Below are 134,759 nucleotides of genomic sequence, written 5' to 3' on the forward strand. Positions count from 1 at the left end.
ACTCCCTCGTCTATTCATCACTCCCTCGTCTCTTATCACTCCCTCATCTATTCATCACTCCCTCGTCTATTCATCACTCCCTCGTCTATTCATCACTCCCTCGTCTATTCATCACTCCCTCGTCTCTTATCACTCCCTCGTCTCTTTATCACTCCCTCGTCTCTTCATCACTCCCTCGTCTATTCATCACTCCCTCGTCTATTCATCACTCCCTCGTCTATTCATCGCTCCCTCGTCTATTCATCACTCCCTCGTCTCTTATCATTCCCTCATCTATTCATCACTCCCTCGTCTATTCATCACGCCCTCGTCTATTCATCACTCCCTCGTCTATTCATCACTCCCTCGTCTCTTATCACTCCCTCGTCTATTCATCACTCCCTCGTCTCTTCATCACTCCCTCGTCTATTCATCACTCCCTCGTCTATTCATCACTCCCTCGTCTATTCATCACTCCCTCGTCTATTCATCACTCCCTCGTCTATTCATCACTCCCTCGTCTATTCATCACTCCCTCGTCTCTTATCACTCCCTCGTCTATTCATCACTCCCTCGTCTTTTCATCACTCCCTCGTCTATTCATAACTCCCTCGTCTCTTATCACTCCCTCGTCTATTCATCACTCCCTCGTCTATTCATCACTCCCTCGTCTATTCATCACTCTCTCGTCTCTTATCACTCCCTCGTCTATTCATCACTCCCTCGTCTCTTCATCACTCCCTCATCTCTTCATCACTCCCTCGTCTCTTCATAACTCTCTCGTCTCTTCATCACTTAAATGGTGGTACATGGGTTTTTATGCATCAAAGTTTAACCTAACGAAGGACGCATAAACCCTACATAGCCCGAGTGACCCTGCTGCAACGAATTTATCTGTACCTATGTGACATTGTATAGGAATTAAAACAAATTCAAAATTGACAGAAAACAGCAGTTTAAGTGACTCTAAGTAACTGTTGCTACATGTATGTCACGTGACTTATATTGACGCGGTCTTTTGCTTTGAAGCGAGGTATAAGGGATTTATTCTGCCCTTAAGAAATCCACGTGCAGCATTTATTGCTCGTGGTGGGATATAAGAGATTTATTCCTCCGCTGCGAAACTTACAATCCTTCAAGGCGGGTTACACAGTATGTTATCAAGATCACGTTGACAAATCAGATCTCATCATTCTGACATGGAGGTACATGCATGGTAAACTGGATTATATTCATCGAGTGTATACACGTATCCCTAGCTTATTTCTATTTCTTATTACTGTACTATTTCACTGACACCAGAGCAACGAAATTACCATTGTATGCATGTAGATGAGGAGCATAAATAAGTATGAATTTACAAATTCTGAGCTTCACACAGAATGACTTGACCTAAAGACATTAAAGTCATCATTCATTTTTGACATAATCCCCTACCACATTCGTACTCTTTTGTCGAAACCTCCTCCGTGGTCCAGTGGTAGAGCATCCGCCCAGGGAGCGGAAGCTCCGGGGTTTGACCCGTCCGCGTCGTACCAAAAGAAGTAAAATGATGGTACTTGTTGTTACCCTGCCTGGCGCTCGGCATTAAGGGGCTAAAACAAGGACTGGTCGGCTCGTAGTCAGTACACTGTGTCTGAGTGGGTTATGCATTGCTATAAACTGCTGCATGGTATGTGACTAGCACTATTAATCGGCATCAGTCCGGACAAGTACAAGCAGCCACATGCACACATGTTCATGCACGTCGCCATACAAGTGCAATAATCTTGGACGCGTCGTTAAACCCCATTTCACCTCACCTCCCTTTTTGTCGACGATGATGAAGCGATTGTTCCCCTGGAAAAGAAAATTTTAGTGTTAACGTTGTCACTATGACACTTTGGCAAGTAAACAATAGGTTCACGCATTGAGAGGGGTCAAAAATCCAAGTCAAACGGGACAAGAAGATTTTTTTATTTTTGATAACTATTTTTGAGTTATTGAAATGATACTATTATATGTGTTACGATTATCCAGTTCAATTCAATAGTGGTGACAGACAGACATTGATTGTTTGGAAAATATTGTTAATCTTAGGGCGTGTTTACAATTGATCGATTGCTACTTTGTGGATGTCGATGACTTTCACTGCCTAGATTTTACAAGAAATAGAATATACATTACAGTGCATTATATATTAATATGAACTTGGAAACACACAATATATCTCCATATCATACACTTGTCAACACGTGTCACATATCACATGCTATTACACATATGACATATCAAATAGCACATTACACACATAACATCCCTGTAACTTTGGAAGTGTATGATAGTACATCTCCACCTTTGCTGATATTATTTCCAGGCTGACAAAGATCAAAAATGAACTGGAACTGAGCACATCAACGTTGGATAATATGTCTAACGAACTTGTTTTTGTCAGTTATGATGAGGTAGATAGGAAATTACCAAATATTCTTTTCTGCTAAATACAAAATGGAATATGAAGAAATAATGGTGGACATGGCGGAGCTTTGTTTTATTGTGTAACTAGAATAACAATGAAAACAATGGAACATTTGGGAAAAGAATTGGGGACCTTGGAGTTGGTCGTGATGGGTGACTAGGATGATTGTGGTGTATCCGATGCGATTGTTGGGTTGATGGTGGTGCAAGTGATCGGACTGTTAGGTTGATGGTGGTGTAGGTTATGGGACTGTTAGGCTGATGGTGGTGTAGGTGATGGGACTGTTAGGTTGATGGTGGTGCAAGTGATCGGACTGTTGGGTTGATGGTGGTGTAGGTGATGGGACTGTTAGGTTGATGGTGGTGCAGGTGATGGGGCTGTTTGGCTGATGGTGGTGCAGGTGATGGGACTGTTAGGCTAATAGTGGTATAGGCGATGGGACTGTTGGGCTGCTAGTGGGATAGTTGATGGGACTCTTTAGACGGATGGTGGTGTAAGTGATGGGGCCGTTGGGATGCTTGTGGTGTAGGTGATGAGCTTGTCGGGCTGATAGCGGTGTAGGTGATGGGACTGTTTGGCTGCTAGTGGTGTAGGTGACGGGACTGTTGGGCTGATGGTTGTGTAGGTGATGGGACTGTTGGGTTGATGGTTGTGTAGGTGATGGGACTCTTGGGCGGATGGTGGTGTAGGTGATGGGACTGTTGGGCTGCTAGTGGTGTAGTTGATGGGACTCTTTAGACGGATGGTGGTGTAGGTGATGGGGCTGTTGGGCTGATGGTGTTGTAGCTGATGGGACTGCTTGGCTAATGGTGGTGTAGGTGATTGGACGTTTGACGTGATGGTGGTGTAGGTGATGGGTCTGTTGGACTGATGGTGGTGCAGGTGGTGGGGCTGTTAGGCTGATTGTGTAGATGATGGAACTGAAATCCCTCACTTACCTAACTGCAGACCTTTATGTAGAACAACACCATGTATTTATAAAAGCATGGTCCAAACGACCCATGTCAGCAAATCGACACGTAGGCTATATTTTGAGTCATCGTCGTCATGCGCAACAGTCCTGCTTAAAGGCAGGAGTCATTCAAGCTGGTTGTGTTACAGTCTCTGGTACTCGTCTAACCAGTTTGTTGAACCTGTGCTCTGTGAACACGTCAAGACGATGTCACTGTGTTTAAGTAGCAGTCTGCAGCTGGCTATTTACTTCATGTTGGTACTTTCAACATACAGAACAAATGGCCAGTGTGAACTTCAGATGACAGAGAAATTGAAAGTCAGATCTGTCACTTTTAGAAATATTGACTTCAAGTTGTGCCAACTTAAATGCATACAAGATTCCTTCGTTTTCGCGTACTGTCGTCAATCAGTTGATGAATCCAAGGAGATGACGGGCGTACCCAGTGGCCGTCCAACGAGTCATCCCCATGTAAGTTGTATTTATGTCAAATGAATGTGTGTGTATGTGGGTTGCTTGCGAATCGTACCAAGCATCATAGGAACCACATGTCATGTCACTGAACCCTTCCCTCACAGCCCGTCCCTGACCCGGCCCTCACAGCCCTTCCCTCACGCTCCTTCCCTCAACCCGTCCCTTCACAACCCTTCCCTCACAGACCTTCCATGACCCGGCCCTCACAGACCTTCCCTCACAACCCTTCCCTGACCCGGCCCTCACAGACCTTCCCTCACAGCCCTTCCCTCACATACCTTCCGTGACCCGGCCCTCACAACCCTTCCCTCACAGACCTTCCCTGACCCGGCCCTTACAGACCTTCCCTCACAGCCCGTCCCTCACATACCTTCCCTCACAGACCTTCCTTCACAGCCCTTCCCTCACAGACCTTCCATGACCCGGCCCTCACAACCCTTCCCTCACAACCCGTCCCTCACCCCGTCCCTCACGCTCCTTCCCTCACCCCGTCTCTCACAACACTTCCTTCACACCCCGTCCTTCACAACACTTCCTTCACAACCCTTCCCTCATAACCCGTCCCTCACCCCGTCCCTCACGTCCCTTCCCTCACAACACTTCCTTCACAATCCTTCCTTCACAGCACTTCCCTCACAACACTTCGCTCACAACCCGTTCCTCACAACACGTCCCTCACAACCCTTCCCTCACAACACTTCGCTCACCTCATCCCTGATTCCGTCCCTCACCCCGACCCTCAAGTCGCTTCCCACATCCCGTCCTTCACAGCACTTCCTTCACAACCCTTCCCTCAAAACACTTCTCTCACAACCGTTCCCTCTCCCCGTCCCTCACAACCCTTCCCTCACAACCCTTCCCTCTCCCCGTCCCTCACAACACTTCCCTCACAACCCTTCCCTCTCCCCGTCCCTCACAACACTTCTCTCACAACCCTTCCCTCTCCCCGTCCCTCACAACCCTTCCCTCACAACACTTCGCTCACCTCATCCCTGATTCCGTCCCTCACCCCGACCCTCACGTCGCTTCCCACAACCCGTCCTTCACAGCACTTCCTTCACAACCCTTCCTTCACAACACTTCCCTCACAACCTTTCCCTCACAACCCTTCCCTCACAACACTTCCCTCACAATCCTTCCCTCTCCCCGTCCCTCACAACACTTCCCTCACAACCCTCCCCTCTCCCCGTCCCTCTCAACCCTTCCCTCACAGCACTTCCCTCACAACACTTCCCTCACAACCCTTCCCTCACAACACTTCTCTCACAACCCTTCCCTCACAACCCTTCCCTCACAACACTTCGCTCTCCCCGTCCCTCACAACCCTTCCCTCACAGCACTTCTCTCACAACCCTTCTCTCACAACCCTTCCCTCACAACACTTCCCTCACAACACTTCGCTCACAACACTTCCCTCACAACCCTTCCCTCACAGCACTTCCCTCACAACACTTCGCTCACAACACTTCTCTGACAACCCTTCCTTCACAACACTTCCCTCACAACCTTTCCCTCACGACCCTTCCCTCACAACACTTCCCTCACAATCCTTCCCTCTTCCCGTCCCTCACAACACTTCCCTCACAACCCTCCCCTCACAACACTTCCCTCACAACCCTCCCCTCACAGGACCTCCCTCACAACCCTTCCCTCACAACACTTCCCTCAAAACACTTCGCTCACAACCCTTCCCTCACAGCCCTTCTCTCACAACACTTCCCTCAGGGCACTTCTCTCATAACCCTTCCCTCACAACCCTTCCCTCACAACACTTAGCTCACAACACTTCCCTCACCTCATCCCTGATTCCGTCCCTCACCCCGACCCTCAAGTCGCTTCCCACACCCCGTCCTTCACAGCACTTCCTTCACAACCCTTCCCTCAAAACACTTCTCTCACAACCCTTCCCTCACAACCCGTCCCTCTCCCCGTCCCTCACAACACTTTCCTCACAACCCGTCCCTCTCCCCGTCCCTCACAACCCTTCCCTCACAACACTTCTCTCACAACCCTTCCCTCACAACCCGTCCCTCACAACACGTCCCTCACAACCCTTCCCTCACAACACTCCCCTCACCTCATCCCTGATTGCGTCCCTCACCCCGACCCTCACGTCGCTTCCCACACCCCGTCCTTCACAGCACTTCCTTCACAACCCTTCCTTCACAACACTTCCCTCAGAACCTTTCCCTCACAACCCTTCTCTCACAACACTTCCCTCACAACCCTCCCCTCTCCCCGTCCCTCTCAACCCTTCCCTTACAGCACTTCCCTCACAACACTTCCCTCACAACCCTTCCCTCACAACACTTCCCTCACAACACTTCCCTCACAACACTTCCCTCAAAAAACTTCGCTCACAACCCTTCCCTCACAGCCCTTCTCTCACAACACTTCCCTCAGAGCACTTCTCTCACAACCCTTCCCGGACAACCCTTCCCTCACAACACTTCGCTCACAACACTTCCCTCACAACCCTTCCCTCACAGCACTTCCCTCACAACACTTCGCTCACAACACTTCTCTGACAACCCTTCCTTCACAACACTTCCCTCACAACCTTTCCCTCAAAACACTTCCCTCACAATCCTTCCCTCTCCCCGTCCCTCACAACACTTCCCTCACAACCCTCCCCTCACAGCACTTCCCTCACAACCCTTCCCTCACAGCACTTCCCTCACAACACTTCCCTCACAACCCTTCCATCACAACACTTCCCTCAAAACACTTCGCTCACAACACTTCCCTCACAGCCCTTCTCTCACAACACTTCCCTCACAACCCTTCCCTCACAACCCTTCTCTCACAACACTTCCCTCACAACCCTTCCCTCACAACCCTTCTCTCACAACACTTCCCTCACAACACTTCTCTGACAGCACTTCCCTCACAACCCTTCCCTCTCCCTCACAGCAGTTCCTTCACAACCCTTCCCTCACAACCCTTCTCTCACAACCCTTCCCTAACAGCCCTTCTTCTCACAACCCTTCCCTCACAACCCTTCCCTCACAACCCTTCCCTCACAACCCTTCCCTCACAACCCTTCCCTCACAACCCTTCTCTCACAACCCTTCCCTCACAACCCTTCCCTCACAGCCATTCTCTCACAACCCTTCCCTCACAACCCTTCCCACAACCCGTCCCTCTCCCCGTCCCTCTCCCCGTCCCTCACAACACTTCCCTCACAACCCTTCCCTCTCCTCGTCCCTCTCCCCGTCCCTCACAGCACTAACCTCACAACCCTTCCCTAACAGCACTTACCTCACAACCCTTCCCTCCACGCGTACATCACAACACTTCCCTCACAACCCTTCCCTCACAGCTCTTCCCTCACAACACTTCCCTCACAACCCTTCCCTCACAGCTCTTCCCTCACAACACTTCGCTCACAACACTTCTCTGACAGCACTTCCCTCACAACACTTCCCTCACAAAACTTCGCTCACAACACTTCTCTGACAGCACTTCCCTCACAACACTTTCCTCACAACCCTTCCCTCACAGCACTTTCCTCACAACACTTCCCACACAACCCTTCCCTCACAACACTTCGCTCACAACACTTCCCTCACAACCCTTCCCTCACAGCACTTCCCTAACAACACTTCGTTCACAACACTTCTGTGACAGCACTTCCCTCACAACACTTCCCTGACAACACTTCGCTCACAACACTTCTCTGACAGCACTTCCATCACAACACTTCCCTCACAACCCTTCCCTCTCCCCGTCCCTCTCCCCGTCCCTCACAGCGCTTCCCTCACAACCGTTCCCTCACAACCCTTCCCTCACAACCCGTCCCTCAGAACACGTCCCTCACAACACTTCCCTCACCTCATCCTTGATTCCGTCCCTCACCCCGACCCTCACGTCGCTTCCCACACCCCGTCCTTCACAGCACTTCCTCCACAACCCTTCCCTCAAAACACTTCTCTCACAACCCTTCCCTCACAACCCTTCCCTCTCCCCGTCCTTCTCCCCGTCCCTCACAACACTTCCCTCTCCCCGTCCCTCTCCCCGTCCCTCACAACCCTTCCCTCTCCCCGTCCTTCTCCCCGTCCCTCACAACCCTTCCCTCTCCCCGTCCTTCTCCCCGTCCCTCACAACCCTTCCCTCTCCCCGTCCTTCTCCCGTCCCTCACAACCCTTCCCTCTCCCCGTCCCTCACAACACTTCCCTTACAACACTTCGTTGACAACTCTTCGCTCACAACACTTCCCTCACAACCCTTCCCTCACAACACTTGACTCACAACACTTCTCTGACAACACTTTTCTCGCAACACTTCCCTCACAACACTTCGCTCACAACACTTCTCTGACAGCACTTCCCTCACAACACTTCTCGCACAACCCTTCCCTCTCCCCGTCCCTAACAGCACTTCCCTCACAACCCTTCCCTCTCCCCGTCCCTCACAACACTTCCCTCACAACCCTTCCCTCTCCCCGTCCCTCACAACACTTCGTTGACAACACTTCGCTCACAACACTTCCCTCACAACCCTTCCTTCACAACACTTCGCTCACAACATTTCTCTGACAACACTTCCCTCGCAACACTTCCCTCACAACACTTCGCTCACAACACTTCTCTGACAGCACTTCCCTCACAACACTTCCCTCACAACACTTCCCTCTCCCCGTCCCTCTCCCCGTCCGTCACAGCACTTCCCTCACAACCGTTCCCTCACAACCCTTCCCTCACAACACTTCCTTCACATCCCTTCCCTCACAACACTTCCCTCACAACCCTTCTCTCACAGCCCTTCCCTCACAACCCTTCCCTCACAACCCTTCTCTCACAACACTTCCCTCACAACCCTTCCCTCACAACCATTCTCTCACAACACTTCCCTCACAACACTTCTCTGACAGCACTTCCCTCACAACCCTTCCCTCTCCCTCACAGCAGTTCCTTCACAACCCTTCCCTCACAACCCTTCTCTCACAACCCTTCCCTCACAGCCCTTCTCTCACAACCCTTCCCTCACAACCCTTCCCTCTCCCCGTCCCTCTCCCCGTCCCTCACAACACTTCTCTCACAACCTTTCCCTCACAACCCTTCCCTTTCCCCATCCCTCTCCCCGCCCCTCACAGCACTAACCTCACAACCCTTCCCTCACAACCCTTCCCTCACAACACTTCGCTCTCCCCGTCCCTCACAACCCTTCCCTCACAGCACTTCTCTCACAACCCTTCTCTCACAACCCTTCCCTCACAACACTTCCCTCACAACACTTCGCTCACAACACTACCCTCACAACCCTTCCCTCACAGCACTTCCCTCACAACACTTCGCTCACAACACTTATCTGACAACCCTTCCTTCACAACACTTCCCTCACAACCTTTCCCTCACAACCCTTCCCTCACAACACTTCCCTCACAATCCTTCCCTCTCCCCGTCCCTCACAACACTTCCCTCACAACCCTCCCCTCACAACACTTCCCTCACAACCCTCCCCTCACAGGACCTCCCTCACAACCCTTCCCTCACAACACTTCCCTCAAAACACTTCGCTCACAACCCTTCCCTCACAGCCCTTCTCTCACAACACTTCCCTCAGGGCACTTCTCTCATAACCCTTCCCTCACAACCCTTCCCTCACAACACTTAGCTCACAACACTTCCCTCACCTCATCCCTGATTCCGTCCCTCACCCCGACCCTCAAGTCGCTTCCCACACCCCGTCCTTCACAGCACTTCCTTCACAACCCTTCCCTCAAAACACTTCATTCACAACCCTTCCCTCACAACCCGTCCCTCTCCCCGTCCCTCACAACACTTTCCTCACAACCCGTCCCTCTCCCCGTCCCTCACAACCCTTCCCTCACAACACTTCTCTCACAACCCTTCCCTCACAACCCGTCCCTCACAACACGTCCCTCACAACCCTTCCCTCACAACACTCCCCTCACCTCATCCCTGATTGCGTCCCTCACCCCGACCCTCACGTCGCTTCCCACACCCCGTCCTTCACAGCACTTCCTTCAGAACCCTTCCTTCACAACACTTCCCTCAGAACCTTTCCCTCACAACCCTTCTCTCACAACACTTCCCTCACAACCCTCCCCTCTCCCCGTCCCTCTCAACCCTTCCCTTACAGCACTTCCCTCACAACACTTCCCTCACAACCCTTCCCTCACAACACTTCCCTCACAACACTTCCCTCACAACACTTCCCTCAAAAAACTTCGCTCACAACCCTTCCCTCACAGCCCTTCTCTCACAACACTTCCCTCAGAGCACTTCTCTCACAACCCTTCCCGGACAACCCTTCCCTCACAACACTTCGCTCACAACACTTCCCTCACAACCCTTCCCTCACAGCACTTCCCGCACAACACTTCGCTCACACTTCTCTGACAACCCTTCCTTCACAACACTTCCCTCACAACCTTTCCCTCAAAACACTTCCCTCACAATCCTTCCCTCTCCCCGTCCCTCACAACACTTCCCTCACAACCCTCCCCTCACAGCACTTCCCTCACAACCCTTCCCTCACAGCACTTCCCTCACAACACTTCCCTCACAACCCTTCCATCACAACACTTCCCTCAAAACACTTCGCTCACAACACTTCCCTCACAGCCCTTCTCTCACAACACTTCCCTCACAACCCTTCCCTCACAACCCTTCTCTCACAACACTTCCCTCACAACCCTTCCCTCACAACCCTTCTCTCACAACACTTCCCTCACAACCCTCCCCTCACAACACTTCCCTCACAACCCTTCCATCACAACACTTCCCTCAAAACACTTCGCTCACAACACTTCCCTCACAGCCCTTCTCTCACAACACTTCCCTCACAACCCTTCCCTCACAACCCTTCTCTCACAACACTTCCCTCACAACCCTTCCCTCACAACCCTTCTCTCACAACACTTCCCTCACAACACTTCTCTGACAGCACTTCCCTCACAACCCTTCCCTCTCCCTCACAGCAGTTCCTTCACAACCCTTCCCTCACAACCCTTCTCTCACAACCCTTCCCTAACAGCCCTTCCCTCACAACCCTTCCCTCACAACCCTTCCCTCACAACCCTTCCCTCACAACCCTTCTCTCACAACCCTTCCCTCACAACCCTTCCCTCACAGCCATTCTCTCACAACCCTTCCCTCACAACCCTTCCCACAACCCGTCCCTCTCCCCGTCCCTCTCCCTCACATCAGTTCCTTCACAACCCTTCCCTCACAACCCTTCTCTCACAACCCTTCCCTAACAGCCCTTCTCTCACAACCCTTCCCTCACAACCCTTCCCTCACAACCCTTCTCTCACAACCCTTCCCTCACAACCCTTCCCTCACAGCCATTCTCTCACAACCCTTCCCTCACAACCCTTCCCACAACCCGTCCCTCTCCCCGTCCCTCTCCCCGTCCCTCACAACACTTCCCTCACAACCCTTCCCTCTCCTCGTCCCTCTCCCCGTCCCTCACAGCACTAACCTCACAACCCTTCCCTAACAGCACTTACCTCACAACCCTTCCCTCCACGCGTACATCACAACACTTCCCTCACAACCCTTCCCTCACAGCTCTTCCCTCACAACACTTCCCTCACAACCCTTCCCTCACAGCTCTTCCCTCACAACACTTCGCTCACAACACTTCTCTGACAGCACTTCCCTCACAACACTTCCCTCACAAAACTTCGCTCACAACACTTCTCTGACAGCACTTCCCTCACAACACTTTCCTCACAACCCTTCCCTCACAGCACTTCCCTCACAACACTTCGCTCACAACACTTCCCTCACAACCCTTCCCTCACAGCACTTCCCTCACAACACTTCGTTCACAACACTTCTCTGACAGCACTTCCCTCACAACACTTCCCTCACAAAACTTCGCTCACAACACTTCTCTGACAGCACTTCCCTCACAACACTTTCCTCACAACCCTTCCCTCACAGCACTTCCCTCACAACACTTCCCACACAACCCTTCCCTCACAACACTTCGCTCACAACACTTCCCTCACAACCCTTCCCTCACAGCACTTCCCTCACAACACTTCGCTCACAACACTTCCCTCACAACCCTTCCCTCACAGCACTTCCCTCACAACACTTCGTTCACAACATTTCTCTGACAACACTTCCCTCGCAACACTTCCCTCACAACACTTCGCTCACAACACTTCCCTCACAACACTTCTCTGACAGCACTTCCCTCACAACCCTTCCCCCTCCCTCACAGCAGTTCCTTCACAACCCTTCCCTCACAACCCTTCTCTCACAACCCTTCCCTCACAGCCCTTCTCTCACAACCCTTCCCTCACAACCCTTCCCTCTCCCCGTCCCTCTCCCCGTCCCTCACAACACTTCTCTCACAACCTTTCCCTCACAACCCTTCCCTTTCCCCATCCCTCTCCCCGCCCCTCACAGCACTAACCTCACAACCCTTCCCTCACAACCCTTCCCTCACAACACTTCGCTCTCCCCGTCCCTCACAACCCTTCCCTCACAGCACTTCTCTCACAACCCTTCTCTCACAACCCTTCCCTCACAACACTTCCCTCACAACACTTCGCTCACAACACTTCCCTCACAACCCTTCCCTCACAGCACTTCCCTCACAACACTTCGCTCACAACACTTATCTGACAACCCTTCCTTCACAACACTTCCCTCACAACCTTTCCCTCACAACCCTTCCCTCACAACACTTCCCTCACAATCCTTCCCTCTCCCCGTCCCTCACAACACTTCCCTCACAACCCTCCCCTCACAACACTTCCCTCACAACCCTCCCCTCACAGGACCTCCCTCACAACCCTTCCCTCACAACACTTCCCTCAAAACACTTCGCTCACAACCCTTCCCTCACAGCCCTTCTCTCACAACACTTCACTCAGGGCACTTCTCTCATAACCCTTCCCTCACAACCCTTCCCTCACAACACTTAGCTCACAACACTTCCCTCACCTGATCCCTGATTCCGTCCCTCACCCCGACCCTCAAGTCGCTTCCCACACCCCGTCCTTCACAGCACTTCCTTCACAACCCTTCCCTCAAAACACTTCTCTCACAACCCTTCTCTCACAACCCTTCCCTCACAACCCGTCCCTCACAACACGTCCCTCACAACCCTTCCCTCACAACACTCCCCTCACCTCATCCCTGATTGCGTCCCTCACCCCGACCCTCACGTCGCTTCCCACACCCCGTCCTTCACAGCACTTCCTTCACAACACTTCCCTCACAACCTTTCCCTCACAACCCTTCTCTCACAACACTTCCCTCACAACCCTCCCCTCTCCCCGTCCCTCTCAACCCTTCCCTCACAGCACTTCCCTCACAACACTTCCCTCACAACCCTTCCCTCACAACCCTTCCCTCACAACACTTCCCTCACAACACTTCCCTCAAAAAACTTCGCTCACAACCCTTCCCTCTAGGCCCTTCTCTCACAACACTTCCCTCAGAGCACTTCTCTCACAACCCTTCCCGGACAACCCTTCCCTCACAACACTTCGCTCACAACACTTCCCTCACAACCCTTCCCTCACAGCACTTCCCTCACAACACTTCGCTCACAACACTTCTCTGACAACCCTTCCTTCACAACACTTCCCTCACAACCTTTCCCTCAAAACACTTCCCTCACAATCCTTCCCTCTCCCCGTCCCTCACAACACTTCCCTCACAACCCTCCCCTCACAGCACTTCCCTCACAACCCTTCCCTCACAGCACTTCCCTCACAACACTTCCCTCACAACCCTTCCCTCACAACACTTCCCTCAAAACACTTCGCTCACAACACTTCCCTCACAGCACTTCCCTCACAACACTTCCCTCACAACCCTTCCCTCACAACCCTTCTCTCACAACACTTCCCTCACAACACTTCTCTGACAGCTCTTCCCTCACAACCCTTCCCTCTCCCTCACAGCAGTTCCTTCACAACCCTTCCCTCACAACCCTTCTCTCACAACCCTTCCCTAACAGCCCTTCTCTCACAACCCTTCCCTCACAACCCTTCCCTCACAACCCTTCCCTCACAACCCTTCCCTCACAACCCTTCCCTCACAACCCTTCCCTCACAACCCTTCTCTCACAACCCTTCCCTCACAACCCTTCCCTCACAGCCATTCTCTCACAACCCTTCCCTCACAACCCTTCCCACAACCCGTCCCTCTCCACGTCCCTCTCCCCGTCCCTCACAACACTTCCCTCACAACCCTTCCCTCTCCTCGTCCCTCTCCCCGTCCCTCACAGCACTAACCTCACAACCCTTCCCTAACAGCACTTACCTCACAACCCTTCCCTCCACGCGTACATCACAACCCTTCCCTCACAGCTCTTCCCTCACAACACTTCGCTCACAACACTTCTCTGACAGCACTTCCCTCACAACACTTCCCTCACAAAACTTCGCTCACAACACTTCTCTGACAGCACTTCCCTCACAACACTTTCCTGACAACCCTTCCCTCACAGCACTTCCCTCACAACACTTCCCACACAACCCTTCCCATACAACACTTCGCTCACAACACTTCCCTCACAACCCTTCCCTCACAGCACTTCCCTAACAACACTTCGTTCACAACACTTCTGTGACAGCACTTCCCTCACAACACTTCCCTGACAACACTTCGCTCACAACACTTCTCTGACAGCACTTCCCTCACAACACTTCCCTCACAACCCTTCCCTCTCCCCGTCCCTCTCCCCGTCCCTCACAGCGCTTCCCTCACAACCGTTCCCTCACAACCCTTCCCTCACAACCCGTCCCTCAGAACACGTCCCTCACAACACTTCCCTCACCTCATCCTTGATTCCGTCCCTCACCCCGACCCTCACGTCGCTTCCCACACCCCGTCCTTCACAGCACTTCCTCCACAACCCTTCCCTCAAAACACTTCTCTCACAACCCTTCCCTCACAACCCTTCCCTCTCCCCGTCCTTCTCCCCGTCCCTCACAACACTTCCCTCTCCCCGTCCCTCTCCCCGTCCCTCACAACCCTTCCCTCTCCCCGTCCTTCTCCCCGTCCCTCACAACCCTTCCCTCTCCCCGTCCTTCTCCGCGTCCCTCACAACCCTTCCCTCTCCCCGTCCTTCTCCCCGTCCCTCACAACCCTTCCCTCTCCCCGTCCCTCTCCCCGTCCCTCTCCCCGTCCCTCACAACACTTCCCTTACAACACTTCGTTGACAACTCTTCGCTCACAACACTTCCCTCACAACCCTTCCCTCACAACACTTGACTCACAACACTTCTCTGACAACACTTTTCTCGCAACACTTCCCTCACAACACTTCGCTCACAACACTTCTCTGACAGCACTTCCCTCACAACACTTCCCGCACAACCCTTCCCTCTCCCCGTCCCTAACAGCACTTCCCTCACAACCCTTCCCTCTCCCCGTCCCTCACAACCCTTCCCTCACAACCCTTCCCTCTCCCCGTCCCTCACAACACTTCGTTGACAACACTTCGCTCACAACACTTCCCTCACAACCCTTCCTTCACAACACTTCGCTCACAACATTTCTCTGACAACACTTCCCTCGCAACACTTCCCTCACAACACTTCGCTCACAACACTTCTCTGACAGCACTTCCCTCACAACACTTCCCTCACAACACTTCCCTCTCCCCGTCCGTCACAGCACTTCCCTCACAACCGTTCCCTCACAACCCTTCCCTCACAACACTTCCTTCACATCCCTTCCCTCACAACACTTCCCTCACAACACTTCGCTAACAACCCTTCCCTCACAACCCTTCTCTCACAGCCCTTCCCTCACAACCCTTCCCTCACAACCCTTCTCTCACAACACTTCCCTCACAACCCTTCCCTCACAACCCTTCTCTCACAACACTTCCCTCACAACACTTCTCTGACAGCACTTCCCTCACAACCCTTCCCTCTCCCTCACAGCAGTTCCTTCACAACCCTTCCCTCACAACCCTTCTCTCACAACCCTTCCCTCACAGCCCTTCTCTCACAACCCTTCCCTCACAACCCTTCCCTCTCCCCGTCCCTCTCCCCGTCCCTCACAACACTTCTCTCACAACCTTTCCCTCACAACCCTTCCCTTTCCCCATCCCTCTCCCCGTCCCTCACAGCACTAACCTCACAACCCTTCCCTCACAGCACTTCCCTCACAACCCTTCACTCTGCCCGTCCCTCACAGCACTTACCTCACAACCCGTTCCTCACAGCACTTCCCTCACAACACTTCTCTCACAGCACTTCCCTCACAACACTTACCTCACAACCCTTCCCTCACAACCCTTCCCTCTCCCCGCCCCCACAAAACTCCCTTCACAACCCTTTCCTCACAACCCTTCCCTCTCCCCGGCCCTCAAAACACTTCCTTCACAACCCTTCCCTCACAACCCTTCCCTCACAACCCCTTTCCTCTCAGCCCTTCTCTCACAACCCTTCCCTCTCACCCCGTCTCTCACAACAGTTCCCTCACGTCCCTTCCCTCCCCGCGTACATCACAACACTTCCCTCACAACCCTTTCCTCACAGGCCTTCCCTGACCCCGTCCCTCACATCACTTCCCTCACAGCCCTTCCCTCACAGCCCTTCCCTCACAACCCTTCCCTCACAACCCTTCCCTCACACAACGACTGTTTGGCTCGGAAGCATTAAAACTGTGTCTGAGTCGGTTTTTCATGTTAAGCTGGGTATGGTATATCTGTGGGCAAACACTATAAAATCAGTATTATTCTGGACGAGTACAAGCAGCCACACACACGCATGCATGCACGTCGCTATTTAAGTGCAATAATCTTGAACGCAAACACTTAAACTCAGCGCTATTGGTAATTATAATTTGAAAAGTCCGAGATCTTCCGATGCCGGCAATTGAACAGCGGAGGTCTTCTGAAAATAGTGTGTTACCATTATTATTGCTGGGCTGAACAGAATTTGTCCCTTTGTGAGATAATATTCCCCAAACAACTTAATTCAATGAAACAGTAACATTTGGTACGCAGCTGTTTTGACACTAAAAGTCGCGTGTCGACATTCATCCATGACCTTCTATTTCGCAACACGCACGCACGCACGTGCGTGTCCAGCTCTTGTTTTACCACCTTTTATGGTCTTTTGGTATGATGCGGTCGAGGATCGAACCAACGACCTTGCATTCAATCCATCTTATTGACCACGGAGTCGGTATGACTCTAAAAGTACATTTGACCAGCTTTAGTGGCAGAAATATCAGTGTGATTGTCATTTCATTGCGACATCATGGTGTTTGAGGAAATAAAAAGCGGAGAGCTGAACGGCCCTTCTGGAGGCATTGACTGTATGTCGATTTAAGGTCCACGTTACACCCTCTATAAATAGTTATATATCACGATATAAGGTCAATGTTACACCTTCCATAAACACTTATATATCACGATAAAAGGTCCACGTCACACCTTCAATAAACAGTTATATATCATGATAAAAACTCCATGTTACACCTTCCATAAACAGCTATACATCACGATAAAAGGTCCATGTTACACCTTCAATAAACAGTTATATATCATGATAAAAGGTCCATGTTACACCTTTCATAAACAGTTATATATCACGATAAAAGGTCCATGATACACCTACCATAAACAGTTATATATCACGATAAAAGGTCCATGTTACACCTTCAATAGACAGTTATAAATCACGATAAAAGGTCCATGTTACACCTTCAATAAACAGTTATATATCACGATAAAAGGTCCATGTTACATCTTCCATAAACAGTTATATATCACGATAAAAGGTCCATGTTACACCTTCAATAAACTGTTATATATCACGATAAAAGGTCCACGTTACACCTTCCATAAACAGTTATATATCACGATAAAAGGTCCATGTTACACCCTCCATAAATAGTTTTATATCACGATATTAGGTCAGTTTTACACCTCCCATAAACAGTTATATATTACGATAAAAGGTCCACGTTAGACCTTCCATAAACAGTTATATGTTACGATAAAAGGTCCATGTTACAACCTCCATAAATAGTTATATATCACGATATAAGGTCAGTTTTACACCTCCCATAAACAGTTATATATCACGATAAAGGGTCCACGTTACACCTTCCATAAACAGTTATATATCACGATAAAAGGTCCATGTTACACCTTCAATAAATAGTTATATATCACGATATAAGGTCCATGTTACACCTTCAATAAACAGTTATATATCATGATATATTTTGACGCCTAAACTTAAGTCAGAGATCGACACTTTATTTTTTTCTTTCCTTTCTCAAGGTCCAGATTAATCCCTGTGGATACGAGGTCTGCAATCTGACTTCCCGATCTGTGATGGATGGATGTAAACACGTCTGTCTGGAAGGTTTGTGTCTATAAATTATTTCACTAGAGCTAGAGTGGGGTTTACAAACCTTGACCATCGATCAAAAACCTTATTTAAAAAAGCAGTTATGTTCATGTCCGGCGGATTTATGTCCAACTGATTTATGTCCAGCTGATTTATGTCCGGCTGATTTATGTCAAGCTGATTTATGTCAAGCTTTTTGTCCAGCTAATTTATGTCCAGCTGATTTATGTCCGGCTGATTTATGTCAAGCTGATTTATGTCAAGCTTTTTGTCCAGCTAATTTATGTCAAGCCGATTTATGTCCAGCTGATCGATGTTCGGCTGATTTATGTGCACCTAATTTATGTCCAGCTGATTTATGTCCAGCTGATTTATGTCCAACTGATTTATGTCAAGCTCATCGATGTTCAGCTGATTTATGTGCACCTAATTTATGTCCAGCTGATTTATGTCCAGCTGATTTATGTCCAATTGATTTATGTCAACCTTTTTGTCCAGCTAATTTATGTCAAGCCGATTTATGCCCAGCTGATCGATGATCGGCTGATTTATGTGCACCTAATTTATGTCCAGCTGATTTATGTCCAGCTGATTTATGTCCAACTGATTTATGTCAAGCTTTTTGTTCAGCTATTTTATGTCAAGCCGATTTATGTGCAGCTGATCGATGTTCGGCTGATTTATGTGCACCTAATTTATGTCCAGCTGATTTATGTCAGGCTGATTTATGTCCAGCTGGTTTATGTCTGGCTGATTTATGTCCAGCAGATTTATGTCAAGCTGATCGATGTTCGGCTGATTTATGTCCAACTAATTTATGTCAGGCTGATTTATGTCAAGCTGATGTATGTCAAGCTTTGTGTCAAGCTGATTTATATCTAGCTGACTTACTGTCTGCGTGTTCTGACAAGGCGTTGTTCTGACGTTGATTAATGTATAAATTATCAGTGACATACTTGCACATTAAGTTTCCAGTGCATCTAGGGTAATTAGCCTTTGGAATTCAATGTTCATTCAGAAAATTGTTGTCGTAAATAAATCGATATGACAGTTGTGGGACAGTCACCATTAATTATTATTAATCATCATGTATTTATTCCCAATTTTCTCTCACAATAACTCACTTTGTCACTATTAGTAACTGTATTGTGTACAGTCTGTGTAACAATATCCTTTAATTGCATGGAAAACTGCCAGAGACATAGACGTAGTCATAGAGAGGCAAGATCCTCGGTTTTGACCCTGATACAGGAAGCTATCGAATGTTAATGTTACAAGTTTCTCTTACATTTCTGTTTATGGATGTCCATGACAACATTATATTTGTGTCATCTTTGATATATAATAAGGCTTGTTATATGTTCTATAGTCAACCCTTATGTTACCTTTCAAATAAGATGTGGGGGCACGGGTGGCCCAGTCGTTTAAGGCGCCGCGATTCGCTGTGCAGAGTTGCGTCCCTTGTGCACACCAGAAACCTATGATTATGGGTTCGAATCCCGGTTCGCCCCGATTGTGTTTCTGGTTTGTCAGCACCATACCAGTGCTCATGGGTTTCACTGAAGTGGTAAACGTCTGAGGCCTGCATAACTTCGGGCTTTCCTCCCTAATTAAGCTGACACGCCGCGATATAACTTGAATACTGTAAAGAGCAGCGTTAAACCTTACTCACTCACTCACTCAAATAAGATGTAAATCATTATCAACCGTGGTGTATTCATGTTAAACTGCGGCATGTCAGTGAGCACTATACATCAGCATCAGTCCGGAATACTACAAGCTGCCACACACACACACGGGCATGTACGTCGCTATGTAAGTGCAATAATCTTGGAGGCGATGTTAAACCCAATTTCACCTCATCTCAACTCACCACCTTTCGGATCAGACGTAAATCATAAATACCAAGAACAACGTATTAACTTCTGGAAAACGACAATGGAAAGCTTACGAGAGCAAACATATGAATTGCGAATACTGTACAGTGATATCGTAAGATAACAGTTATTGCACAAATAGTAAACTCCTAGTCACCATTAGAACGAACATACAGTAAACTACAGTTATAATGAACTTAAAGGGTCCACTGATTTTAGTTCGTTTTAACTGAAGATCGTTATGAGGATATATATAACACAGATACAGCAAACAGGCGGAGGTTCATATTAAGAACCTTTTTATTTCCATATGGATTTATTTGGCAGTCTCAATACATTGGTAGCATCATATCATATAAGGCGGTCTTCAAAAATAAATGTTATGATGGCTTCTTTCATTTTGACATCACTCCCTCGTCTCTTCGTCACCTCCTCGTCTCTTTATCTCTCCCCCGTCTCTTAAACACTCACTCGTCTCTTCTTTACTCCCTCGTCTCTTCATGACTTTCTCGTCTCTTTATCACTCCCTCGTCTCATCATCACTTTCTCGTCTCTTTATGACTCCCTCCTCTCTTCATCACTTTCTCGTCACTTCATGACTCCCTCGTCTCTTCATGACTCCCTCGTCTCTTCATCACTCCCTCGTCTCTTCATCACTCCTCGTCTCTTCATTACTCCCTCGTCTCTTCATTACTCCCTCGTCTCTTCATCACTCTCTCGTCTCTTCATCACTCCCTCGTCTCTTAAACACTCACTCGTCTCTTCTTTACTCCCTCGTCTCTTCATGACTTTCTCGTCACTTTATCACTCCCTCGTCTCATCATCACTTTCTCGTCTCTTTATGACTCCCTCCTCTCTTCATCACTCCCTCGTCTCTTCATTACTCCCTCGTCTCTTCATCACTACCTCGTCTCTTCATGACTCCCTCGTCTCCTCATCACTCCCTCGTCTCTTCATCACTCCCTCGTCTCTTAAACACTCACTCGTCTCTTCTTTACTCCCTCGTCTCTTCTTTACTCCCTCGTCTCCTCATCACTCCCTCGTCTCTTCATCACTCCCTCGTCTCTTAAACACTCACTCGTCTCTTCTTTACTCCCTCGTCTCTTCTTTACTCCCTCGTCTCTTCATGACTTTCTCGTCTCTTTATCACTCCCTCGTCTCATCATCACTTTCTCGTCTCTTTATGACTCCCTCCTCTCTTCATCACTTTCTCGTCACTTCATGACTCCCTCGTCACTTCATGACTCCCTCGTCTCTTCATGACTTCCCCGTCTCTTCATGACTTCCTCGTCTCTTCATCACTACCTCGTCTCTTCATCACTTTCTCGTCACTTCATGACTCCCTCGTCTCTTCATCACTCCCTCGTCTCTTCATGACTCCCCCATCTCTTCATCACTCCCTCGTCTCTTCATCACTCCCTCGTCTCTTCATCACTCCCTCGTCTCTTCATGGCTTCCTCGTCTCTTCATCACTCCGTCTCTTCATCACTCCCTCGTCTCTTCATCACTTTACCGTCTCCTTATCAGTCCCTCGTCTCTTCATGATTCCCTCGTCTCTTCATCACTCCCTCGTCTCTTCATGACTCCCTCGTCTCTTCATGGCTTCCCCGTCTCTTTATCACTCCGTCTCTTCATCACTCCCTCGTCTCTTCATCACTTTCTCGTCACTTCATGACTCCCTCGTCTCTTCATCACTCCCTCGTCCTTTCATGGCTTCCTCGTCTCTTCATCACTCCGTCTCTTCATCATTCCCTCGTCTCTTCATCACTTTACCGTCTACTTATCAGTCCCTCGTCTCTTCATCACTCCCTCGTCCCTTCATCACTCCCTCGTCCTTTCATGGCTTCCTCGTCTCTTCATCACTCCGTCTCTTCATCACTCCCTCGTCTCTTCATCACTTTACCGTCTCCTTATCAGTCCCTCGTCTCTTCATGACTCCCTCGTCTCTTCATCACTACCTCGTCTCTTCATGGCTTCCCCGTCTCTTCATCACTCCGTCTCTTCATCACTCCCTCGTCTCTTCATCACTTTCTCGTCACTTCATGACTCCCTCGTCTCTTCATCACTCCCTCGTCCTTTCATGGCTTCCTCGTCTCTTCATCACTCCCTCGTCTCTTCATCACTTTACCGTCTCCTTATCAGTCCCTCGTCTCTTCATCACTCCGTCGTCTCTTCATCACTCCCTCGTCTGTGTTTGTAATGTGAACAGCATACATTAATTGTTTAGCTACCACGTGCTCACTAGAATACTGATTGTAACGGTACAATGCCTAGGCTTGATGAAACCAACGTATGCGCACTGTGGAATGCTGCAAACAGGAATGGCGAAAAACCAAGTTGGCGGACAATTCAAAACACAATATTATCTCTCAACAAGTGATAAACAAGTAAACAACAACATTCAGTCGTTGCACCTACGGAATCAGTACCAAACTGCCACACCACCAGCTCGGAAAATGCCTGGGTTGAGAACGATCAGTAGCAGAAATATACACAACCTGTTGAGGGAGCAAAATATCAGCCCGATGTCAAGCAATTCGCCCAATTTTTCTTTCATGTCTAGTTTGATGTATACAGCGTCCAGGAGAAAGTCAGTTTGAGGGTAACAGTGTGATGGTATTGTGAGGCATCAACCTTCATGGGAGAACTCATCATTGTTAATGGTAATTTAAACGCTACCAGGATCATTTGGTTCCAGGTCCCACTTGCAAAAAGCGATCTTAGCGCTACAACTACCGCAAGCCTATGTTAAAGCATGGGAGTTACGATCATCTTAGCGCTAAGATCGCTTTGTGCAAGTGGGCCCTGATCATGTTCTCCCCTCTGTTCGAGTGGAGGGACGTAATGTCACATCGCAGCAAGATAATGCAAGTCCAAAACATTGAACGTGTTGTAACAGACTGTAAGAGAAAGCATAACATTGCTGTACTGCCATGGCAGGCTGTTTACCCTGACCTCTTCCTCATAGAACATGTCTGGAAAGAGATAGAAAGACCCCCAAGACAGCACCAGAACCAGCCGCTAACACTACTTCAGCTGGGCTTAACATGCCCACGCCGTTTTCAATCAGCTATTGTCTTCAATGCTATGACTCAGCCTTACCTGTATCAACAGAAATGGTGGACGCACCCGATATTGACACTCTTAATTGAGATGTTACACCACCCCTCTTTTAGGGGTGTCTCCTGTTACCAGGTTTGGGTTTTGTCAACAAATGTGTTATAATAAACCATTGATCAGACAAATGCCAAAATATTATGCTCTTGTGTTGAACAACATAACATGTACATCACTCTATATGATGCACAGTACTTTTTTTCTGTAAGTATACATGTACAAATTGTATAATCGAAAGGAACACCTAACGTCTGTTCATTATTTGACTGAAGATACCGAGATGTTCTGACCCATAATAGACTTACTTGCTTCTTCGGGATATTTGTGTGTCAGGTTCTGGTAGTTGTCAGACTCTTTGAGGGAGCAAATGGTGACGTCTGAGAAAGTGACTGGACAATTGTTTGCGCTGATCAGATACTGTCAGTTCGAAGGAGGGAGGCCTCAGTTTGCAACAATTGTATTTGTAGTTAATATGTACAAACATAAGAGCAAATAGCCAATAACGACTATCTACTGGGAATACATTACAACGTCTCATTCTAAACAATAATGCAAGGCCTCTATATGGGTGGAAGGTAAGGTGGTGAAGTGAAATTGAAAGACCAGTTCCAGATTGTTGCACTTGCATACAGACGTGCATGCACCTGTGCATGCACCTGACTGTACTAGTCCACACTATTTTTTTTATAGTGCTAGCACACTAAAATACCATCGCTTTCTCGCCATCATATGATGTCCTGCAACATCAATCTTGTACCTCTCAATATGATGTCCAAGATGTGTATCGAGTAAAACTTTGTGTTACAGTGCCATCGTTCTGCGACCTCCATAGTGCCTCCGAGATGGGAAACCTGTCAAGGGTGAAAGTCATCTTGTCCCAGAGAGGGACGGACATTAATTGTAACGAGTGGATTGGTAGGACACCGGTGATGTGGGCAGCTGGTAGTGGACATAGAGAGGTGGTTGAATTACTTGTGAGTAAAGGAGCTAATGAGTCAATCGTCGATAGATTCGATAACAACATCCTTCACTCCGCCGGTCGGGGAGGAGATGTAGAGGTTGTGCAGTATGTCCTTTCACATGACTTGGTGGATATCAATGTTAGAGGAAGTTGCAGGAGAACACCGGTCATGGTGGCAGCAGAGAATGGACATAGAGAAATTGTTAAGCTACTTGTGGATAAAGGTGGTGACATGTCACTCGTGGATGAAAAAAATGACAACATCCTTCACTTGGCCTGTTTATGTGGACAGAAGGAGGTTGTGAAGTATGTCCTCTCACAGGACATAGTTGACATCAATGGCAGAGGACGGCAGACAACGACACCTGTTATGCTGGCAGCAAGAAACGGACACAAAGAAGTGGTAGAGTTACTCGTTAAAAAAGGAGCTGATTTGTCACTAGCATATAATACTCCTGGAAGCAACGTCCTTCACTTGGCCTGTTTTTATGGCCATGTGGATGTGGTGAAGTATTTGCTCTCACAGGACACAGTGGACGTTAACAGCAGAGGACGGTACAAGCAAACACCGATGATGAGGGCAGCAAAAAACGGACACAAAGAAGTTGTAGAGTTACTCGTAAAAAAAGGAGCTGATTTGTCACTAGCATATAATGCTGATGGTAGCAACGTCCTTCACTTGGCCTGTGTTAATGGACATGTGGATGTTGTGAAGTATTTGCTCTCACAGGACACAGTAAACATCAACAGCAGAGGATGGAGGAAGCGGACGCCAATGATGAGGGCAGCAGAAGAAGGATATAAAGAAGTAGTAGAGTTACTCGTAAGTAAAGGAGCTGATGCGTCACTCGTGGATAAAAGAGGTAACAATCTCCTTCACTTAGCCTGTCAGAGGGGACAGATGGAGCTAGTGAAGTATATCGTCTCACAGGACATGGTGGACATTAACAGGAGAGGATTGAAGAAGCGATCACCGGTGATGATTGCAGCAGAAAGCGGACATAAAGAAGTGGTAGAGTTACTCGTAAATAAAGGAGCTGATGCGTCACTCATGGATAAAAAAGGTAACAACATCCTTCACTTAGCCTGTCAGATGGGACATGTGGAGGTGGTCAAGTATGTCCTCTCACAGGACATAGTGGACATCAACAGCAGAGGATGGAAGACGAAGACACCAATGATGATGGCAGCAGAAGAAGGACATAAAGAAGTAGTTGAGTTACTCTTAAATAAAGGAACTGATCCGTCACTCGTGGATAAAAGAGGTAACAACATCCTTCACTTAGCCTGTCAGAATGGACAGATGGAGGTGGTCAAGTATATCGTCTCCAAAGTTATTGTGGACGTCAACGCCAAAAACAAGAGACGTAAAACAGCAGCCAACATAGCATCATCGCAGGGACGAGAAGACTTGATAGATCTTCTTGTGTCACATGGTGCTCACATGTCCTAGGTGAAATGTTTGTACAGACATTCATATTCTTACCGACATTGACAAATTGAATACAATCAGACATTGGCGTGTTGAATGCATGTACATGTTACAACATTGACATGTTAAATATATTCATGTTGTTACAGACATTAACTCGTTGAATACATTCGTTTTGTTGCAGACATCGATGTGTTGAATAGCTTCTTCACTTCTCCCCGAAACATGTAGAACAAACCGTGTCGTGTAATTATTTTGTGAATTTGTTTACATAAGTGCTACTGTAGACCAGAGACCCTTACCACTTTATTGCTACACACACACACACACACACACACACACACACACACTCACACACACACACATTCTCATCAGTAGTTGTTGCAATGGATGACTGAGGCTTTCTCATAAGTATTTGTTGTAATGGGTGACTAAGACTTTCTCATCAGTATTTGTTGTAATGAATGACTGAAACTTTCTCATCAGTGTTTGTTGTAATGGATGACAAAGACTTTCTCATCAGTATTTGTTGTAATGGATGACAAAGACTTTCTCATCGGTAGCTGTTGTAATGGATGTTTGAGACTTTCTCATCAGTGTTTGTTGTAATGGATGACAAAGACTTTCTCATCAGTGTTTGTTGTAATGGATGCCAAAGACTTTCTCATCAGTGTTTGTTGTAATGGATGACTGAGACTCTCTCATCAGTATTTGTTGTAATGGGTAACAAAGACTTTCTCATCAGTGTTTGTTGTAATGGGTAACAAAGACTTTCTCATCAGTATTTGTTGTAATGGGTAACAAAGACTTTCTCATCAGTATTTGTTGTAATGGATGCCAAAGACTTTCTCATCAGTGTTTGTTGTAATGGATGACTGAGACTTTCTCATCAGTATTTGTTGTAATGGGTAACAAAGACTTTCTCATCAGTATTTGTTGTAATGGGTGACTGAGACTTTCTCATCAGTTTTTGTTGTCATGGATGACACAGACTTTCTCATCAGTATTTGTTGTAATGGATGACAAAGACTTTCTCATCAGTATTTGTTGTAATGGATGACAAAGACTTTCTCATCAGTGTTTGTTGTAATGGATGACAAAGACTTTCTCATCAGTATTTGTTGTAATGGATGACAAAGATTTTCTCTTAAGTATTTGTTGTAATGGGTGACAAAGACTTTCTCATCGGTAGCTGTTGTAATGGGTGACAAAGACTTTCTCATCGGTATTTGTTGTAATGGATGACTGAGGCTTTCTCATCAGTATTTGTTGTAATAGATGACTAAGACTTTCTCATCAGTATTTGTTGTAATAGATGACTAAGACTTTCTCATCAGTGTTTGTTGTAATGGGTGAGAAAAACTTTCCGATCAGTATTTGTTGTAATGGGTGACAAATACTTTCTCATCAGTTTTTGTTGTTATGGGTGACAAATACTTACGCATCAGTATTTGTTGTAATTGGTGACTGAGACTTTCTCATCAGTATTTGTTGTAGTGGGTGACAAAGACTTCCTCATAAGTGTTTGTTGTAATGGGTGACTAAGACTGTTGGGTTTATTGTGGTGAACACATTGAAACATCTACATGAAATATCACAGTGATTCTCTTCATTCTCCTTTTAGGCTGATCTAAGCTATGGATTTTATTTGTCAATCTGTATCACAACGGCCTGCAAATAATCGAATCGGGACAACCATTGGTTGATAGCATCAGCAAAGACCGACGCGTGATCACAATAACACGAACATATTAGGAGAACCAGTATTGTAGTGAGAGTCTTGGATTCCCAGTTAGGTTCTTGTGAGATATGCAGAAACCGTAACTGTTATCATGACTAAAGTCAGCAATAAAGTTTCCGAATCTCAATCTCAAAATGGCCGCCATGTTTAAAAAAATAACTATTTCCCCAATTACTCGGCCATTTGTCTCAAGATGGAATAAAATGAGGTGTTGTTGATATTTGGACCTTGATTTGACGTTTGCACTTCAACCATTACTCAAGGCCATAACGCAACAATTTCTATTCCAAATTAAATAAAATCGGGTTGAGTTGGGCTCAACACACAGGTTCCGTTATTCATGACATTTCGAATTGTGTCCTGTATTTGACCTTTTCACTTTGACCGTGCTCCTGAATAGATCTCACCGAATACATCATCTCCTCAGAAACCACAAGATGCGGATATGAAACATGCTGGTTTCCACCAATGATGATACCCCAATTCGAATCCGTTCTGTCACAGAGGCCATTTTGAAAAATATATTTATGCCATTACTAGGCCATGTTTGTTGAAAATATATATTTAAATTAGTGTATTTGTTTAGTTGCAACACGTATGTACCGTTTAGTGCTACATTTAGACGGTGTTTTCAACCTTCTCTTCACATTTCCAAAAAGACATTTGTGGCTGAGGAACTGAACAGAGGTAAATACAACGTCAACTCTAGAAAAGAATGACGACACAAACATCATTGTGTGTAAAAAACAATTATTTATATATTTATATGAATTTATATTTTAGTGTAAGTTTTTAGTCCTCAATATTATTGCAAAGTGTTTTTGTATATTTTTGTATACCGTATAAGGCATACTGGGTGCTTTCTTAAGGCAGTAACAGCAAACCAGAGTGCAGGCTGCACTAACATGGAGTGCACAGTTTCACACAAGTTTCATTTCACTTTCCTTCGTTTTCGCCTCTCCATGGTATTATTGTCCTTGCGAGTTATGCGGCATATCTGATGTGGGAGGAAAGCCCGAAGTCATGCAGGTCTCAGACGTTTCTGTAGCTATCAGTGAGTGAGTAAGTGAGTGAATTTAACGCCGCTTTTAACAGAATTCCAGTTATATACTTCCTGCCCGAAGTCATGCAGGTCTCAGACATTTCTGTAGCTCTCAGTGAGTGAGTGAGTGAGTTAAACGCCGCTTTTAACAGTATTCCAGTTATATACTTCCTGCCCGAAGTCATGCAGGTCTCAGACGTTTCTGTAGCTATCAGTGAGTGAGTGAGTGAGTTAAAAGCCGCTTTTAACAGTATTCCAGTTATATACTTCCTGCCTGAAGTGTTGCAGGTCTCAGACGTTTCTGTAGCTCTCAGTGAGTGAGTGAGTGAGTTAAACGCCGCTTTTAACAGTATTCCAGTTACATACTTCCTGCCCGAAGTCATGCAGGTCTCAGACGTTTCTGTAGCTATCAGTGAGTGAGTGAGTGACTTTAACGCCGCTTTTAACAGTATTCCAGTTATATACTTCCTGCCTGAAGTGATGCAGGTCTCAGGCGTTTCTGTAGCTATCAGTGAGTGAGTGAGTGAGTTAAACGCCGCTTTTAACAGTATTCCAGTTACATACTTCCTGCCCGAAGTCATGCAGGTCTCAGACGATTCTGTAGCTCTCAGTGAGTGAGTGAGTGACTTTAACGCCGCTTTTAACAGTATTCCAGTTTTATACTTCCTGCCTGAAGTGATGCAGGTATCAGACGTTTACCACTTCGGTGAAACCCACGAGCACGGGTATGGTGCTGACAAACATAGAAACATAATCGTCTTAGACGACTGGGCCACCTGGGCCCCATTTCCATTAATGCTTCAATCATAAGAAATAATTACCAAACGGTAGTTGTATTTCAATTATCACCCATTAGTTCAAGATTAAATAAATCTTTGATGAAAATACACCTATTGTCCCCACATCGACTATGATGTTATCTTCTTTTCAAACTGGATTTTTTCGTACTGAAAACATCTTCTCTGAAATTGCCAGACAGATGAAGCTTGATTGTTGCCTGTATGAGGATGATTTATATTAAATATTAATTCTGGCAGCAACATTTGTCAAGTTTCCTCATATTTGTTGGGACGCATACAACCCTATGTCGCCCGAGTGATCCTGCTGCAACGAATTTATCTGTACTTATGTGACATTGTAAAAGAATTAACACAAATTCAAAATTGATAGAAAACAGTAGTTTAAGTGAGCTGCGATCAACTTGTGCTACCTGTATGTCAATTGACTTCAATTGACTCGGTTTTTTGCTTAGAGGCGAGGTATAAGGGATTTATTCTGCCTGTCAGAAGTCTATGTGCAGCATGTATTGCTCGTGGTGGGATATAAGAGATATATTCATCCGCTGCGAAACTTACTACCCTCCAAGATCACGTGGACGAATCAGATCTCATCATTCATGGAGGGATAATAAACTAGATTATATTCATCGCAAGTATACACATATCCCTAGCTTATTTCTATTTCTTATTTTTGTACTATTTCACTGACAGCAGAGCAACGACATTACCATTGTATGCATGTAGATGAGGAGTATGTATAAGTATGAATTTACAAGTTCTGAGCCTGACATGGAAAGACCGGACTGGTACAAGCAGCCACAAACACAGACACACGCACGTGCATGCACGTCGCTATACGAGTGCAATAATCTTGGACGCGACGTTAAACCCCATTTCACCTCACCTCACTTTTGTCGACGATGGTAAAGGGATTGTTCCCCTGGAAAAGAACATTTTAGTGTTAACGCTGTCACTATGACACTTTGGCGAGTATACAATAGGTTCACACATTGAGAGGGGTTAAAAATCCAAGTCAAACGGGACAAGAAGATTTTTAATGGTTGAAAATTATTTTTGAATTATTGAAATGATACTATTATATGTGTTAAGATAATCCAGCTCAATTCAAAAGTGGTGACAAATACAGACATTGATTGTTTGGAAACTATTGTTAATTTTAGGGGGGGCGGTCGGGTAGCCTAGTGGTTAAAGCGTTCGCTCGTCACGCCGAAGACCCGGGTTCGATTCCCGACTTGGGTACAATGTGTGAAGCCAATTTCTGGTGTCCCCCGTCGTGATGTTGCTGGAATATTGCTAAAAGCGGCGTAAAACCATACTCACTCACTCACTTAATGTTAGGGCGTGTTTACAATTGATCGATTGATACTTTGTGGATGTTGATGACTTTCACTGCCTAGATGTTACAAGAAAAAGAATATACATTACATTGCATTACAAAATTAATGTGAACAGACTTGGAAACACAAAATATCTTCATATCATACACTTATCAACACGTGTCACATATCACATGACATATCAAATAGCACATGACACACGTAACATCCCTATATTATTTCCATGCTGACAAAGGTCAAAGATGAACTGGAACTTGTGTAAAGAGCAGATCAACTTTTGATAATATGTCTAACGAACTTGTTTTTGTGAGTTATGATGACGTAGATAAGACAATACCAATATTTTTTTCTGCTAAATATGAAGAGGAATATGAAGAAATAATGGTGGACATGGTGGAGCTATGTAAAATATGTGCGTGGCAGAAAATACTTCATGAAGTACACGACAAATGTGATTTTCAGTTAAAATAGTATACTTTCAGATAAAAGAAAGCTGTACGGCAAATGTGTAAGGAAGTCGAAGATATTTCAGAGTGTAACTAGAAGAACTATGCGATGAAAACAATGGAAAAATTGGGAAACGAATTGGTGAGGTGAGGTGAGGTGAAATTGGGTTTAACGTCGCGTCCAATATTATTGCACTTATATAGCGACGTGCATGCACGTGTATGTGTGTGTGTGGCTGCTTGTACTAGTCCGGACTGATGCCGATTTATAGTGCTAGCTCACTGAGATACCATGCCGCAGTTTAACATGAATACCCCACTCAGACACAGTATACTGACTCCGAGCCGACCAGTCCTTGTTTTAGCCCCTTAATGTCGAGCGCCAGACAGGGTAACAACAAGTACCATCTTTTAACGTCTTTTGGTATGACGCGGCCGGGAATCGAACCCCGGACCTTCCGCTCTCCGGGCGGACGCTCTACCACTAGACCACGGAGGCGGCGGAAACGAACTGGGGACCTTGTTGGTAGTTGGTAGTGAAGGGTGACTTGGATGACTGTGGTGTATCCGATGCGATTGTTGGGTTGATGGTGGTGCAGGTGATGGGACTGTTGGGTTGATGGTGGTGTAGGTTATGGGACTGTTGGGTTGATGGTGGTGCAGGTGATAGGACTGTTGATCTGATGGTGGTGCAGGTGATGGGACTGTTGGGTTGATGGTGGTGTAGGTTATGGGACTGTTGGGTTGATGGTGGTGTAGGTGATGGGACTGTTGGGCTGATAGTGGTGCAGGTGATAGGACTGTTGGGCTGATGGTGGTGCAGGTGATTGGACTGTTGGGCGGATGGTGGTGTAGGTGATGGGACTGTTGGGCTGATGGTGGTGTAGGTGATGGAAGTGTTGGGTTGATGGTGGTGCAGGTGATGGGACTGTTGGGCTGATGGACGTGTAGGTGATGAGACTGTTTTGCTGATTGTAGTGTAGGTGATGGGACTGTTGGGCTGATGGTGGTGTATGTTATGGGACTGTTGGGTTGATGGTGGTGTAGGTGTTGGGCCTGTTTGGCTGATGGTCGTGTAGGTTATGGGACTGTTGGGCTGATGGACGTGTAGGTGATGAGACTGTTTTGCTGATTGTAGTGTAGGTGATGGGACTGTTCGGCTGATGGTGGTGTATGTTATGGGACTGTTGGGTTGATGGTGGTGTAGGTGTTGGGCCTGTTAGGCTGATGGTCGTGTAGGTTATTGGACTGTTGGGCTGATGGACGTGTAGGTTATTGGACTGTTGGGGCTGATGGTGGTGTAGGTGATGGGACTGTTGGGCTGATGGTGGTGTAGGTGATGGGACTGTTGGGTTGATGGTGGTGTAGCTGGTTGGACTTTTGACGTGATGGGGATGAAGGTGATGGGTCTGTGGGGCTGATGGTGGTGTAGTTGATGGGAGTGTTAGGCTGATTGTGGTGTAGGTGGTGGGGCTGTTGGGTTGATGGTGATGTAGGTGATGAGACTGTTGGGTTGATGATTGCGCAGGGGAATGGACTGTTGGGCTAATGGTGGCGCAGGGGATGGGATTGTAGGTTGATTGTGTAGATGATGGAACTGAAATCCCTCACTTACCTAGCTGTAGACCTTTATGCAGTACAACAACATGTATTAATAAAAGCATGACCCAAACGACCCATGTCAGCAAATCGACACGTAGGCTATATTGTGAGTCATCGTCGTCATGTGCAACAGTCCTGCTTAAAGGCAGGAGTCATTCCAGCTGGTTGTGTTACAGTCTCTGGTACTCGTCTAACCAGTTTGTTGATACTGTGCTCTGTGAACACGTCAAGACGATGTCACGGTGTTTAAGTAGCAATTTGCAGCTGGCTATTTACTTCATGTTGGTACTTTCAACATACAGAACAAATGGCCAGTGTGAACTTCAGATTACAGAGAAATTGAAGATCAGATCTGTCACTTTTAGAAATTTTGACTTCAAGTTGTGCCTCACAACACTTCCCTCACCCCGTCCCACACAACACTTCCCTCACCCCGTCCCTCACAACCCTTCCCTCACGCCGTCCTTCACAACCCTCCCTTCACAACCCGTCCCTCACCCCGTCCCTCACAACACTTCCCTAACCCCGTCCTTCACAATCCGTCCCTCACAACCCTTCCCTCACCCCGTCCCTCACAAATCTCCCCCCAGAATATATCCTCCCCCGGTCGTTTTATAAATACTTGCCATGCAGTTCAATAGTTGATGTTTTTTTGGGTTAGGTAATGTTGAAATCTATTTTAAGCCATTGATTCCATTACTTTGCATAAGTTTGATGTTAGATATATTGGTCTATATGAGTTAGCTTGATTAGCTGGTTTATTAGGTTTAGGGATTTGAATGACTAGGGCCTGTTTCCAGGGAGTAGGAACCTGTCCGTTTAGGTAGATGAGATTGTATAGTTTGAGTAGTATCTGGAGAAGATTTAGGTGGAGTTTTTTAATTATTTGGTAAGAAGTTAGGTCTAATTCTGGGGCTGTGCCCTTTTTCCTGTTTTGGATTACGCAGAGGAGCTCCTCCATTGTGTAGGGTTGGTTTATTTCTAGATTGTTATTGTTTGGTACTTTTGTGGGTTTGTTTTTTGTTTTAAGATTATCTTGGAATTTTTGGCTGAAGTTGGTGTTACTGCTAACAGCCGAAAAGTGGTTGGCGAGATTATTTGCTTTTTGGGCGGGGTTGGTTGAGTTGTTAATGTTAGTTTTTTTTATGTCGTTTTAAGGCTCTAATGGCGTGGATTTTGCGCCAGACCGTTCTGGCATCTGTACGGTTATTTATACCTTCGCAGAATTTTTTCCAGTCTCTACTTTTGGCTATTTGGACTAGTTTTTGAACCTGGTGGTTTAGTTCGTGGGCTATGTTTAGATGTTTGTTGTCGCGTTTTGCTTTATTGAAGGCTGATTTACGTTTTCGTCTAGTCTGTTCTATTTCCTTATTCCACCATGGCACCGTCGGTTGAAATGTAATACAAAACTCTGTATAAATTCAAACGGCGAAACTCAAGTCAAACCGCTATACAAGTTTTTTTTCAATGATATTAGGCCTTATTCTGTAAAATTACCATTGGCTCGGGTAGAACCGCTGGGCTAACCACGCGGTTCAAGATAATCGAGCACTGTTCGATTTTTTTTTAGCCGAACGGTCCTAACCCGACAATGGAAATACTACATCATAAATGAACTGTTTCGATTTGCGCGGTTTTACCAACCGCTAGCCCCTAGCGGTTTGCAGTTGGTCAAACCGCGCCAAACCGCGTACTATGGAAACTTAATCGCCGAACTTTTAAGCATGGTTTTTGTATAGCATTTCAAAAGCCTGGTTTGTTTGCATTAAAATCAAAACAAAGGAATTTGTAATTAAAATGTGTAAGGTGAAAAAGCTTTTACATAAAAGAACAAAATACATGGGGGAGAGTGAATATAATAATTCTCTATAACTTTTCTTGAATGGAGCACATTTGAAAAAAAAAGATAATCCAAGCATATTGGATATTACCTTGTTTAAAGAATTTATATCAGTCATATATTTCTAACTTAGATCACCCGTATGTAACCCAGGTAAAGCATGCATATCGGGGAACATTGTAATATTGGAACAGTTTATCGTGTCGTTGTGCTTTAGCATTACACATTTTCATATTCCTTTAGGTTTTAATGTTTACTTGTTTATGTATTTTTTATTAATTTGTTCTCTCTTTTATTTTTTCTGGGTTATATATTTATCTAAATACACATTTAGTTACTTGTGTGTGTGTGTTTGTTTTTTTTTAATTTGTTTTTTTAATTTTTATTGATTTTGCGGGGTTTCTTTCTTTTTCGGATGTGTGTGCGTGTGTGTGTGTGTGTGTGTGTGTGTGGGGGGGGGGGGGGGGCACTTTTCCTTTCGTTTTTCATAATTATATTTTTTTAAAGTTGTATATAACGTATGAATCCCTTCTCAGATTACTTTATCTCAATTCTATATGACGTGCTATTTTACTTCTCTGTGTTTTTCTTGTTTTCTCTTCAGTATGAGGTTATACTGTATCATTTTTACTATTTGGATATTTTGCAATAGGTTGTGGTCATCAGTTATGCAAATCAGTTTCGGTGTGTCTTTTTAACAAGGTGTTCTTCATTTAGATTAACCGCCAGCCCGATTGTATCAATTACATGTACACTTTGCTTTGACGATGCCGGTTGATGTTATTCAATACAGGCTGGTAGTGGGTGTTTTTGAATCTATTCTACATGCTAATCATTTCGGGAAGATGATACATATTTCTATATATTTTGGGTTACTTGGCTTATATAATTTCCGATTATCATTATTAGTTTTACTTTTTCTCTTTGGCTGCGGTGATATCCATCCGAATCCAGGACCTTTGCATAGTCCAGATTTAAAGATTATATAAAAAATTATCTAAACGGACACAGTCTTAAAGACAAAGTAGATTTTATCAGGGCTGAATTAGATAGTTATGATGTTTAACAGAAACCTGCTTGCACCATGATATTCTTGCCACTGATATTACACTGATACCATTTTCAAATCGTAGCCTGTATTAAGGAATATATTTGAGATCTTAAATCAGAGTATAATGGACAGCCTGATCTGGAGGTGCGCGTGGATATGTTGACAGTTTCTTTTACGTAGTTAGTGTTAAAACCGAATGTTTGCGAGGATTAATAAGATTTCTGAATTCAGTTACAGCAGTAACTGAACATGTATTTGTTACTTTAAGTCATTTCATTCAAATTTGTTTGGTATGATATATGTCTTATAATTATTTTAGGATGGAAGGTACAGTTACCAAATAAAATATGCTGAAATATCAATTCATTTTGACCATATTTCAAAATCTACTTTTTAAAGTAACCCTCCTGACATTAAAGATAACTATCTAAAGAATATAGTACTTAAAGACATTGCAACAAACCGAATAATCAGGGGGGAGACTTTATACTGAGGGGGGCGTGAAATATATCCGCCCGGGGGAGATTTTATTTCAGAACAGATTCTCCGGGGGAGAATCTGTACCGGTATAAAATCTCCGGGGGGAGAATTTGTATGGGGGAGAGTTTATACCGGGACACTGGCATTTGAACAGCGGGGGTCTTCTGCAAATGTTGTGTTACCATTATTATTGCTGGGCTGGACAGAGTTTGACCCTTTGTGAGATAATGTCCCTAAAACAACTCAATACAATGAAACAGCAACTTTTGGTACGCAGCTGTTTTGACACAAGGAGTCAATGTTCTTCTATTTCGCATATAGTGTGCGTGCGTGCATGCGTGTCCAGTTCTTGTTTTACCACCTTTTATCGTCTTTTGGTATGATGCGGTCGGGGATCGAACCAACGACCTTGCATTCAATCTATCTTCTTGACCACAGAGTCGGTATGACCGTAAAAGTACAGGTGACCAGCTTTAGTGGCAGAAATATCAGTGTGATTGTCATTTCATTGTGACATCATGGTGTTTGAGCAAATAAAAAGCGAAGACCTGAACGGCGATTCTGGAGGCATTCCCTTGCATTGCCTGTATGTCGATATGAGGTCCATAACCTTCCATAAGCAGTTATATATCACGATATAAGGCTCATGTTACACCTTCCATAAACAGTTATATATCACGATATCAGGTCCATGTTACACCTTCCATAAGCAGTTATATATCACGATAAAAGGTCCATGTTACACCTTCCATAAACAGTTATATATCACGATATAAGGCTCGTGTTACACCTTCCATAAACAGTTATATATCAGGATAAAAGGCTCATGTTACACCTTCCATAAACAGTTATATATCACGATATAATGTCCGTGTTACACCTTCCATAAACAGTTATACATCACGATATAAGGGCCATGTTACACCTTCCATAAACAGTTATATATCAGGATAAAATGTCCACGTTACACCTTCCATAAACAGTTATATATCACGATATAATGTCCGTGTTACACCTTCCATAAACAGTTATACATCACGATATAAGGGCCATGTTACACCTTCCATAAACAGTTATATATCGACGCCTTAACTTCATAGTGATAGAAGTCAGAGATCGACACTTTATTTTTTTTCATTGCTTTCTCAAGGTCCAGAATAATCCCTGTGGATACGAGGTCTGCAATCTCACTTCCCGATCTGTGAAGGTTGGATGTGAAAACGTCTGTCTGGAAGGTTTGTGTCTCTATCAGTTTATTAACTGGAGCTAGGGTTGGTGTTACAAACCTTGACCATCGATCTAAAACCCTATTTACAATCAACAGTTTTATGTCCGGCTGATTTATGTCGGGCTGATCGATGTCCAGCTGATTTTTGGCCAGCTGATATTTGTCCGGCTGATTTATGTCCAGCTGTTTTATGTCCAGCTGATTTATGTCCAGCTGATAAATGTCCAACTGATTTATGTCCGGCTGATTGATGTGAAGCTTTATGTCCGGCTGATTTTATGTCCAGCTGATTTATGTCCAGCTGATTAATGTCCAGCGGATTTATATCCAGCTGATTTATGTTCAGCTGATTAATGTCCGGCTGATTTATGTCCAACTGATTTATGTCCAGCTGATTTATGTTCAGCTGATTAATGTCTAGCTGATTTATATCCAGCTGATTTATGTTCAGCTGATTTATTTCCAGCTGATTAATGTCCAGCTGATTTATATCCAGCTGATTTATTTTCAGCTGATTAATGTCCAGCTGATTTATGTCCAGCTGATTTATGTCCAGCTGATCAATGTCCAGCTGATTTATGTCCCGCTGATTTATGTCCCGCTGATTTGTGTCCAGCTGATAAATGTCCAACTGATTTATGTCCGGCTGATTGATGTGAAGCTTTATGTCCGGCTGATTTTATGTCCAGCTGATTTATGTCCAGCTGATTAATGTCCAGCGGATTTATATCCAGCTGATTTATGTTCAGCTGATTAATGTCCGGCTGATTTATGTCCAACTGATTTATGTCCAGCTGATTTATGTTCAGCTGATTAATGTCTAGCTGATTTATATCCAGCTGATTTATGTTCAGCTGATTTATTTCCAGCTGATTAATGTCCAGCTGATTTATATCCAGCTGATTTATTTTCAGCTGATTAATGTCCAGCTGATTTATGTCCAGCTGATTTATGTCCAGCTGATCAATGTCCAGCTGATTTATGTCCCGCTGATTTATGTCCCGCTGATTTGTGTTCAGCTGATTTATGTCCAGCTGATTTATGTTCAGCTGATTTATGTCCGGCTGATTTATGTCCGGCTGATTTATGTTCAGCTGATTTATGTCCGCCTGATTTATGTTCAGCTGATTTATGTCCAGCTGATTTATGTCCGCCTGATTTATGTTCAGCTGATTTATGTCCTGCTGGTCATGTCCAGCTGATTTATGTCCGGCTGATTCATGTCCGGCTGATTTATGTTCGGATGATTTATGTCCAGCTGATTATGTCCAGCTGATTTATGTCCAGCTGATTTATGTCCAGCTGATTTATGTCCGCCTGATTTATGTTCAGCTGATTTATGTCCTGCTGGTCATGTCCAGCTGATTTATGTCCGGCTGATTCATGTCCGGCTGATTTATTTCCGGCTGATTTATGTCCAGCTGATTTATGTCAAGCTGATTTATGTCCATTTAAATTGTGTCTGGCTGATTTATGTTGAGCTGATTTATGTCCGATTGATTTATGTCCGTCAGATACATGTCCGGCTGATTTATTTCCGGCTTATTTATGTCCGGCTGATTTATGTTCAGCTGATTTATGTCCAGCTGATTTATGTCCAGCTGAATTATGTCCAGCTGATTTATGTCCAGCTGAATTATGTCCAGCTAATTTATGTCCAGCTGATTTATGTCCATTTGATTTATGTCTGGCTGATTTATCTCCGGCTGATCCATGTACGGCTGATTTATGACCAGCTGATTTATGTCCAACTGATTTATGTCAAGCTTTGTGTCCAGCTGATTTACTGTCTGCATGTTCTGACAATGCGTTGTTCTGACGTTGATTATTGTATAATTTATCAGTGACATACTTGCGCATCTCGTTCAGTGTGGCAGATAATCGATGTACAATACAATGGGGATTAGCATCTTATAAATAACGGCAGTTAAGTGTTTCAGTGCATATAGATGTCATTATGTTCATTAAGAAAACCGTTTTCGTAAATATATTGCTATGACAGTTGTAGGACAGTCCCCTCTTGATACTTTAATTATAATTAATCATCACGTATTTATTCCCAATTTTCTCTCACAATAATGACTATTTACAACTAGTATTTAAATCAGCAAAGAATGATCAATTTACAATCAATTAAACTATACATGTGACGTTAAACAGACAGGCAAACGAAACATTGATTTATCATACCAACATCAAATTATTCTTAAAATGTCCCTGTGCATTGTGCATATACCACAAAACACACACCTAAATAAATAATTCACTTCGTCACTATTAGTAACTGTATTGTGTACTGTCTGTAATAATATCCTTTAATTGCATGGAAAACTACCAGAGACATAGACGTAGTCATAGAGAGGCAAGAGTCTCAACATGGCTGCGATACAGGAAGCTGCCGAGTGTTAATGTTACAAGTTTCTCTTACATTTCTGTTTATGGATGTCCATGACAAGATTCTATTTGTGTCATCTTTGATATATAATAACGCTTGTTATATGGTCTATAGTCAACTCTTATGTTACCTTTCAAATATAATGTGAATTATAATCAACCGCCTCCGCGGTCTAGAGGTAGAGCGTCCGCCCGGCTCGGAGTCAGAATACTGTGTCTGAGTGGTGTATTCATGTTAAACTGCGGCATCTCAGTGAGCACTATACATGGACATCAATCAGGAATAGTACAAGCAGCCACACACACACATGCTTGAACGTCGCCATATAAGTGCAATAATCTTGGACGCGATGTTAAACCCAATTTCACCTCACCTCACCTCACCACCTTTCGGATCAGATATAAATTATTAATACCAAGAGCTTACGAGAGCAAACATATGAATTGCGAATACCGTACGGTGATATCGTAAGATAACAGTTATTGCACAAATAGTAAACTCCTAGTCACCATTAGGACGAACATACAGTAAACTACAGTTATACTGAACTAAAAGGGACCACTAATTTTAGGTCGTTTTAACTGAAGATCGTTATGAGGATATCTATATCATAGATACAGCAAACGGACGGATGTTCATATGAAGAACATTTTCATATGGATTTATTTGGCAGTCCCAATACATTGGTTGCATCCTATCATATATGGCAGTCTTCAAAAAGATTTTATGATGGCTTCTTTCAATTTGACATAACTCTCTCGTCTCTTCGTCAATCCCTCCTCTCTTCATCACTCCCTCGTCTCTTCATCACTCTCTCGTCTCTTCATCACACTCTCTTCTCTTCATCACTCCCTCTTCTCTTCATCACTCCCTCCTCTCTTCAGCACTCCCTCGTCTCTTCATCACTCCCTCGTCTCTTCATCAGTCCCCCATCTCTTCATCACTTCCTCGTCTCTTCATCACTCTCTCGTCTCTTCATCACACTCTCTTCTCTTCATCACTCCCTCTTCTCTTCATCACTCCCTCCTCTCTTCATCACTTCCTCGTCTCTTCATCACTCCCTCGTCTCTTCATAACTAACTAGTCCGTTTTTTAATGTGAACAGCATACATACATTGTTTAGCTGCCAGGTGCTCACTAAAATACTGATTGTAACGGTACAATGCCTAGGCTTGCTGAAACCAACGTCTGCGCACCGTGGAATGCTGCAAACAGGAATGGCAATAAACTAAGTTGCAGGACAATTCAAAACACAATATTATCTCTAAACAAGTGATAAACAACAATATTTGGTTGTTGCATCTACGGAATCAATACCAAACTGTCAATCAACAGCTCGATAAATGCCTGGGTTGAGACCGATCAGTAGCAGAAAGATACACAACCTGTTGAGGGAGCAAAATATCAGCCCGATGTCAAGCAATTCGCCCAATTTTTCTTCCATGTCTAGTTTGATGTATACAGCGTCCAGGAGAAAGTCAGTTTGAGGGTAAAAGTGTAATGGTATTGTGAGGCATCAACCTTCATGGGAGAACTCATCATTGTTAATGGCAATTTAAACGCTACCAGGATCATTTGGTTCCAGGTCCCACTTGCACAAAAGCGATCTTAGCGCTACAACTACCGTAAGCCTCTGTTAAAGCATGGGAGTTACGATCATCTTAGCGCTAAGATCGCTCTGTGCAAGTGGGACCTGATCATGTTCTACCCTTTGTGCGGATGGAGGGACACAATGTCTTGTCACAGCAAGATAATGCACGTTCAAGACATTAACAGACTGTAAGAGTAAGCATAACATTGCTGTACTGCCACGGCAGACTGTTTACTCTGACCTCTTCCTCATAGAACATGTCTGGAATGAGATTGAAGGACACCTAAGACAGCACCAGAACCAGCCGGTAACACTACTTCTGTTGGGCTAAACATCCCCTCGCCATTTTCAATCAGCTATTGTCTTCAACGCTATGGCTCAGCCTTACCTGTATCAACAGAAATGGTGGACATACCCGATATTGACACTCTTAATTTGAGATGTTACACCACCCCTCTTTTAGGGGTGTCTCATTCTGTCTCCTCTAACCAGGTTTGGGTTTTGTCAAAATATGTGTTAAAATAAACCATTGATCAGACAAATGCCAAAATATTATGCTCTTGTGTTCAACAACATTAAACAACATAACATGTACATCACTATATATGAAGCACAGTACCTTTTCTGTGTAAGTATACATTACAAAACGTATGTTCATTTTTAGACTGAAGATTATTTTTACGAGTAACTCTACTACTTCTTCTGCTGCCCTCATCATTGGTGTCCGCTTCCTCCATCCTCTGCTGTTGATGTCAACTATGTCCTGTGAGAGCAAATACTTCACAACATCCACATGTCCATTAACGCTGCCCATTCCATTGACAGCTCACTACCACTTGTTTGATGGGTACTGCGTTCCTTGATGCCAGAATTCTTGTCAGGGCCTTAATAGAGTGAGCTCCGCAGCTTCCCATGTTAGACTGTATATTTCAGCATGGCGCTAGCAGTCCGTTATGGTCGTCTTTTCTGTGGTCTTGAGTAGCTGTGATGTAGTATTCTCAAAGCTCTGATAGGACATGTTAGCTTGCCCAGATAATGCATGCTTTAACTTAAGGCAGGTATCGTATACTACCCATGTTGTCTGTTGCAATCACTACTGATGACTGCTTGAATAGTTTGATATATTGTTCCCATATCCAGACAGTTCATATGCAATTCTCTATTTTGAGTCGACCATTGCCATTGTATGGTTGTGTTGTCCATGTGAGCACCCCATCTCTCGTTTAATGTGTCCGTGTAGAGGTGATGCTCTCTGGAACTGTTTCCCCAGTTTTATATGGGAACAAACCGCAGCCTGCCTCTGTAGGATAGATCCTGGAGGGATGTGAGCATGCCTAGTCATGACATACACCAACGAATGTTTAATCCACACGCATATCAGTCCTCTGTAGGCGCTAGTACGCTTCTTGACTGTTTTTGTATGCAGACATGTGATGAGGTCTCTGAAATTCTCTGAAATGATAATGGAAACAGGTAAAATTAAAAGTTTGATTAAAGATATCAAAGTGTCAATATCTCAGCATACCATACAAATATTGTTTCAGGATAATTTCTCATCATCTCCAAATACCCAATGGCCCTCAACATATTGACCTTTATAATAGTTTCGTTTGCCAAACTGTGATGCTACCTGGCCAACGTATCATTTCCATTCTCCCGTAGACCGATTCATCACGTACCTCATGATCATGACAAAAGTTGAATCAGTAAGTAGCCGTTGATGAAGACCATAATCAGGTTGACGATCTTGGTGAAAATAGGTTCTGCCATCAATGAAAAATCAATTTAACACATTCTGCCATGTTAATGTAAGCCTCAGTGAACCCGTTTCTAGTTCGAATTGATTTATGACATTGATTCCTAACTCCATCAATCGTTCTACGACCAGTCCAGCAAATGCCGCCACTACTCCCATGATTTCCAGTTTCATTGGCAAGACACATCGACCTCTGGCAACATCACAAGTGACATGGTTAGTGAGTAAACCACGATTCTTGCATCAAACCAAAGTAGCACAAATCGTTACAATTACGTGAAGCAGCAACCTATCCTAAGTGTTGACACTGAAAACCCTCCCCAAATCTTTCCAATATGAACTTATCCAAGGAGCGTCAGTGCAACAAAGGAATGATGCAACACTGCCTTCAGCCTTCCCTGGAAGTTCCATGTCCATATTCTAGGTCCTCCGATCCTTTCTCCCTTGACTCACGCCTTCTGCACTGGCTCCCGTCCACCACACTTTCTTTTCTATCACAAATTCCTCAAACGATTTACCCAGAGATCCTGCCATCAAACATTTTACGTTCCTGCTGTTTTACAATTCGGGGCGCAGTGATGCTTAGAATTCCTTTGCCTGCGAACTTACCAACCATAATAGACTGATTTTACGTCGTTCCATGGTTACACGAAAATCCCTAACACCATCGTAAGTGTCCGTAGAGTCGAGTCACGATACACCATGTTTGCCGTAACCTTCGTAAGTGTCCGTAGAGTCGAGTCATGATACACCTTGGTTTGCCATAACCTTCGTAAGTGTCCGTAGAGTCGAGTCACGATACACCATGTTTGCCATAACCTTCTTAAGTGTCCGTAGAGTCGAGTCACGATACACCATGTTTGCCATAACCTTCGTAAGTGTCCGTAGAGTCGAGTCACGATACACCATGTTTGCCTTACCTTCGTAAGTGTCCGTAGAGTCGAGTCACGATACACCATGTTTGCCATAACCTTCGTAAGTGTCCGTAGAGTTGAGTCACTACACACTATGTTTGCCATAACCTTCTTAGGTGTCCATAGAGTCGAGTCACGATACTGCCGTAACCTTCGTAAGTGTTCGTAGAGCCGAGTCATGGCACAGCTTGGTTTGCCGTAGCCTTCTTAGGTGTCCGTAGAGTCGAGTCACGATACACCATCGTTTGCCATAACCTTCGTAAGTGGCTGTAGAGTCGAGTAACGACACTCCATGGTTTGCCGTAACCTTCGTAAGTGTCCGTAGAGTCGAGTCACGATACACCATGGTTTGCCGTAACCTTCGTAAGTTTCCATCACTACTTTGATAATTTCCTGTCACTTCCGTAAGGCTTCAGGAATTACTAGATACATTTGAACTAATTGCATTGCGGACGTAGCTGAGTCGTTTAGCTATCAAGGTTCGCCTTCCACGAATTTTCGTAAAACTTAGTGACACTTGACCTATGACAGAAATCGTCTTTCGTAGGTTGTGTTTGTGTTTACTTTATATCCCGGGTGAACCCCCAATTTCTGTCGGGAGATGAAATCCCAAAGTGAAACTTGAGGTGAAGCCAAAAATTAACTGCCAAATAGGCCTCTCTGACGATGAACGCCAGATGTTGTGGAGGACTAAGCCTTCGCTTGGAAGCCCAGGTTGTATTCTCACCTTTTCCCAGTTTCTGTGCTCCTCTGCCGTGAACTTGCTGGAACATGGCTAAACGCAGGGTAACACCTCTCAACTCATGTTGAATTACGTCAACAAGGTCGTTCCAGGATTACTGAGGTTACGCCAAAGCATGCCTTAGGGCCAGATACCTCTAACATTCTATTAAGTTTGTTATCATAAAAGTGTGTTTTTTATCATAAAGCCGATTTTGTGTTGTAAATAACTGTAACTGGTTTAAACCAGAGATTTATTATTTATTGAATTACTCACATCACGGAGTACATCAAAATATATGCCTCTCGAGATCAGTCAACAACTTATATTTTCATTACACGGGAGCACGGGCGGCACAGTCGTCTAAGGCGCCGCTATTCCATGTGCAGAGGTGGGCACGCCATAAACCTATGATTTTGGGTTCGAACCCCGGTTCGCCCCTATTATGTTTCTAGGTTTGTAAGCACCATACCCGTGCTCTTGGGTTTCACCGAAGCGGTAAACGTCTGAGACCTGCATCACTTCGGGCTTTCCTCCCACATTAAGCTGACACGCCAGGATATAACTGTTCAAATACTGTTCAAAGCGACGTGAAACACGGCACTCGCTCGCAGTCAGGTCACACATTAAAACCACCCGATCTCACTCTAAGCCGGGTCTCACGACACATATGGTATACTAGGGTACTTGACCTCCTCTGCCTCTAGTCTGGCTACATGTCCAATGCTTGATACAATGCCACATGTACAATGTCAACAAAATACAACGTCAACGCCAGGCAGACAGTTAATCTGCTGAATAAACACATATTGAAACCAAGATGGTCCGGGTGGACATGTAACGGTGCCCTAATTCAATGTGCAGAGTTGCGGTCATAGCCATATCAACGAACTGGGCTTTGAGCTCATGGGAAGCATATGTATGCTATATAACCTGCCTTCACACTGCCTCAACTATCGGTGAGATACATCCCGAGGCTCTGCCGCATGACGAGACGCCAATATTGCCATCCTCGAGTTTAATGTTTTTTATCGCATGACTCCACGTTAAAGTTCAAGGCCACTTCTCGAGTTTGAAGAGATCCCTTGACGTTGTGATGACGTTGTGATAACGTTGCGCTCTTGGTGAACATGGCAGGTGGTGATATTTCAATTCTGTATGTCTGTACACCCTTTCAACTGATACAATCTATTATCTGCTCTATTGTATGTACATTAAGTGGCATTCAGGAATGTGAGGGGTATGTTCTTAAGTTTTGTGTACAAAATACGTTTTAAGAAAAAATGTTTACTACTAAGAAAGTGTGGAATACTTATGTGAAGCATGTTTGAAGCTGTTTGTTTGTTTGTTGTTTAACGCCGCACTCAGCATTATTCCAGCTATATGACGGTGGTCTATAAATAATCGAGTCTGGACCAGACAATCACGTGACTGATATCATGAGCATCGATCCACGCAATTCGGACACGATTACATTCATCAACCAAGTCAGCGAGCCTGACCACCCGATCGCGTTAGTCGCCTCTTACGACAAGCATAGTCGCCTTTTACAGCAAGCATGGGTTGCGGAAGACCTATTCTAACCCGGATCTTCATGGGTCAGATGTAGAGATGTAGTCTTGAACGGATCACGGATCGAATACTTAGGTTGAGAAGCAAATTCCCTCAGGAAAATCGTAATACTATACTAAATAGACCATTTAACGACAGCTGCCAAATGCGTTGCTGATCTCATCAAAGGACTTGTTATTTCCACTGATGGAGTATGTAGTTTCTTTCTTATGAACATCATTAGAACACACTGAAGGAAAGCAAGATTACCAATAGCTGCGTCACTATACAGTTGCTATGACATCTTAATTTAAAAAAGACATCGAGGAGGACTTTGAATGGAGATACAAAGCAACGAAAAACATTTTCATAAACATAGTCTCTGCATAAAGGAGAGTCGATTGTACGAGTCCGACTTTATGATGAACATGTGTTCATGAATCACCATCAAATACCAGGTGTTCGCGAAAAGGTGAGCGTATCCTGCCCCACGATTGAGGCCCTTCACAAACACATGCAAAGGCAAGTGAATTGTTCACCTTAAAAAAACACGGGAACGTATGGTACAAGTCAAAATAGGGAATTGCATCGGACATTTTTTGTCACTGATGCATCACATTTGTCCACAATAAAACTTTTTGAAAGCTTTACTGAAGCCTTGAATGTTGTAACCTTGATCAAACAACTTCTGAGCAAGAGTCGCTCGATTGTATCTCAAGAGTCGTGAAATGAAAACACCAAAGGCTGGAGCTGCTGGAATATTTCTCGAGATTCAAGATTAGGAAACATTCGTCACTGATCTCGTCAATCTCTATTTGCAGAAGGAAACATATCCCCCACACAACGTTTTTAAGTAGCGGGCAGCTAGATTTTTAAGTGGTCCATTCTGTGGGGGCTTGCAACGACAGGGGATGTCGATATCAGTATGAAGATGGTCTTGGCCTAATCCCGTCCATGACTTCAGCTTGATGCGTTGTCACAAATATGTGCCCACACTTAGTTGATCGTCTTAGGTATAACATTTACTGAGCCAGCCTTTGATTAACCTACAGTTCCTGCATCTACATCTGCAGCTCTTCCATGAATTCGATATCAGTATGAAGATGGCGGCCCCGGCCTAATCCCGTCCATGACTTCAGCTTGATGCGTTGTCGTACAATATGTGCCCACACTTAGTTGATCGTCTTAGGTATAACATTTACTGAGCCAGCCTTTGATTAACCTACAGTTCCTGCATCTACATCTGCAGCTCTTCCATGAATTCGATATCAGTATGAAGGTGGCTTGGCCTAATCCCGTCCATGACTTCAGTTTGATGCGTTGTCGTACAATATGTGCCCACACTAAGTTGATCGTCTTATGTATAACATATACTGAGCCAGCCTTTGATTAACCTACAGTTCCTGCATCTACATCTGCAGCTCTTCCATGAATTCGATATCAGTATGAAGATGGCGGCCCCGGCCTAATCCCGTCCATGACTTCAGCTTGATGCGTTGTCGTACAATATGTGCCCACACTTAGTTGATCGTCTTATGTATAACATATACTGAGCCAGCCTTTGATTAACCTACAGTTCCTGCATCTACATCTGCAGCTCTTCCATGAATTCGATATCAGTATGAAGATGGCTTGGCCTAATCCCGTCCATGACTTCAGTTTGATGCGTTGTCGTACAATATGTGCCCACACTTAGTTGATCGTCTTATGTATAACATTTACTGAGCCAGCCCTTTACAAACCTACAGTTCCTGCATCTACATCTGCAGCTCTTCCATGAATTCGATATCAGTATGAAGATGGCTTGGCCTAATCCCGTCCATGACTTCAGCTTGATGCGTTGTCGTACAATATGTGCCCACACTTAGTTGATCGTCTTATGTATAACATTTACTGAGCCAGCCCTTTATAAACCTGCATTTCCTGCCTCTACATCTGCAGCTCTTCCATGAATTCGATATCAGTATGAAGGTGGCTTGGCCTAATCCCGTCCATGACTTCAGCTTGATGCGTTGTCGTACAATATGAGCCCACATTTAGTTGATCGTCTTATGTATAACATTTACTGAGCCAGCCTTTGATTAACCTACAGTTCCTGCATCTACATCTGCAGCTCTTCCATGAATTCGATATCAGTATGAAGGTGGCCTTGGCCTAATCCCGTCCATGACTTCAGCTTGATGCGTTGTCATACAATATGTGCCCACACTTAGTTTGATCGTCTTATGTATAACATTTACTGAGCCAGCCTTTGATAAACCTGCATTTCCTGCCTCTACATCTGCAGCTACATCTCCACAACCAGATATTATCCTCATTAATTCTAAGAGTGTAAATATTAAACATATCCCAACACGTCAATATGTGTTGGCTGACAACTTTATCATATTTGAACAGTCTGAAGAACATTTATTTTCAAGGATGCTCCGGGACAATATCTTGTTTTCCGTCAAGCTTGCTGTAAGAGATGACAAATCGGATAGTCAGTGACTATTTAAGACTGCGGCATAAAGCAACATGGACATACGATTAGACTATATTTAAACGAAACATGGTTTGTCATTACATTAGTGTTCATAAACACGGAAATGTTTATGACGACCTGAATAAAGTCGACTCTGGTGCCATCTGTTTGTTCTCTGAAGGGAGCCCAGAGCAGAATATGCCCCGTCACCACGTGCCCTCTGTTTGTTCCCTGAAGGGAGCCCAGTGCAGAATATGCCCCGTCACCACGTGCCCTCTGTTTGTTCCCTGAAGGGAGCCCAGTGCAGAATATGTCCCGTCACCACGTGCTGGTAACACGACGAGGGGCGATGTCCGTTCTCCCATATAGCAAACATACCTTGATGTGTATTCAGTTAATATGACGCAATCGAGCAAGTGTTCCGCTGATAGTTATATGATACATTCACAGGGTTATTCCACGTGACTCAGCCTTCTGGAAGGTTGCAAGTCTCGTGCATGGTGGACAGTACTCTCGCTTGGACAGTGCCGCAGAGGACGTAACCTCAATTGCTCCAAGTAGAGTATTGTACCGTTACGTCGACATAGCTGGTGAGTTCCCATACCCTTCCATGATGGTATTTGAAGGTGAGGTGAAATGAGGTTGAAAGTCGCACTTCTACAGCGACGTGGGGCGATGAGGTAGTGGTAGTGGTTAAAGCGTTCTCTTGTCGAGCTGAACTCCCGGGTTAGATTCTCACTTGGGTACAATATGTGAGGACAGTTTCTGGTGTTCCCCGCCGTAATATTGCTCGAATATAGCTAAAAGCGGCGTAAAATCATACTCATTCACTCTATGGAAACCTGGGGCCGTACGGGTAGCCTAGTGGTTAAAGCGTTCGCTCGCCACGCCGAAGACCTGGGTTCGAGTCCCGACATGGGTACAATGTGTGAAGCCCATTTCTAGTGTCCCCCGCCGTGATATTGCTGGAATATTGTTAAAAGCGGCGTTAAACCATACTCACTCACTCACTATAGCAACCTGCTTGAACGTCTGTGTGTGATTGCATGTACCAGTCCGGACTGAAATACCATGCTGCAGTTAACATGGATAGGTACTCAGACACAGTACTGACCCCGAGCCGAACAGCCTTTGTTTTATTCCCATAATGCCGAACGCCAAGTACAATAAGTTAACGTCTTTCGGTATGCGACCCCGACGGCATGGGACGTTCATTATATCAACCACTGGTTTGTCGTTCAAGGCTCATCTGTTTACAGTTAGAAGGCATACAAGCAACAGTGTGGAAATAATAGCAACATATATGGCTGAGAGCAAGCATTATTTTCGTTGTTTGTTTGTTTGCTTGCTTGTTATTGAACGCCGTACTCAGCTAAAGTCCAGCTGTATGACAGCGATCTGCAGACAATTGAGTCTGGATGAAACAATCCTCATGATCTACACAGACGGTATACGACGACATGCACCAACCAAGTCAGTAAGCCTGACCACCCCATTCCATAGGTAACCTCCCATTGGTTGCTGAAGACCTATTCTAACCCGGATGTGACCTCGATAGTAGAGGTTGTATTAGTCGTTGCCATGCATACACATCAATATAGTAGCATATGAGGTAACTTTACATTTATGTGGTTGCATTATATGTTTTCATACATCACGATTGTCTTTTTCTTATTTTAATAGCATCCCCGGGAATGAAAAGAAATGAATTAGCTCTTTTGTAAGGACTGTGTAACTGCAGTATGACTAGGGGTTGATGTAAGATTAAAAAGAGATTTGTTTTATAGATGGAAATAATGCGGGTGGGTATGAGACGTGGTTGAAATGGTGGATTGGGATAGAAGGAAGGACGAGATGGAATGTAGAGATGGTGAGATGGTTGATAGAAGGGATGATATGGATCGTAGAGAGAGGTGAGATTGATAGTAGATAGGGCTGAGGTGATGCTAGAGGAATGAGATTGATGGTAGATTGCCGAGATGGATGGTTTAACGGGTGTGATGGATGGAAGAGAGGAATGAGATTGATGGTAGAGAGGAATGAGATTGATGGTAGAGAGGGGTGAGATTGATGGTATAACGGGTGAGATTGATGGTAGAGAGGGTGCGATTGATGGTAGAGAGGGTGAGATGGATGTAAGAGAGGAATAAGATTGATGGAAGAGAGGGATGAGATTGATGGTAGAGAGGGTGAGATTGATGGTATAGACGGTGCGATTGATGGTAGAGAGGGTGAGATGGATGTAAGAGAGGAATAAGATTGATGGAAGAGAGGGATGAGATTGATGGTAGAGAGGGTGAGATTGATGTGAGAGAGGGGTTAGATTGATGGTAGAGAGGGTGAGATTGATGGTAGAGAGGGGTGAGATTGATGGTATAGACGGTGCGATTGATGGTAGAGAGAGTGAGATGGATGTAAGAGAGGAATAAGATTGATAGAAGAGAGGGATGCGATTGATGGTAGAGAGGGTGAGATTGATGTGAGAGAGGGGTTAGATTGATGGTAGAGAGGGTGAGATTGATGGTAGAGGGGGTGAGATTGATGGTAGAGAGGGGTGAGATTGATGGTAGAGGGGGTGAGATTGATGGTAGAGAGGGTGATATGGATGGTACAGTGGGGTGAAATGGATGGTAGAAACTGTAAGATGGGCGAGGGCCGAGATTCGATGTAGAGAGTCAGATAGATGACAGGACAGTGAGTCAGACAAGGGGAGAGACAAGGTGATTGCTAGGGGGGCGTGTGTTGCGGCGGACGGGTTTGTGTGTACAGGCATTCTTATAGACTATTATCGTCTTCTGTAGGTTTTGTAACAGGAGTCACACTGTTTATGAGTATGGAGGCGCACCTACGCTGTCTCCTCTGTAATTGTTTGTAACCCGCTAAGTATCATGTTCAAATGTTTTGTGTCATGGCTTAATGTTTATGGATTACAAGCGATACACAGTGTCGGGAGCTGGCACGCACCATAGTGCTTCTTTACATGGCTTTACCAGGTGCCCCTGCCTCCTTGACATGGTGAGGTGAGGTGAGGTGAGGTGAGGTGAGGTGAGGTGAGGTGAGGTGAGGTGAGGTGGAGGGAGGTGAGGTGAGGTGAGGTGAGGTGGAGGGAGGTGAGGTGAGGTGAGGTGAGGTGAGGTGAGGTGAGGTGAGGTGAGGTGAGGTGAGGTGGAGGGAGGTGAGGTGAGGCGAGGTGATGTGAGGTGAGGTGAGGTGAGGTGGAGGGAGGTGAGGTGAGGTGAGGTGAGGTGAGGTGAGGTGAGGTGAGGTGAGGTTAGGTGAGGTGAGGTGAGGTGAGGTGAGGCATTCAAGATTATCACTCTTATATAGCGATGTGCATGCAGTGTGTGTGTGGCTGCTTGTACTAGCGGGGCTAATGGTTTTATAGTGCCATCCGAATAAGATACCATACCACAATTTAACATGATTACCCCACACAAACCAGTATACTGACTCCAAGCCGACCTTTCTTTGTTTTAGACCTTTAATGCCAAACGCGAGACAGAGAAACAACAAGTTCCATCTTTTAACGTCTTTTGGTATGACGTGGTCGGATTCGAATCCCGGAGCTTCCGCTCTTCGGGGCTACGCTCTACCATAAAACCTTGCCATAGTGACATATACACCATAGTGTACTGTGAAACTGAATTAACCTATCCGTCCAACATGCATTATTCAACGAATTACCATGCATTAAATGCCTGAATGTAAACAGTCTTCCTGAACTGCTTTCTTAAAATACACTTCAATGCTATCATTCATGTGAACTCACTTTTGAGAGGAGCTTTTTTTCAAGTATCAGCAATATTTTCACAGGATCTACTTCGACAGAAGATGACGCAGAGTGGTAGTCAGTTTCTGGTGCTTCTGATCCTGGCTGTTGCGTCCTTCTGTGGTGAGCAGAGTGCATTTTGTTCATGTTTTGAGCAGAGTGCATGTTATTTGCACAAGCCTTCAGAGCCATGCTATTCTTAGCTCAGCTACTCTGTCAGATTTATAACATAACTTAGTAAAGGCAGCTTCTAGATGGAGTTTAATATACGGATAAGCAAAGTAGTAACGCTGCTGACGTAGATAATGAAGTCCGATAAAATCTTTTCAATGAATTTATAATGATGTTTGCATCTATATTGCATGTATATAAATGTATGTATAATGAACACAGTTGTTCCGATTCTTAATGTAAGAGCTGTTTTGTGGTGGATAAGAACATACGTTCACTTCGTATTCTGAGATATTGCGGCATTTCGCGAACACTGCGTCATCCATGAGGTCAGGGGTCAATTCGTATAATTTCCCAATCATTAGTTTGCCTTTTACCCCCAATGGAATTGGGTTCGGCAGATAATCGATATGCTTATTCTTTTGCGTTGACGATTTATATTTTAGGAACTATGGGCCTTGTCATTTAAGTAAAAGGGAATCTTTTGTGAACTGTTTGCTAAACAATTGATATTAACACATTGATAATATCAACACGTAATATTTTTTGATAACTTAACTGACGGCTCAACTATAGTGTACACCTATGTTGGATGGTGTCGAAAATGAAACAAACAAGAAACGTTTATTTGATGGCGACGTCGAATTATGTATGTCTATCATAGTTTTGTTTTGGACCTTAAGTTTGCCGTCTTTCAGCAGTTTTTAGCCTATTAACGTTTTGAGAACCTTTTTATTTCGGGGTCAAATTCAATTTTCAAGCTTTACTTTCTTTTGCACGACAGTTTAATAGAAAAACAAAGATGACGTGTGGATATCTCGCATGGAGAATTAAAAGACTGTGCGGTCTGTCTAATCATCAACATTTCTGTTTCTAGTGAAAGCCTCTTCGACACCTGGGACTACGACAGGTATGTTGACATGTGTGGCACATTACATGTATTAGGTCAGCAAGGATGATGGAGGTACCCCGCCATGGCTGTAGATGCAGGCGCAATACCAAAACAGTAATGTAGATGTAGCTGGAACGTCAGCGAAAGATATGGACATGCCCAACCTGCATTTAGTGATACTACGTTTAATTCGGGCTTAAGTATTTAAAGCGTAACGCTGTAAACTACTATTTGCTCAAAGGAATAGCGTCTTTGCACATTTTGTCTCCGATTCATTTCACGCCTGGACTGTGTTTGGTGGAGAAAGTGTTAATCAACGGCAAATTAAACCGCTTCACACGAGGTTGTCGAACTATAGGAAGGGCTGTAACTCCTGATCGATTTGAATGGACGTCGATTTGGAGTGTGTTTGCTGATGTTGTAGTTGATACAGCTTGATGTAGCTTCTGACACAAGGGGTGTAAGGTGAGTCAGTTGGTGCAAAGTGAGTCAGTGGGTGCAAGGTGAGTCAGTGGTGCAAGGTGAGGCAACGGGTGCAAGGTGATGCAGTGGGTGAAAGGTGAGGCAGTTGGTGCAAGATGGGGCAGTTCATGCAAGGTGAGGCAGTGGGTGCATCGTGAGTCAGTTGGTGCAAAGTGAGTCAGTTGGTGCAAGGTGAGGCAGTGGGTGCAAGGTGAGGCAGTGGGTGCAAGGTGAGGCAGTGGGTGCAGGGCGAGGCAGTGGGTGCATGGTGAGGCAGTGGGTGTAAGGTGAGTCAGTGGGTGCAAGGTGGAGCAGTGGGTGCAGGGTGAGGCAGTTGGTGCAAGGTGAGGCAGTGAGTTCAAGGCGAGGCAGTGGGTGCAGGGCGAGGCAGTGGGTGCAGGGCGAGGCAGTGGGTGCAAGGTGAGGCAGTGGGAGTAAGGTGAGTCAGTGGGTGCAAGGTGAGGCAGTGGTGCAAGGTGAGGCAGTGGGTGCAAGGTGAGTCAGTGGTGCAAGGTGAGTCAGTGGTGCAAGGTGAGGCAGAAGGTGCAAGGTAAGTCAGTGGGTACAAGATGGGACAGTGGGTGCAGGGCGAGGCAGTGGGTGCAAGGTGAGGCAGTGGTGCAAGGTGAGTCAGTGGTGCAAGGTGAAGCAGAAGGTGCAAGGTAAGTCAGTGGGTACAAGCTGGGACAGTGGGTGCAGGGCGAGGCAGTGGGTGCAAGGTGAGGCAGTGGTGCAAGGTGAGTCAGTGGTGCAAGGTGAGGCAGTGGGTGCAAGGTGGGGCAGTGGGTGCAAGGTAAGTCAGTGGGTGCAAGGTGGGACAGTGGGTGCAGGGCGAGGCAGTGGGTGCAAGGCGAGGCAGTGGGTGCAAGGTGATGCAGTGGGTGTAAGGTGAGGCAGTGGGTGCAAGGTGGGGCAGTGGGTGCAAGGTAGGGCAGTTGATGCAAGGTGAGTCAGTGGGTGCAATGCTGGGCAGTAGGTGCAAGGTGAGTCAGTGGGTGCAAGGTGGGACAGTAGGTACAAGGTGAGTTAGTGGGTGCAAGGTGAGTCAGTGGGTGCAAGAGGTGGGGCAGTTGGTGCAAGGTGAGGCAGTGGATGCAAGGTGAGGCAGTGGGTGCAAGGTGAGTGAGTGGGTGCAAGGTGAGTCAGTGGGCGTAAGGTGAGTCAGTGGGTGCAAGGTGAGGCAGTTGGTGCAAGGTGGGACAGTTGGTGCAAGGTGTGTCAGTGGATGCAACGTGAGGCAGTGAGTGCAAGGTGAGTGAGTGGGTGCAAGGTGTGTCAGTGGGCGTAAGGTGAGTCAGTGGGTGCAAGGTGAGGCAGTTGGTGCAAGGTGAGTCAGTGGGTGCAAGTTGAGTCAGTGGGTGCAACGTGAGTCAGGGGGTGCAAGGTGGGACAGTTGGTGCAAGGTGTGTCAGTGGATGCAAGGTGAGGCAGTGGGTGCAAGCTGGGGCAGTTGGTGCAAGGTGAGTCAGTGGGTGCAAGGTGAGTCAGTGGGTGCAAGGTGGGGCAGTTGGTGCAAGGTGAGGCAGTTATTGCAATGAAGAGACCAGGTGATCAAAAAGGCCCGAAATATGTTGATTCCAAATTTCAATCAAAGAGATGTTTGCATGAATATGTATTGAAAGATGCATAATCTAATTTCGGAATAACACTATTCCTATTGAATTTGTATGAAGCAGAGCTATTTTATCCGTTGGTACACACTGTAAATCATGCATATGCTTCAGATAGTTGTGAGCTAAGGTACCTCATGGACGAGGGATGGCAGGAAGGGCAGCATGTAAAATAAAGACATAGGGACTCTCTTAGGCACTATGAATGAAGTTTGAAGGCTAGTTAGATAATGTCTTGCAGTTGCAATAACGAATGCGGATAATTATTATTCAATGCGGATAATTATTACTCTACTCAAGGGGATGCAAATACAACATCAGGTACTTGCCGAAAGTGAAACATTTATCATCACACTCATGCACATTTAAATTACCACGATCCCACTATTACAAATTGGAAACAATCCATGTTGCTGAGATAACGTACTCATTTCTACATATTTAATCATTGCAACGAAACACCCTAGTCAAGATCCTGGTTAGTGTGGGTCTTTAGCAACCCACTCTAGTCATAAAGGGCGACTAACGGGATCGGGTGGTCAGGCTTGCTGACTTGACTGATGCATATCATCGCATCCCTATTGCCTGGATCGATGCCCATGCTGTCAGTCAATGAATAGTCTGTTTCAGGCTGGATTATTTACAGAACACCTTCGTACAGCTAGAGACCGCCTCCGTGGTCTAGTGGTCGAGCGTCCGCCCGGGGAGCAGCATGGTATCTCAGTGAGCTAGCACTATAAATCGGCATCAGTCCGGTCTAGTACAAGCAGCCACACCCACACACGCGCATGTACGTCGCTATATAAGTGCAATAATCTTGGACGCGACGTTAAACCCGATTTCACCTCACCTCACTTCATACATCTAGAGTATTGCGGCGTTAAACAACGGACAAACAGAAACCAATACGTTGTATTACATAGTTTTGTCCATCGCTGTCATGGTCCTTTATCTCTCATCGTTTTCCTATGACTTATACCTGCAATAATGGGTCATTGTACGTGTGCAATGCACGCATCCTGTCTTCTGTTTTCTTGCATGTACAATGACATTTTTGTCAACAGTGTTATCATCAGCAGAAACAACGGAAGGAACAGACATAGCCGTGTTCACAACTACATCAGCAAGTCTTCCAACTACAGGTATTCACTATAAATCATTAAAATATCATTAAACTGCTGGACTAAAATAGCACTGAGGTCTGTAGCAGTTATCTTGTCGCACTGCCACCGCTTGTCTGGTTTCAGCTCTTTCTGCTGTTTGAGTGTTGTTTAACAGCAATGCCCCATCTGTGTCAAAACGGGTCAGAGTTTGGTATTATGAGTGACGTCCCATGCTGTCTGAAATTCATCACACGTTATCAAATCATAACTAGTATTGCAATCTTCATAAAAGTGACGATGGTTCATATGCTCAATACCAGTGGCTTTATCCCAGGTAAAAGCGACTGAGGGTTTAAAGCAGATACATCATGGCGCATCGGCTTAATGCGGGAGGAAAGTCATGCATGTCTTAGTGGTTTATATCCGTTGAAGTTAACAGCTATGGCGCTGACACAAAATAAATTGCGGTGCCAATAACGACTTGGCCGCCAGTGCCACCATACAAGAGAAGGTATTTTAAAAGCAATATCAGTAACAATCACTATTTCATTCTAGATGCTGCTCCGTCAGATCCTAGGTGTCCGGGGGGTGTCGGTCTGCTAGGAACAGAGTACACAATAGTAGGTGACAGAAGAAACTACACAGGTTTAGTATGGGTACGACCAACTGATGACCGGTATGTCGTCACCTGCAACCCCAGCTGCAGCCCGGTGGCTGGATACAGTGCAACTATGAACACCACACACTCTACACTCACTATACACAATGTTGGGGTGGCAGATGCTGGTACATGGAAGATCGTGGATGCGACTGTCGTAGATGCCATCCCTGTCGACGTGTGTCCGCTGACGACAGTTAGTGAGTGTTGAATGTTTTCCTCTCATGAGTACATATCGTAGTTATCTGATTTATCCTGGCTGGATTCCATTTGTGTTCCGTTAATCTCTGATTCTTAATATATTTATAAATAAAATTGCAAGTGAAATCTAGAACAGTATTTGTTTATCAAATTGATTTCAAGGAAATTTGTCGAAACACTATGCTTTGTTCTAAGAAATATAAATTCACGTACGTTTAGCCTGTGTCGCGTTGGAGGTCCAAGGTTGCTGTACGGCCATGTAGCTTACCTTACACTCCACGGTTTTATAACTGTTTGACAAGTAATTAAGTTCCAACACTATTGAAATAGTCAGTATCTAGATTAAAGATTATCATCCAGTCATAGAAAAACCCTGAAGACATTTGGTAACACGCGTTTCAAAAGAAACAGAGAACGAATGTGTTAATGATTTATTTGGATGAGCAATAGATGTTGTCAGATTATCCTAACTCACTTTCACAAACATGTCAGTTTTGTGTTGTTAAAACACTTTCTTCACATAATTCTGCCACCAGGTGTTCCACAGTGTGGCATCAGCAGTGACGAGGACACCGACTCCCTGGAACCTGGAGCACAGCTGACTTTAACAGTGGACATCACAGGCTACTACTGTTCTCGGGAGGTGGGCTTTGATCTGACTACTGGTGCTGTGACTGAAGCGTTGACCATGAAACACAACGTCAGTGCTGTATCAAACTCAACCCTTAACACAACCTTCAACGTAGATATCACCCGATTAGGCGATGTGTCGATAAACTTCATGTGTGACAGAAGTTGGCCTCTGCAGTGTGAGGGTATCCAGGACCTGTTGAAAAGTGAGTTGTTATTCAAGTTGATCTTCTGACACAAGCTGTTCATATATCCATGTTAGCTGACACTTCTTGGTCCACGTTGCCTTACTTTTAGCATATCACTGTGACGTCTTGTATTGCTGAAAAAACGTCATCCATGACACGAACCATGTTATATTGTACTCGTAATGTCCGTGATCGACATGTTTTATATATTGCATATGTTTTATCATTATTATGTACAGAAAAAAATAAAAAATGCAGTAAAGAGGGTTTGGAAGATCCTGGCACAGTCAGGCTGGCTAGACTTATCATCAGCTCAGGGCCCTTACCCCTTCTACACGCAGCCAAGACAGTGAATGGGACTTATCCCGGGAAGCGCTGCCTAGTCAAACCCACCTAGAACGTTTCAGAGAATGTGAAGACTCCCCAACACTGCAGCCTTCTGCATTTTCCAGATGGTCAGAAGAGCTGTATTCCTTATGGCAAACCGGGGTACTCTCCCAAGGCCAGTCAACAGATTGGGATGTACCGAACCTAAGGCACTGAGAACAATGGGGAGTCGGATCAACCAAGTCAGCGAGTCTGACCACCACATCCCGTTTGTCGCCCTTTACGACAAGCATAGTTATCTTTTACGGCAAGCATGGGTTGCTGTAGACCTATTCTAACCAGAATCTTCAAGAAACCGAAAGCGAGGTCTGCATATTGCCATGTTTTTTTCTGAATCTTGTCAATCTCATTAGTGTCAAAAGGGACAGAAAGTTCAATGATATAAATGATTTCATTGGATTTATCAAAAAGGAAAAGATCAGGTGTGTTGGCCTGGATACGTCTGAGGCTGTCAACGGGCCTATTCAAAAGGATATTGTATTTATCATTCTCCATGACACTCTCTATATATTCCGGGTCGTACCATGGGTGGACCTCTGTGTCAAAACCACAAGCATGGCGAAGACGGTAATCAAATGATCAAGTCACGCCATCATGTCGCTAAAGATACTGTCTTTGTGCCAAAGCTTGGCATCCACTGAAAATGTGTTGGACAGTCTCGGTTTCAATTGGGAAGTGACTGAGCAGCAAACAGAAAGCCTTCTGTTTAACGTTTCATGCCAGTCAGCTTCATCCAAACGAAGGACTCTGCAGGGTTGCTTACTAACACACTGCACATAAATTCGATGCAGTGGCCGTTTAGATAGCCTCTCCTTGAAAAAACTGAATCTGGGTCGACTTGATGTGGCACTTCGCTTGGTTGACACTCATTTCTGAACCGTCCAGCAGTACAGAACCATCAACATAATCAAGAATGACATTGAGATTATGTCCTACATCCTTGGCCCGTTTAACCAAACTGTGGAATGCCTTGTTTTCATCGTGAGTCTTGACATGCTTCATAAGAGGATCATCATACAAATAATTGTGTGCAAAAGTGCAATTAAACCACGCCCTTTCATCATAATTGGTAAATATTAGCGACTGAGGGAAGAGCGAGGGTGGTGGGATCTATTGTCTGACATGATTCTTCGTGTAAGGGGGGCGGTCGGGTAGCATAGTGGTTAAAGCGTTCGCTCGTCACGCCGAAGACCCGGGTTCGATTCCCGACATGGGTGCAATGTGTGAAGCCCATTTCTGGTGTCCCCCGCCGTGATATTGCTGGAATATTGCTAAAAGCGGCGTAAAACCATACTCACTCACTCACTCACTCTTCGTGTAAGGGTGTCAATACCCTGATTTTCTTTTTTTGTCTAATCAACAACACATTATTATCATTATTATCATTACTATTGTTGTTGCTGTTGTTGTTGTCGAGGATGTTGGATGTAGGATGTAGAATGTATGAAATTTTAACTTTTACTCGCACAGTTCGCCGTTTTCATACTGGCAGTGTATTTTGTGGTTTACGTTGATGTGTTTGCTTTCCTCGTCATGATATTGGTATGACACTGCTAATACTTCGGTATTAAGTACATTTGCTTCTTTACAACCAGGTCCACCACAGTGCAACATCAGCAGTGACATGGACACCAACGCCCTGGAACCTGGCACTAATCTCACTCTGACAGTAGACATCCAGAACTACTACTGTTCTCAACAAGCTGGATTTACTCTGACTACTGCTGCCGTTACAAATATACTCCTACAGAACCAGACAATGGACAATATATCTGATTCAGCTTTAATTTCCTCCCTCATTGTCACAGCCGATCGGTTTGGAGACGTCAGTGTCAACTTTATGTGTGGCAACAACACGGAGACCCTCACCTGCGGTGGTATTGTTAAACTGAGTGGTTGGTATTCATTGTCATACATGGGGTAGAATAGGTCATCTGCAACGCATGCTTGCCGTAAAAGGCGACAATGCTTGTTGTAAGAGGCGACTAAAGGGATCATGTGGTCAGGCTCTCTGTCTTGGTTGATAAATGTATCCCAATAGTGTAGGTCGATGTTCATGATGTTACTCACTGGATTGTCTGGTCCAGACTCGATTATTTACAGACTGCTGCCATATAGCTGGAATATTGCTCATTTGGGCGTTAAACAACAAAACAAAACAAAAACATTGAATATATTTGTCGAAAAACTTACGGAATCTACGGAACCACTGTGCTGATACTAGGTTTTATACAAACAAGGATAGAACATAGAAGTTATAAACTTAGATACATCAGAAATCTAAAATAAGTTAAAAGTTAGAAAGCCATTCGACGTTGAATAAAAAGTTCTTTGATCAGGATCATAACAATCAAGGCCTTAATTAGTAAAGTTTTAAATAAACGTTCCATGGGAGTCGTATGAGGGCAGATTAAAACCTGATGCATTGGTGACCAAGTTGATGTCCGATGCAATTCCACAATTAGACTTGTACCATATTTTAGATAAACACTTGACTTGCCTTTGCGTGTGTTTGTAAAGGGTGCTACCAGGGAGGCAGGGTTCGCTCACCTTTTTTCAAACATGTGCTCTCAATACAATTTGACAGTGACGCACAACAGTCGGAATCGCACAAATAATCATTAAGATAACGAAAAGAGTCTCGTCGCTTTCATTGAAACCAAAATGTTCAAAGTCGAAAACACAAGACCCAGAGAGGTCACGATGAAATTGTCAAATTACTGTTACATATTATTTTTTTATAATTGATAGTTTATGGTTGTTAAGATTTTTTCACAAACGATACGATGACACATTATAGAAAAAAACAAGGTAACCACGGTATCAAACCATTTTTTTTATATACGTAGTACTTTCTCTCCTTTGGTAAAGAAATCCAACATGAAAGCAACTTCCCAACAATACGTACACCATATGAGAGCTGTCCATGGACTACGTTACTACATGGAAATGTTTTTGCAGAAATATCATACAACACACACATAATACATTAAGGGAAACAGCACATGATATGCTATTTACAGAGGCTGCTCCCACAACCACAGCTGAAAGACCCGCGTCTCAAGGTTCAGCTGATCAATAGTATGAACAATATAAGACAAAAACTACAGGGTATTTTCACATGAAAGCATACAAGTAGCGTTATCACTGAGTGTGTTCACGTTTAATTCAGGTGACATATTATTTCTAGTACTATTTCTTACCGAAGATCTCAAGTGAGTATGTCTTGTTTAAAATATATCCTGATACTGCTCACATTCATTATTAAAATACTTAATAAATACGCTTATAGTATAAGAGTTTACTTTCCGCACTGCACTCTCTAGATGCAGGTGATTGGAAATGCCTTGGCTACTTGGCCCTGACAGCGAGGCTATAAACGTTATCATTCAATTACATTATTGAAGTGATATTCAATAAGTTCATGTCAAATACTTGACAATGGGTTAGAAGGTGCGTCTGTATTAAGAAAGTTTTCAAGGAATAATAACAACAACAAAGACGTGTCTATAATTATAACACAACTCTAGTGACACGTCTACGAAGTAAAAGGGCAAATGTTTATCTCTTCACAGAGGCTGTTCCCACAACCACAACAGTTGGACCCACGTCTAGAGGTACAATTTGTTATGTATTCTGATCAATAATGTGAAACAATATAAGGCAAAATCGTTTGGAAAAGCTAGTTTTGTTATTTGTGTCATGTACAATTTAGGTGATAATTGTTTCCGGTACTATTTCTTATAGGAGAACTCAAACTGTCAAGCTACTGTGTTAAAATACCACTGTTGTCCTCTTGATAAAGCTCATATTGTAATTCTTAACATCTCTGCAGGGTAGTTACGTTCAGACCTCATTCTGTGAATATTCTGTGATCCGACTTTACAGTGTAACATCCTATGTTCCAGCAGCTGTTGTCCTCTTGATAAAGCTCATATTGTAATTCTTAACATCTCTGCAGGGTAGATACGTTCAGACCTCATTCTGTGAATATTCTGTGATTCGACTTTACGGTGTAACATCTTATGTTCCAGCAGCTGTTGTCCTCTTGATAAAGCTCATATTGTAATTCTTAACATCTCTGCAGGGTAGATACGTTCAGACCTCATTCTGTGAATATTCTGTGATCCGACTTTACGGTGTAACATCTTATGTTCCAGCGGCTCCTTCCAGATCTACAGCATCAGCGACATCGACAGGTACGTTGTTCTCAAAGTGGTCCAATCAATGGATGCCCCTTACACCGAGACCCTGGACTATTCCAGGAGTATTTGATTGTCATGATGTCTTGTTTGGAGTGCTGTTATACGCCACATTCAGAAAAAGTCACCCTGTTCTCATGGCAAGCATGACTAATCAACACTTCACAGTGATGCCAAAGAAGCAAATTGGGCTTCCCACGGGGGATACATTGAATATATCGCTTTTATAGATCACAGATTTTTTCTTCGCGTATTTCGATTTAAGAATAATATTGGCTGATACAATCTCACCCTGGTGTCTTTTGATATTAAATAAATCAACACGAGTTGATAAAAGTGGAAAAGGTCCGAGGCTTGTTCCGAGAATCATGGGTGAGATTCTATATTGAATCCCATTCTGGAAAATATTAATTGAATGTTCTTTTCTAGTTTTGAAAATATCCGTTATAATGATTGTGATTCGGAAGCTCCTGTGTGTCGTTATCTGTGTAAATTCCACCTGAGCAAGATTTGCGTTACTCAGATGACTGAATGTCACTGTATTGACGTTGATGATCTTTCGATGTTTTAGAAATACCTAACTCAAGCCTTGGAAATACGGCACTGACAGGTTCACAAGCAACACCTGAAAAACCAACAACAGAGGGAAGCGTATCCACTGGACCAGCAGATGACAATACAGGTCTTGCTATCGGACTGTCTGTCACGGGAGTCATTATTATTATTATTGTCATAATTCTAGTGCGCTATCGTAGAAGGGTCGGTGAGTACTTATTGGGAAGTCGGCAAAAGATGCATCAGCTAGAATTAGAAAAAGGAAGCGAAAATAGGGAAAAGCACACACCCAAAAACTAAGCTAAAACCAGTAATGTTTATACGGTTGATGAATCTGGGCACCAATGCTGACATTTCTAAAAGTGTTACTTATTCTTACTGAACCACTTGATTTACACTTGATAAGAAAATGTAACTCACCAGGAGAAACGGAAGTCATTGGGGCTACTATACAATTGTGCTGTGGCCTCATAAAGAAATACTCTGGGTGTCCACTTACTTCCGTAAAAGATTCCATGTGTGTGGACCATACGAAAATATCCTGTATTCCTCTCGTTAGTTCGTAATGCGATAAAAGCATTTAAAAACATGTCAGCATACCATGTCTCCCTACAATTAAGCAGTCATGATACATGCATCTAAACATTTTACCATGAGACACTCAACCTGTAGACATTCATTCATTGTCCACAAAATCAGCAAATATGAAGGATTCTTGATTTCACCGGATACAAAATTAATCTACAGATACAAGATATGATTTCTTTATTATTTTTAGCTATTTTTTTTAAATTCCATCGTCCATGTTACTTTAATCACCATGTTATATATTTCCAGATGATGTATATTTGGAAGTATATTTTGTTTATATAATTTGTCTCATAATCGGATATATTGCCATGTGTAAGTAATGTTAGTGGTTGTTGTAGATATGATTGTTCCAAGAGTCTAATGGTTTAACTACGGTTAAGATTAAGCAGAATGGCTTTGTACTAGAAATAGAGTTATCTACCTTTGTTTATTTGCCCATGATCTTTAGCAGGCTTGTTCGTCGGGGAAGTTTCTGGATGGGACAGTTCCTACGGCTTGCTGTATACGTATGAGAGTGACAAGAGAGTGATTCGAGGTCTTTTTCGACCTTTAACAATCGTATTGCCAAGTGCAGCTGTAAACCTCTTTGTAATCCAGTAAGGTTCAAACTCTTTTCTGGATACCAGAAGGACGACATGACTCTTTCACGATATTCAACAGTGACAATAGTCTGAACATTCGTAAGCGCACTAACATATATACCACTACCTTTTTTGGTACCAATTGGATTGTCAGCCTAAAAGTGTGTTTTTAAATGTAATATAATGTTTCTTATAGATCCTGTGTGGTCATTTACTGCATTTACAACTTAGTTTTGCGGGAACGAGTTTCCAGCTTTTACTCCACGTTCTAACGTGGAGTGAGTGAGTATGGTTTTACGACGCTTTTACCAAATGTCCATCAGTTTCAAGCAGTGGACACCAGAAATGGGCTTCACACAATGTGTCCATGCAAGGATTCGAACCCGGGCCTTCCGCGTGACCTGCGAACGCATTAACCACTGGACTACCCGACCTTTTCTCCTGTACAATCACCGGTGTAATGGTAGACGTGAAGGAAATATCCAAATTTGACTCATCAGTGTGTTCGATGCAATTCTCCTGGTTGACCTGTAGCATGTGTTCCCGTGTTTGTTCAGGGGAACAATTGACTTGTCTTTGCATGTGTTTGTTACAGGTGCCACCGGTGGGGCGGGGTATGAGTATTCTCACCTTTTTGCGAAAACCTGGAGTCATCACTATTTGATAGTGATTCATAAGCACATATTCATGATATAGTCGGAATTGTACAATGGAAGGCAAATCTTTCTTATAAATATCTGAAGGGCTTTGTCGCTTTTATTTAATGAAGAGGGCGGGCATCTACCCAGACGATTCTTATATAACGATTGATTCACATTTTAGAAATGACAATAAAAAGCTATATTCCATAATCAGAATGTGTCTGTTTTTAATCTTTGCAAGATAAGATATTAAGAGTTTAGAATTTGAAAAGGCCGGTTAGTAATTAACATGTCCGTGCCCGTTGAGTTTGAAATAGAAGTACATACTATATCCTCCTGCAAAGAAATAGGAAGTATCCATGTACTTGCTTGTAAACGTCTGCTAGGTGTTAAAACGCCTACTCCCAATCATGTTGTGCGAGGAGAGTGTGGAAGATACCCACTGTACATTTCTGCGTATAAACGCTGTATAAAATATTGGTGTAAACTTATGTCCCTACCAAATTCACGATATCCTAAGAAAAGTTATGATATGTTATTTCAGCTAGCCACACATGGTAAAACTAATTGGGCTACAAAAGTCAAAACTCTTTTATACAGCCTTGGATTTGGATATATATGGGAGAACCAATATGTTATTTGCCCCGAATCATTTATTTCCGAATGTGAAGATCGGTTAAAATTTGCTTACGAACAGGACTGGCATTGGTCTTTAGCAAATAGTTCTAAAATGTTCCATTATACACTTTTCAAAAATTCATTCAGTCTAGAGTTGTATTTGTCTGCTATCACTATCAACAAATTTCGTGTTGCACTAGCCCAGTTTCGCTGTAGCTCCCACACTCTCCATATTGAGACTGGTAGATACGTTAATACTCCACGAGAGCAGAGATTGTGCAATAGTTGCAACCAAAGATATGTCGAGAATGAATATCATTTTTTATTAATTTGTAACGCTTATGATGAACTTCGTCTTCAGTATTTACCACAGAAGCATTTTGTACATCCTACTCTTGCTAAATTCAATATGCTTATGGCGGTAAACAATGAAACTGTAATTAGAAATGTTGCAACTTTTATATACCATGCTATGAATGTTAGACTCCAAACACTAAGCCTATAAATGTTAATGATGGACCGAATATTGTACCATGGGCCGCTGGCCTACACATGTACATGAATAAAGAATTATTATTATATCCTCCAGTGGACAGAGTTTGTTCAGATCTGAGTAGAGGTGGTGGAGTTTTAAGTTGCAAAATTACATTCCACTAACATGCTCAGTGCTCGTCCAATACAAAGAGGGCTGGGATGGTGCATCTCCCTGGTAGATGAGAGAGATCAAAGTGTGAAGCAATCACCAGTGTGTGACATTATATTCTCTGGTTGTGTACATAAGCCTACCACTGGCACTTTTGCCAATTCCATTGTTCTATCCCGTTCTTCGAATTAGAGACACGTCATCCAACCACCAGACACCTGGGCACCGTTCCACAAAGCTATCTTAGCGCTAAGTCTGTCGTAACTCCCATTCTTTAACACTGACTTACGACAGTCGTAGCACTAAGATCGCTTTGTGAAACGGGTCCCTGGAAGTAACGACAGCTTGTAGAACACAAACACACCACATGTTGCTATGTGGAGATTTGGGTCCAACCCAACAACCATTGGAAATAACACATCAACCTGTCCAAAATAGGAACTGGAACTAGACCTCAGCATCCACATGTACCAATAGTCTTGGAATGTGCTATGACTTAAGCAATTATAATTACTTGAAACATTTTGACAATAAGAGCTTCAACGACAGAGAATAGCCATTTACCATTATCCGACAAATGGGATTCCAGCGGGTGTAAAGAGGAAGGAGCAGTGGAAAATATATGAATTATACATAACAAATATTCCAGTGGTGTATAGTCTGGAAGGTAAATTAAGGTACCGACGTCTACTACAATATATGAAAAAAAACTATCGGACCTACTCAAGTCAAAGTTGGTATGAGATTATTAAACATATATACTGTGTCATACATAACTAGATATTACAGTTAAAGACAATCGGTGCATGAATAAAAAATCCGTCTATTTAGCTATATCAATCACTATATTTCATCAACAACCAGACCTTTCGTCACGGGTGGCACGAGCATTCATTGAAACAGCCATCTGCTTAATGCTACCCCAGGGTCACAGGGCCATATGGTACAGTTGAACCAATCAACTCACATCGGCAGGGTGCATAGGAATCACGCACGTTGAGACGCCCAATGCTAACACCAACTTTGAATGGAGTAAGTCCGATAGTTTTTCAGATATTGTAGTAAACGTCGGTACCTTAAATTACCTTCCAGATTATACATGCGGCAAGGATAATTCCTTAGACGTCGACACCAGTATCAAACTGCACACATGTAAAAGCCTGCAGCTACTTATAATATTTGATTCCAGTCATCGTAGAATTTTGAGGACTTTCCAAATAGCTGGCATGTGTCCGGTTGAGAATGAGACATAGGTTTCCAATCCCAGTGAGAAACCATGCCGCAGTTTAACATGGATACCTCACTCAGACACAGTATGCTGACCTTAGGGCATATGGTCAGTCGACAGACAGAGGCCAGGCGATTCGGGGTCCAGGAGGTGGGCTTACAGACCTTATAAAGGATGGTTTTTGACAGCGCAACATCGTCGTCGGCAGCGATGCGACCGGCAGAGGATGGTCTATACCGATGAAAGCCGGTTCTGTCTCTTTAGAGCTGATGGAAGACAGAGTGTTTACCGCCGAAAGGGAGACCGAACGGCGGCATGTTGCGTTCAGGGGGTCGTGCCATATGGTGGAGGGGGTGTTATTGTGTGGGGAGGAATTTGTGAGAGGGAGGGGAAACCATTGGTCCTTTGTGGGAAGGAGAGAAATACATTGATCCTCATCAGTGGTGTTCAGCCCTGCCCGCACGATACCACCCCCTCCACCATATGGCTCGACCCCCTGCATTGAATTCGTTTTCTGTGTACGCACTGCATGTGTTAACGCACATTGAATAGCTGTCAGTTTCTCTTTAAACTGGCTTAAAGAGAGTATCATGTAAAGGTTATGGATATGAGGTGAGGTAGGATACAATGGTCAACGTCGCGTTCAAGGTTATATACTGAAAACTATCGATATTTATCGCAACAGTTGCTTGCAATATCAATAGTTATCGCAATAGTGATTTCCAGACCAATAGTCAGCCCTAATAGAAAGGGTCCAGCAACGGTAACAGACCACCAACACTACTAATGACCGACCACGTAGTGGAAGACCAAGGGTTACCATCCGACGTCAGGATCGTCAGATTGGGCGACACCATCTTAAATATAGCTTCATTGCTGCTGTGGAAACTGCTCGACAGACAATTGGGACACACCAGCGACACATTAGTGCGGACACCGTGCGTCGACGATTGACGAGCAGACACCTCCACTGTCACAGGCCACACCGAGGACCCATTCTGACACCACGTCATCGCCATGGCGTCTTCAGTGGGCAACTCGCATTGGCGCCACCAGCATTGGAGAAGAGTCCTCTTCTCAGATAAGAGCCGTTACTGTATCCCATAAGCAAAGAGAGACTGACGACGCCATGGGAAACGTTATTTGGATGCGTGTGTTGTTGATAGAGAATCGTTGGGTGGTCGGTACACTGATCAATGCTTGAGACCACACGCAATACCACATCTGGCACGTTACCGCATCCACGATTTTCAACATGATAATGCCCGTGGTCACACTGCGAGAGCAACAAGAGACTTCCTCAAGCAGAATGGCAGAACCATGCAGTGGCCTGTCCTCAGTCCCGATTTAAATCCCATTGAGCACCTGTGGGACGAGATTCAAAGACAGCTGAATGACATCCGACCAAGGCCGACGACTGCAGCTAAACTGCTCAAGGCGTTCCTCAGAGTGTGTGCTATGGCCTTCATCAACCGCTTCATTCATTCCATGTTTCACGTTGCATGGCAGTCATCAATGTACATGGCGGTCACACGTGATACGACCGCCTCCGTGGTCTAGTTGTAGAGCGTCCGCCCGCAGAGCGGAAGGTCCGGGGTTAGATCCCAGGCCGCTTCATACCAAAAGACGTTAAAAGATGGTACTTGTTGCTACCCTCTCTGGCATCAGCCCGGACTAGTACAAACATCCACACAAACACACACGTACATGCACGTCGCTATATAAGTGCAGTAATCTTGGACGCGACGTTAAACCCCATTTCACCTCACCTCACACGAGCTACTGACTTGTAATGCCATTTTCTCAGAGAATAGTGTTGTGTTTCACTATAAGAGCATTTGACACTTTAATTTCAGTTTTGCCAACTTTCATCTTTCTAATATGTCTCAAAGTATGTTTACAGGGTTTGGACAAATAAGGTTTCTCATATATATATATATATATATATATATATATACATGATTGCGTTTCTTTCACGGTTCAGTATAATTTCCAACCCGGATCTGTACGGGGTTTTCCATGTTGTATGAATGGACTCCTCCATGTATGACATATTTGGATAAGAAAAGACCTGAATAAAGGGCTGTTGTATATGTGGCTTGTAAAGATTTTTAGCATGTTGTACTGATGATTAGACGAAAGAAGTCCCAAACAACAGAAGTAGTTTTGCTGATAAAGGACACCATGTGTCAGCTGTTGTGGAAATGGTGAGACAATCGGGCGAAGAATAGCATCCATGTGACACTGAGGTGTCAGTTTTCACCATTTTTACAACAGCTGACACGTTTTGTCCTTTTTCCTGTTAAGGAAGGACTTTCTTTATATTCACAGGAAGTATTTGCGCTTAGTGGGGTGGGACGTCTCCCGTGACGATCCGGGTAGTATAGGCCTTCAGCAAACCATGCTTGCTGTAAAAGGCGACTACGCTAGTCGTAAGAGGCGACTGACGGAGTCGGGTGGTCAGCCTCCCTGACTTTGTTGATGCATATTGTGTCCCAGTTGCATAGGTCGATGCTCATGATGTCAGTCACTGGATTGTCTGGTCAAGACTCGATTTTGTACAGACAGCCGTTATATAGCGGGAATATTACTGAGTGCGGCGTTAAACAACAAACAAACTGGAATTGGACGTGAATTATTTTTCCCACAAAAGGCGCACGTGCTCCGACGTGCCTACTGTTATTGGGGTATAGATCGTTCATGAATTCAGCTCCTGTCGAGCAGTCGATGTACATGCGCTGCCGGTGTAACAAAGAATAGGTCCTTGTGGAATAGTGTTACCGGTGTAAGATCAATCTGTTCACAGTAGTGTCCAAAAATATTTTTCTTTAGCATGTTAAGATTACAAGAAAATAAGATTAAATGATTTCCACCTAACATTATGAGACATAGATTGTGTTTATCATTAAAAATGAAAATATTAAAGAAAAAAGTATACAAATTACAAATAACATTTTAAAATATCCATTTTTATTTTGGTTCTTAGTCAAACTAACCATGTTATTAATCTATTAGAAATCGAACTGAAACATTTTTTTTGTATCTATGAGCAATTCATGTTGCTGATATAAAACATTTCATCATTTTAAAACAACATTTTACTGCAAGAAAGATGGGTTTGTGTGAGGATTTATTTAAATACATCAATCCAAGTTTTGATATCATAGTGTTTAACAAGAATAGGTGTACATAACGCCAATGTTATTTCAGTGTAGCAAAATTCATTTTTTTGTGAACCAATTTTTCCTATGTATTCACCATGATAGGAAACCATTTCAGCTATCTTGACATAAATTATGTTATGATTACAGCTAACAGAACGACAAGAAAATAACTAACCCATGTCAAATGTTATAAGGGAGGTGAAAGGGACGGTGCCATTCTGCAGACACAACCATTGAATATTTAGTGTCTTGTAAAATATAGGAAGTGTTTTGTCAAAATGGAACTTGCAAATAGTTTCGTAAGTTTGTTGGTACATTTTTTCGTGCAAGGTTTTGTTAATTCACTACACTGTTACGTGTCGATTCCCAAATAGAAACAAAATGTTAATCCAGAAATCTGTACGTAAAAAAATAGTGTGAAACCAACAAACAACCAAGGCATGAAATACAATTAAAATGTGTATTACAAAACTAACTAGGTTTACAAATGAACACAAATTACTGCACAGCAATTACGATGGCAGTACAGTAGGGTGGTAGTACAACATTCAACGACAATATATAATATGATGGCAGTGATCAGTTTCAAATATAAAAATGCAGTGGTGAAAGCAAAAGTCAGTGATAATAATATATATTCACCCAGTGGCGAAAGGGGTCAAACTTCCGAGATGACCTAGGCAGGGAATCTGCGATAATGAACGATCCTCACATGAAAGTTGGTTCTGATGACTAAAAATGCGTGAGAGATACGTAAACATGTTTTGGTCCCACTATGTATACAGCCTATCAAGCAACTGGTGTTTTCTATACAGTGCCCTCACTCGTCTCACGGAACTAGAACATTAAAGTTTCCATAACATTCTATCACCGTCCGTGGTATGCTGGACAGGACGTTTACACACCACGCTAGTATCTAAATATAGTAAATTACTGACGACAGATCACTGCAGTAGACATCACTGGCCATGTCCAACTAGTCCACAACTCATTTCGGACAAGCTGGTTGTGTCATTGAAACACTTGATCTATTCTTGTCAGAAATATAAAGTCCTGCAGGCTACTAATAATAGTTATCGATATGTGTACGTTGACATACACGGTTCTCTGCAATTGAAAAATGCGCTTGCATGCAAACCATTAGTAGAAGAAACATCTGCAATGAACAAAGACAAGAATAGTCTCAGGAGCAATTAGGGTGGCAGTCCATTTCACAAGAATTATGTCATAGTCTCTCAGCCGTTAATGTCCAAGCGGATTTGTCGCTCCAATGCATTTCTCGAGGCTTGGACGCTGAATTGCAACTTTGTTATTTGCTTGTTGGACATGCCGCTTCTGGGAATCCTTGTTGCGACAAAGAGATGTCTCCCACTTGCAGCCAGTTGAACCAGTTGTGCTTCACTTACAGTTCTCCAGCTGTCTTCTCCATACAATGAGCAGACACATTTCTTAAGTGACTGAGCTAGTCCACCTGATACTTGTGACTCTAACTCAGTTGAAACCTCTGTGATGTGTTCCCGTGTGGATATGACTTCTTGCCTTTACATTTTAATGCACTAAGTCACATCCAGTGAACACATGCAATTTCGGATGGCGAACTGCTCTTCTCTGAAATCTCTACTTAGATAAGTGTCCGCGGTACATGTAGAACCTTTCTTCTACGTCATCATAAAATCAGACATGTCCATATGAGAGCAATGACTGCAGCTGAATAATGATCACACTTGTGCTGAGAAGTGCCCCCTTTCCTAAAAAGCATTTCATGCCATTGTTATCCCACACTGGTTCTATCATTCCAAATGCCCAGATCAAAGGTATCACCACTTCTATCACTTGATAAGAACACGATATTGTGTCCACTGTTTGCAGTGTCAGGCGAAATTTCAAAAAAGGAATTTCATCAGATGCTAGAAAATGGGAATGTTCCATCTGAACTGATGATTTACACTTTCGCTTCAAGATCACTTTGCTCTTCACTTGGGTGTGCTGGACACTGGATGCCATTTATCAGGTTGTGAATGTGACTGTATCCGCTCAACAACACATCAGATGCCATATATTTTCAGTGTGCATGGTACGAGGGGTGGCTGAAAAGTTCTGTGCCTAACTGTGATGGACTGCATTTATTATGTTGTTTGCTTAGTATTTGCAACATAATTCTCTCAGAGGTCTGGATACCACTATTGTAGACGGCGGGTTCCTTCTGGTAATGAAAAAAGTCTCTTGTCATTGGTTAGCTAGGGAATGTCAATGGTGGTATGGTAGTGAGATACTTATTTACATACCTGGTACTCTCTGTGTTCTCTTGTCGCCAATCGGGAACGTTCTTCCAATCTTGGGTTAAATCCAGCCACAACAACACTACACTATGGGTTGGTCAGTTGCCCTGAAGACAGAAAACACAATGTTGGTAAAAGAGTCGGTAGAAATGTCACCTTTGGGATCAGTCATTTTCCTCCATACAAAGTTTCTTCGGTCATTCGTTTTTTAAAACCTGGTGAGCAGTCAGCTCGCAAAAGCCTAAGAATCTGCTGATGATTATTTTCGTTAAAAACTCTAGCTAACTGTCAGTCTGAACGGACATCATGACGTCATAGTGTTTCTAGAGGTCGCTGCCATGCAGCTGAATGCTGCATTAAACAAGATACAAGCACTGCCAATATGTTCAAGTTCAACTGGGCGGTGTCAAGTCAGAGATTGCATGTTTGCCTTTATTGCCAATGTTGTTCCGAGCCTCCATAAACTAAGACATCCAGCGTCCCAATGAAGAATGCAGTCCAAACTCCTGGGGCAAACACAGGACACAGTACAACTGATAACACTGATACATTGAAAGAAATTAAATATGATAAAGTGAAACGGGTAAAGCATGACAAAGTAAAACGGATAAAACATAAAAGTGAAACGGATAAAGCATGACATAGTGAAACGGATAAAGCATGATATAGTGAAACGGATAAAACATAAAAGTGAAACGGATAAAGCATGACATAGTGAAACGGATAAAGCATGATATATTGAAGCGGATAAAACTTAACATTGTGAAATGGATAAATCATGATAAAGTGACACGGATAGGCATAACATAGTGGAATGGATATGCATGACAGTGAAATGGATAAAACATGACTTAATGAAACGGATAAAACATGACAACGTGAAGCTGATGAATTATGACACAAAGGAATAGGCAAGGGAACACATAAAACATCACACAGTCATAGTGATAAAACATAATACATTTTCAGCATTTTTTTCGTTAAAACAAATTCCAATTTCCCTCAAACTGTGTAGATCACCATGTCACGGCATACTTCCCTGTTTTGTGTTGCTCTGGTGTAACATGACTTACAAGTTGACTTTTTGTCAGAACAACACCCCCTTTAATGCATTAATGTGTTTGCAGCATAGTTTGCAAATGTTTCACCGATAAAATAATTATAGATTAAACTCTTTCAGTTTAAATCAAATTATCAAAGGCATACTAACGTGAATTTTGCGAATTTTTATTAAGTCTTATAGTTTCGCCTGGTGTAAAAAGCAAACGTTTAATATATCAACGCAATTACAGAAAATATCATCCTTGTTGGACATAAAAAACTGCTTTGAAATGTCAACATTTTTTTTTAAAATATCAAAATGTTGAAGCTCAAAGCCATCGTAATGTTTTGTCTTTGGTGGGAATTGGAATGACTATTGTTTATCCTGCGTAAACGACAAGGGACCAGTCAAACCCTTGGTCAACAACAACAGCATCGATTCATGCCACAGACTACATGTTGTGCCCACTGACATTTAATCATCTTTCACAACAAACAACGGGAGTAAAGGACCTATACTTATAAACCGTGCAAGGAAAAGATACTAGACATTTTCATAGAGCCAGAAATAAGAATCCTGCATATGTGGAACTTGCTGATAGAGACAGAAGATGTACACACGATATCGAACAAAACACACAAATAAAGCTTCAAACTTGTCATAGGGACAGCACATTGGGATGATAAAATCCACACACCTGGACTTTGGAACATCCTGGGGGGAAATGGTATATGTAGTGGCTAATTCCAGCGACACGAGCAATGCAGATTACGTCGAAATACTCCTGTTAATAAAGTAGGGAAGCTGTGGAGTATGTGAAGAGAGACGGTGAGATGAGAGCTCGTCAAGAGACTCCAGAGAGAACTACATGAATGAGACGAGACAGACGGGGTACACATGGGGAGACGGTGAGATGAAAGCTCGTCACGAGACACCAGAGAGTACTACAGCAAACAGACGAGACAGAAGGGGTACACATGGAGAGACGGTGAGAGGAGAGCTCGTCACGAGACTCCAGAGAGGACTACATCAAATAGACGAGAAAGAAGGGGTACACATGGAGAGACGGTGAGAGGAGAGCTCGTCCAAAGACTCCAGAGAGAACTACAGCAAACAGACGAGACAGAAGGGGTACACATGGGGAGACGGTGAGATGAGAGCTCGTCCAAAGACTCCAGAGAGAACTACAGTAAACAGACGAGACAGAAGGGGTACACATGGAGAGACGGTGAGAGGAGAGCTCGTCACGAGACTCCAGAGAGGACTACATCAAACAGACGAGACAGAAGGGGGACACATGGAGAGACGATGAGATGAGAGCTCGTCACGAGACTCCAGAGAGAACTACATCAAACAGACCAGTCAGATGGGATAGCGAGGACATCAGAACACAAGGACATGAACGGTAAGGTTCACACACAGAACTTCTGAGTTTCTGGGACAGGACAGAAACCCGCCAGAGGTGAGACGAGACCGAGCGTGATCGTAGGATGCCTCAGATAGATCAGACGGACTATATTGATGATTGTAAATATGAGAATAGAACGTCGTTTTTCGCGGATGTATCGGGAATGATTTCAGTACCTTTCCGTTTACATAAACCCATTCGACTTTATCAGCATAACGTAAACATGGATGGAAGATATGGACATAAGTTTATAGTGCCAGGATTCAAAATTTGGATCAACGAAGCTGAAAAAAATTCGTACTTTGGTAGACTTTTGTGACGATGGTCATATGAGGATTTGGAGAGACATGTATGGCAGAATCTGATTTTTTAGAGCAAAATGATGTCCTTGCATGTCTCTAAGGACACGTGTTTCGGGATCCTGTTCGACAATTTCAACCTGACATATTTTGGATGGATATATTTTTGAATAATTTGTAAGAGCTTACTAGCTTTGTGTAGTATACTGAATATGATGGTGAGTGTGGTGGATAATGTGTTTGGTATGTGCCTGTCCGTGAAGACATAAGAAATAGGTGTTCGGCAACCCATACTTGCTGTTGCAGGCAACTATGCTTGTCGTAAGAAGCGACTAACGGGATCGGAATTTGGTTGATGCATGTCATCGTGTCCCAATTGCGTTGATCGATGATTGTGATGTCACTCACTGGATTGTCTGGTCCAATAGATTGGCCTCTAAATCCACGAACACAGAATCTTCATGTGCTTGAAACTTTCTATTCAGGCTATGAATCCAAATACACAAAGAACCATGGGGTGTTGTTGACCTATGATTCAGCCACTAAATCCACACACACACACAGAACCATGGGGTGCTGGGGACCAAGTATACAGCTCATGAATCCACACACACACAGAACCATGGGGTGCTGGGGACCAAGTATACAGCTCATGAATCCACACACACACAGAACCATGGGGTGCAGGGGACCAAGTATACAGCTCATGAATCCACACACACACAGAACCATGGGGTGCTGGGGACCAAGTATACAGCTCATGAATCCACACACACACAGAACCATGGGGTGCTGGGGACCAAGTATACAGCTCATGAATCCACACACACACAGAACCATGGGGTGCTGGGGACCAAGTATACAGCTCATGAATCCACACACACACAGAACCATGGGGTGCTGGGGACCAAGTATACAGCTCATGAATCCACACACACACAGAACCATGGGGTGCTGGGGACCAAGTATACAGCTCATGAATCCACACACACACAGAACCATGGGGTGCTGGGGACCAAGTATACAGCTCATGAATCCACACACACACAGAACCATGGGGTGCTGGGGACCAAGTATACAGCTCATGAATCCACACACACACAGAACCATGGGGTGCAGGGGACCAAGTATACAGCTCATGAATCCACACACACACAGAACCATGGGGTGCTAGGGACCAAGTATACAGCTCATGAATCCACACACACACAGAACCATGGGGTGCTGGGGACCAAGTATACAGCTCATGAATCCACACACACACACAGAACCATGGGGTGCTGGGGACCAAGTATACAGCTCATGAATCCACACACACACAGAACCATGGGGTGCAGGGGACCAAGTATACAGCTCATGAATCCACACACACACACAGAACCATGGGGTGCTTGGGACCAAGTATACAGCTCATGAATCCACACACACACACACACAGAACCATGGGGTGCTTGGGACCAAGTATACAGCTCATAAATCCACACACACACAGAACCATGGGGTGCAGGGGACAAAGTATACAGCTCATGAATCCACACACACACAGAACCATGGGGTGCAGGGGACCAAGTATACAGCTCATGAATCCACACACACACAGAACCATGGGGTGCAGGGGACCCATACAGCGTACGCAGTCACTCAAAGAGGCTGGGATGGGGTGATGGGGACCAACTGGGTGTTACCATGAAGACTTTCCCTAGTACTTACACTCAACGATAATGTTGCCATCCTTCTCGTCAGTTCCAGCCACATTGGCGGCGGTACATGTGTAGTTGTTGGCGTGCTCTGGTTGCAATCTGGTGAACGTGAGTGTCGCAGCCCTGACATGAATCGGAGGCTTTACTTCAACGTGTTCTTCAATGGTGAAGACTCTCACTACCTTAATTAAACAAAGTTATATGCACTTCCGTGTTAATGGATTTTGACTCTCATGTTCAGTCATTCAGTGCTTGACTAGTTCCAGATTAAATGTGTTCTAGTCCCGACGAACATGTTCTCGAAAACATGGAGTTGGTTCAATACACATAGAAGCAGAGCATCCTTACACCTGAATACTCGATGACCTTGACCTACAATGAATCAATTAAATGCCATACCGTTACACGTGTAAGGTTTTCACAAAGGTTTGCATAAAAGGGTCCTCCAGAGACAATGTCAAATTACTTTACGAATGACCTTCATTGCGACGTTCGCCTTATACGTAATTCACTAACAACCTGATCCGATCGTGGCCTGCTCGGAGGAAGACACATACCAAATTTCATTGACATGGAGTAAATCCTGCGTTAAAGCTTAAATAAAGTTTTCCTCGGGCCATGACAGTTAGGAGGATCTTGATCCTTTTCAAAAACATTTCACAGTGGTATAAAGGAGATATATACTCTGCAAAAAAAGAAAAGGCACAAACACTAACACCAAAAATATGTAACAGGTGTGGTGCCGACATCCATACAAAATTAATTTTTAAAAATGAATTCGTCACTTTGCATGGATTGGGATTCATTTGTGTGCATTTTGGGGGACTTGCATTATCGGTTGCGACGTCAGTGGTGTCAAGGTCACAGAGTATCGCAACAACTACGTTGGAGTCAAGTTTGGTTTAGTTACTAGTCACGTTTCATGCTTCGCCGTGCGGATGGTAGACGTTGTGCTTACAGGCATCGAAGGGAACATTATGCATGAAACTGCATACAGGAACCAGACAGATATGGTGGTGGTAGCGTGATGATGTGGGCACCAATCTCCTGCACTGGCGGAACACATTTGGTGCAAGTTCTGGGGAATTTAACGCACAACGTTACACGGATGATATTCTTCAGCCATTCGTTTTTCCCATTATGCAACAAGTGAACGTCATTTTCCAACAAGACAATGCACTATTTTACACGGGAAGACTGACAACAGGCTTTTTGAGGAATCACAACATACAGGTCCTGCCATGGCCCTCCAGGTCTCCAGACTTAAACCTAAACGAACATATATGGGATGCACTGCACGAACGTCTACAAGCACATCAGCAACAACTACAGAACCCCCGACAGTTGGCACAAGCACTGCTGGCAGAGTGGCTGAACATTGCCCCAGGCCATAATTCGGTATCTGCTTGCTTCCATGGCCGATAATGCCAGTCAGATAAAACTCTAATGATGGCCACACAAGATAATGAGAACAGATAACCTTCACCTTGAAAATCTGTGTGTCATATGGAACCTGAGTCAATGACAACGGTACCTGCCTATTTTGAACAAATGGATTACCATCTTTTGATGATTTTAAAAATATACATCTGAAATCACTTTTGCGTTTCTTTTTTTGCAGAGTATATATAATATGATCAAAGACCGGGATAAAAAACTTGAAACAACCTTAAAGCTTGTTCATTTGCAAAGGCGTGCTTTAATATTCTGAGACAATAACAACACCATCAAGCTAACAACAGGTTTACACTTTTCAACATGATGTTGGAGTACTTGACTCCCCACTAACAACAACAACTTAACAACTGTATGACTCACCGGACTGTCGGAAATGGGGCTGTGGGAGCCCTTGACTCTCCATGTGACCATCGGGGCTGGGTCGCCCTTTGCAACACACACAAGCTCCACAGCATTGCCCTCTCGCTCAGTCTTGTTAATGATAGGCTCAATAATAGGCGGTACTGTAAAGAGCACAGCGCACGTTGATATCTTATGACCAAAGTTAAATCAACACGGATAATGTGGGAATTAAAGCGACAATACCCTTTCCATATCTAAGAAAAATCTCTGCATAAAGCAGAGTCGATTGTACAATTCCGACTATATCATGAGCATGTGTTTATGAATCACTATCAAATGGTAATGATACCAGGTGTTCGCGAAAAAAGTGTATCCTGTTCCAGCGGTGGCACCCGTCACAAACACATGCAAAGGCAAGTCAATTGTTTACCTAAAAAATACGGGAACATATGGTACAAGTCAAAATTGGGAATTGCACGGACATCATTTTTGTCACTGATGCGTCAAATATGGAAATGTCCTCCACATGTCTACAATACAACTTTTTGAAAGGTTTACTGAGGCCTTGAATGTTGTAACCTTGATTAAACAACTCCTGAGCAAGACTCTTTTGAAGCTCTTTGGAATCCTGGTAGAATGAGCATGTTCGATTGTATCTCAAAAGCTGCGAAATGTAAACACTAAAGGCTGGAGCTGCTGGAATATTGCTCGACATGAAGGGAAAGTTGACTATTGGAAAGTTGAAGTCATCCCTTTTATCATACGGTCTTGTGGAGAGAGTTTTGTCACTCTGAATCTTTATGCATAGATCTAAAAATGAAACTGATGAGGCGGTCACACTGGTCTCCTTTATTTCTATTTCAGGTGGGTAAGTCAGTGGAAAGGAATTGGCTATTTGATTGTTATTGAACAATATCAGATCATCAATATATCTGAAGCTTTAGTTAAACAATCTTGGCCAAATTGCCTTGACTTTGCCAAGCCAAACAGAAATTCCGATTCATTTGCATAAAGAAACAGATCCGCAAGAAGGGGAGCACAATTGGTGCCCATGGGGATGCCTGTATCTTGCCTCAATGTCTTATGCCAAAACTTTACATTGATGTTATCAATGAGGAAGTCCAGCATTTCACATATTGCTTTCTCAGTAAACTTCAGATGGCATATGCTTTCATTTTTCACAAATTGTCCTGGACCTCTGAATATACACACGGAACTGTATCTGTGTTCACCACATTTTGTAACAAAGGCCCCATGGATCAAGGAATAGAGTATTTCCTTCAGTTTTTCCTGTGGGATAGTGGTGTACAAAGCTGAAAAATCAAACGTTTGACAGACTGAAACTTCTTTTCTGAGATTGTTAAAAATCAAACAAACCCTTTGAGGTTTTGAGAATCCACTTGGCATTAATTCCACTTGTCTGTGAATATAAAGAAAGTCTTTCCTTGATTGTATTAAGGATTATGATTAGTCTTTGAGACAGATCTTTGGTGGTGAAATCCCAGACATAAACAAATAATAAGGACGTTGGTTCGTCCATACACTACCCAGTTCACATGACATTAAAACAAACACTTAGTTTTCCTGACGTACGTGTTTCCCGATGTTAACACTCACCAATGGTGTCGATGAAGACAGACTCGGACACATTTCCACCTTGGTTATGGGCGACACAGGAGTACGTCCCCTCATCGGTGTTCCGGAGGTGCTCGATCAACAGGATCCCATCGGTTCGATCCACATCATTTAGGACCCCCATCTTGTATCTCTCCCCCGACAGGGTTGTGTTGTCCTGTAATGAGTCGAGGATTAGGCCCCATCTAATACTTATATAATAATTTAATGTGTTTTGTCACACTTCATATCCTGTCTGTAAAGACTAAATCAATTTGCTGACGCACCGCGATATTGCTCATAACCTCTACGATATACAATATTCTTACCTCTGTGTGAATGCATATGATTTCATATATTACAAAGGGCATGGTTCTGCCAAAACTGGCTCCGACAGGAGATATCGCTTGGGTGAGATCAAGTGATATCTATACTGTAGATATCGCTGCAATGAAATTGCATGACAATGCTTTGCAGACCATTGTGATGTCATTGGTCAAATGACATCACTAATGGCTCTGCTACTGAAGCTGTTAGCAGTACTTTTTTACACTTAAGACACTGCTTATTACTTTCTTCAAACTGAAAAAGTTGGAAGAATGATGTTGGATGATAAATTAAATCTCACCCTCGTGTCTTTTGATACAAAATATATCAACACTCGTTGATAAAAGTGGAAAAAAATCCTCGGCAAGCCTTGGTGTTTTACCACCTTTATCAACTCGTGTTGATATATTTGATATCAAAAGACGCTCGGGTGAGATTCTCTATATAGCATACAATCTGATAACGTTTTGCATGCTCTGACAAAAACGACATTTGGACTTCGCAATTCAAGATACAACCAACGCCTGGTGAATGGGATCCCAAACACAAGTACCTCACCTTCTGGAAGATTAATGATGGGTACGGACTGCCTTTTGCGCTGCAAGTCATCACGAACTTGGTGCCGACAATGGGATCATTCACAATAGCGGGGACTTCCAGAGACAGTGGGGCTGGAATATAGAAGCAAGTTAAAACACTTAGACTCTGCTGAGTTACTTGTGTTTCAAACCACAAAGGACCAACTGGTTAATCTTCAGAGGGGGATGGGAGAGGAACGTGATGCAAATCCTAGGACAACTTTTCAGGACATTTATCCTGTCCAGCACGTATTTCTGTATCTAAAATATACGCCAAACAATTTATTATTTGCATACAATGATGATAAAAGGAAAACAAGAATTTCAGTTTGGGAGTCTGGTCTCCATATTAGTCAGTCGGGAAAGGGAGGAACTTGGTTTTTTTCCTCTAGAAGAAAAGCTCTTGTTAGTGTGTGGCATGTTTCTCGCAGGTCAAAACATTAATCAAAGCAAGATAGTTCATGATACGAAAATACTTAAGTGCAGATATTATGGAAATCATGATGATGACACAAACACAGAGAACGTATAAAATAGTTCATCATCTTTACAAACAAATTAAGAATGGAAGCAATAATCTCCACAGTGCGTCCCTTTGGACGCAAAAGGGTGAGGTTGCTGAAATGATTACAACAATTTATCTATTATATCTGTTCTCATAAGGAGTACAGTCAATGTCTGAACAGACTACCGTATTTGACGTAATAAACGTCCAGGGCGCTCTCAAAATTAGAAATAGCCTAGGGGGCTCTTATTAGTATTTCATTTTGGTGAAAGTTAAAAGAGAAATTTCGTGGTTTATGCTGACAGCCTGAAATGTTTATATACGACAGATATATTTTTCCAGAATTTAATTGCCGGTACTTAAGGGTGCATATAACCCACGAGTGCGTATTATACGCGAATAAAACGTCTTGTGTACATTGATCAATCGGAATGGTCGCTAATTGTGATTGTTCACTAGCCAATATATTTGCAAATATCGCCGTGGGCGCTTATTAGAGCGGGTTGAATACGGTATGTCAACTTTCCTCTTAAGCAACAAAGAAACAAAATCCATAACCTGTAGAATGATCGTAATGCATCATACAGCCACGATAATCGCAAATCACTGCAACATTATGTATCAACACAATCCTTATTGTCAGGTTTCAACTCACGGTAGACCAGGGTCTTGGCAGAGATTTTTGCCTTGGCTCCATAGCCCACGCTGTTCCGAGCCTTCACCCTGATGTTGTATTTTACCTTGGCTTCAAGATAATCGATGAAGACCTGAGTCTGCAATTCCTCGGGGTTTGCATCTGACGAACACAGAACACATTAGACTGATAAAACATGGCAGGGTTAAACAACACTCCATTAGAATTAAATGAAACTATGTCTGTGGAAAAGAGGAAAATAGATTTCTTTGTTTTGGGCTTCACCCTATCCTAATGGAATTAATAAAGTTTCACTTTGTGACAGGTACTGTCTTTTGATCTTGTCCTTTACATCGTCTTCAGCGTGATACACAAGCATGTAGTCTTAACCTCATGTTATGGCTTCACCCTATCTTAATGGAATTAATAGGGGCGGTCGGGTAGCCTAGTGGTTAAAGCATTCGCTCGTCACGCCGTAGACACGGGTTCTAATCCCGACATGGGTACAATGTGTGAAGCCCATTTCTGGTGTCACCCGCCGTTATATTGCTTGAATATTCCTAAAAGCGGCGTAAAACCGAACTCACTCACTCATGGAATTGATCAAATTTTTCACTTACTAACAGGTACCCTCATTTTGAACTTGTTCTTAACATCGTCTTGAGCGTAATACACAATCATGTAGTTAATGATGGGCGGCCCACCAGTTTCTTGACTTTTAGTAATCAGCAGACGGAAGCTCCTGGGGGTCAGCCTATCAACTGAAATACTCGGGGCCGATGGCTTCACTGAAATTTTAACAGGATCATCAACTAAATGGACAATGAGTCTGCAATGTCAAAAGGATTACTGTCCTGTCTGAGGGAACACATAATCTTAGGGGCTAGGACTTACTCTAGAGGCAGAACACAGTCCCGCATGATGCTTTAGAACATGACTTTTCTACTGCACAATTTTGTTCACAAATTATTTTGTCAGGATATGCAGTATGTCAAGTTGACAATTTAGTTTGGTGTGTAAAACCTGAGCCAAAATTACATTTTCCAGCATTTTCTGAAAAAAACAACACCTTTTTTAAATCAATATTAAAAAATATATTCAAGTCTGTTTGAGCTTATTGCACCAACCAGCCTGCTTCAAGATGATGTCCTTTTCGGACACGCCAAGGGTGTTCTCAGCCACACACGTGAACTTCCCAAATATAGTGTTTTCATTTTCAACATTCACCGAAACCTGAAGGATAAACAATACAATGATGATTGGGGGAGGAGGGAGGAGAGGGGTGCTCTTGAGCAAAACAACTCATAACAAAACATACGTTTTCACAAAAGCTTTGATGTCCTGTAATTGATTCTCTGTTTTGGTATCAATTAAAACAAATATTTCTTTAATCACTTTCTGGAGCGCATTAGCTGTTTCTTAAACATGGGTATTTGTGTTCACATATACAGCACGCAATGCGCAAAATACAGCTTAGCAGCTTTAGATACAACCCGATAAAAATCTGGTGGAATATTCTTTCACTTCTCATTTGTAAAAGGGAAACTTATCCTTGTGATCGGCATTGGACGGAAATCAAAGATGGCCTGCGCCATCAGTGATGCAGTGTCAGGGAGTCTTCAAATTCTCGTCGAGGTTGCGCGTCCTGGGAAAAGTCCCATTCGCTGTTTGGGCTGCATGTAGAGGAGACGTGTAGAGGGGGCACTGAGCTGATGATGAGCCTTACCAGCCTGACTGTCAGGTTCACCCAAATCCTCTTTGCTGCATTTTTAAAATTTCATCTACACATAATAACAATAACCAGCCAGACTGGGTCAGGATCACCCAAACAATCTTTGATGCATTTTGTTTACTTTAATCTCTAAATAATAATAATAATAATAATCATAATCATAATCATAATCATCATCATCATCATCATCATAACAATTATAATGATGATGATGATGATGATGATGATGATGATGATGACATACGGCACGGTGAACAATGACCTAACAACAAGGCTACCCGTATAAATACCTCTAGAATGCTGATCATCTGTCGATTTCTTTGCTTTGAGCTAATACTGAAGAATGGTCCATCGGTGATGATGGCGTCGCTGTATTTCCAAATGATGACAGCAGGAGGTACAGCATTAGCAACACACTTGATCTCCGACTTGTGGTTTACCCAGCCGTAGGTTGACGAGTACGGGGTGTCCGCAAAGTTAGGCTTGACTTAGACAAATACGTGGGACATTAGGACATTGCGGTAAGAACATACACGTTCACACTGTATTTAATCTGGAACTCAGTCCAGATTCCTAGGGGAAACGCATAAACCTGACACAGTGGACAGATATATCATGACACTATGAAACAGATGGGTCATGACACAATGAAACAGATGAGTCATGACACAATGAAACAGATGAGTCATGATACAATGAAGAGATAAATCATGACACAATGAAACAGATGAGTCATGACACAATGAAACAGATATATCATGACACAAGGAAACAGATATATCATGACGCAGTGAAACAGATAAATCATGGTATTGTGAAACAGATAAATCATGATATAGTGATCGGACAAAACAGGATAAAGTGAAGCTGATAAATGTTGACACATTGGAAATTCACTCAGTCAAACTGATAACACATGACACGAAACAGTTTCAGCAAGATTTTCGTTAAAACAAATTCCAAGTTTCCCCTAAGCACAACGACAACAGATCATCTGACCACGGTTTATATCCCTTATGTTTGTTGCCCTGGTATAACATGACTTACATGCTGCATGTGTGTCTTTATAAATGCATTAATATGTCTGCATCACGGTTAGCAAATGTTTCACCAATCAAACCAGAATTGATTAAACTCGTTCCATTGAAACCCCTGTCCAAAGTAATTCAATATTAAATAATTAAAACAGATGCATGCTAACTTGAATTTGGATAATAAATATAAAGTCTTATATTTTCTCCTGGCAAAGAAAACAAATGCAAAATATATCTACTCAACTCAAATATCATCTTTGTTGGACAGACAAATACTGCTTTAGAAGTCTCAGCATTGTCATCGTTTCAATTATTACTTTATTCTCACAATATGAAGACCCAAGGCTATCATAAAGTTACACCACCGTTTAACTTGCATCAAAAATTCAAACACTCGAATTTATTTCAGGAATTCTTTCAATACAATACTTGCTGAAGATATGGAGCATTGATATCAAAGAGCATAATCATTATCACTTACATTGAACAGGTGGTGTTGTGACTAGTTTACGTGTTGCCATGGAGACGCCGATAGCGTTTATGGCAGTGATCTGCAGTTCGTAGGTGGAGTTGGGCATCAGTTCAGTTAGTCTGACCTCAGTCTTATTGTCCTGGCTTATAGTCAGAGTTTTCCTGTCACCGACTACTGTCTTCACCTTCTCGGGGTTACCGTCGTACAGTTCCACCTGTACACAAAAACTAGATCCATGAAATTGACAAAGAATGTAAAATGTACTGCGATTACCGCCTCCGTTTGTTTAGTACAAACAACCTCACACTCAAACTCACACTCACACTCACTGATACTCAGGACTGTATTGTGATACGTTTTGTAGTATATTGCAACACTTAAGCTTGCACGGAGATACGTTTAACAGTACAGTAAACTACGTTTAAAATGAACACGCCGGTAACGAACTGACAATGTATTAGCAGTACTTTTTACACTTAAAACACTGCTTATTACTGTCATCAAACTTGGACGAATGATGGAAATTTGGACGAATGATGTTCGATGATAAATAAAATATCAATATCAATTTGATATCAAATATATCAACATTCGCCTGCAAGACTCGGACTTTTTCCACTTATATCGACTCGTGTTGATGTATTTGATATCAAAAGACACTCGGTTCTCTATATACGTACCTGGTAATACCTGACTTTGTAGCCAGTCAATGGTGAACCTCCCGTCTCTGGTTTCTCCCAAACCAACAGATAGGTGTGGGGAGTGTCACTCGACCTAGGGGAGGTAACTTTTGGAGGGCTCGGTTGCCCTGAAGACACAAGGCAGTATGTTAGTTTAGGCAGAAAAAGATGGACTGACAGTGGGTGATTGTTTGTTTGTTTGTTGTTTAACGCCGCACTCAGCAATATTCCAGCTATATGTTAGCGTTCTGTAAATATTCAAATCTGGACCAGACATTCCAGTGGTTGACATCATGAGAATCGATCCACGCAACTTTGATACGACGAAATGCGTCAACCAGGTCAGCAAGCCTGACCACCCGATAACGTTTGTCGCCCTTTACGGTAAGCATGGGTTCCTGAAGACCTATTCTACACCGGAACTTCACGGGTCTCCCAGCTTGAGACAGTGTAAGTCACAATATTAATGTCGAAACCAGAAAACAGCAACGTTCTTATCAACATTTTTGCTGCATTCAGCAATACTCAATCCACATGACGGCGACTTGTATATAATCGAGCCTTGACCAGGCAATCCAGTGATTGGCATCCACTCAATTCGGATCAATGACATGCATCAACCAAGTCATCGAGCCTGAGTACCCGAGCCCTCAGTTGCCTTTTACGACAACCCAGTGATCGACATCGTGAGCTACAAATAAGTCACCGAGTCTGACGCTTTCAACTTACTGACGGCTGGTGTGGACACAAAGATTGCGGCCTTGGCTCCATAACCAACGCTGTTCCGAGCCTCTGCGCTGATGACGTAGAGCACGTTGGCTTCCAGATTATCGAGAAGGAGCTGAGTCTCAAACTTCTGGGAATTTGTTCCTGACAAACACAAAACAGTTAAACTGATGAACCGTGTCACACTTAAACTGAATCAGCACTCAGTTGAACTAGCAGATAATATGGGATAAATCACCTCGCAGGTTGCTATTACACTTGCGGGAGAGAGAAACAAAAATTGTTTCTTTGTTTGGGCTTAACCTTATTTTACTGGAATTCATATCGGTTCCTATTACCAACAGGTGCCATTCGTGCGAACCTGTTCTGTTCATCACCCTTTGCGTAGTACACGACCCTGTAGTCAGTGACGGGTGGGCCCCCTGTCTCTTCAGGAGGGGTTATTATTAGCTCGATGGTCATGGGAGTCATCACTCCAATGGAAATAGTCGGAGATGCTGGCTCCACTGAAATAGAATAGGGCTAAAACATGATGACGATTAATCTGGAAAGTGGAATGGATAGAATACTTTCCCTCATTTATAATCACTGCAATAGGATGGTTTGTGCAAGCAATTAATTTATTTTTTTATTATATGACAATTATCTGTATGTAACTTAATAGTGTCTTAATGCACTGACCGGCCTGTTTCAAGGTAAAGACCTTCTCGGACTTTCCGAGTAAATTCAGGGCTTCACATGTGAAGTTCCTAAAGATTGTGTTTTCATTTTCAACATTCACCGACACCTGAAAGATAAACATTACATGTCGACTAACTGCATGATAATGTTCCCGCCTAAAACTTTTAAACTTCTGGAAGGTGGGGGAGGATCTCTAAAAGGCAAACTAATCAACTTCCTTCACATCTACTGCACGTTTCTACAAATCCTGGCACAGTCGCGCTGGTTAATCTCATCATCAGCTCAGGGCCCTTGTCCTCTCTTCACGCAGCCGAGACAGCGGGACTTCTCCCAGGAAGCGCTGCCTAGACAAGCCCACCCAGAACTTTTCGGAGAATGTGAAGACACCCCAACACTGCAGCCTTCTGCATTACCCAGATCGTGAGAAGGGCTTTATTCCTGGCAGCTGACCCAGGTACTCTCCCAATATCAGTCAACAGATTGAGAAGTACCAAACCTATGTACCGAGAACAATGGGGAGTCGGACAACTTGGTACTGAGGATGCAAGCGTGATATTTCGAAAGTAAGGTATGCATATTTGCCATGTTTTTCCTGAATCTTGTCAATGACATTAGTGTAAAAAAACCCAGAAAATTCAATAATATAAATGATTTCATTGGATTTATCAAAGAGGACAAGATCAGGTTTGATGGACTGGATACGTCTGAGGCAGTTTACGGGCCATCTGACAATCTGGGTGCTGCAGTGTCTGGGAGACTTCACATTCTCTGAAACGTTCTAGGGAGGTAGCGCTTCCTGGGAGAAGTCCCATTCGCTGTCGCCTAACCAGCCTGACTGTGCCAGGATCACCCAAACCCTTTTTGCTGCATTTTGTTTTTTTCAATACGTAAATAATAATAATAATAATAATAATAATAATAATAATAATAATTCATGGTGAGCAATGACAACAATACCTCTAGAATGCTGATCATCTGTCGATTTCCTTGCTTTGAGCTAATACTGAAGAATGGTCCATCGGTGATGATGGCGTCGTTGTATTTCCAAATGATGACAGCAAGAGGGACAGCATTCGCAACACACTTGATCTCCGACTTGTGGTTTACCCAGCCGTAGGTTGACGAGTACGGGGTGTCCGCAAAGTAAGGCTTAACTAAGGCGAACATATATCATTTCAGGACATTGTGGAGATCAAAAACATGTTCACATACATACACCTGGAAAAAAATGAAGCTCCCCTTGGAAAGTTTAATTAATGTCGCGGGGCAGTCGGATAGCCTAGTGGTTGAAGCGTTCGCTCGTCACGCCGAAGACCCGGGTTCGATTGCCGACATGGGTACAATGTGTGAAGCCCCATTCTGTTATTCCCCGCCGAGATATTGCTGGAATATTGCTAAACGCGGCGTAAAACCATACTCACTCACTCACTAATTAATATCGCGCGAACTCGGTTGATATTGGGATGTCCCTTGTCCCCCATGAGTCAAGATCGCAGCCAACCGAAACACATTTGGAGCTTGGGGTGCAAGACACAGATGATTGACACTCCGTAGACAATCTACGGGAACTGAAACACGCGCTGCATCGTGAATAGCAGCACCTGCACGACTAATGCATCAAGCGTCTCACTGGAGTGAGTGAGTACTGTTTTATGCCGCTGTTAGCAATATTCCAGCAATATCACGGCGGGGGACACCAGAAATGGGCCTCGGTGAACCTGGGTCTTCGGTGTGACGAGTGAACGCTTTAACCACTAGCCTACCCCATCGTCCAATGTCCCATGTTTCACAGGAGGCATGGGGTAGAGGGTTGAGGTGGTCATCCGGAACATGCCCGCTATACTCTACATTGACAAGGGCTTGGCTGTCATATTCAGCAATTATATACAAGCCACAGCTAGGACACCCTACTGCTTGATAATTAAGTCACGTACCAATATTGACCATAACGAACAGTGAAATATAAATAGCACTTTCTAAAATGTCAACATTTTTGTCTTTATAATTTATCGACTCTTCCAGCCAATAGTACATCTTTAGGTTTCTATTGGTTTTAGGCAAGCAAACATGTTTGAAGATATCATGACCAAATTGTCAGAGGGCGCTCAACTTTTTTCCTGGTACAAATATTTGTCTACTAATCCATGCAAAAAACATACACACACAGAGTGGACGAAGGTTTAAGATATAACACTGAAAGTGGATTGCAAGTGATTCCGTTGCAATATTTACTGTTTATGTTTCCTTAAACAACTAAAACGGTTAGACTACGCCCACTAAGTGACTGTTATATCTTGATTGGCTGATAATAGAATTGGCGTGGCATGTGTTGCATTGGTGTCTACAGTTCGGTGAAGCTGATATTGTTGACGTATATGTTCTGGGGTTTATGGCGATGTAAAGGGTATAAAATGGCGTGCACTTTCTGCATGCATCCCCTATACATGATGGCGTCAGCATCGAGTACACACATGGGCGAGATGGACATGGGTGCTGGGGACCAAAGGGGTGTTAACATGACAGCACGATACAGGAAGCACGGCCTACACACAGTAGGTACAAACAGAAACACGGACATGGGTGCTGGGGACCAAAGGGGTGTGAACAAGACAGCACGATACAGGAAGCACGGCCTACACACAGTTTGATCAAACAGAAAGACGGGCATGGGTGCTGGGGACCAAAGGGGTGTTAACATGACAGCACGATACAGGAAGCATGGCCTACACACAGTATGATCAAACAGAAAGACGGGCATGGGTGCTGGGGACCAAAGGGGTGTTAACATGACAGCACGATACAGGAAGCATGGCCTACACACAGTATGATCAAACAGAAAGACGGGCATGGGTGCTGGGGACCAAAGGGGTGTTAACATGACAGCACGATACAGGAAGCACGGCCTACACACAGTATGATCAAACAGAAAGACGGGCATGGGTGCTGGGGACCAAAGGGGTGTTAACATGACAGCACGATACAGGAAGCATGGCCTACACACAGTAAGTACAAACAGAAGGAAAAGCAGAGTGAGTAGCACGGTGGGGTGGATCATGAAAGCAAGACCTGCTTCTTACACTGAACGACAACGTTGCCATCCTTCTCCACAGTACCAGCTTCATTGGAGGCGGAGCATGTGTAGTTATTAGCGTTCTTTTGTTCCAGTCTGGCGAACTTGAGTTTCACTGTTGTAACTTGAATCAAAGGCAGTTTTTCGTGTTGATATTCAATGGTGATGTCCTATAACAGAAATATACATTGCTTCCTTAATATGAAACTTTACATTATGGTAACAATATTATCAGTATCATGTAAACTAGTGTCCAAAAGAAACGATACCAACTTATTTTCAAAATTGTTTTTTACTAAGTGAATTGTCTAGTATGAAAACATGCCAATTCGTATTGCACATCCCAAACACAGCATAGGCGATAAAAAATACCGGGAACACGTGATCATTTCCGGGAAAAAAACGTAAATTTCGTGAAAGTGACATTTCCCTCTCTAGCATGTTCTGCACGTGCATAAAAACTGTATAAAACGGCTGATCAGACACGTTGATATCACAGCAACAAAAAGAACACAAGATATGCCACGTTTGACAGCCATCGAGTGAGAGAGAGAGAGAGAGCCGTTGGAATGGTCCAACAAGGAGCGTCACACGTCGACGTCGCCAGAAGGTTGGGCTGCGCACGCATCACTATCACCAGGTTGATGCAGCGGTTACGTCAGACAGGTCAGACGTCAGACAGGCCCAGGAGTGAAAGACCACGAGTAACCACGCCCCATGAAGATCGTTACATCCGGGTATTACACCTGAGGAACCGCACCGTAACAGCGACGTCCACGGCGGCTACAGCACTGGGACACAGGATCAGTCGACAGACCGTCTACAGGAGACTACGGCAGTATGGTATCCTGCGACGTCATCCCTACCGCGGACCGCTCCTGACGCCTCGACACCGGAATAACAGACTGATCTGGGCCAGGCGAGTTCGACGTTGGCAACGGCGGGACTGGGCACGTTTTATGTTCTCTGATGAGAGCAGATTCCTCATCTTCAGAAACGATGGACGGCAGCTTGTATACCGACGATTTGGTGAACGTTTGGCGCCTAACTGTATCCAACAGGTCCGGCCGTTTGGAGGTGGAGGGTTAATGGTTTTGGGTGGCATATGTGGTGACGTCAAAACGATGCTTGTCGTAATTCGTGGAAACCTGAATGCACAGCGTTATCTTGATGACATCCTCCGGCCTGCTGTGGTGCCCTTTATTCAGCAACAGCCTCGTGGACTCCTTTTCCAACATGACAATGCAAGGCCACACACAGCAAGATTGACACAGAACTTCCTAGCCAACGCCAACGCACGGGTTTTGCCATGGCCCGCATGTTCACCGGACATGAATCCCATCGAGCACTTATGGGACTACCTCGATCGGCAAATCCGACGTCGCCGTGTGCCTCCAGTCAACGTCCAGGACTTGGAACGATGTCTCCTCGAGGAATGGCAACGCATCACTCCCAACGTCATCAAACGTTTGACGTCATCAGTCCGTAGGCGTGTTCTGGCATGTATTGATGCTCACGGTGGACATACCCGCTGCTGACTTGACTTTGAGACGTGTGGTGTGACATTTCCCGTTGTTTCTGTGATCAGTGCTCTAACGAAATTTTCATTTTTCGACCCCACCCATCTTTAAAGGCTTGTCATATTGGTTGTACAGATTTTATTGAAATGAAATTTGTGTACAGATGTTGTGAAAGGATTTCTCAAAAGCATAACACCAATCCTAAACTCCTGCATTGTTTAGTTTTTCTTTTATGTCGTTGCAAACAGGTGGTATCGTTTCTTTTGGACACTAGTTTATCTGTTCGTTTATTTGAAGGAAAAGCTAGGAGTTCCTACGTTCGAACACTGCATAGAATAACATCAAACTTACTGCATAAAACACATATTTCAGCATTCATAAACGGATATTCTATCAGTTAGGAGAGGGGAGGGGTCTCCACCATTTCCAAATAGATATAGCTCACAATTCAGTCAGTTAATGATTGTTCAAAGACTACGAAGCCATGGTATAAGTTTAGTTACACAATACTACAAAAAAGGAATTGACTGGTAAATAAAGTCTTGTTTTACACTGGGAAACTCAACTAATTTAGTAAAGTTCACAATGTTTTCAGTCATGAAAAAAATAACATTATCACGTTATATTATAACGTTATCAAGCCAGTATATAGACTCATAATCAGGCCGTCTTCGTCGTCTAGTGGTAGAGCGTCTGCCGGGAGAAAGTAAAAGGTCGGGGATTCGATCCCCGGCCGCGTCATTCCAAAAGACAGCATCAATCTTACAATAGATTTACAACAAATCACGTGGCTGTTTGAAACGGGGAATTGCTTTCCACTAGTAACCTAAATCTACTCACCTGACTGGCTGAAATGGGGATGTCGGAGCCCTTGACTCTCCATGTGACCATCGGGGCTGGGTCTCCCTTAGCAACACACACAAGCTCCACAGCATAGCCCTCTGGCTCAGTCTTGTTAATGATAGGCTCAATTATAGGAGGCGCTGTAAGGAGCGGGACACACGTCTTTAGTGCCAGCTTATTACCAAAGTGAAGTCATCACTGATAATGTGAGAAACTTAATCACAAGTGAGCTCGTTGAAATCAGACACACAGATATTATTCTTTATCATTAATCCATTGGACAGGGCATACATCACCCGATATATCAGATGGTAATCAAGGTGAGTCTCTTCCGGGTTTGTTTTTTTCTATTGTAACGTGACGTTCTAAGATTTTCTTCATTTATTTCGCATGAAGTATGTGTTTCTATACTTTGTCACTCACCAATGGTGTCGATGAAGACAGACTCGGACACATTTCCACCTTGGTTATGGGCGATACAGGAGTACGTCCCCTCATCGGTGTTCTGGAGGTGCTCGATCACCAGCATCCCTCGGGTTTCATTCACATCATTGGTGATGCTCACCTTGTATCTTTGTCCCGATAGAACCAGCTTGTCCTGGAATAGAGGAGGCAGCGTTGAGGTCAGGGACAGATTGCAACAATGGAATCATTAAGTTCCAATACAAGAGGTAGGGTTGAAATCAGAGACATATAGCAGCACTGGGAGCACTGGGTCCTAATACAGGAGGCAGGGCTGAGGTCAGAGACAGATTGCAAGATTAGGAGTATTGGGTCCTAATACAGGAGGAAGGGCTGAGATCAGAGACAGATTGCTACATTGGGAGTATTGTGTCCTAATACAGGAGGCAGGGCTGAGGTCAGAGACAGATTGCAAGATTAGGAGTATTGGGTCCTAATACAGGAGGAAGGGCTGAGATCAGAGACAGATTGCTACATTGGGAGTATTGTGTCCTAATACTGGAGGCAGGGCTGAGGTCAGAGACAGATTGCAACACTGGGAGTATTGGGTCCTAATACTGGAGGCAGGGCTGAGGTCAGAGACAGATTGCAAGATTAGGAGTATTGGGTCCTAATACAGGAGGAAGGGCTGAGATCAGAGACAGATTGCTACATTGGGAGTATTGTGTCCTAATACTGGAGGAAGGGCTGATGTCAGAGACAGATTGCAACACTGGGAGTACTGGGTCCTAATACAAGATGAAGGGCTGAGATCAGAGACAGATTGCTACATTGGGAGTATTGGGTCCTAATACAGGAGGCAGGGCTGAGGTCAGAGACAGATTGCCACATTGGGAGTATTGGGTCCTAATACAGGAGGCAGGTTTGATGTCAGAGACAGATAGCAAGACAAGGAGTATTGTGTCCTAATACAGGAGGCAGGGTTGATGTCAGAGACATATAGCAAGATTAGGAGTATTGTGTCCTAATACAGGAGGCAAGGTTGATGTCAGAGACATATAGCAAGATTGGGAGTATTGGGTCCTAATACAGGAGGCAGGGTTGATGTCAGAGACATATAGCAAGATTAGGAGTATTGTGTCCTAATACAGGAGGCAAGGTTGATGTCACAGACAGATAGCAAGATTAGGAGTATTGTGTCCTAATACAGGAGGCAGGGTTGATGTCAGAGACATAAAGCAAGATTAGGAGTATTGTGTCCTAATACAGGAGGCAGGGTTGATGTCAGAGACAGATAACAAGATTGGGAGTATTGGGTCCTAATACAGGAGGCAGGGTTGATGTCAGAGACATATAGCAAGATTAGGAGTATTGTGTCCTAATACAGGAGGCAAGGTTGATGTCAGAGACAGATAGCAAGATTGGGAGTATTGGGTCCTAATACAGGAGGAAGGGCTGAGGTCAGAGACAGATAGCAAGATTAGGAGTATTGGGTCCTAATACAGGAGGCAGGACTGAGGTCAGAGACAGATTGCAAGATTAGGAGTATTGTGTCCTAATACAGGAGGCAAGGCTGATGTCAGAGACAGATAGCAACATCGGGAGTATTTGGTCCTAATACAAGAGGAAGGGCTGAGATCAGAGACAGATTGCTACATTGGGAGTATTGGGTCCTAATACAGGAGGCAGCTTTGATGTCAGAGACAGATAGCAAGATTAGGAGTATTGGGTCCTAATACAGGAGGAAGGGCTGAGGTCAGAGACATATAGCAAGATTAGAATCATTGTGTCCTAATATAGGAGGCAGGATTGAGGCCAGAGACAGATAGCAAGATTAGGAGTATTTGGTCCTAATACAGGAGGCAGGTTTGATGTCAGAGACAGATTGCAACATTTGGAGTATTGGGTCCTAATACAGGAGGCAGGGCCGAGGTCAGAGACAGATTGCAGCACTGGGAGTACGAGGTTCTAATACAGGAGGCAGGGCCGAGGTCAGAGACAGATTGCAGCAATGGAATAATTAGGTCCCAATACAAGAGGCAGGGTTGAAATCAGAGACAAGTTGCAGCATTGGGAGTACTGGGTCCTAATACAGGAGGCAGGTTTGATATCAGGGGCAGACAGCAGCATTGCGACTATTGGGTCCTAATATAGGTGGCAGTATTGAGGACCCTCTGGCGACTGGTGACCTATCCCTCCGGAGCCTCCACAGATAGATAAACACGAGGTACTGGCGACCTATCTCTCCGGAGTCCCCCCAGATAGACAAACACGAGGTATTAGCGACCTATACCTCTGGAGCCCCCCAGATAAATAAACACGAGGTACTGGCGACCTATCTCTCCGGAGTCCCCCCAGAAAGATAAACACGTACTGCGACCTATCTCTCCAGAGACCCAACGGATAGATAAACACAAGATACTTGTGGCCTATCCCTCCGGAGTCTCCAGAGATAGATAAACACGAGGTACTGGCGACCTATCTCTCCGGAATCCCCCCAAATAGATAAACACGAGGTACTGGCGACCTATCTCTCCGGAGTCCCCCCAGATAAATAAACACGAGGTACTGGCGACCTATCTCTCCGGAGTCCCACAGATAGATAAACACGAGTTACTGGCGACCTATCTCTCCGAAGTCCCCCCAGATAGATAAACTCAAGGTACTTGTGGCCTGTCCCTCCGGAGTCTCCAGAGATAGATAAACACGAGGTACTGGCGACCTATCTCTCCGGAGTCCCCCAGATAGATAAACATGAGGTACCGGCGACCCATCTCTCCGGAGTCCCCCAGATAGATAAACACGAGGTACTGGCGACCTATCTCTCCGGAGTTCCCCAGATAGATAAACTCAAGGTACTTGTGGCCTATCCCTCCGGAGTCTCCAGAGATAGATAAACACGAGGTACTGGCGACCTGTCTCTCCGGAATCCCCCCAAATAGATAAACACGAGGTACTGGCGACCTATCTCTCCGGAGTCCCCCAGATAGATAAACACGAGGTACTGGCGACCTATCTCTCCGGAGTCCCCCAGATAGATAATCACGAGGTACTGGCGACCCATCTCTCCGGAGTCTCCCAGATAAATAAACACGAGGTACTAGCGACCTATCTCTCCGGAGTCCCCCAGATAGATAAACACGAGGTACTGGCGACCCATCTCTCCGGAGTCCCCCAGATGGATAAACACGAGGTACTGGCGACCTATCTCTCCGGAGTCCCCCCAGATAAATAAACACGAGGTACTGGCGACCTATCTCTCCGGAGTCCCCCAGATAGATAAACACGAGGTACTGGCGACCGATCTCTCCGAAGTCCCCAAGGGGAGGAACAGGGTCTCACCTTCTTGAAGGTAAATGATGGTCGTGGAGTACCATCTGCCACGCACGTCATCTCGAACCGCTTGCCGACAATGGCCGTACTCCTAGTTGGGGGGCCCTTCAGGGAAGGTGGAACTGAAATGTAGAATTCAGGCTAAGGAAAGGCTAATGGGAATCCTTTAAGAGTGAGTTGGGTTCGACACCACTTTGAACTACGAGAGATTGACCATTAAAACAGCTCAACAATATTTTTTCAGCATGCCCAGTATTTTATCAAAACACCGGAAATGTCATAAATCAGAATATTTATTATATTGTACATGCTTATCCTGATGCATCTTGCTAATTCCCCCTCCCCTCTATCCCATAGCCGAAACCATTCCATGTGGGGTAATCTCCACCAGGTCAGATCAGAGTTATCTCCCCTTGAACTCTTTCTAGTTGGAGCTAGACACACAGACAATGTGACCGCGATGCAACCTCTTGGCCACTTATTTCCTTTGCGACCGGCTGGCGATCGCTGAGACTGATGCAACTGCTTCTGCCCATATTTGGATTAAGCGTATGATCGCCGATCGATCAGCAACTGGTCAGTGATTGATCGGCAACTGTTCACCGCATATACGGCGAAAAGTTTGCAACCGGTTGAGACCGATCGGTAACGGTATCTTCGGTGACTTGTTGCAACTGAACGGGGACTGGTCGATGACTAGTTGTCGACCGAGTGAGTGAGTTTGGTTTTACGCCGCATTTAGCAATAGTCCAGCAATATCACGGCGGGGGACACCAGAAATGGGCTTCACGCATTGTACCCATGTCGGGAATCGAACCCGGGTCTTCAGCGTGACGAGCGAACGCTTTATCCACAAGGCTACCCGACTGCCCCAGTTGTCAATCGATCACCGATCAAAACATAATGCGTATAAAAGGGGTGTATTTCTGAATCAAAACATTGCTTTGCAAGTTTTCCATATGTTAACAGCAGAACAGTTGCAGTTGTTCCGTCTGCAAAGAACAAATCAAAATGCTGCAGTTGCTGCCATGATGATGTACAGAAGAATGAGAAGGACAAGGCGAAATCAGTATTGGCTGATATCTTGGACGGCGAGAAGGCCGTAAGACCATGATAATCTGATGGCAGAGTTGGAGAGAGGAAGTCGTGCTGATTTCATGGGCTAGCTCAGAATGGAGCCTGTCAACATCGGACATCTCTGGCTCTTCCTCCTCATCAGGTATCCGCCTCTTCTCTTGTTGATATATTGATTGTTGGCTCAATTGTAGGAGACCTGTGCACCACATCAGTTGTCTCTATTGTATCTTCTACAATTTCTGCTCTTTTGTGTTCCTGCCTTTACGGACCATAGTGATGAATGGAAATAACTGATGTGAACTCTCTGAGTACTTATGATAACATGATGCTGGAATGCACAGACAGGTCTCTGTCCAGACGGTGACATGTTGCAAACCCGACAATGAATGATTGACGCACGCTTGGAAACCATGCAACCGATCGACAACCAGTCATCGATGAAGCGCCGGTCGATCACCGCCTCATCACTGATCAATCACCGATAGGTCGCCATTGGGTTGCAAAGAGACAACATTTTTGGGTAGATGAAACCGATCGCCACACAGTGGAAACCAATCTTCGATTAGAATAACACCACTTGGGGAGCTCTTGGAGACCATGAAATATCCGAGCGACCAAATCGGTCGCGGCTAGTCTTTTGTGCATGTTCAAAAGACTGGTTGCGACCGAATGGGTTTAGCGACCGATCTGAAACTTTGTGGCGACCTCAGTGAAACCTTTCAGAGACCCTTGAAATTGCATTGCGATTGTCAAATATTTTGATTGCCAGGAGGTTGCATCGCGGTCGCCTTGCTGTGTGACTGAGACTTTCAAGCACATTTTTATGAAGCAGATGTCACCATCCTTTAATTCTTTCACCACCATGTTGAGACACCCATGGCCAGTTCCCAGAGACTCTTGTGTGGTGGTTCAACCCAACATTTATCAAGTATCTGCTTGTAAATCATCTTTACTATTTCGGAAAATATTAGATTTCAGAAATTTCTCACTCACTCACCTATTTCTTTTATATTTTCGTTGTTTACATAATCAGAAAATATTTCTTAAAGTATTATTAATCGTATCTGTCATCACCCATTTCCTGATAACAGTGGGGCACGGGTGGCTCAATCGTCTAAGGCGCCCAGATTCGCTGTGCAGAGTTGCGTCCCTTGACACGCCAGAAACCTATGATTGTGGGTTCGAATCCCGGTTCGCCCCAATTATGTTTATAGGTTTGTCAGCACCATACCCGTGCTCGTTGGTTTCACCGAAGTGGTAAACGTCTGAGGCCTCCACCACTTCGGGCTTTCCTCCCACAGAAAGCTGACACGCCGTGATGCAACTGGAATACTGTTTAAACCCAACTCATTCACTCACTCACTCCTGATAACAGCGGCTGTCCACTCAGCAACATGAAGAAATACCTCTGTTTTCGAAGCTTTGTGTGAATATCACGTTCGTCAAAGACTGGCATATGATACATGGGTAGAAAGTGTTAGCTTTACATATTATTGTGTGACGCTTTGTGCAATTGTGTTGCTTTGCATATTATTGTGTGACGCTTTACGCAATTGTGTTGCTTTGCATATCATTGTGTGACGCTTTGTGCAATTGTGTTGCTTTGCATATTACTGTGTGACGCTTTAAGCCATTGTGTGTGTTGCTTTGATATTATTGTGTGACGCTTTGTGAAATTATGTGTTGCTTTGCATATTATTGTGTGACGCTTTGTGCAATTGTGTCGCTTTGCATATTATTGTGTGACGCTTTACGCAATTGTGTTGCTTTGCATATTATTGTGTGATGCTTTGTGCAATTGTGTTGCTTTGCATATTATTGTGTGATGCTTTGTGCAATTGTGTTGCTTTGCATATTATTGTGTGACGCTTTGTGCAATTGTGTTGCTTTGCATATTATTGTGTGACGCTTTGTGAAATTATGTGTTGCTTTGCATATTATTGTGTGACGCTTTACACCATTGTGTTGCTTTGCATATTATTGTGTGATGCTTTACGCAATTGTGTTGCTTTGCATATTATTGTGTGACGCTTTGTGCAATTGTGTTGCTTTGCATATTATTGTGTGACGCTTTACGCAATTGTGTTGCTTTGCATATTATTGTGTGACGCTTTACGCCATTGTGTGTGTTGCTTTGCATATTATTGTGTGATGCTTTACGCAATTGTGTTGCTTTGCATATTATTGTGTGACGCTTTGTGCAATTGTGTTGCTTTGCATATTATTGTGTGACGCTTTACGCCATTGTGTTGCTTTGCATATTATTGTGTGACGCTTTACGCCATTGTGTGTGTTGCTTTGCATATTATTATGTGACGCTTTACGCAATTGTGTTGCTTTGCATATTATTGTGTGACGCTTTGTGCAATTGTGTTGCTTTGCATATTATTGTGTGACGCTTTGTGAAATTATGTGTTGCTTTGCATATTATTGTGTGACGCTTTACGCTATTGTGTTGCTTTGCATATTATTGTGTGATGCTTTACGCAATTGTGTTGCTTTGCATATTATTGTGTGACGCTTTACGCCATTGTGTGTGTTGCTTTGCATATTAGTGTGTGACGCTTTGTGCAATTGTGTTGCTTTGCATATTATTGTGTGATGCTTTGTGCAATTGTGTTGCTTTGCATATTATTGTGTGACGCTTTACGCAATTGTGTTGCTTTGCATATCATTGTGTGACGCTTTGTGCAATTGTGTTGCTTTGCATATTATTGTGTGGCACTTTAAGCCATTGTGTGTGTTGCTTTGCATATTATTGTATGACGATTTGTGCAATTGTGTTGCTTTGCATATTATTGTGTGACGCTTTGTGCAATTGTGTGTTGCTTTGCATATTATTGTGTGACGGTTTGTGCAATTGTGTCGCTTTGCATATTATTGTGTGACGCTTTATGCCATTGTGTGTGTTGCTTTGCATATTATTGTGTGAAGCTTTACGCCATTGTGTTTCTGCATATTATTGTGTGACACTTTACGCAATTGTGTGTGTTGCATTGCATGTTATTGTGTGACGCTTTATGCAATTGTGTTGCTTTGCATATTATTGTGTGATGCTTTGTGCAATTGTGTGTTGCTTTGCATATTATTGTGTGACGGTTTGTGCAATTGTGTCGCTTTGCATATTATTGTGTGACGCTTTATGCCATTGTGTGTGTTGCTTTGCATATTATTGTGTGAAGCTTTACGCCATTGTGTTTCTGCATATTATTGTGTGACACTTTACGCAATTGTGTGTGTTGCATTGCATGTTATTGTGTGACGCTTTATGCAATTGTGTTGCTTTGCATATTATTGTGTGACGCTTTGTGCAATTGTGTGTTGCTTTGCATATTATTGTGTGACGCTTTGTGCAATTGTGTTGCTTTGCATATTATTGTGTGATGCTTTGTGCAATTGTGTTGCTTTGCATATTATTGTGTGACGCTTTGTGCAATTTTGTTGCTTTGCATATTATTGTATGACGATTTGTGCAATTGTGTTGCTTTGCATATTATTGTGTGACCATTTACGCAATTGTGTGTTGCTTTGCATATTATTGTGTGACCCTTTACGCCATTGTGTGTGTTGCTTTGCATATTATCGTGTGACGCTTTGTGCAATTGTGTTGCTTTGCATATTATTGTATGACGCTTTGTGCAATTATGTGTTGCTTTGCATATTATTGTGTGACTCTTTACGCAATTGTGTGTGTTGCTTTACACATTATGGTGTGACACTTTGTGCAATTGTGTTGCTTTGCATATTATTGTGTGACCATTTACCCAATTGTGTGTGTTGCTTTGCATATTATTATGTGATGCTGTGTGCAGTTGTGTGTGTTGCTTTACACACTTGTGTATGTTTGACCTGTCACCTACCTGTCACTGTGACATTGATGTGGAATGGCAAAAGGTCTCCAGTCTCAATGAGAATGATTGAGCAGATGTACACTCCATTGTCAGCCATTGTGATGTTCTTGATCTCCAGGCCCTGTGGCAGTAGACGATAGCGCTCACCTGCAGCCAATCACCAAGTATACAATGTATAACCAATCTACCTCGTACAGTTTATTACCAAGTCTATATTGAACAACCAATCACCAAATAGAAACTGTACAACCATTCTACCTCGTGCAGTCATTCACGACATCTATATTGTACAGTGAAAGACCACATCTATAGTGTACAGTCAATTACCACATCCATAGTGTCAAGCAATTACCACATCTATATTGTACAGTCAATTACCACATCTATATTGTACAGTCAGTTACCACATCTATATTGTACAGTCAATTACCTCATCTTTATTGTGCAGTCAGTTACCATATCTATAGTGTACAGTCAATTACCACATCTATAGTGTACAGTCAATTACCACTTCTATATTGTACAGTCAATTACCAAATCTCTATTGTACAGTCAATTACCACATCTCTATTGTACAGTCAATTACCACATTTATAGTGTACAGTCAATTACCACATCTATAGTGTACAGTCAATTACCAAATCTCTATTGTACAGTCAATTACCACATCTCTATTGTACAGTCAATTACCAAATCTATATTGTACAGTCAATTACCAAATCTATAGTGTACAGTCAATTACCACATCTATATTGTAAAGTCAATTACCACATCTATAGTGTACAGTCAATTACCACATCTATAGTGTACAGTCAATTACCACATCCATATTGTACAGTCAGTTACCACATCTATAGTGTACAGTCAATTACCATATCTATATTGTACAGTCAATTACCACATCTATATTGTACAGTCAGTTACCACAACTATAGTGTACAGTCAATTACCACATCTATAGTGTACAGTCAATTACCACATCTATAGTGTACAGTCAATTACCACATCTATAGTGCACAGTCAATTACCACATCTATAGTGTACAGTCAGTTACCATATCTATATTGTACAGTCAATTACCAAATCTAAAGTGTACAGTCAATTACCACATATATAGTGTACAGTCAATTACCACATCTATAGTGTACAGTGAATTAACACTTATATATTGTACAATCAATTACCAAATCTATATTGTACAGTCAATTACCAAAACTATATTGTACAGTCAGTTACCACATCTATAGTGTACAGTCAATTACCACATCTATAGTGTACAGTCAATTACCACATCTATAGTGAACAGTCAGTTACCACATCTATATTGTACAGTCAATTGCCAAATCTATAGTGTACAGTCAATTACCACATCTATAGTGCACAGTCAATTACCACATCTATAGTGTACAATCAATTACCACTTCTATATTGTACAATCAATCACCAAATCTATATTGTAAAGTCAGTTACCACATCTATATTGTACAGTCAATTACCACATCTATAGTGTAGAGTCAATTACCACATCTATAGTGTACAGTCAGTTACCACATCTATATTGTACAGTCAGTTACCACATCTATAGTGTACAGTCAGTTACCACATCTATATTGTACAGTCAGTTACCACATATATATTGTACAGTCCGTTACCACATCTATGGTGTACAGTCAGTTACCACATCAATGGTGTACAGTCAATTACCACATCTATGTTGTACAGTCAATTACCACATCTATATTGTACAGTCAATTACCACATCTATATTGTACAGTCAGTTACCACATCTATATTGTACAGTCAGTTACCAAATCTATAGTGTACAGTCAATTACCACATATATAGTGTACAGTCAATTACCACATCTATAGTGTACAGTCAATTACCACTTCTATGTTGTACAATCAATTACCAAATCTATAGTGTACAGTCAATTACCGCATCTATATTGTACAGTCAGTTACCACATTTATACTGTACAGTCAATTACCAAATCTCTATTGTACAGTCAATTACCACATATATAGTGTACAGTCAATTACCACATCTATAGTGTACAGTCAATTACCAAATCTATAGTGTACAGTCAATTACCACATCTATATTGTAAAGGCAATTACCACATCTATAGTGTACAGTCAATTACCACATCTATAGTGTACAGTCAATTACCACATCCATATTGTACAGTCAGTTACCACATCTATAGTGTACAGTCAATTACCATATCTATATTGTACAGTCAATTACCACATCTATATTGTACAGTCAGTTACCACAACTATAGTGTACAGTCAATTACCACATCTATAGTGTACAGTCAATTACCACATCTATAGTGTACAGTCAATTACCACATCCATAGTGCACAGTCAATTACCACATCTATAGTGTACAGTCAGTTACCATATCTATATTGTACAGTCAATTACCAAATCTAAAGTGTACAGTCAATTACCACATATATAGTGTACAGTCAATTACCACATCTATAGTGTACAGTGAATTAACACTTATATATTGTACAATCAATTACCAAATCTATATTGTACAGTCAATTACCAAAACTATATTGTACAGTCAGTTACCACATCTATAGTGTACAGTCAATTACCACATCTATAGTGTACAGTCAATAACCAAATCTATAGTGAACAGTCAGTTACCACATCTATATTGTGCAGTCAATTGCCAAATCTATAGTGTACAGTCAATAACCACATCTATGGTGCACAGTCAATTACCACATCTATAGTGTACAGTCAATTACCACTTCTATATTGTACAATCAATCACCAAATCTATATTGTAAAGTCAGTTACCACATCTATATTGTACAGTCAATTACCACATCTATAGTGTAGAGTCAATTACCACATCTATAGTGTACAGTCAGTTACCACATCTATATTGTACAGTCAGTTACCACATATATAGTGTACAGTCAGTTACCACATCTATATTGTACAGTCAGTTACCACATCTATATTGTACAGTCCGTTACCACATCTATGGTGTACAGTCAGTTACCACATCAATGGTGTACAGTCAATTACCACATCTATGTTGTACAGTCAATTACCACATCTATATTGTACAGTCAGTTACCACATCTATATTGTACAGTCAGTTACCAAATCTATAGTGTACAGTCAATTACCACATATATAGTGTACAGTCAATTACCACATCTATAGTGTACAGTCAATTACCACTTCTATGTTGTACAATCAATTACCAAATCTATAGTGTACAGTCAATTACCACATCTATATTGTACAGTCAGTTACCACATTTATACTGTACAGTCAGTTACCACATCTATAGTGTACAGTCAATTACCACATCTATATTGTACAGTCAGTTACCACATCTATGGTGTACAGTCAATTACCACATCTCTATTGTACAGTCAATTACCAAATCTATATTGTACAGTCAATTACCACATCTATATTGTACAGTCAATTACCACATCTATATTGTACAGTGAAATACCACATCTATATTGTATAACCAATCATCAAATACAAACTGTAGAGCCAGCCTACATGGTATACAACCAATCTACCTCGTGAAGTCAATCACGACATCTGTATTGTACAGTCAATCACCAAATACAACCAATGTACATGATGTACAACCCAGCTACCCCGTACAATCAATCACGACATCTATATTGCATTTGTACAGTCATTCATCAAATACAAAGTGTACAACTAATCTACATGGTATACAACCAATCTACCCGGTAGAGTCAATCACGACATCTATATTGTACAGTCAATCACGACATCTATATTCTGCAACAAATCAAAAATACAAAGTGTACAACTAATCTACCTGTTATACAACCAATCTACCTCGTACAGTCAATCACCACGTCTATATTGAACAACCAATCACCAAATAGAAACTGTAAGTCACTCTTCATGGTGTACAACCAATCTACCTCGTACAGTCAATCACGACATCTATGTTGTACAGTCAATCACCACATCTATAATATACAACCGAATACAAAGTGTACAACTTATCTACCAGTTATACAACCATTCTACCTCGTACAGTCAATCATCACTTCTATATTGAACAACCAATCACCAAATAGAAACTGTAAGTCAGTCTTCAACGTGTACAACCAATCTACCTCGTACAGTCAATCATGACATCTATATTGTACAGTCAATCACCAAATACAACCAATGTACATGGTGTACAACCCAGCTACCCCGGAAAGTCAATCACAACATCTATCTTGTACAGTCAATCACCACATCTATATTATACAACCAATCACCAAATACAAAGTGTACAACTTATCTACCTGTTATACAACCAATCTACCTCGTACAGTCAATCACCACGTCTATATTGAACAACCAATCACGAAATACAAACTGTACAACCAGTCTACATGCTATACAACCAATCTACCTCGTAATGTCAGTCACCACATCTATATTGTACAGTCAATTACCTATTACCAATTATTTATACAGTACAATAATATACAATCTTACAGTAATTGAAGAGTGACGATCATGTTGTGCCAGTAAGGCATATCTTCCCCCGAGGAATTACACAGACCTACAATAGTGAAGCCTTATGATCACGTTGTGTACTGACCTCTGACCTTTGTGCCGTTGCCAAACGTCCACTGCACAGTAGGTGAGGGGTTGGCTGTGACGGCACAGGCAATCACAGCGTCGGTGTAGATGTTAGGTTGCTGGGTGTGGTTGGACAACACCTTGATTCCGTCTGTAAGCAGCAGTAAATTGATACAATCATTGTGACAGATATTGAGCAAGTGAGTGAGTGAGTGCGTTGTGGTTAACGCTACATTTAACAGTTCCCTAAGGTATACAGGTACTAGTCGTTTACCACTTTGGTGAAGTCCAAGAGCACGGGAACATAAGGAACCTAGAATGCAACCAGTGCATATCGGGATTCGAACCCAATCCCAGGTGTCAGGCATGACAAAGGGACGCAACTCTGCACAGTGAATTGCATCTCAGAGGTTCTACTACACCAAATAAGAATCAGTCTTTCAATGAGTGATTGGACGATTTTGCGTTAGGTTTTTCTTTTTAAATTTACATCCATCCGGTAATCAAAACTGATCATATTTTTCTATAGCTAGTGCGTTCTTTTTAACATGCTGATCTGGAAATGGAGGTAGTGTGTTTAACTTCCTGAACTCGGAAAAGGAGTTGGCTAAGTTGGTCATTTCACTTGTTTTTTATTGCTGCTTTTTTGCACGCAGGTACAGGTAATAACTGTTGAATGCTTAGCTATTCTTAAACAAAATATAACATTACTATGGAAGTCTATGGGAACATATTTAGTTTTGTTTAACTAGAAGGCTGGGCAGCTTCAACCAGACTGATATCATCACGACGTGAAAGTACCTGAACCCCCAATCACCGGATCCTGGCACGCCTAGGGGAAGCAACAATGCACAGCATGTTGCGGCATCTGAGAAAAACAGGCGAAACTTTTCTACGCTTTGAACAACAGACGCATATTTCAACCAGGATTAGAGCGTGTCCATCTCGTAAGGCGTCACTAATACCACAAGGAGTAGGCAATACACTGCCTTCAATTGTTGGTCATTACTCGCTATGTTTACACATTTTTAAAGCCAAACCTTTTACGAATATATGGCGACAATTATGTAAAGGCCCTCAGCACACAACTGAAACATATAGTTAAGTTTGCCCGGCGATCTCACGTAACAAGCCGTGCAAGTTTGGCAATGATTTCCCTGAATAAAACAGGTCCTCCCAAGCTTGCACCACACGGCAACTATTTACCGTAGAGTTCCAGCCGTATATCATTAGTTATGGTGTTGCCGCCGATCGTGCCTCGACATGTATACACCCCCTCATCTCCATCCTTCAGTGTGTCAAACCTCAGGTTCTGGTTACTGGTGCCCATCTGCCGGGAGTAGATCCTGCAACAAAAAAGGGAGGCATATAAACTTGAGATATGACACATGCTAACTGGACAAACCACACGGGTTAACTGGGAATATATATCACATCTGATGACCAGAGATCGTTGAGAAAGGCAATGAAACGGTGAATGTGAAAGTGAGAGGAGACTGTGAGAGGCAAAGGTTGTGAACGGTTAACCTACCTTGACTTTATTGCACTATTGTAAGGTCCAATGACGTTGTCAGCTGGGTCCAGCCACTCCAAGTTTGCATTTTGATCATCTGCTAACCCATCGACTTCGCAGGTAATTAATAATCCGTTTTGGCTTGTTTCACGCCTTATACTCTTATATGAAGGGTAAACCTTAATTTCTTGGGCATCTGCAAAAAACAATAGAAAACAAACATGCAATAAGGTATGAAGGATAGAGTAGTCAGGTATACGACATTTCTAACTTGGCCCTGTAATCTGCATGGACAGACGTGTAATACAAACACCAGTTGCAGGTGTCACATCTTCAGGAAGTATGTGGTCACCCGATACACGTGTAATACAAGCACCAGTAGCAGGTGTCACATCTTCAGGAAGTATGTGGTCACCCGATACACGTGTAATACAAACACCAGTTGCAGGTGTCACATCTTCAGGAAGTATGTGGTCACCCGATACACGTGTAATACAAACATCAGTTGCGGGTGTCACATCTTCAGGAAGTATGTGGTCACCCGATACACGTGTAATACAAACATCAGTTGCAGGTGTCACATCTTCAGGAAGTATGTGGTCACCCGATACACGTGTTATACAAACACCAGTTGCAGGTGTCACATCTTCAGGAAGTATGTGGTCACCCGATACCAATATAATACAAACACCAGTTGCAGGTGTCACATCTTCAGGAAGTATGTGGTCACCCGATACCAATATAATACAAACACCAGTTCCAAGTGTCACATCTTCAGGAAGTATGTGGTCACCCGATACCCATGTAATACAAACACCAGTTGCAAGTGTCACATCTTCAGGAAGTATGTGGTCATCCGATACCAATATAATACAAACACCAGTTGCAAGTGTCACATCTTCAGGAAGTATGTGGTCACCCGATACACGTGTAATACAAACACCAGTTGCAGGTGTCACATCTTCAGGAAGTATGTGGTCACCCGATACACGGGTAATACAAACACCAGTTGCAAGTGTCACATCTTCAGGAAGTATGTGGTCACCCGATACCAATATAACACAGACACCAGTTGCAGGTGTCACATCTTCAGGAAGTATGTGGTCACCCGATACCAATATAATACAAACACCAGTTCCAAGTGTCACATCTTCAGGAAGTATGTGGTCACCCGATACCCATGTAATACAAACACCAGTTGCAAGTGTCACATCTTCAGGAAGTATGTGGTCATCCGATACCAATACAATACAAACACCAGTTGCAAGTGTCACATCTTCAGGAAGTATGTGGTCACCCGATACACGTGTAATACAAACACCAGTTGCAGGTGTCACATCTTCAGGAAGTATGTGGTCACCCGATACACGGGTAATACAAACACCAGTTGCAAATGTCACATCTTCAGGAAGTATGTGGTCACCCGATACCAATATAACACAGACACCAGTTGCAGGTGTCACATCTTCAGGAAGTATGTGGTCACCCGATACCAATATAATACAAACACCAGTTGCAGGTGTCACATCTTCAGGAAGTATGTGGTCACCCGATACACATGTAATACAAACACCAGTTGCAAGTGTCACATCTTCAGGAAGTATGTCGTCACCCGATACACGTGTAATACAAACACCAGTTGCTTGCAGGTGCCACATCTTCAGGAAGTATGTGGTCACCCGATACACATGTAATACAAACACCAGATGCAAGTGTCACATCTTCAGGAAGTATATGGTCACCCGATACACGTGTAATACAAACACCAGTTGCAGGTGTCACATCTTCAGGAAGTATCTGGTCACCCGATACACATGTAATACAAACAACATTTCCGGGTGTCACATCTTCAGGAAGTTTGTGGTCACCCGATACACATGTAATACAAACACCAGTTGCAAGTGTCACATCTTCAGGAAGTATGTGGTCACCTGATACACATGTTATACAAACACCAGTTGCAGGTGTCACATCTTCAGGAAGTATGTGGTCACCCGATACACATGTTATACAAACACCAGTTGCAGGTGTCACATCTTCAGGAAGTATGTGGTCACCCGATACACGTGTAATACAAACACCAGTTGCAAGTGTCACATCTTCAGGAAGTATGTGGTCACCCGATACACGTGTTATACAAACACCAGTTGCAAGTGTCACATCTTCAGGAAGTATGTGGTCACCCGATACACGGGTAAAACAAACACCAGTTGCAGGTGTCACATCTTCAGGAAGTATGTCGTCACCCGATACACATGTAATACAAACACCAGTTGCAGGTGTCACATCTTCAGGAACTATGTGGTCACCCGATACCAATATAACACAAACACCAGTTGCAAGTGTCACATCTTCAGGAAGTATGTGGTCACCCGATACACGTGTAATACAAACACCAGTTGCAAGTGTCACATCTTCAGGAAGTATGTGGTCACCCGATACACGTGTAATACAAACACCAGTTGCAGGTGTCACATCTTCAGGAAGTATGTGGTCACCCGATACACCTGTAAAACAAACACCAGTTGCAGGTGTCACATCTTCAGGAAGTATGTGGTCACCTGATACACATGTAATACAAACACAAGTTGCAGGTGTCACATCTTCAGGAAGTATGTGGTCACCCGATACCAATATAATACAAACACCAGTTGCAAGTGTCACATCTTCAGGAAGTATGTGGTCACCCGATACACGTGTAATACAAACACCAGTTGCAGGTGTCACATCTTTAGGAAGTATGTGGTCACCTCATACACGTGTAATACAAACACCAGTTGCAGGTGTCACATCTTCAGGAAGTATGTGGTCACCCGATACCAATATAATACAAACACCAGTTCCAAGTGTCACATCTTCAGGAAGTATGTGGTCACCCGATACACATGTAATACAAACACCAGATGCAAGTGTCACATCTTCAGGAAGTATGTCGTCACCCGATACACGTGTAATACAAACACCAGTTGCAGGTGTCACATCTTCAGGAAGTATGTGGTCACCTCATACCCATGTAATACAAACACCAGATGCAAGTGTCACATCTTCAGGAAGTATGTGGTCACCCGATACACGTGTAATACAAACACCAGTTGCAAGTGTCACATCTTCAGGAAGTATATGGTCACCCGATACACATGTAATACAAACAACAGTTGCGGGTGTCACATCTTCAGGAAGTTTGTGGTCACCCGATACACATGTAATACAAACACCAGTTGCAGGTGTCACATCTTCAGGAAGTATCTGGTCACCCGATACACATGTAATACAAACACAAGTTGCAGGTGTCACATCTTCAGGAAGTATGTGGTCACCCGATACCAATATAATACAAACACCAGTTGCAAGTGTCACATCTTCAGGAAGTATGTGGTCACCCGATACACGTGTAATACAAACACCAGATGCAAGTGTCACATCTTCAGGAAGTATGTCGTCACCCGATACACGTGTAATACAAACACCAGTTGCTTGCAGGTGCCACATCTTCAGGAAGTATGTGGTCACCCGATACACGTGTAAAACAAACACCAGTTGCAGGTGTCACATCTTCAGGAAGTATGTGGTCACCTGATACACATGTAATACAAACACAAGTTGCAGGTGTCACATCTTCAGGAAAATATGTGGTCACCCGATACACGGGTAATACAAACACCAGTTGCAGGTGTCACATCTTCTGGAAGTATGTGGTCACACGATACACGTGTAAAACAAACACCAGTTGCAGGTGTCACATCTTCAGGAAGTATGTGGTCACCCGATACACATGTAATACAAACACAAGTTGCAGGTGTCACATCTTCAGGAAGTATGTAGTCACCCGATACACGGGTAATACAAACATCAGTTGCAGGTGTCACATCTTCAGGAAGTATGTGGTCACCCGATACACGTGTAATACAAACACCAGTTGCAGGTGTCACATCTTCAGGAAGTGTGTGGTCACCCGATACACGTGTAATACAAACACCAGTTGCAGGTGTCACATCTTCAGGAAGTATGTGGTCACCCGATACACGGGTAATACAAACACCAGTTGCAGGTGTCACATCTTCAGGAAGTGTGTGGTCACCCGATACACATGTAATACAAGCACCAGTTGCAGGTGTCACATCTTCAGGAAGTATATGGTCACCCGATACCAATATAATACAAACACCAGTTGCAAGTGTCACATCTTCAGGAAGTATGTGGTCACCGGATACACGTGTAATACAAACACCAGTTGCAGGTGTCACATCTTCAGGAAGTATGTGGTCACCCGATACACGGTAATACAAACACCAGTTGCAGGTGTCACATCTTCAGGAAGTGTGTGGTCACCCGATACACATGTAATACAAGCACCAGTTGCAGGTGTCACATCTTCAGGAAGTATATGGTCACCCGATACCAATATAATACAAACACCAGTTGCAAGTGTCACATCTTCAGGAAGTACGTGGTCACCGGATACACATGTAATACAAACGCCAGTTGCAGGTGTCACATCTTCAGGAAGTATGTGGTCACCCGATACCCATGTAATACAAACACCAGTTCATCTTGACGGGATGTTCGCCTTGTCAGTTGTGGAATATTTAACATCAACACCAAAGAAAACCAGCCCCGAATATGCCCTAAAACAAATTCCACTGTCTGTTATCGTGAGACAGTTATATGAATGGATCACTGAAATTCAGTGCAGACACCAGATGTTCGCAAAAAACAGCCTCTAGTTCGATCACAGAGTTGATGGATTTGAAGAAATGTTTCTCTGTAATCTGATTAAATAGTCATGAGTTGTTTGAAGATGCTCTGCTGTTTTGTTCAAAAGATTTGTTTTTTCTGTTTCGTTGTTATAAGCTTTCTGTAGTTAAAATGCACATTTATGTCTCATAAAATACATGATAACACCTGGAGCAAGTAATTACTATTGTAAAGAGAACTGGTTAATACCAACATAGCAAGCAAGCTCATTTGCGTTATTAATAAAAAAAAATAAATCACATTGTTAGTCTAAAGCCTATTTTACTAGCAATTGAATAGACAAGAAGCTCAAGAAGTATTCTCCTGAATAAATAGGCGAATCTATTCATTAAATAATGCTTGATTGGCAAGCGGTGCATATACTTCATATTAGGTTCACAAAGACTCTGATCACCGTCCAAACTGAACTCTTCACTAACGGTCCGTGACACTCACTTATAACACGCGTGGGAGGGGGTGTGGCCCAGTCGTCTGAGGCGCCGCGATTCGCTGTGCAGAGTTGCATTCCTTGGGCGCGCCAGAAATCTATGATTGTGGGTTCGAGTCCCGGTTCGCCCCGATTATGTTTCTAGGTTTGTCAGCACCATACCCGTGCTCGTGAGTTTCACCGAAGTGGTAAACGTCTGAGACATGCATCACTTCGGGCTTTCCTCTGACACGCCGTGATATAACTTGAAAACTGTTAAAAGTGGTGTTAAACCCTACTCACTCACACTATAACCGCAAACCATAATGTCTCAGTCATTCAACCGAGGTCATGTTTGTTTGTTTGTTGTTAGACGCCACACTCATCAACATTCCAGCTCTATGACGGTTGTCTGTAATTAATGTCTGGACCACGTAATCAAGAGACTGAAATCCTGAGCATCGACCTACGCAGTTGGGATACGATGAATCACCCAACATCAATATGGTGGGGTCACTAACTGACTTTTCTTCATGTTGAAAACTGCACATGGCATCTGGTCAGTGTTCTGACATAGGCTTGTTTAGCATTAACAAATCATCGCCAATTGTTTCCACATAACTCATGGGTCAGTTCAGCTCCTGGAGTCACGCCAGAGTGACCTCGTTCCGGGTTATATGACAAACCTTTACGTTGGTACCCATAAGAACCTTGCAATTCCATTGGATAATCAGTACCACGTGACAAAACAATACATATCAATGTGGACCCCGAATCATGTGACTGACACTGATCTCGATTATTGGCTCGTCACATGATCAGTATTGACCTATCACGTGATGTATATTGACTCGTCTATTAGAAAACCAGCTGGCGTCTTGTACGAACATTTCACGGTTAGCAGCTAAGTTATGTAAAGACACGGAGAACGGAATAATTCCTTTTGAAACTTAAAAGTGAATTTCAGTGTAATAAAATAAATGATTACTCTTGACGAGGTCAATATGGGGAAACAGGGATCCTCGGACCCGATCCCTTCTGACCAGACGTACCACCTCAGTCACAGTAAGACCACCTCAGTCACAGTCAGACCACCTCAGTCACAGACATACCACCTCAGTCACAGTCAGAGCACCTCAGTCACAGTCAGGCCACCTCAGTCACAGTCAGATGACCTCGGTCACAGTCAGAGCACCTCAGTCACAGTCAGGCCACCTCAGTCACAGTCAAACGACCTCGGTCACAGTCAGACCACCTCAGTCACAGTCAGACAGTCAGACCCCCTCAGTCACAGTCAGATCACCTCGGTCACAGTCAGACCACCTCAGTCACAGTCAGACAGTCAGACCACCTCAGTCACAGTCAGACCACTTCAGTCACAGTCAGACCACCTCAGTCACAGTCAGACCACCTCAGGGGCCGTGTCCTTGTTGACCTCGTAAAGAGTAATTATTTAAATGTGCAGCTGGAGGACCTGACACTGTGTACATTCCTCATGTTAACATACCACGGGTGAAGAGAAGGGGGAATGTTCAAGTTACAGAGCGTCACTCCTCGGGTATTGCAGCAACCTTGAGGTATAGGTCGGTTATTCTTAGCATGACAGCATGAACGATCGGTGACCGACCGACGCGGGTTGAATACAGTCGAACACCGTTGTGTCGAAGTTGAAGGGAACTACGTAAAAACTTCGAGTTAGCCGAGGCTCGACACAACCGATGCTGATTATTAAAGAAGGAATATGCAGGAGCCAAGCTTTTGCTTCCATGCAACCGTAAGTTAGACACATCAAAGTTCGACTGTTTGACTGTATGTCAACTCTTACAATAATTAGGTCAACTGTGATGCTTATCTGTCTCTTCCTCGTCATCACATCACATCACATCACATCACATCACATTGTATTCTGACATTTTAGAATAACCACTAACAATAATAGCGATTGGGTAAGTTTGGTTCAAGTGAGAGTGAGTGTTTTTCAGTTATATCGAAGCGTGTCGTATTTACGAAGAGAAGGAATCTTGCTAACATTCCATTGTCAAGGACATTCCTGGATGGACGTACATTTGGAGAATAACCAGTAAATAACGGAATATCTGTCCCGAGTGATTGAATGGTGATAATCCCTAGTCTTTGCATTCATTTAACAAGAGAGGATCTTCTGTAATTCCGAGTTTCGAGAATGTTATTCAATATAATTTATTATGCATTGACATTTTAGAGAGAATATGAAGAAAATCAAGTAGGAAATTCCAACCCACAGAGCCACTTGACTGAAGGCAGTCTATTGTTCAGATGACTTAATGTACGGTTAACTACGTCTATAACGAATACGCTTATAACGAATGACCGATATAACGAACTTATTTTTTAGTTCCTGCCATTTGTTGTATATATACTGTATACATATATGCTAATAACGAACTACGGTTGCTACGAACTAAAATGGGTGGTCCCTTTGTGTTCGTTATAACCGTAGTTAACTGTAATCAATTTGTGACATCATGAACAACGGATGAACATTTCGTACTAATTGTGAACAATGGAGCATTGAGTTGTTATGGCCTCAACTGACCAATCAGCATTGAGAATTGCTACAACGCACATGTGCAAATATCGGAATATGGGTAATATAATTTTTATATGCAATAAATAATGATTTTCTCAAAAGCAACAGAACATTCTTGCAGCATCGTGGGATGGATGACATGTTAGAGCGAACCCTTCCGACAGGGACCACACACTAATTCCCAATACTCACAGCTAATTCCTACGAGCAGCAATGACAACACACAAGGCGTAATAGATAAATCCATTCTGGACACTGTCCTTCCTCAAGCTTGACCAAACAACGTCTCTCAGTAGTCTATTTCCCTCTCTTAGGCACAATAATCACTCACAAGCATCCCATCTACTCGGAGCAAGTGCTTGATATATTCCTACGCGCTACCAAGCCGCATGCACTTGTTTCGTTTGGGCAATAAACCGTTACGCGAACTGGTCATGTGATGTAGTTCCACATTCGTGACATCTGTGATGAAATAGCCTGTATGTTGTTGCAGAGGTGTAGAGGTGTGGCGGTTTAGCGGAAGGATATGATGTGTGAGGATGAACTCTTTGAATGAAATAAGGGAATTTACGCTGTGTGCACGAAACGGTATTAGCAGCGTATCAGCTTGATGTGGGAGGAAAGAATTGAACTGATGCAGGTCTCAGACGTTTATCACTCCGATGAAACCAATGAGCACGGTCATGTTGCTGACAAACCTAGAAACATAATCAGGGCGAACCGGGATTCCAACCAACAGTCAAAGGTTTCTGGCGCGCCCAAGGGACGCAACTCTGAACAGCGAATCGCGGCGCCTAAGATGACTGGGCCCCCCGTGCCCTTGGTTGTTTGATGTTTTTATCCCACCGCCCCGTTATCCATAGACGTAAACTGTCAAAGACGTACGCAGACGTGGTAATTGTAGGTTCCCTCTAAAATGTAGTCGTAATATTGAAATACTGTTAATGTGTGTCTGACTGTCAGTTGCCTCCTGTCCCAGAAGAGATAGGGGCGTTATACGTACATGGTAGCGATATCCCAGCTAGACGTTTGGTTTCAATTAATTCAACATTCAATGTGAGTGGGACGTCATATACGTTTTCATGACGTGGCAACGTACATATGTGGGAGGTACTCGGTTGTGGTTAAGGACTTACGTGTTTACCACATCGATATTATTCTGAAAACCAATAAAACATAATGAGAACAGTCTGGAATTCGAACCCACGACCACAGGGTTCTTGCAAACATGAGGGATGCAACTCTGCACAGCGACGTGTGGCGTCTCAGAAAACTGTGTGCCCATATGAATACAGATATGCCACCGTGAACGTAAGTAATCAAACTCATCCTGCATTTCGAACGATTACTGCTATTGGAAGTTCCTGTTCATTGTTTCAATGTGTGCCGAGTTCACTCACGGGACGTCTCCTTTGATCTGGTGATAGTCACTTCACGCCGACACTCACAAGCCTCGCCCAAGCACTTCAGTCGCCTACAGTTGAAAGCAGTTACTTCCTCTCCCGCGCTACTCTCTGGAGGGGTAAGAACACGCCACTCAGTGCACTGGCCTTTGGTGGGAAGTTGACATTTTAAAATAGCCATCCTTGAAAATAAAGATACCCCATAACAAATAGGTTAAAGTGCCGTTTTCTATTGCTAAAATAGTGCGTATACCGAATTCCTTAAATTGCATGAAGAAAAGCCCGGATTCATAAATATTCTAAATGAAATATCAATATTCATAAGAAGTCGATAGCTAAGTCCGACTGGTCTGTCATGCACGACCTGAAACAAATATATCCAATACAGCCCATGCAAGTCTATACCATTTAGCAAGTCTAGATTACTGTATCTGAAAATAAAGAAAGTCTCCTGGCTCCTTTTTGTAATGTTTTTACATCTATAAGTTAACAGCATTTTTTTGTCTTTAAAATATGTTTATTTCAGAGACGTCATTCCGACGATATCACATGGCAATATTTCCAAATAACTTCGGGAAGAATAGAACAGATATTTAAAGTGCCATTTTTCATTTAATTTCTTTCCCGCCTACAGATATGTGTTAGAATGTAGGGAAAACTGTGTAAAGGAAAGCGGGAAAATAGGTAGATCCTCAAGTCATTCTGATACTCTGTGCCTGACCTCAAAGTATAACACCGTGAACTACGGTTATGAAGAACTCACTATTTTCATTCGTTATAACCGTAGTTCGTTATAAGCATATATACAGCATATATACAACAAATGGTCGGGACCAAGAAATAGTTCGTTATATCCGTCACGGCGTTATAAACGTGTTCGTTATAACCGTACTTTTACTGTATTGTATTGTATGTAAATCTAGCAGTTTATTGATAAGGTAAGGTGACATAGGGTTCAACGTTGCCTTCAAGAAAAATGCTCTTATATAGCGACGTGCGAGTGTGCGAGTGTGCGTGCGGGTGTGCGTGCGTGTGTGCTTGCGTGTGTCAATGCTTTTGCTATTCCGGACTTAAGACGGATCATGGGTCTGTTCCAATGAGATACCATGCCGCAGTTTAACCTGTACTGAATCCGAGCCGACCAATCCTTGTTTCATGGCCTCAGTGCCGTGCAGCAGGCAGGGTTATAACAAATGCCATGTTTTAACCTCCTCTAGTGTGATGCAGCCTGAGATCGATCAACCAACGTCTTCTAGTGTAACACTTGCATTTTCACGACTTAGCGATGTCTAGATCCGAATAAACGTATCACGTGACCTTTGCGCTCTGTGTACAATCGTAATGTGAGAATGACGACAGAAGCACTTGCCGAGCATGTCGTCGCACAAACAAACACATTATTTCAGTCAAACCGGTGTAGATAAAAACATTTCACAAAAGGGGAGTGACATGTGATAATGCTATGACAAAAGTTTATCATTAGGTCTGATTTCCAAAATGTCTCAATATTCATTTGGGATGCTGCGGTATGCATGCGGGAAGCGATGTGTTTTCATTTTGTATATTTCGTATTAATATGTACTTTGCTAGCAATATGAAATGGGTCCCATGAAGATCCGGGTTACAATGGGTCTTCAGCGACAATGCTTGTCATAAGAGGCGACTAACGGGATCGGGTTGTCAGGCTCGCTGACTTGGTTGATGCCTTCAACGTTTGAGTTTCTATTATATTATCTGCTCTTCATAGTCATTTCCTTTTTCGTCCGAATGTGCTGAAGGAAAATAATGAGGAAGTGTTGATGTGTTCTGGTTAAACTCTAGTGAGTTAGTAATTATGGTTTAACGCCGCTTTTAGCAATATTCCAGCAATATCACGGCGGGGGACACCACAAATGGGCTTCACACTTTGTACCCATGTCGGGGATCGAACCCGGGTCTTCGGCGTGACGAGCGAACGCTTTAACCATTAGGATACCCGACAGCCCCTACATTCCAGTGAACGTACAATATGTATATACGTATAGACACGTTTTATTAACGTGTGCATTATGGTGTAATATTCATGAAATCTTACATTATGATATAAAAGGTTTTAGAAGTTTGGTTAGAAAGGACAAAGTATTCCTGTGATCGCATGATACATCATTTTCCCTTTCAAATGAAACGGATATGTACGGAGGTTTGACTAATGCTTGGGTTGGGCATGTAACAAAAAGCAACAAAAAAAAACTGGAATATCTTGAAACATTACCTACTGGCATGGTCGAAATTTCTAAACAATTTATTCACATGTTTAGACGTGTCACTGGCCTGCAATTCTCACAGTGTGCATATATAATCTTACAAACCTCCAATGACATTACCCTAATGATTTTGTTTCTTTGTTGTTTAACGCCATACTCAGCAATATTCCAGCTATAGGACGGCGGTCTGTAAATAATCAAGTCTGGACCAGACAATCCAGTGAGTGACATCATGAGCATCGATCCACGCGAATGGGATGCGATTACATGCATCAAACAAGCGAGCCTGACCACCCGATCCCGTTAGTCGCCTCTTTCCACAAGCATAGTCGCCTTTTACAGCAAGCATGGTTTGCTGACGACCTATTCTACCCCGGATCTTCACAAATTTTCAGTCGGGTTGAATCTCATTAACAGGGATGTTATAACATAACGGGGATTTTATTCATACAACTTCTGTTGATATTGGAACATAGGAACGTTTATCGATTGAAATTTATTTTATATTTGGACACATTTAATGTAATATCAAATGACAATTTTTTTCTATATATTCCCGCAAATCAAACACGCATCCTTCTTTTCTGTAGCCTAGATCAGAAGTGATGATCAATCAAAATGATAATTTACGCCCGTTTCCTAAGGTTCATAGAAAGTATGTTTAAAACATAAAATTTTGATAAATGTTGTTTTCTATGTATTTTTGATTGGTATTTAAGTAAAATAAAACACCAACCCTCGAGTTTTTATGAGATTTAAACTTTCATCTTAGGGATAAAATCACGGAACTGACGCCCCTCGTTTTTTTCCATTAGATTCAGGTTGTAAAGCTCATAAACTCCCTCTGACGTGTTTTATCCATTGGGTTCAGGTTGTAAAGCTCATAAACTACCTCTGACGTGTTTTATCCATTGGGTTCAGGTTTTAAAGCTCATAAACTCGCTCTGACGTTTTTTTTCCATTAGATTCAGGTTGTAAAGCTCATAAACTCCCTCTGACGTGTTTTATCCATTGGGTTTAGGTTGTAAAGCTCATAAACTCGCTCTGACGTGTTTTATCCATTAGATTCAGGTTGTAAAGTTCATAAACTCGCTCTGACGTGTTTTACCCATTTGGTTCAGGTTGTAAAGCTCATAAACTCCCTCTCACGTGTTTTATCCATTATATTCAGGTTGTAAAGCTCATAAACTCCCTCTGACGTGTTTTATCCATTGGGTTTAGGTTGTAAAGCTCATAAACTCGCTCTGACGTGTTTTATCCATTAGATTCAGGTTGTAAAGTTCATAAACTCGCTCTGACGTGTTTTACCCATTTGGTTCAGGTTGTAAAGCTCATAAACTCCCTCTGACGTGTTTTATCCATTATATTCAGGTTGTAAAGCTCATAAACTCCCTCTGACGTGTTTTATCCATTGAGTTTAGGTTGTAAAGCTCATAAACTCCTTCTGACGTGTTTTATCCATTAGATTCAGGTTGTAAAGCTCATCAACTCCCTCTCACGTGTTTAATCCATTAGATTCAGGTTGTAAAGCTCATAAACTCGCTCTGACGTGTTTAATCCATTACATTCAGGTTGTAAAGCTCATAAACTCGCTCTGACGTGTTTTATCCATTAGATTAAGGTTGTAAAGCTCATAAACTCCCTCTGACGTGTTTTATCCATTAGATTCAGGTTGTAAAGCTCATAAACTCCCTCTGACGTGTTTTATCCATTGGGTTCAGGTTGTAAAGCTCATAAACTCCCTCTGACGTGTTTTATCCATTGAGTTTAGGTTGTAAAGCTCATAAACTCCTTCTGACGTGTTGTATCCATTGGGTTCAGGTTGTAAAGCTCATAAACTCCCTCTGACGTGTTTAATCCATTAGATTCAGGTTGTAAAGCTCATAAACTCGCTCTGACGTGTTTAATCCATTAGATTCAGGTTGTAAAGCTGATAAACTCGCTCTGACGTGTTTTATCCATTAGATTAAGGTTGTAAAGCTGATAAACTCCCTCTGACGTGTTTTATCCATTAGATTCAGGTTGTAAAGCTCATAAACTCGTTCTGACGTGTTTTATCCATTGGGTTCAGGTTGTAAAGCTCATAAACTCGCTCTGACGTGTTTAATCCATTAGATTCAGGTTGTAAAGCACATAAACTCCCTCTGACGTGTTTTATCCATTGGGTTCAGGTTGTAAAGCTCATAAACTCCCTCTGACGTGTTTTATCCATTGTGTTCAGGTTGTAAAGCTCATAAACTCCCTCTGACGTGTTTTATCCATTGAGTTTAGGTTGTAAAGCTCATAAACTCCTTCTGACGTGTTGTATCCATTGGGTTTAGGTTGTAAAGCTCATAAACTCCCTCTGACGTGTTTAATCCATTAGATTCAGGTTGTAAAGCTCATAAACTCGCTCTGACGTGTTTAATCCATTAGATTCAGGTTGTAAAGCTGATAAACTCGCTCTGACGTGTTTTATCCATTAGATTAAGGTTGTAAAGCTGATAAACTCCCTCTGACGTGTTTTATCCATTAGATTCAGGTTGTAAAGCTCATAAACTCCTTCTGACGTGTTTTATCCATTGGGTTCAGGTTGTAAAGCTCATAAACTCCCTCTGACGTGTTTTATCCATTGTGTTCAGGTTGTAAAGCTCATAAACTCCCTCTGACGTGTTTTATCCATTGGGTTCAGGTTGTAAAGCTCATAAACTCCCTCTGACGTGTTTTATGCATTGGGTTCAGGTTGTAAAGCTCATAAACTCCCACTGACGTGTTTTATCCATTAGATTCAGGTTGTAAAGCTCATAAACTCGCTCTGACGTGTTTTATCCATTAGATTCAGGTTGTAAAGCTCATAAACTCCCTCTGACGTGTTTTATCCATTAGATTCAGGTTGTAAAGTTCATAAACTCCCTCTGACGTGTTTTATCCATTAGATTCAGGTTGTAAAGCTCATAAACTCCCTCTGACGCGTTTTATCCATTGGGTTTAGGTTGTAAAGCTCATAAACTCCCTCTGACGTGTTTTATCCGTTAGATTCAGGTTGTAAAGTTCATAAACTCGCTCTGACGTGTTTTACCCATTTGGTTCAGGTTGTAAAGCTCATAAACTCCCTCTGACGTGTTTTATCCATTATATTCAGGTTGTAAAGCTCATAAACTCCCTCTGACGTGTTTTATCCATTGAGTTTAGGTTGTAAAGCTCATAAACTCCTTCTGACGTGTTTTATCCATTAGATTCAGGTTGTAAAGCTCATCAACTCCCTCTCACGTGTTTAATCCATTAGATTCAGGTTGTAAAGCTCATAAACTCGCTCTGACGTGTTTAATCCATTACATTCAGGTTGTAAAGCTCATAAACTCGCTCTGACGTGTTTTATCCATTAGATTAAGGTTGTAAAGCTCATAAACTCCCTCTGACGTGTTTTATCCATTGGATTCAGGTTGTAAAGCTCATAAACTCCCTCTGACGTGTTTTATCCATTGGGTTTAGGTTGTAAAGCTCATAAACTCGCTCTGACGTGTTTTATCCATTCGATTCAGGTTGTAAAGTTCATAAACTCGCTCTGACGTGTTTTACCCATTTGGTTCAGGTTGTAAAGCTCATAAACTCCCTCTGACGTGTTTTATCCATTATATTCAGGTTGTAAAGCTCATAAACTCCCTCTGACGTGTTTTATCCATTGGGTTCAGGTTGTAAAGCTCATAAACTCCCTCTGACGTGTTTTATCAATTGAGTTTAGGTTGTAAAGCTCATAAACTCCTTCTGACGTGTTGTATCCATTGGGTTCAGGTTGTAAAGCTCATAAACTCCCTCTGACGTGTTTAATCCATTAGATTCAGGTTGTAAAGCTCATAAACTCGCTCTGACGTGTTTAATCCATTAGATTCAGGTTGTAAAGATGATAAACTCGCTCTGACGTGTTTTATCCATTAGATTAAGGTTGTAAAGCTGATAAACTCCCTCTGACGTGTTTTATCCATTAGATTTAGGTTGTAAAGCTCATAAACTCCTTCTGACGTGTTTTATCCATTGGGTTCAGGTTGTAAAGCTCATAAACTCGCTCTGACGTGTTTAATCCATTAGATTCAGGTTGTAAAGCACATAAACTCCCTCTGACGTGTTTTATCCATTGGGTTCAGGTTGTAAAGCTCATACACTCCCTCTGACGTGTTTTATCCATTGGGTTCAGGTTGTAAAGCTCATAAACTCCCTCTGACGTGTTTTATCCATTGGGTTCAGGTTGTAAAGCTCATAAACTCCCTCTGACGTGTTTTATGCATTGGGTTCAGGTTGTAAAGCTCATAAACTCCCTCTGACGTGTTTTATCCATTAGATTCAGGTTGTAAAGCTCATAAACTCCCTCTGACGTGTTTTATCCATTAGATTCAGGTTGTAAAGCTCATAAACTCCCTCTGACGTGTTTTATCCATTAGATTCAGGTTGTAAAGTTCATAAACTCCCTCTGACGTGTTTTATCCATTAGATTCAGGTTGTAAAGCTCATAAACTCCCTCTGACGCGTTTTATCCATTGGTTCAGGTTGTAAAGCTCATAAACTCCCTCTGACGTGTTTTATCCATTAGATTCAGGTTGTAAAGCTGATAAACTCCCTCTGACGTGTTTTATCCATTAGATTCAGGTTGTTAAGCTCATAAACTCCCTCTGACGCGTTTTATCCATTAGATTCAGGTTGTAAAGGTCATAAACTACAAAGCGGATGATCCTCTCATTTCAACAAATACTCATGAGTGTATGGGAATGGCCAATACAACGTCGTCTTAGAATGACCTCTTCAAATCTAGACTTACAGCAGAAGAAGGTGTAAAGGTTGATTAAATTTAAATTTTGATTATTTTAACTTACTGATCCCTACTCAGGTGTCCCACTTCTTTTACATTAACTCTCTGGTGAAATATCTAATAGAAGGCTTGTAATCACTGTATGGAATTAGAATTGGTGTCGCATATTTGTTTAGCGCTGCCTTTGTAGCAGCGTCGGCCATTGTGTTACCAATAATACCAACATTACTGGGTTACCAACAAAAGACGATGTCAAATTGGCCAATAGCAAGATCATTATGTAGTTTTATAATTACAAGTAAAAGTCGATGGTCAGAGGAAATATTCTTAATGGCCAGAAGACAGGAAAAGGAATCAGAAGATATACTGAACAAAAAAGTTCCTGTGACATTGAATGAGATTTAATGCAAAGTTATGTTTTTTACCAAATCTGAAACAGTTCCGGTTTGCAACAGATAAAAGGCTCTTGTAAGTGTTCAAATGGTTTAATTTGCCATATTCATTTCAGAAAAAACGTGTTTTCATTAAAACAAAACATGAACATGCCAAAATGTCAACTTACAAATCAATAGCTTGTGTGTCCACCTCAGGTTGCGATGTAAGCAACACATCTTCGTCTCATGGAATGGACCAGGCGTCGCATAAAGTCCTGTGGGATATCAGTCCATATCTGATGGAGCATGTTTCGAAGTTACTGGAGTGTCAAAGGTGCCGATCCAGCTCGATTGGTAAGAGACCAGGGTATGACATTCACATTGTTTCGTTGAAGAGAATCCTGAACAAGTAGGGCAATATGAGGCCGGGCGTTGTCATGTTAAAAGGTAATGCCTGGGCCATGACAACGCAAAAACAGTAGAAGGAGAGCGCCAATGATCTCGTCGCGGTAGCGCTGTCCATTGAGATGTTCCTCTACCACTATAAAACGGGTCCTCTGTCTTGCAGTTTCCGGTATCCGGATACCTGCCGGATACCAACGGACACTTACCCAAAACGCGTCCGGGTATCCGGTGGCAGATACCTTGCCGGATACCAGATCCGTGGTATCCGGCATGGACACCTCACCTGAAAGTATGCCACCTGGAATCCGGGTATCCGGCACCCGATACCTCACCGGATACCTCAATCTGGGTGTCCAAGGATCCGGCACCGGATACCTCATTCTGAGTTTCCAAAAACATGTCACAATTTGGGGGTGCATTTTGTTCAATTAAGTGTGAAACACCTAAATATATATTGGAAACTAACCATGAAAATTGAACATTGCTGAAGGTATCCGGCAGGTATCCGGCAGGTATCCGGATGCAAATTTTCGAGATGTCTTATTTCTGGTAAATAATGTTAGCCTGGGCATATCAGATAGCTGTAGTAATATTCTGTGTCATTTTAGTTGTAAATATCCCCTTAAAGTTGAGATCTATGGACATGTACTTTTGGAGAAGACAATTTTTTTCAATTTCATCTATAATTCTTTTTAGATGTTAAGCTGTTTAATGAACAAACATCAGTTCTAATACATGTATGATGATATCCTTTAATTTCATGTTCAGACTTCCAGATTATTCTGAGTGAAAGTATAAACTCATCGACTGTGTGCTCACTTGGGCCTTTGGTCCTAGTGAGATGATAATATGATTATTTGTAAAGGTACAAGTACTTGTTATGAGCATACCAGCTTCATTTAAGTTTGAAACACAATATGCCTCACTCTGAGGGTGACATGTACCAGATTTCATCACACTACAGAGAGCTGTTCCTCAGTTACTGTGAACATTTTTACTGAAAGACATTGAAAGCTAATTTGACCTTCAATATCAGTTGTGACTATTTCAAAAACAATTGTAAAGTGCTTCATTCAGTGTAATATTGACAAACATATGACAATGATATACAACTATGTGTATAAGAGTTATTAAGACTTCTGCGGGAAAAGGCACATTAGAGAACAAGAGTCATCAGAAAGATGGCATATCCCCCCGGCAGCTGTCTGTAAAGTAACCACTAGTGCATTTCTGTATGTAATGGGTCAACAGTTGAATGTTCTTTAAGAAGCATACATTGTTTACCCACAAAAGATCCACCATGTTCGCATCCATATGAATGCCAAGTTTCGATCAAATACATTGAATGTTTTTCGAATTCTGCCCCAGAAATGAACCTCATCCCCAATTGAGTATAGGTCCAACTTGATTCCATTAAAAAAAAAAAAAAAAAAAAAATTAGAAAAATCCCAAAATTTGAAAGGCACCACTTCAGTATGTGCATGATAGCTTTGCCAAGTTTCGATCAAATACACTGAATGGTTTTCGAATTCTGCCCCGGAAACGAACCCCATCCTCAATTGAGTCTACGTCCAACTTCATTCCATAAAAATTTAAAAAAATAAAAATTAGAAAAATCCCAAAATATCAAAAGGCACCACTTCAGTATGTGCCTGATAAGAGTTGCCAAGTTTCGATCAAATACACTGAATGGTTTGGGAATCCTGCCCCGGAAAAGGAAATGATTACGGACGGACAGACGGACAGACAGGCTGATCACTATATCCCCTGTATTATATGCCCGGGGATAAAAAGTAAGTGTATGACCTGTTGCCAACTTCTATCCCTGCCCTAAGGAAGAGTTTGGCCATTAACAATTTTTTTGTCTGGCTGTGACATTGACCTTTGACATAGCAGATCAATGTGTTATTCCAAAGATGTCCAAGCAATGCATGGTTTTATACGATAACTGTGGCTATCAAACTGAGGCAAAATATTGGAAAATCCCCATTTACACAGCTGGCTAAAGAAACAAACAACAAACAAATTATCAATTTCTTTTATTTATATGCATATATCACACATTGAACAGTGTTCATATAATGTATGCACTTTCCTCCTATTCTTCAATACTCATAACAGAGCGGGATAACTGTTCGCTTGAAAGCATCAGCAGACCATGCTCACCAGTTCAGAGTTACTTGCCCCCAAACATCCTTTTCCTTCTATATTGCCATGGAAAAACAGGAACCAGGATGAGGGGAGGCCAGATGGGCTCTATCCCTGTTGCATTGTGTTAGTAGAATTGTGAACATTTTATTTGGTGTTTGGGTCCACATTTATAGACAAGCAGTCGCAAACATCATTCCTTTCAAGTGATTACCACATGGCCAAAGACAATAATTTCTTCAACGTCCTTGAAGGATCCCACTCCGACTTGGCATTGGTTGGTCTTCTCACATTTGCCTGACCACCCTTTGTGAGTGTGTCCCAGTGTCAATTGGCATATAACTTCTCGGTAGGCTCCCATTGAAATAACAGGACTCTCCTCATCGCTGTCTGCCAATCACTTCGGATATCTGGAAGGGTCCTTCCAGACTGTCAACCTGTCATCCGGGTATCTCAAGCCGGACTTCAGTTTCTGCAAAATTATGTATAAAGATTGTAGCAAAAGAAAAGAATTGTTGCAACATGTACTTACAGATAAAAGGCAGCAAATTCACTTAATTTATCATCTTTGAGTTTTGTTATATACCAAACATTTGAGATATATATTGTTCCATGCTGATGAGTTGAAACAATCATTAACTGACATCTCTTAAAAATGTTCCTAGCAACCTCTGCTTGCCATACAAGCCAAAGTAATAGATGAGGTAGCAAATGGGCTCATTGAAAGCTCGTAATCGTACCCAATAACATGGGATGTTGTCCATAACAGTCATCATCGGTGTGTCTGGATCGAGCTCATAACATTAATCTCTGGTTTGTCTAGTTGAGATTTGAGATTTGATTAATTTATAATCCTTGTCATTTAGCCGAACTATTGCTGGATGTGGTGTTAAATGAGTGAATTGGGTTTAACGCCTCTTTGAACAGTATTCCAGTTATATCACGGCATGTAAGCTTGATGTGGGAAGAAAGCCCGAAGTGATGCAGGTCTTACATGTTTACCACTTTGATGAAACCCACAAGCAAGTGTATGATGCTACCCTCGATTCAAACCCACGACCATCGGTTTCTGTCAAGCCCAAGAGATGCAACTATGCACAGCAAGTTGTAGTGCCTTTGATAATTAGGCCATCCATGCCAACAGGTGATAAAGAACAAGCAAACTGAAGAAATATTTGCAGAATAGCTACATGAACATGATGAACCAAACAGAATAATTTCAAATATTTACCACTCACTGCTACTCTTCTCTTGTTCCTCATTGCTTCCCTTTTTCCATTGATGCTGTGCAGATGACTGACTCATTCATTCATCCAGACATTCTGCAAACATAAGTAGCATTCACATTAGAGAAATGTCCAAACTGTACATGCTGTACATTGAATTCAATTGAAAAGGCCCCAGTTGAGTTTCCAACTTAGAACTGTCCTTATTAAAATATTTCATCCCAAACATTCAGAGATAAAACATAACCCCATATTTAACAACTGTCAAACAATTATTTGACAACAAAGCCAGGGTCATTCAACATACACTTTACATAAGGAATCACTTGTTGCAAAAAAGATCCTCGCCAAGGTCAGAGTCATTCCATGAAATATTGAATCATTAAGTTATGAAGCTTATACAAAACAAGGACATAACAGTGTAATTATAACAATATCCTAAGCGTAAAAAAAATAAAGTCTTTGGTGGCCATTATTGTAAATTATAATCTGTATTAGCATCCCACGAAAGTTAAGAGTTAATAATCGTTCCTAGATCTTGGTACTTTTCTTCATTATCTATAAAAAAGCGGATCTAATTTGGATCATCTTGTTTTGACCACAAATCGATTACGCCTCTTATGCTAACAAACAGTTGACCATAATACTAAAAAAAGGACCCTTGGCGTTTACGGTAAAGTATGTAGAGCAGGAAAATATCTACATCAATCCGTTCCATAAGATCTCTGCACAGAAATCATAAGGCCTCGAAGCCCTGCTACGTACCTGGCAATGCCAATCGCCTTTCCAAATACTGTTGACTTCCGCGTTGTGGATGGCTGAGAGGAACTTCGGCCGGCATTTCCGTGGTGGAGGTGAATGAGAACAATGTATCGATACACGAGGTAAGCTTATCGTAATCAAGAATCACAGTGTATATCGATACACGAGGTTTGTTTACATCCATGTTCTAAAATGGCGCCCTGGACCGTAGGGGAATATGGGTAAAATGGCTTGTTCCGGGTTAACACTAAGCTGGGCCCCGTCTCTAATATCACATTATTGTTTGGCGCAAGTTGACGACGCGCATAGGGAGCCGGGAACCAGGTTAACACGACATAAGCTGGTTCCCGGCTCTCTATGCGCGTCGTCAACTTGCGCCAAGTTATATTAGAGACGAGGCCCAGCTTATACACTGAACACGATCGGTCATTTCGTCAAAACTAGCCAAATATTGAGATTGCAGCTGAGGTCATGCTGGCAGCTGAAGTGACACATTAAGGTAAGGAATATGTGAATATTACAATGATCACGTATTAAAGTAATTTACCACATGTAAGCCTGTCACATGTGACACATTAACTTTTATAGCCAACATGTAAGTAAATGTATAATTATATTTTTATATGACAAGTAGCCTGTCTATCATATGTTAGTATTTGCTTATGTATATAATGTAGAAATATGTTTATTTTAACTGGATAATTTGTATGCTAATGTGACTCACTGTCTTATTTCATATACTCCCTGTACTCTGTGAGAATGATTAATAGCCTCAACATATTTTTCCAGATGTGAAGAATCAAGAACAGCTTTAATTACAGGGAAGTTTTGCATCAGAGATCATCGTGAAGTGGAAGAAAAGACATTTTAAGGGTATGAACATTTTCACTTGAACTAGTTGAACAATAACCATGATGACAACTTTATCATGGGGGAATTTTTGGTGGTGGGGTAGCCTAGCGGTTGAAGCGTTCACTCTTCGTGCTGAAGACCCAGGTTTGATTCCTGCCACATAGCTGCGATATTGCTGAGTGTGGCGTTAAACATCAAACAAAGCTAACAGCCGCATACTTACTCACGTGGGGATTCCAGGTTGAAGTTAGTCCCCATCAACATGATCAACCTATCTAGTTGTGAGAGATAACTTAATGGATCTGGTGATCAGGCTCCCTGACTTGGTTGATCCATGTCATTGTATCCCAATTGTGTGGCTCATGATGTCAATCACTGGATAGACTGGTCCAGACTTGATTATTTACAGACCGCCGTCATATAGCTGGAATATGGCTGAGTACAGAGTTAAACAACAAACACCAACATGATTCTACAACCTGCTCTTGTGGATACCATTTTGAAGATCCTACACATAACTTCTTTTCGGGTCTTAACTATTGCAATATGTTCTACTACATGTGTTTTAAACATATATTTTTTTTATAGTGAACTGGATTTGCAAACAAGCCGATGGCTTATCTAAATGATGCTGAAATACAAAATAAGTATTAATAAAATACTAATTCTATACTATTGCAAACTATCAGTTGAGCAATAATGTAATCATCTGATTATAAGTAGATAATGAAGGAGAAGTCCATATTGATTAAATCTACCAGATTCTGAGATAAATGCACGTATTGATTGATTTATTTCAATGTTTTCCTGTACATAATTTTCAACAATTCCATATAAAGCTTTCTTATATCATATCCATGCTGTATAATAATACCTATTATTTCTAATAATAGCATAATTTGGACACACAAATAAGTAATGAATGGTATTTTTATAACAGGTCCCACACATGCGGGATAGGTCATTTGACATGAATCAGTTTTATGTGAATTTAAATCACTACAAGCTGATCTGAGTCATGAAAGGATATGCCTTCGATTCTGTGAAAATGGAAATGCTAAAACATCTCCCAATATTAACCATGCTATTACAGAATCTGTTCACTTGTTTTTGTATGTAAAATATTTTTGAACGATTACATCCATCTAATGATTGTTTGTATGTGTGATATGCCAGTAGAGGTATATGTGTACAAGCATGTGCATACACATAAAAAAAATTATGTTTGTTTGGCTAGGTACCAGTATATGAATAGGTTGTTTAGTGCAACTTGTATATTAGCATCATCATAGTTTCAACAGACAGTTTATGTATATCAAATGTTAAATGACTTTGTAGGGAGAATTGCATATCAAAACTGTCATTATTTTATTACTTATGAGTAGAACTTTTTAAGTATCTGGCATGATACATTTCCTTGGTCCACAGACACATGTTACCAGTAAACTGACTTGATAAGTAGCATAACAGTCAGTGTGGTTGGAAACTAATTAAGCCGTCACTACTCAATTAAGTAATTAACAGACAATTGCAAGTGATAATACCCACCTTACACTAATTGCCCTGTTAATCCCTAATCCACCATGAGTTGACATTGAGCTCATCTTGCTAATGAGCTGTTGTGAGCGTAACGAGATGATAAACATCAAAGGTGGGGCAGGCTTTGATCAAGTGTTCTGTAGAAGAGATTATGTCACTTGTTTAATGTTTATTTAGGATTAGCTACACCCCTTGATGCAACCAAGACCATACTTGAGATTATCAGACAGTTTGTCTGGATACAGCCTGATGTCTCAACTGTACTTATTGGATTCTGCCTTGTAGCAAACTATGTGTGTGACAAGGACTTTGACCACTCTGTGCAGATGCATAACAATGCATAATGAACTTGGGGTATGATTCAATTATGTCACACAAGTCAAAGATAGGTTCCACTGTATTTAGAAACAGACGATAGATGCAATACTGTGTAACTTTATAACAATCAAATGATTTACAATTACCCTTGAAAAGTTCCAAAACCAAATAGAACTACTTAAATTATGATTACACTTGACCAATATATTTGGCAGTTTTTGCCGTTATTGTTAATCTGAATTAAAGATAGGATAAATGATAAAAATATGATAATGCATATCACACACAAGTGTGTATTAAACGCAAATAAATAAGTCTTGAATACATTGATTAATTGGAAAGGGTCCTAATTGGGATTGTTCACTAGCCAATATATTAGCAAATATTCCCATGGGCGCTTATTAAAGCGAGGCGCTTATTACGTCAAATACTTTAGTTCTGTTTTTATGTATAAGAACCTATTTTATGCAATTTGCATTGCCTTGTTTACCTTTCCTTATGTTTTGATGTAATGCAAACATTTGAGAAAAATTCAGGTGAGCCTGCCTTATGGCACTACAGGAATTGTTTTCAGAAGATCAATTACAATTTTGTATTTTCTGTACAATTTACTGTTTGCTATGGCTTTTTTACATTGGTTAACATGGTTTGGTTAACAGTTGCTTGATAAATTGTCATTACCTTACTCATTGAGAAACCAAATTTTTACCCTTTGTCAATATATGTGTGTTTCTTATATTTTTAATAACAAGCTTTTAAAGATGTTATAAATTGTTTCAGGCACCTGGATTTCACAATGACACCAGATCAGACAAGTCATACAAAGGACTCTCCGGATGATGAATAATCCTCCCCAGAACAACTAACAGGTTCACCTCAGAAAGTGATGATTCTGCATGAATAATGCCACATCAGTGTGATTCTGTAGGTTGTTTTATTACGACATTAATCAAGTCTAAAGGAATCAATACCACAGCAGTGAGACTGTTTATGTGGTGTACACTGACGCTGACTATACAAATCTGAATGACTTTTGTGGTTTACTGCACAAACATAATTGACTTTAGATATTCTTCTACCTTGAAATTCTTCTGAGATTTGACTAATTTGTTTATTTAGAAAATGGCATTGAAGCATCTGTTTCTGTTTTTGAATGTTCTTGCAAACACCTCTGGTTACTGAACCAATGAAATGTCATAAAATCAATAAATATGATTTTTTATCTAAACAATTTTTTTGTTTTGCTTCTTTAAAGAAATATGATATTGATCATTCATAACATAGGTGCTAACATATATCAAATATACTAATGCCCTGAATGTTTTCCTACAATTAATACAGCTCACTGAACGAAGTTTTTAGTTCCATGTCAGTAGAAAAGTTACATTGATATTTTTATGTACCAGTACTTTATTAGGTGTTTTCTGTGGATGCCATTAGTCTTATGCACCCATTTGGGTTAATGATATTCTGTTTCGAACTTCAATGAAACTCGTCTGTCAAGATGTAACAAGTATTGATACAGTTCCAAAATAAACTTTTAATCTCACCAGGAACAAAGGCCCAAGTGAGTACATAGCCAATGACTTTCATTTTTTTGTCAGAGTGAGTATGGTGTTATGCCACTTTATGAGCAAAATTCAAACAATATCATGATGGGTGACACCAAGCAATGTACCGATGTGGTGAATCGAATGCTTCAACCACTAGGCTAAAACAAACTGGGAATATGAAGATGATATGTAAGGATACCATCATACCAGGACTGAATGCTTTTCATTTAATACGCTGAACATCTAAATTGAAATATATATGAACTTGAAAAATGTTTTCACCAAAAGTACATGCCCATAGATCTCAACTTCAAGGGGATATTTACAACTAAAATAGCACAGAATATTACTACAGCTATCTGCTATGCCCAGGCTAACATTATTTACTAGGAGAAAGACATCTCGAAAAATTGCATCCGGATACCTGCCGGATACCTGCCGGATACCTTCAGCAATGTTCAATTTTCATGGTTAGTTTCCAATATATTTTTAGGTGTTTCACACTTAATTGAACAAAATGCACCCCCCAAATTGTGACATGTTTTTGGAAACTCAGAATGAGGTATCCGGTGCCGGATCCCTGGACACCCAGATTGAGATATCCGGTGAGGTATCCGGTGCCGGATACCCGGATTCCAGGTGACATACTTTCCGGTGAGGTGTCCATGCCGGATACCACAGATCTGGTATCCGGCAAGGTATCTGCCACCGGATACCCGGACGCGTTTTGGGTAAGTGTCCGGTGGTATCCGGCAGGTATCCGGATACCGGAAACTGCATTTTTTTTGCTGTGAATGACTGACGTAACGTCAACCTCAACGTCGGTACACTCGAATCCGTCCATCGCTGTGGCTGAGGTGAAAACAGGACTGTCAG

General features: G+C 42.9%; 4 protein-coding genes across 9 annotated transcripts; 3 read left to right on the forward strand and 1 right to left on the reverse strand.

Annotated features, from left to right (window-relative positions):
• Positions 1-4,280: 4,280 nt before the first annotated feature.
• Positions 4,281-8,109, forward strand: LOC125383524 (vegetative cell wall protein gp1-like). Its single transcript, XM_048401851.1, has 2 exons — positions 4,281-4,623; positions 7,550-8,109. The coding sequence occupies exons 1-2, from the start codon at positions 4,281-4,283 to the stop codon at positions 8,107-8,109; spliced, it is 903 nt and encodes a 300-aa protein (XP_048257808.1).
• An 8,970-nt stretch (positions 8,110-17,079) lies between these two features.
• Positions 17,080-25,588, forward strand: LOC124126703 (serine/threonine-protein phosphatase 6 regulatory ankyrin repeat subunit A-like). Its single transcript, XM_048401853.1, has 2 exons — positions 17,080-17,137; positions 23,982-25,588. Exons 1-2 carry the CDS (start codon positions 17,080-17,082, stop codon positions 25,586-25,588), a joined length of 1,665 nt encoding a protein of 554 aa, XP_048257810.1.
• A 23,328-nt stretch (positions 25,589-48,916) lies between these two features.
• LOC124124272 lies at positions 48,917-65,383 on the forward strand. Of its 2 annotated transcripts, none has more exons than XM_048402046.1 (10): positions 48,917-49,116; positions 52,340-52,418; positions 53,344-53,376; positions 56,495-56,572; positions 57,089-57,391; positions 57,929-58,228; positions 60,193-60,492; positions 62,173-62,214; positions 62,761-62,796; positions 63,371-65,383. In XM_048402046.1, exons 2-10 carry the CDS (start codon positions 52,358-52,360, stop codon positions 63,652-63,654), a joined length of 1,437 nt encoding a protein of 478 aa, XP_048258003.1. In that variant the 5' UTR covers positions 48,917-49,116; positions 52,340-52,357; the 3' UTR covers positions 63,655-65,383. The 2 variants fall into 2 exon arrangements, with proteins under 2 accessions (XP_048258003.1, XP_046343374.2); XM_046487418.2 differs by having other exon boundaries at positions 48,921-49,116; positions 62,758-62,796.
• Positions 65,384-71,266: 5,883 nt separating this feature from the next.
• Positions 71,267-116,815, reverse strand: LOC124124263 (neural cell adhesion molecule 2-like). Of its 5 annotated transcripts, XR_007222814.1 has the most exons (25): positions 116,473-116,813; positions 108,569-108,746; positions 108,244-108,383; positions 107,057-107,188; positions 102,437-102,574; positions 97,509-97,621; positions 94,188-94,362; positions 93,762-93,904; positions 91,409-91,571; positions 89,289-89,485; positions 88,332-88,437; positions 87,989-88,156; positions 87,654-87,794; positions 86,925-87,052; positions 86,254-86,458; positions 85,029-85,225; positions 84,134-84,239; positions 83,627-83,794; positions 83,028-83,168; positions 81,848-81,960; positions 80,966-81,140; positions 79,367-79,509; positions 77,559-77,730; positions 73,106-73,206; positions 71,267-73,023 (listed from the first exon to the last, which is right to left on the reverse strand). XR_007222814.1 is itself a non-coding variant. In XM_048402047.1 (24 exons), exons 1-24 carry the CDS (start codon positions 116,525-116,527, stop codon positions 73,532-73,534), a joined length of 3,498 nt encoding a protein of 1,165 aa, XP_048258004.1. In that variant the 5' UTR covers positions 116,528-116,815; the 3' UTR covers positions 71,267-73,531. The 5 variants fall into 5 exon arrangements, 4 of the variants coding, with proteins under 4 accessions (XP_048258004.1, XP_048258005.1, XP_046343366.2 ...); XM_048402047.1 differs by having other exon boundaries at positions 71,267-73,632; positions 116,473-116,815; XM_048402048.1 differs by having other exon boundaries at positions 71,267-73,206.
• Between the last annotated feature and the right edge of the window lie 17,944 nt (positions 116,816-134,759).

Source organism: Haliotis rufescens, unplaced genomic scaffold (assembly GCF_023055435.1).
Source record: "Haliotis rufescens isolate VD_foot unplaced genomic scaffold, xgHalRufe1.0.p SCAF_24, whole genome shotgun sequence".
Taxonomy (NCBI): domain Eukaryota; kingdom Metazoa; phylum Mollusca; class Gastropoda; order Lepetellida; family Haliotidae; genus Haliotis; species Haliotis rufescens.

Bases quoted from the DNA above. Each gene is read 5' to 3' on its own strand.
- LOC124124272 (XM_046487418.2), top strand. From the start codon at position 52,358: ATGACGCAGAGTGGTAGTCAGTTTCTGGTGCTTCTGATCCTGGCTGTT. The intron at 56,573-57,088 runs GTATTCACTATA...ATTTCATTCTAG, and splicing joins AGCAAGTCTTCCAACTACAG to ATGCTGCTCCGTCAGATCCT. The intron at 62,215-62,757 runs GTACAATTTGTT...CTTATGTTCCAG, and splicing joins AGTTGGACCCACGTCTAGAG to CGGCTCCTTCCAGATCTACA.
- LOC124124263 (XM_048402047.1), bottom strand. From the start codon at position 116,527: ATGGATTTATCTATTACGCCTTGTGTGTTGTCATTGCTGCTCGTAGGA. The intron at 107,189-108,243 runs GTAAATAGTTGC...TGCTGCTTACAG, and splicing joins TATACGGCTGGAACTCTACG to ACGGAATCAAGGTGTTGTCC. The intron at 89,486-91,408 runs GTAAGAAGCAGG...TGTTCGCCTTAG, and splicing joins TGGCAACGTTGTCGTTCAGT to TTAAGCCTTACTTTGCGGAC.
- LOC124126703 (XM_048401853.1), top strand. From the start codon at position 17,080: ATGGTGTTTGAGGAAATAAAAAGCGGAGAGCTGAACGGCCCTTCTGGA. The intron at 17,138-23,981 runs GTATGTCGATTT...TTTGTGTTACAG, and splicing joins CCCTTCTGGAGGCATTGACT to TGCCATCGTTCTGCGACCTC.
- LOC125383524 (XM_048401851.1), top strand. From the start codon at position 4,281: ATGACCCGGCCCTCACAACCCTTCCCTCACAACCCGTCCCTCACCCCG. The intron at 4,624-7,549 runs GTCCTTCACAGC...CTTCTCTGACAG, and splicing joins CAAGTCGCTTCCCACATCCC to CACTTCCATCACAACACTTC.